At 42.0% G+C, this 143,364-nt stretch overlaps 3 protein-coding genes across 4 annotated transcripts in view; all 3 read left to right on the forward strand.

Moving 5' to 3' along the window:
- Positions 1-12,784: 12,784 nt before the first annotated feature.
- MYOM3 (myomesin 3) lies at positions 12,785-105,603 on the forward strand. 2 transcript variants are annotated; one of them, XM_075264608.1, is made up of 36 exons: positions 12,785-12,908; positions 21,359-21,439; positions 22,842-23,001; positions 24,496-24,653; positions 26,789-26,884; positions 32,512-32,600; positions 37,337-37,381; positions 38,982-39,122; positions 39,679-39,840; positions 47,125-47,266; positions 48,705-48,904; positions 50,328-50,381; positions 51,032-51,159; positions 51,710-51,893; positions 52,441-52,615; positions 57,403-57,524; positions 70,732-70,919; positions 71,500-71,626; positions 71,887-72,065; positions 73,753-73,867; positions 75,250-75,406; positions 75,727-75,833; positions 78,675-78,719; positions 79,610-79,746; positions 81,409-81,553; positions 82,795-82,854; positions 82,935-83,002; positions 91,776-91,886; positions 93,446-93,533; positions 94,422-94,460; positions 97,045-97,150; positions 98,492-98,655; positions 101,171-101,207; positions 101,842-101,864; positions 102,567-102,622; positions 105,270-105,603. In XM_075264608.1, exons 1-36 carry the CDS (start codon positions 12,802-12,804, stop codon positions 105,552-105,554), a joined length of 4,281 nt encoding a protein of 1,426 aa, XP_075120709.1. In that variant the 5' UTR covers positions 12,785-12,801; the 3' UTR covers positions 105,555-105,603. The 2 variants fall into 2 exon arrangements, with proteins under 2 accessions (XP_075120709.1, XP_075120710.1); XM_075264609.1 differs by having other exon boundaries at positions 51,035-51,159.
- An 8,782-nt stretch (positions 105,604-114,385) lies between these two features.
- On the forward strand, positions 114,386-118,613 carry LOC142193750 (fatty acid-binding protein, liver). Its single transcript, XM_075262750.1, has 4 exons — positions 114,386-114,537; positions 114,821-114,993; positions 116,866-116,955; positions 118,494-118,613. Exons 1-4 carry the CDS (start codon positions 114,471-114,473, stop codon positions 118,542-118,544), a joined length of 381 nt encoding a protein of 126 aa, XP_075118851.1. The 5' UTR covers positions 114,386-114,470; the 3' UTR covers positions 118,545-118,613.
- A 12,968-nt stretch (positions 118,614-131,581) lies between these two features.
- Positions 131,582-143,364, forward strand: part of SRSF10 (serine and arginine rich splicing factor 10) — a 20,395-nt gene continuing 8,612 nt past the window's right edge. The window contains exons 1-2 of the mRNA XM_075264600.1: positions 131,582-131,737; positions 141,971-142,075. Coding sequence (XP_075120701.1) covers positions 131,673-131,737; positions 141,971-142,075 — 170 coding nt within the window. The 5' untranslated portion in view covers positions 131,582-131,672. The remainder of the gene's footprint in view (positions 131,738-141,970; positions 142,076-143,364) is intronic.

Consider the following 143,364-nt stretch of genomic DNA (forward strand, 5'->3'; position numbering starts at 1 on the left):
AATCTAATATTTGATCATGGATGACCACTCTCCAGCATGCTTATAAACTAAATGGACATGTCTGCAGAAACTATAGAACACCCAGTGCTCTAAAGAATTTTATTGTATTACTGAATATTGGCACCTGGATAAAACCAGTTCAGTGGTATTTAAGGCGGGGTTCTCCTTGACTGTATGTTAGAGGCTCCATTAAAAGCTTCTGTTGCAAATTCTGTCAGATTTGAGTATAAGAATAGCACTATGAAGGAGACTATGATAGAGTCCATTTAGAAGTCAATGGTGTAAGTCAGATGCCAGTAGTTTCCATTATAATCAAAAGTCATCATTACAGATGTGAACAGATACTTAACTTATTTTACATTGTCTTCCTATAAAGACACCAGTAAAGAAGCTTCTATATAGGCAGTTTTTGTTCTTATTATCATAGTTGATTCTGTAGGCACTGTTTGAGTATTATAAATCTTAGTAATGGTCAGGGGCGGACTGACCCAACTGGGTACCAGTGAATCCCCCGGTGGGATTGTGGTAACGGCCCCTATTCACTTACTTCCCCCTGCTTCTGATGAGAGGGCCTCCTGTACGTCACTCATTACACCATTGCAACGTAATATGTGGTGCACTAGGGCCCAGGCTGCTGCAGGAAGAGAAGAGGCCTCAAGGAGGAGCGAGAAGAGCTAAATGACGCAGCCAGGTTCTCCCTGAGCCTGTGACCTACAAGCTAAGCTCCTATACTTACCTGACAGCAATCCAGCACCTCCTGCTTCTTCCAGACATCACAAAAGTGTGCCCGGAAGAAAAAGGAGTGGGACCAGGGAGCAGACAGGTATGTAATATCCCAATACTGCTATAGGAGGGACCAGTAAAAGGGCCACTGTATGGGTAATACAGTGGGCCCCTTCACTATTCCCCCCACCCATACAGTGTCCCCTTCACTAATCCCACCCATACAGTGGCCCCTTCACTATCCTCTCCCCTCATACAGTGGCACATTCACTAGTCCCCTATACTGTATGGGAATCATTGATGGGGCTATTATATTGAGGGGGGAGTAATGGGGGCTAAAGGCATGGAGCAATTGAAAAAAAAATCCAAAACTTACTTCCCTGTCCCCACGTGTCTCCCAGCACGTTTCAGTACTGCAGCTCTGCAGCTTGTTTTCTTCCCACTGAACATGACAGTGAGGAGTTCCGGCTAAAGAAAACAGCGGAGCTCCAGGACTGAACCGAGCTGGGAAGACTTCAAAGCACCAGGGACAGGTGAGTATGGTTTGGGTTTTTTTTGGGGGGGGAAAGGGTTTCACCTTCCCTGGACTAATCGTAAGAAAATATGCTGGACAACCTCTTTAAAGTGTGGCGAATTAGGGGGGTATATTAAAGAGAGATAATATTTTTATGGTTTATCCTCAGGATAGCCAATAATACCTAGACCAGTCAGCAGTACAGAGCAACTTCTGAGGCCTGTACACAGTATGGTTCTGTCCACTGTATACCAGCCGGGCAATTTCACTGCATCTCAGCACATACTGAAGCCAGTGGGAGCTGAGCCGTAATGAAGGCACAGCAGATGGAGGTTTTAGTTTCCAGCCCTGTGTTGTGTATAGAATGGGCATGGGAAAAGGCTCTGTACAGCTGATGTGGCCATGTGCCAGCCCCCTAGCGATCAAGTACTTATGTCTTATCCTAAGGAATGGACCCAGACAAACCCCTTAAAGAGTTTGTCTATAAATTGGAATGATAACTGTGACTGCCAGGGAGGAGTAAAAAATTTTTTTTAAAAAGCATACTCACCTGTCCCCAGCACCCTGTTGTCCCCTGCCTTTGTTTGTTTGGTCTCATGGTGGTGCCTCATTTCTAGAAATCCTGTACTTAATTAGTCTTAACGGTCACATGAGGTGCAGGACTCCAAGCAAGATGGTGCCATCACAAGACTGAATGGACACTGGCGGTGGACAATGGAGAGACAGATGAGTATACTTTATTTATTTATTTTACGCCTCCTGCTCGCCACATGGTTTCCTTCAATTCCTGGCCAACCTTTTTAAAGTATTTATCCATCTTTCTAATATGGATTGTCCTTATGATAGGCCATCAATATTACATCTATGGGGGTCCAACAGCCAGGACATCTGCAGAGCAATTAATCCAGGACAATGCGGCTACAGGTAATGATGACAATTCTAGGAGCCACACTGTTTACTTGCTGTTCAGAGAGTAGCAGTGGGTTTAGGTAGTGGAGTGTTGCACACTGTATGGCGGGTGAGCACTCACAGCATGTTATTTCCTTTAGCCATCCTGTCTACAGCTGATCTGCAAGTGTCCTGGCAGTGGGCCCCTACAAACAATTCCACTGGTGGGCCCTAGACATCCCAATCTGACACTGGTAATGGCTGTAGAGTGTTAAGAATGGCTTCAACAGCTTGTAGTATGAGCAAAAGGCTATATACAGTATATAATAAGTAATGTTGTAATTGTAGTTTAGAAAATGGCAGGAAACTTTTGTAGGTATCCTGTAAAATGTTGAAATATGGCTTAATAGCAGCATAGTTTATCCTAAGATGAGTTCCGGGTCTGAATTAGTAGAATTATTTGGCAGAAGATGTAGAGCTCACACAGAAAAATGTACAGCGTATTGGTATTCTGCGATAATCCCTTGCACCTGCTATATCTCACTGTCACCAGCAATGAAATTCTAGTATGTGTCTGCTGTCTACAGAGTATCTTAGTGACAGTCTCTGTGACAGTAGGCAGGGAAGACACATCCTCTATGTTACCAGTGTTTATACTTTCAAAATATAGTTCTCTATAGGTGCGCTTGTCAAACTGTAAGGACAGGTTCACACTACTCTCATCTATCATAGAATGAGAGCCACAGAAATTAACTACTGAAGCCCCTCCGTCTGGTGTCTGTCTGCTTTCACTCATGTAAAAAACGGGACAGAAGCTTTCCTCCATCATGTTTTTTTTACTTTACTGACAGAGGAAGAAGTCAAGCTGGTTGTACTTCTTCTGCAACAAAAGTAATCAGATATGATGGACATTGTTTCTAAATTATGTTTACATAAAAGAAAATAAACAATATCCCGGTGTATAATAGAATACAGAATACAGAAGAAAAACCAGGAAAAAATATTTAACAAAGTATAAATTTTATTAATATAAAAACACATATATGAAACAATAACAAAATAACATACAATTTACATATACAGGGGAACAGATACACCCAAAAAGGTACAGTACTGAGGAGGTAAGCATGTATCAGTGTATAATGTTAGTAGGGTCACTTATGCTATATAGGGAAACCCTATATGTGCAGGAGTTAATATCCAGATGGCAATTGTACGGAGAATAGGCATCACCAGAAGTCACATCAATACCCTGCATATAGGAACCAACATGTAGATAGCTCACACAGACCCACAGCAACTTTACCTATACTGCCATACAGGACCGTACCACCACCCGACACGCATTTCGCCCGACCAGGGCTTTGTCAAGGGACATTGTTTCTAAACTAAAGTGAATGGGAATGGATGCAGTCAGAGAGGACTTCGTCTGCATCTGCCATTTACAACAATATTGCATAAATAACCCCTAAGATGGCCCTCCTCCCCCCCCCCCCCGTGATGCATCCCCTAGATGTTGGGGAAACACAGATGAACAAGAACTTTTTACATAAAAGTATTCACGACCTGCACAAATGCTGATTTTTGTGCTGATTAAAATGTTATATTGGCCTCAGAACACAAATGAAAGGTAAATTGAGTAATGTTCTGATGTCACAACTGGTGAGGCCAAGGAATTAGCCTTATTTACGTTGCACTTGAAACCAATAATGTTCTTGATCAAAGAAATATGAATCTAATGTACAGTAGAAGAAAGGCTCGATGCAGTTCCCTAAACATTGACCACTGAAATTCCCTTCTGCCCATAAAAAGGCCATATAAAACGCAAAAGTAAATCCAAGAGCAAACTTATCACTCCCTATGTATGACTGGATATACCCAGGGTCCCACTAGGAAGCATGATGCATAGCCTTTAACGTTTTAATTAACTTACTCTCATTTAATAAAACATGTAATTCTGGACCAAAATATAATGCAGCTTATTTAACAATGTTACTGTTTTCTGCCTTACAAATCTCTCTAAAATTGCTGTCATTCAGTGTCTCCCTCCAAGCTAATTTGCTGTTCACTCCCTGAACCACCTTAAATTCCTCTTCCATTTCTGCCTCTCTGGTTTCCTGAGGCAGAAAACCCAAACACAGCTTTTACCCGCAGGTGAATGGGCAGGTGAGAGGCTCACACAGAATGGAAGGCAAAATCAGGGCAGAATCAAACTATGTATGAAGGCTTATAAACACAAGAGAAAAGAAAGACTATGAGATTTCATGAAAAGCTGAACTATCTGCAAATACCCTTTAGGTCAGGGCCCCATGCAGTGGGAAAAAAAAACAAACAAAAAAAACAGCCTTTTACAGTCTCTATAAAGTGGATGGGATTATAGAAAATTCCATCTACACATTGTGGAAAAATATGCGCTGAGGACATGCTGCAAATTCCAAAACCATTAGAGGGGTAGGGTGGTTTCATCAAGACCGGCATATTGTAAGTCTGTGTTAGGCTGGGAACCCAAGTGGTATAAATGCTGGAATCCCATCCACACCTTATGGAAAAATATGTTCAGCGGACACGCTGAAATTTGGAAACTGAAGCATGTCAATTATATCTACGAAAATGCCAGGGGTTTCCCTATAAGTATAATGGGAGCAGAAAGTCCGCAGAGAAAAGCTGTGCAGACTTTCTGTTAAAAGCGCTGCGGAAAAAAACCCATTATGTGGGACGTTAACCTCAATGTCCCTGGTGCCAGCACAGCGTGCACTTAATTCATGATGAAACTGCCCCTCATCATACATTAGGCATATCCCCTGGTGCCATTGTGCCTAGATGGAAACCTATGCCAGCCCCTTGCTAGGGTACATTTTCACTGATGTATGCCATGAATTAATGATGAATATAGCATTGGGGAGGTTCGGTCTACACCCTGACCACTTTCCATAAAATAGCAAGGCCAGTCAGAAATGCCACTTGTTGTGGGGAAACTCGGTGGCTCAGTGATTAGCACTGCAGCCAGTGGCGTAACTACCGCTGTAGCAGCAGAGGCAGCTGCCACAGGGCCTGGGACATTAGGGGGCTCGGTGACAGCCGCTACCGCTGCATTTTTTTTTTTTTTTTAATAGGCTGTTACCGGCTGGGTCCTAGGATCGGTAAGTGACGCCGTGGGCCCCACAAACACTATCATTATACTCGGGGGTCTTTTAAGACCCCCGAGTATAATGATCAGAGGCCAAGGATAGGTAAGAAACATGTGACGTCTGACGTCATAGAAGATGGACTACAGCGGAGGCCGACAGCGGAGGACTGCAGCGGAGCCGGGAGATAGGTGAGTAACAGTGTTTTTTTTATTTTTTATCCCCCTAGGTCTCCAATTATTATACTCTGGGGTCTGAAAAGACCCCAGAGTATAATAATTGTTTATGGGTGTCCACAGTTGGGCATAATACTGTGTGTAGGGGACAGTGAGGGACATAATACTGTGTGTAGGGGCCACTGAGGGACATAATACTATGTGTAGGGGCCACTAAGGGACATAATACTGTGTGCAAGGGCCACTGAGAGACATAATACTGTGTGTAGAGGCCACTAAGGGACATAATACTGTGTGCAGGGGTCACTATGGGGGATAATACTGTGTGTAGGGGCCACTAAGGGACATAATACTGTGTGCAGGGGCCACTGAGGGACATAATACTGTGTGCAGGGGCCACTAAGGAACATAATACTGTGTGCAAGGGCCACCGAGAGACATAATACTGTGTGTAGAGGCCACTAAGGGACATAATACTGTGTGCAGGGGCCACTATGGGGGGTAATACTGTGTGTAGGGGCCACTAAGGGACATAATACTGTGTGTAGGGGCCACTATGGGGGATAATACTGTGTGTAGGGGCCACTAAGGGACATAATACTGTGTGTAGGGGCCACTGAGGGACATAATACTGTGCGTAGAGGCCACTAAGGGACATAATACTGTGTGCAGGGGCCACTATGGGGGATAATACTGTGTGTAGGGGCCACTGAGGGACATAATACTGTGTGCAGGGGCCACTAAGGGATATACTATTGTGTGCAGGGGCCACTATGGGGCATAATAGAGCGCACAGGAATGCGGAGAAGGGGGGCGGTCGATGTCTTCGGTGTTGGGAGGGGGAGGGGGGGCCATGTCAAATGTTCACCATGGGGCCCCGCCATTCCTAGTTACGCCACTGACACCCTTGCAGTGCTGGAGTCCTGTGTTCGAATCCTGCCAGGAACAACATCTGCAAGGAGTTTGTATGTTCTCCCTGTGTTTGTGTGTATTTCCTCCCATTCTACAAAGACATACTGATAGGGGGAGGGGGGGGATGTACATTGTGATCCCTATATGGGGCTCACAATCTACATTTCAAAAAAAAAAAAAGAAATGCCACTTGTCACTATTGTAGTCACAAGTTACATTAAATAGTCCCAATTTGCAACTATGATGACTCTCTCTTTGTGTCCAATATTTTGGCCATATATTTTAAAAAGTAGCTTGTCCCTTAACCCCTTCCCGCCGATGGCATTTTTTGATTTTCGTTTTTCGTTTTTGACTCCCCTCCTTCTAAACCCCATAACTTTTTTATTTCTCCGCTCCCAGAGTCATATGAGGTCTTAATTTTTGCGGGACAATTTTTTCTTCATGATGCCACCATTAATTATTCTATATAATGTACTGGGAAGCAGGAAAAAAATTCAGAATGGGGTGGATTTGAAGAAAAAATGCATTTCTGCGACTTTCTTACGGGCTTTGGTTTTACGGCGTTCACTGTGCAGCCAAAATGACATGTCCCCTATATTCTGTGTTTCGGTACGGTTCCAGGGATACCAAATTTATATGGTTTTATTTACATTTTGACCCCTAAAAAAAATTCCAAAACGGTGTTAAAAATTTTTTTTTCTAAAAGTCGCCATATTCCGACGGCCGTAACTTTTTTATACATAGGTGTACGGGGATGCATAGGGCGTCTTTTTTTGCGGGGCCGGGTGTACTTTTTAGTTCTACCATTTTCGGGAAATGTTATTGCTTTGATCACTTTTTATTCAAATTTTTAGCAGAATTAAAACAGTGAAAAAACGGCGGATTGCCACTTTTGACTATTTTTCCTGCTACGGCGTTTACCGAACAGGAAAAATATTTGTATAGATTTGTAGAGCGGGCGATTTTGGACGCGGGGATACCTAACATGTATATGTTTCACAGTTTTTAACTACTTTTATATCTGTTCTAGGGAAAGGGGTTTGATTTGAACTTTTAATACTTTTTATATTTTTTTATATTTTTTTTTACTTTTTTTTAAAACTTTTTTTTTGCATTTATTAGACTTCCTAGGGGTATTGACATGGGTGGGCGGTGTCGCGGATTGTCAGAGCGGTGGGGGTCGGCAAACATGGCTGCTTTTTTTGCATTTATTAGACCCCCTAGGGGTGTTGAACCCCAGGGGGTCTGATCACTAATGCAATGCATTACAATGCTAATGCATTGCAATGCATTGCAAAAAAGCATCATCTCTTTTGCAGGCTGTATACACCAGCCTGCAAAAGAGAGAATTTGCAGACTGGCTGGGAGCCCTTAACAAGGGTCCCGGCTGTCATGGCAACGGGGGGTCGGCCCTGGAGCATGCTCCAGGAGCCGGCGATCCCTGCCAAAATGGCGGCGCCCATGCGCCGCCGGGAAGATGGCGCCTCCGGCGCCTTTGACAGCAGCGCCGGAGGGGTTAATGCCTCCGATCGGTCCGGGGACCAATCGGAGGCATTAGAGCCGGTTGTCTACTGCTTGAAGCAGTAGACACCCGGCGGCTATGACGGCCGCCCGGCTCCCGGGCGGTCGCCATAGTTACAGACCCGACACGCGCCGTACTATTACGGTGCATGTCGGGAAGGGGTTAAAAAAAAAAAAATTAATTAATTTGTTTCTAAAACATTTTTTCTTTCTGTCAAAATACATATTGTATTTTGTATTACAGCACAAATGTACACATCATGTATACACATGACACAGCCTTAGACAATGGAAACATACCACTCTTTCCCTCATAACAGAGCACAACATATAGTACAGGAGCGCTCATGGCTGATCATAATCCTGTACCATATAAATTTGTCTTCCTCTAGGTTGACATTTTTTGCAAAAAAACATTTAAAAAACGCTAGAGGATTTAGGAAACCGAACAGAACTGTGTGCTAGGCAAGAAAACGCTTCCAAAGACGGCTGCAGAAGCCTCTTCAAAATAAGCTTCAAAATCTGCACTAAAAACCTGAAGCAGATCTTATTTCTGCCTGACAAAAACCTCTGTGTGAACTTACCCTTAGTTTACAACTATGTACACAGCTACTTACATAGATAGGGTTATAAGTAAGAACCTTATGGCTCAACCATAACTGTAATTAAATGAGATAGTTTCCTTCTTTGTTCTCCTTAAATGTCACAGTCCAGGGTTTAATCCACTCATGATCAACCCCTCCCAATGGCCTTTCTAAAATCCATCTTAATCCCTAGTATATTTATATACCCATAGAGTATTCTCTCATCCTGGTATAAAATAGAAGATGTGTTTGTGTGTGAGACTTTTGTTGAACGTAAACCAGAGATTGTTTGGGAACATAGTTTACAAGTCCGTCCCTTAAAGAGCGGCTATTTTTATAAGGCTTTTAATCAGCCTCTTTTTTGAGTGCTCCTCTGAGGTCACCAGCTAAGATCCAGGACAGTACTGCTATCTCCGAAGCAACTTCTAGAAGAGTCACAGCAAGAATTGTAAGTAATCATTTTCCATTATCCATTGTAGCCGTTGTTTTATATACGTCTTTATATTGACAAGGATCATGTAAATTGTAAAATGTGGAGAGCTCAGGTTCCAGATCTAAACTAGAAAGCACACATAAAGATACAAGCAGATCGTGTCTGCTAGAACTGCTCAATGACCGTATCAAACTATTAGGAAAGTATTACTTAATGTTGTAGTCTATTCATGACATGTGGCACAAATGGCGTCATAAAATCAGGAACAACTCAGAATAGACGGATGGCATTTCTTAGGTACCAAACCAAACATGGGGCAGATTTATTAAACTGTCTGAAAGAAAAATCACTGTACAGTTTTCATTTCATGGTCTGTGTTTAAAAAATGAAAGTTGTGCTGTGATAAGACAGCTTTTCTTTTAGACTGTGGATACATCTGCCCCTATTGATTCCAAAGCAGTTTATACAACTAAATTGTACTAACAAGTAAACTAGGTAATAAGGTCGAGAGTAGTCCGATAAGCTGTGATCCTATGTAACAGTCTCACCTGGTGACACCACAGACACTATAGAATTCATTTTATTTCATTGCTCTGTGCTCATTTGAGAACCCTCCATTCATCATAAAGTTATGTAAACTATTGGCAATCACACTGATAGATAATAATATTTATAATTATTTCTTGATGCTTTCCATAGAGCTGTCACAGAAAAAAAAATAATTTAATCTGTGTAATCATAATAAAATGTGCAGAAATATTTACAACACTCATTGGAACATAACAATATCAATGATTCAAAGAGGACCTTTCACCATCTTCACCAGCTCCAACTCCATCCTTCAATAGGTTCCACGCCACAGATTCCAGCGCAGGAATGGTATGTTCACAAGTTGGAATTTGCAGCGGATGTTGCCCCCGAATCCGGAGCAGATCCCTCCCGGAATCCGCCTCCCATTGTTTTCAATGGGAGGCAGAGATTGGCAGCAGGACATGGGAAAAAAAGAGCCCTTCTCGATGTTACCATGGATTCCATGGCTGCTTCAACCTCAGGGTCTGTGACTCGAGACTCCCTCCTGATTAGACCCATTCATCCTGGCCTAATCAGGAGTGGGATGCCACGACTGAATGCCAATGCACTACATCGGCATCCTGTGGTGGCTAGACCGCGGCAAAAATGCCGGCTGCAGTAAATGAAGTGAATTCCTCTTCATTTTCCGACATGTGAACATACCCTTCGCTCTGTTCTTGAGTAATTGGTGCAGCTAGTTGCAACCCAGTTTGCTACCTAGGCTCTCTACTGTGTTGTGAGCAGTGAGGGGATCTGAGCTGAAGCAGACAGTCCGGGACCACCCACCTGACCGAATAGAACCTAATTAACATATCGGGTGCTGAAACTAACAGCAATGATTGTTTAGTAACAATTCTGGCTGGAAAAAGATATCCAACTCTTTCAGAATCAGTGGAGTTGGAGTCGATGGAAGTGGTGAAAGGTTCTATTTAATGTATCAAATATTTACACTGTTCTTTTTGTCCTACCTTTTAAAGTCATAAACGAAGCGCGGTTTCTTTTATTTTAGTGAGGCAATGCTCTTGCTTCCAATACTGCATCTACACTGAAACCACTAAAAGTGTCATGTAGTGGAAAAAAGAATAAACTCTGATTTCTGCCCTTTTTAGTACAACTCACCGTTGTGTAGAATGAGGTGTTCAACATAAGTGGGCATCTCTTTGATGTCATTGGGCTTTTCTGGAAAATCAGTAATCTGTAGACAGACCAAGATAAGACAACTGATCATAATGAATGTTGTTAGGTTATACTGTATGTTAAGGGCTTTCCCTGTCCTGTAGATAGGTCATCAGTATGAAAAATCCATTAGAGGCAGAAAACCCCTTTATCATGAACACTAATATTTGCCAGAGAGATATCAGATATCAGGGAGCAAATATAATTTGATAACAGAAACAAAAACATAGTGTACAATGTAAAAAAAAATTAAAAAAAAATCTGTTTGCTAGATATTAAGGTTATGATAAGTAATACACATATCAGCTATCTCTGTGTTTGCTAGTATAAATGGTGATAAGAAAACACATATTATTCTGCTCTGCTGTAAAAGCAAAAATAAAATTCAACATTAAGGTTAAGGCGAGGTAGGCAGTAAATATTTCTGGTCTTTACATTCATTAGGCTGAATATAATACACGGTAATAAAATAAAATAATAATAATAATAATAATAATAATATAATACAGTACTAGAGGAAATGTTTACACTGTATAGAATCTCATCACGAATTCTATAAATTTTCATAATGTACAGTAAAATCATTAAAGGTAAAATCTTGATGATACATTGTGAATAGTTACTTCTCTGTAGTGTCTCATTCTGCAACATGCCTTTTCAACCAATAGAATAGGAATATGAAGACGTCTGCTGTGTGATGACCAGAGATTGATAACAGGTTCACATAAGTTCTACACGGCAATATAGTAACTTGAAATTGAAACCATGTTTCATGTAGAATGCTGTCAAGTCATGGCTTCCATTTTCTAGACTTCACTGAAAGGACAATTGTAGGCCTAAAATATAACTTTTAATTAAATAGCCAATAAAAACTTAACTAAACTAATGCTCAAAACAAAAAGTGCTGACTTAAAAAAAGCAGTGGAATTGATCTTGATAGGTCAACATGAACCAAACCCACAGATAAACTGTTTTTAGGACAAGAAATTTCTCACTGGTAAACCTCGAACCCAGTGAATTGATATGTAGCATGGCTGTGAATTATTCCTACTCCTGCACTGAAGAGATCCATAGGATAAGGACATTATTGATATATCTCAGCCACAAGGCAAGCGACGGTGTCCACCTAGCAGAATCCTATCCGAAGACCACCTGGGCCTCCCGCCAACCGAAGTACAGGTTTGCAGAAGTTGGGGCAGCTGGACTCCCCATTGCTGTACTTTGTTGCTGGTGGAAGACTAAATCCTCAAATGCAAAGACTTGTTTTGTAGAATGAAAGCCATTAATTGGAGAACATAGAATTATGTACCAAGTAGTGCATACCCCTAGAGCTCAGAAATGACTCGATGGTACCTTATCATACACATGGTCTCTCATTATTTATATATGCTTGTTCTATACTTACCTACTTCATTGTATGCTTTCATTCAATTTCCGCTAGTTCGATCACGATTACTATACTGTATTGGATGACAGTGGATGGGACATTCGGCTGTAGCATCCTTTTTCTCCTAGCAGGGAACAAGCTGAATCATAATATTTCTGGGATTAAATATGTATTGCCCTGAATATAGTAGTCTAATGACTCTTGCTGGATGGTGTTATGGGTCAGAGACATTTGTTGCCCTTAGACAGTTTGTCTGTGGGTTTACAGGAAACTGGATATATAGAGGGCACCGAGCAAGCGTCCAATAACCACTTTATAACCCCCCTTTTATTGCTGAGGTATCAGGTCACATTAGATCAAGTGTATAAACAGCAGTAGGGGCCTCATACAACCCAGTAGGGATAAGAAGTAAATGGAAGAACCACCAAAAAAGCAAGATACTGCGCTCTCTCCGAACTCCTTATCACACGCAATACTCTATGTGTTATGTGTTTTGGTGTGTTATGGAATAAAGTATTGTGTGTAATAAGGATTTCGAAGTGAACACAGTGCCTTGCTTCTTTGGTCGTTCTTCCATTATCTGTTCGTTTAGTCCATGTTGACTGATCTGGACCAATCCCATTGTTTTTTTAAGTCAGCACTTTTTATTTAGCACTTCGTCTAATTAAAAGCTTTATTTTAGGCCTATACTTGTCCTTTCAGTGAAGTCTACCTAGTTTTGGTTGGCCTCACCATCTCCTTACAGTGAAATCCTTTTTATTTTCTAGCGATACTCAACAATCTGCTTCTAGGATGGAAAAGAGCGTTAGATATGCCTACAGGGAAGAAGAGGAGTCTGAGCAAAACAAACGCAAATTTGAAATGGAAACAGCGACTAGCAAGAAGAAATTCCGATCTAGGTCAGTCTATTATAAACCATGTGCACCAGATACTTCTCACAATGGCAAGGCTGAATTACTCTAAGAGTGAAAACAGACATGTAGTGGGTGGTCATGATGACCAAAAGACTGAAAAATTGTTTATGGATTGTTTATTTCAAGGCGTGAGCAGTCTAAAGATGCAACAAATTTATCATTAAGCGTGAGCCACTTGTTTTTTTATGCAGTTTTATTAGTCAAGTCCTGGAGTAGAGCGAAGTTTTCTGGTATAGATGTGGCACATCTTTAGTGTAGGACCCTTTCTTCATGCCAAAGATGCGCTATGTTGTTGAACTTGCGCCCTACTTTTTATGAAAGTGGTCAGAAACTATGGCAGGCCACGGTGGGAATATTTAGGCCTGACAATTTTTCTATAAGTCACAGCAAAAAATTGGTATGAGTTATACCACAAATCTGTGCCAGTATCTGATTGGTCTGGATTTTAAGACTCCCAGAAAAAGGGATATCTTTTAGCTGTAGAAGAGAGTGGAACACTTACACATGATCTGGGCTCTCGACCCCATTATTTGTGATGTACACTTTTTATCAGTCACGAAAGAAGGAAATGACCAGCACATTTTGCGTTCATGTCACAAAAAAAGGTCATCACACATAACAAAATGGTGGTGTGTGATGACCAAGGGAGCAGCACTTTACTAATAGGGGCATAGTTGCTTGAAAATATTCATGGCGCATTTCACGTACTGGGCCTCACAGGAGCCAACATGTAATAGTTGCGAAGCATGCCTAAGCACTTGTATAATACAATCCGTTTTATTTCCAGCTTTACAATCTATACATGAGTAAGGGGTCAGAGTCCTTTGTAACTCTATGGCAGTAGGGCGGTGGAGTGAACCTGATCTCAGCTTGCTCAAGTATACAGTCATGGCCAAAAGTTTTGAGAATGACACAAATATTAATTTTTACAAAGTCTACTGCTTCAGTTTTTCTAATGGCAATTTGCATATACTCCAGAATGTTATAAAGAGTGATCAGCTTAACAGCAATTACTTGCAAAGTCAATATTTGCCTAGAAAATGAACTTTATCCCCCAAAATACATTTCAACATCATTGTAGCCCTGCCTTAAGAACACCAGCTAACATCGTTTCAGTGATTGCTCCATTAACACAGGTGTGGGTGTTGATGAGGACAGGGCTGGAGATCAATCTGTCATGATTAAGTAAGAATGACACCACTGGACACTTTAAAAGGAGGCTGGTGCTTGGCATCATTGTTTCTCTTCTGTTATCCATGGTTATCTCTAAAGAAACACGTGCAGTCATCATTGCACTGCACAAAAATGGCCTAACAGGGAAGAGTATCGCAGCTAGAAAGATTGCACCTCAGTCAACAATCTATCGCATCATCAAGAACTTCAAGGAGAGAAGTTCCATTGTTGGCAAAAAGGCTCCATGGTGCCCAAGAAAGACCAGCAAGCGCCAGGACTGTCTCTTAAAAGTGTTTCAGCTGCAGGATCGGGCTACCAGCAGTGCAGAGCTTGCTCAGGAATGGCAGCAGGCAGGTGTGAGTGCATCTGCACGCACTGTGAGGCGGAGACTCTTGGAGCAAGGCCTGGTCTCAAGGAGGGCAGCAAAGAAGCCACTTCTCTCCAGAAAAAACATCAGGGACAGACTGATATTCTGCAAAAGGTACAGGGAGTGGACTGCTGAGGACTGTGGTAAATTCATTTTCTCTGATGAATCCCCTTTTTGACTGTTTGGGACATCTGGAAAACAGTTTATTCGGAGAAGACGAGGTGAGCGCTACCACCAGTCTTGTCTCATGCCAACTGTAAAGCATCCTGAAACCATTCATGTGTGGGGTTGCTTCTAAGCCAAGGGAATGGACTCTCTCACAGTCTTGCCTAAAAACACAACCATGAATAAAGATTGGTAGCAGAATGTCCTCCAAGATCAACTTCTCCCAACCGTTCAAGAGCAGTTTGGCGATCAACAATGCCTTTTCCAGCATGATGGAGCACCTTGCCATAAAGCGAAGGTGATAACTAAATGGCTCAGGGCACAAAACATAGAGATTCTGGGTCCATGGCCTGGAAACTCCCCAGATCTTAATCCCATTGAGAACTTGTGGTCAATCATCAAGAGACGGGTGGACAAACAAAAACCTACAAATTCTGACAAAATGCAAGCATTGATTGTGCAAGAATGGACTGCTATCAGTCAGAATTTGGTCCAGAAGTTGATTGAGAGCATGCCAGGGAGAATTGCAGAGGTCCTAAAGAAGGGTCAACACTGCAAATATTGACTTGCTGCATTAACTCATTCTAACTGTCAATATAAGCTTTTGTTACTCATAATATGATTGCAATTATATTTCTGTATGTGATAAAAACATCTGACAAACACAGATAAAAACCAGAGGGCAGCAGATCATGTGAAAATATAAGATTTGTGTCATTCTCAAAACTTTTGGCCATGACTGTATGATTGTGGGATTCTTAAGGAATGTGAAGCTGTAAATAAAACAGATTGTACCTAGAAACCTGTAATTCTGTTTATTGACTGTTTGTAGTAGAATAATCTGGTAACAAGTATTCAGTTTTCCCATAATATCACTACAGGAAACATGAAGCATTATGTATTTTCAATTTAAGTAAATATGATATAGGTAGAGTAGAGTAGAATACAGGGATGTGCTCTATATAGCCACTTTTCCCTCTCGCTAATAAATAAGGACTTTAACAGGACACTCCATTATTACTATTACTTTATTAACTCTGAATTTCCTAACATGGTATTGGAAAAGGTTTTTCCAAACCAAATAATCCCTTTAAAGTTCATAAAGATAAAGTGACAGTGGGTCCCTATTGATCTTAAGGGCTTGTAGTACAAGTCTGTTTTCCAGATGAGGCTGTGAGTCACTTCAATATGGTCCTTAGACTGGTTTGAATGTAAAACTGAGTCAGCACATGGAAATATCTGTATCTGTTAATTACTTTGGTGTTTCTATTATTATTCACACTGTCATAGCCATCTACATAAGATAGTGCCCTCACCTTCCTTTCCATAACTACATAGTGGTATCTAATTTTTTTTTATTTACTATTTTTTGGGACTGTTCCCTGGAGCTGCACCCCTTCATTTAAATGGTGACGTCTACATCTAATACATAACTGGGACATTTTCCCCTGGTTTATGGCTGGACACATTCTCAGATTTTTGGGGGGGTTTGTGTACATGGTTTTGACGGCTATACGATTTAAAACGCAGTGTTTTTTTCCTCTGCATTTCCAAAGTGTGGGGCCTTAGGCCTAAAACAGTAGTGTAGTGGCTTGCAAAAGTAATCATACCCCTTTAACTTTTTCAAATTTTCTCACCTAACAACTGCAAACTTAAATGTATTTTATTGAGATTTTAAATGATAGACCAAAACAAAGTAGCAGGTATTTGTGAACTGCAACGAAAATGATTCATAGTTCAAAATGTTAATCAAATAAAAATATGAAAAATATCAAGTGCAAAAGTGTTCAACCCCATGTATTCCGATGCCCCTGAATAAAATCCAGTGCACACAATTGTCTTCAGAAGTCACTTAATTAGTATAGTGCAGATGTGTGTAAGTTAGTGTCAGTATAAATGCATCTGTTCTATGAAGGCCTCAATGGTTTTTTAGAGAACACTAGTGAACAAACAGCATCGTGAAAACCAAGGAACTCACCAGACAGGTCAGAGATAAAATTGTGGATAAGTTTAAAATAGGGTTAAGTTATAAAAGCCTATTCAAAGCTTTGAGCATCCCAAGGAGAGCACTGGTCAGAGAAGCAGGCAAGAGGCCCATGATCACTCTGGAGGACCTGCAGAAGTCCAAAGATCAGGTGTGAGAATCTGTTCACAGGACAACTATAATTCGTGCACTCCACAAAGCTGGCCTTTATGGAAAAGTGGCAAGTAGAGAACCATTGTTGAAAGAAAGACTTAAGAAGTGATGTTTACAGTTTGCCACAAGCGATATAGTGGACACAGCAAACATGTGGAGAAGGTGTTCTGGTCAGATGAAACCAAAGTTGAATTTTTTGGCCTAAACCTAAACCATTTGGCCTAAACCACTATAAAACATGGTGGTGGCAGCATCATTCTGTGGGGATGTTTTTCTTCAACAGGGACAGGGAAGCTGGTCAGAGTTGATGGGAAGATCGATGGAGCTAAATACAAGGCAATCCTGGAAGAAAACCTGTTGGATGCTGCAAAAGACTTGGGAAGGAGATTCGCCACCCAGCAAGACAATAATCCTAAACACACAGCCAGTGGCGTAACTAGGAATGGCGGGGCCCCGTGGTGAACTTTTGACATGGGGCTCCCACTTCCTGACCGACACCGAAGACCTTGACCGACCAAACGCCCCCCCCCCCACGCCGCATTCCTGCGTGCTCTATTATGTCCCTCAGTGGCCCCTGCACCCAGTATTACACCCCATTGTGGCCCCTGCACACGGGATTAGGCCCCATAATGAACACCCATGAACAATTATTATACTCTGGGGTATTTTCAGACCACAGAGTATAATAATCGGAGACCGAGGGGAAATACAGACATAAAAAAAAGTTACTTACCTGTCTCCGGCTCCGCTGCAGTCTTTGGTGGTGTTGGCCATCTTTAATAACGCACTGATGTCACATGACACAGCAATTGCAGGCAAGTCTGAATACAAACAATGTGTAGATTACTGATCCATCTACTGACATTGACCTCCCCCTCCTCCTAATACACAGATATCAGGACACTGACCTCCCCCTCCTCCGAATACACAGATATCAGGACACTGACCTCCCCCTCCTCCACACCACACATACATACATACTCACACACACACACACACATTCTCCATTCTGCATCGCACATTAATCCCTCCCCTTCATTACCTAGCAGCATGTCTCTCTCTCTTCAGCTCTTCCAGTACTGACTACACGGGCTATAAAGACACGCCCACCTAGTCATGTGACGGCTGACATCACACAAGGTCCTACAAGCTTTCCCCTGCTCTTATCGCAGATACAACAGTTTGTCTGTGATAAGAGCGGGGTAGCTATCACCGGGCCCCTAATGTCCCGGGCCCTGTGGCAGCTGCCTCTGCTGCTATGGTGGTAGTTACGCCACTGCATACAGCCAGGGCTATAGTAGAATGGTTTAGATCAAAGAATATTCATGTGTTAGAATGGCCCAAAGTCCAGCCCTAAATCTCATTGAGCATCTGAGGCAAGACATGAAATTTTCTGTTCACAGACACTCTCCATCCAATATGGCTGAGTTTGAGTTATTTGGCAAAGAAGAATGGGCAAAAATCTCAGTCTCTAGATGAGCAAAGCTGGTAGAGACATACCTCAAAATACTTGCAGCTGGAATTACAGCAAAAGCCATATTAAAATTTTCAAAGCCATATATCATTTTCATCCCTCTTCACAATTATCTGCTACTTTGTGTTGGCCTATCACTTAAAATCTCATTAAAACACATTGAAGTTTGTGGTTATAAGGCAACAAAAGTTCAAAGTATGAATACTTTTGCAAGGCACTGTATGTCAGTTTATAGAATGTTTCTAGAATTACAGCCCAGCGCACTATAATAGAATTGCTGAACTTCAGTACCGGACAAAACCCATAGTCAGGAATAGTACTTTTTCTAAAAGAAGTGCTCAAACCAATTTTTGTAATTCTTTTTACTAGTCTTGGAGAACCTCTTTTTTGTTGATGATGTCTTGTATGATTGTTTTATTCTGTATGTATGTTCAGATCTACCAAACATCTTCCAAGTTTTATTTCCTGTATCTGTAAGATCAATGCTATCACACAAAATGTTAGTTTTAATCGGCATCTGTCACACTTCTCACCCTCCATGTGTTGCTCAAGAATGTAGATGTAATGCCAAGCATTTCAACATGTTTGCATACGGTGCTAGAATTACATAGGCTTTAATCCTCTTTGGCATGGAAAAACTGTCCTCATTAAAATAGATTTATTAGTACTTAAAGGAAAATGTCTTAGGCTAAGACACAACGTTGTATTTGTACCCAAGTGAGTCGACCAGTATGCACCAACATTGGGAACATGTAGAAGAGACCTTGGATCAAATTTCTGTCGAGACATGCTTGAATCTCATCGAAAGCATGCCCAGAAGGATTCAGGCAGTGTTGAAAGCCAAAGGTGGATTGACAAAATAATAAAAATTAAAATATAGATTTTTAGGAACAATGCAGTTATATGACAAGAATCTGCATAACTAATCATATGCTAAATAGCTGCAGGTCACATTTATGTATGACATAGCCAAGATGATTGTCTATAAAATGATGATAGGAACATGTTCCAAGCTGTAGTGTAAGGAGAGATATGGGGCCTGAAAGTCAAAAGTTCAAAACTTCGTTATCATTTTCTCATCAGTAGTGTATATATATCGTATATACTCGAGTATAAGCTGACCTGAGTATAAGCCGACCCCCCTAATTTTACCACAAAAAACTGGGAAAACTTATTTACTCGAGTATAAGTCTGGGGGGGGGGGGAATGCAGCAGCTACTGGAAAATTTCAAAAATGAAAATGGTTTTTGGGTGCAGTAGTTGCTGGGAGGGAGGGGGTGTTTTGGTTGTCTATCTGCCCCTTCCCTGACTGGGTTTTTTCTCTCCCCCCCACTTGGAATTCAGCCTGGCTGAATATAGGGGATCTACAGTGCTCCTATTAACCCCTTCCCGATGGAACAGGAGCACTGCAGATACCCTATATTCAGTAGACCAGGCACTTTCAGACACAGGGATACCTCATGTGTATGTGTTTCACAGTAATTTCCTACCTTTATATGTATTCTAGGGAAAGGAGGGATTTAGAACTTTTATTTATTTTATTTTTTTATTATATTTTTTAAAGCTTCTTTTTTTTTTTCACTATTTTATGGGAGATTCTATACATTACTATTGTGGCTGGTCATAGACCACCCGAAAAAAATTTTTTTATTTTTTTACTTGACTCAAGTATAAGCCGAGGGGGGCTTTTTCAGCACAAAAACTGTGCTTAAAAATTTGGTTTATACTCAAGTATATACGGTATATATTTTTTCCCCTATTTAGTATTAACATGAAATGGAAATTCATTTTTATTGGGCGCATAGTTATATATAATTTTTTTAAATGGTATTTATTATGTATGAATTTCTTGACATGCATGTATTTTGCATGAATGTTTTACTAGTTAAGCAAGAACATGTGCTAATTTATAAAGTCTATAACCTTTGACCTGATGACTTAACCAATAAGGGCCCATTCACTCGGGCACAGAGGAGGCGGATTATGGCACGGAATCCACGTTATAATCCACCCCCTCACAATTGTGGCCTATGGAAAAAGGAACGCTAGCGGTTTTTTGCTAGCGGAAAAAAGAAGCGACATGACCTTGAGGTAGATTCCGCCTCAGGAAGTGAATAGAAGTGAATGGGAGGCGGAAACTGTGTCGTGGTTTTTTGCCAAAAAACTGCGTCATGGTTTTCGGCAAAAACCGTGAACAAAAACTTTGACATAGTTTTTAAGGTCCATTCACTGTCCGGGAGGAGAAAACCGCTTGGCGTTTTCTGAAGCGGTTTTTACCAAAAACAGCTCCAAAAAATGCCTCAAGGTCCAAAAACCACTTCCTAATTAGGAAGCGTTTTTTTTCCGGATCAAATTACGCCACGGTATTCACGTGTGAACTAAGCCTAATATTCCCCCACCATTAATTGGGATGGTTATTTGGTTATTTTATCCAGCATTTATTATGCTTATATGTCTTTGATCTGATGAAGGGGTCTTTTTGTTATTAGAAAACCCCAAACACACAAAAAAAACATAAAATAAATTAGATTATGGGGATAACGTCCATCCTTAGGGAGAGACCACCTTTTCAGGTGTGTGGAGACTTATACATCCATAGTTGCTCCACTACAAGGGAACATGGGAAGAATATGCAAATCTGTCTCCCAAGATGTAAACAGGGAGACAGTGCTTCTGTTATGCTGCTCTCTATGGGAAGCACCCTGAATATCATGCTCAACTTTCCCAGAAGTCTTTACTGCATAATGCGGGGTTATAACCAAATCAATTTCTCAGATACGGACGGCACCGTTTCTGTCTGGTTGGACTTCATCAGCGCAGCCTAGAGAGAACTGATTTGGTAGAAGTGAGAGGCTGAGATGGTCTCTCCCTAAGGATGGGCGTTATCCCCATAATCTGGTCTCTCATAATCTCAGTTCTCTCTAGGCTGCGCTGATGAAGTCCAACCAGACAGAAACAGTGCCGTCCGTAACTGAGAAATTGATTTGGTTATAACCCCGCATTATGCAGTAAAGACTTCTGGGAAAGTCGGGCATGATGTTATATATATATATATATATATTTGGTTAACTATGAGAACGGTATTTGAAAAATTGCTCCTATTTTGTATTTTTTTTTAGTGAGGAAGAACTTGCTGACATACCCATTTCTTCCATTGATCTTTCAATAGTCAGAGCAGAACAGACCTTGAGATCAACATTGTAAGTATAGCCTCCATTTTTGTTTTTGTCACATGCCAGAATAAATTGGTTCCATTTGTTATGTAGATCATCAAATATAACTTATCATCCAAGTTTTTCTTAAAGGAATAGTCCAAAACATTAAACCAATTAAACCATTATACAGTTGACTATTTGGACAGATCTGTATTTGGCCCCTTGCTATATTAAGAATATTTGATTATAGCTTTTAATGGGGCCATACTGTGCATCATATACAGAGACACACAGATTTTTTTCATAGATTCATATGAATTTGTGAGGACAATATTGTGGTGTGCCATATTATAGATGTATTTTCTCCTTGAAGAATTGCCTCAAAAAGGCACTATTTGGCAGTGATACAGAACCTTAGGTACCCCCTAGTTCCAGTGTATATGAGCCCTGTAAGCAGTGTCTATAAAAAGTGGTGAAAAAAAGAACACTTTGCATATTTAATAGGCCATTTTTTAGGAATCACTAAGCACTGTGCATGCATTTACACAGTAATGGCTTGTGGAGGTCCTTAGGTTAATGTGCCGTTTCTAGTGAAATAACTCTTGCAGTTAATGTAGCTTTCCTTTTGTGGTCTCTGCAGTGGCATCAACTAGACAGGAAAAAAATCACTGTATAGATTAGAGAAACCAGGCATCATATCCTTACTGATAATAGTGGTGGATATTTACAGTTTATAAAGAGTACCATGAGTAGCCCGATTGACTTTGCTGTGCTACCTTTGTAGACTTTCTTGTTATATTTGGAAATATTGTTAACATCCGACAAACCAGATTTGCATTTGACTCTCAATTTCTGCTACCCTATCTGAAAGCAGCATGTGAAAGACAAAATCTGAGCTGTGTGATATATAAGTATATATAGGTTTATATGGTTTGGAGCAGGATTTCTGCTTAAAAAGCAGAGTAAATCTTTGCAGAACTCCTAAGAGAGACAGTTGGAGTCCTGATGATCTGAAGAGGAGTTAGGATTTACTCAGAAATATGGCACCAGATTATATACACCTATATAAATCACAACATTCTTGCGATTCTCTTCTGTTCCTCTATCATACTCTCATATCATAGTCTCAGATAGGGCATCAGAAATCACCCAGTAGATTGACTTAGTACTTGCGCCCTTCATTCTAGTCCTTCTTCAGTGAATCTACAGATTTCTAATCCCCTCTGAATTCACCTACAATGGTCCCCAACTTCTCAGACTACCCTATGCACATAGTCCTTTGGTAGTAGAAGCCCCCCCTTGGTATACCCAGGATTGCTGAGATAAGAATGATTACAAAAGAAGGCAATGAGCACTGTAATTATGCAGTCCCCACCTATTTTTGGAAAACCAAAGTTCTCTTCAGGAAAACTTAAAAAAAACTACTCACTATTAAATGCTTCTACAGGGATAGGAGAATAAAATGGGATTCCACAGACTTGTGGTTGGTTACAAGAGGACAGAAGAATGTTGGTTTCAGAAACAATATGGAGAAGTTAGAAATCAAGGTACTTCAAGCTTGCAGATCATTGCGTGTTAGAGCAGACCGTAGAGCCTTGCATGAAAAGGTAAGACCTGTTGTCCAAAATGATATTTGCCTATTGTATTATTCTTCAAGGAAGGGAATGACTGCAGCAACAAGTGGTCGTGAAGGGTGTAAAATACAAGTCTATACTATTCATAAACATTATCCCCTCTTATCTAGGAGCTCCTGCCATGTAATAAGTAACTGTTCTTGCCTGTAGTCTTGTATGCAACCTCAATGGGAAATGGGTTTTCCTTAAAGCAGATAGCAAACACATCCCTGATAAAACAGTCCATAAGCTCCATACAAAGCCTTCTATCACTGTCATATGCTGGTGTAGTTGTAGATGAAAAGGCAATGTGGGCAAGACTATCTCTTATTTTCTACTAGTCTGTCACATGGTATGCTCAAGTTTATTGCATCATATTTGCTTGTTTATTGACTGTTCTTCTTACGTAGAGCTCCCTGGAGCGCCGATAAAAAAAAATCAATATAAAAAATATGCAAAAAAAAAAAAGGGGCAAAAGAACCATGAAGTTGTGATTACCGCATCAATATGTGCAATTATATATATCACAATTTAACAAAATATATCATATTATCTCTCCTAGTCACTTCTATCCTTTTCGTATATCGATCATTCGATATTGAGTTTAATTGCATCTCTTAGGTTTCTTTTTATCTCTCTTTTTATCTCTCTCTGATGCAGCAGAGCTGAGTGTGCAGCAGGGTTCAGCACATCTCTCATGCAGCAGAGCTGAGTGTGCAGCAGGGTTCATCACACACTCAGCTCAGCTACATCTCTGATGCAGCAGAGATGAGTGTGCAGCAGGGTTCACATCTCCGGTGTAGCAGTGCTGGCTGTGCGCTCAGCTCGGCTGCATCTCTGGTGTAGACGAGCTGAGCGCACGGCCAGCACTGCTACATCTCGGCATAGGAATGCATTGACCAGCGTTGATTGGCCGAATGCCATACAGAGTACAGCATTCTGCCAATCAACGCTGGTTCTGCCAGAGGAGGCGGAGTCTAAGATTGGTCCACAGCAGTCTCCATTCTGGTCCGATCTTAGACTCCGCCTCCTCAAAGAGGAGCCTCCGGCAGAACCAGCGTTGATTGGCCGAATGCTATACTCTGTATGGCATTCGGCCAATCAACACTGGTCAATGCATTCCTATTAGAAAAAGTCAGCTCCCGCATATCGCAAGCTGACAGGGATCCTGACGTAATACAGTGACTTGGGCTTGTTAGATGCCCCCAGGCATGCTTTCCCTGCTGTCCCAGTTGCATTCCAGGATGTTGGCATAATTTCCTGGGGTGTCATAGTGGACTTGGTGACTGAGTCGAAGAGTGGGATCCCCTGAAATGAGCATTTTTTCCCCATAGACTATAATGGGGTTTGATATTCGTTCGAATAGTAGAATATTGAGGGGCTATTCGAAATGAATATTGAATATTTTACTGTTCGCTCATCTCTAATTATTATTTATTGTAATATCTATTAAATAATTGATACATTATAATTGTTTATTGCATGCAGGCTAAAGAAAAATCCAGACAGAATAAAGAATTCAGAGAGCTCTGTTCAAGACGTGCACCTATGTTCTGGATACCTCTCAGGGCACATTGTGTATGGGAAAGAATGTCTGTCACACTGGTCTGCACGGTGCTGGGGACACCTAAACCAACTGTGCAGTGGTAAAGAAGCCATATTTATATACTACATAATGCCACATATATTCAGCACTTTACAGAGATTGCCACCATGTTTATCAGTTCCTGTTCCAAATGAGGCTCCCAGTATATTTTTCTCTACATCACACACACTTATACACTAGGATACATTTTTGTAATGTGGTTGTCAACCAGAGGACATGTAGACAACATATCATGATACATTACAATGTATTATGAAGGAAATGTTTAAAGCGAGGTTTTCTAGATTTCATGTAGACTGACTAGAATAGTAGGCATGTGATGTCTAATAAATTTAGCGCAAATTCCTCCAACTACTCCCATTAATGATTTTAATGTAAAAAAAACTTCAATTTTAGTAAATGTGTTCCGACATATTATTTTTTTAGAGGACATATTGTGCTGTTCTATATAGAGACATATAAGTGGGTAGGTTAGTTAAGTTTAACCATTACTGACATTTTTTCAGGTAAAGGACAAAGATTGCCAGAAGGATTGCCTGTGGCTTGAACTATTCTTTCATTGTCAAAACACACCGCACCTTTATTCTATCATATAAATACTTTCCAAAGAACTTCATGTGAAACACTTGGCACAATCTACACAAGCCCAATGAAAGCCAACAATGACGCATCACAGTTTTTCTTAGAAAGTCTGCAGAGGTTTCCTATGTAGACTTTCTTCTTCAGCCAGATCTTCACCAATGTCCTTAATTAACAAGCAACAAAATGCAATGATTGACACTTAGAGATATCCATCAGAGGAAATTTCTGACACAACATCCAGAATTTTAAAACTGAAGTAAATGGCGCTTGGCTTAAATTATTGTTTCAGGGTCCTAATGGAATTAAAGCTGTTGACTAGGATTAGATGAAGGGTTAGGTTTTTTTTATGTAAATAGCAGTGCTCCACTATACACAGTCTAAAGTCAAGAATTGCACCTATGGTACTTTATTTATTAGAAGTGGCTGCTGGTATCTGATTGTTTGGCATCCACTTTAGGTTCTTTATTTAGGACTTCAGTGAAGATGACTATGGTGTTATGCTGTTCTAGTGGAGCAGCGTTTATGCCCTGTTCACATCTGCTTTTGTATTCCGTCAGGGAGGTCAGCATGGGGACCCCCCCCCCCCCCCCGAATGGAATACAAACGCTGTAAAAGCACACAGACCCCATAGACTATAATGGAGTCCATGTGCTTGCCGCACGCTGCCCGCACGAATCATGCGGACAGGAAAGTAGTTTTGTTTTTCTTTTAATGTAGATTGTGAGCCCCGCATAGGGATCACAATGTACTTTTTTTTCTCTATCAGTATGTCTTTGTAGAATGGGAGGAAATCTGCGCAAACACGGGCAGAACATACAAACTCCTTGCAGATGTTGTTCCTGGCGGGATTCGAACCCAGGACTCCAGAGCTGCAAGGCTGCATTGCTAACCACTGAACCACCGTGTTGTCCCAGAACAGGAAAGTAGATTGTGAACTATTTTCCTGTCCGCACGATTCCTGCGGACATCTGCCGGTAAGCACACGGATCCCATTATAGTCTATGGGATCCGTGCGCTTTTACAGCGCTTGCAATTGTGTTTGGTATTCTGATTGGGATGGTCCCCATGCTGAGTTCCCCGGACGGAATCCAAACGCTGATGTGAACAGGGCATTAGGGTCCTGGACAAAGAAAACTGCATTGAGCAGAGAGGTCGTGACTTTATATTTGAATTCTTAAAGATTCTCTACATATAGCCATCAATAGCCCCATGTAATAATTCTGGGTGTTACTGTACATTTGTATTCCACATTATTACTACAACCCATTTGTTCTAGAAATTAGTGATGGTCATGGACTTTACAAATGTCATCTTCCGAGCAGCACCTTACAAAGGTGTATCTAAGGCTTTCTTCACCAAGTAAAAGCAATACTCTCAGAAAGGCTCTATGGTGACCCACTTGGAACTTGGGGCAGATGCAGAAGTACTTATGATATGTCAAAAGATCAATTTCCCTTCTAAAATGGCAGCCTAGAATTAGGACACAACATTATAAAGAAGTGCAGAAAAACATGGGATTATAACCATTTGTAATAATTCACTGTACTCGGTGAGACATAAACTTTAACATGTTACCTCATACTGTCTTTACAGGTTTAAGAATGGACAACCTATTGAACTGAAAACATCACCCCCTGGAAAATATAGAATCCTTAATGAATTTGGCACGCTTACCTTGGAGATCCGCAGGTAAATTAAAACCTTTTTTAAGCTGAGGCCCCACATTGCGGAAACACAGCTTTTTTGTTGGAGATTTTGCTACGGTTTTTTGATCCAAAGCCAAGAATAGCTACGAAAGGAATGGAAAATATAGAGGAAATTCTTATACTTCTGCCTCTGCTTAACCCACTCCAGACTTTGGCTAAAGAAAAACACAACAAAATCTGCAACAAAAAAACTGCGTTTCCACAATGTGGGGCCTTAGCCTTAAGAAGGATTTTGGGAGAATTTAGGAGTATTTTCTTACCAAGTAACTTAAGCAAATATATAAAATAGCTAAATTGTGACTAAAAGGGTTTGGCCATGTCCAGTACCTCCAGTTATAAAGAACTTTGTATAAATTAATAATGCAGGTGAGTATAACAAATTTGGTAATGTAGCTTCTTAAAGAAATATATTTCCTTGTACACTTTTCAGGCTTAGTTACTTTCGCTATACAAGTCTAGAAAGAAGAGAGAGTTTAAAGGCTGCTTGAAAAGACACTAAAATAATTGCTGCGGCTATACTCTGCTACTCCGTGAGAGAGCTCTTTTGACACTGCTATATCTTCAAGATTACACTTTATCACTCCACAGAATTAGTCAATAAAGCAATTAACCCCTCTCCATACGCTTCTCTGTGTGAGCTGGATACAGAGATCCTATACACTGAAACCTTCGGATTAAAGATAAGAAGGAGGGAACAGCCTAACAAGTGGAAAAAGAAACATATTTTTTAAATAAGATATATTGTAAAGTTTCTTATATTCACTTGAACTAGGATAAGTGGTTTAGAATTGGTACGTACCTAATAACACTTTCTAATATAGTTACTGTCATTGCCTCCTTGGTCTTCTATTGTAGATACAGCCATAGTGTTATTTAATGTTGGCTCTCCATGTAGTAGCAGTAAAGTGGAATATAGACATGGCCACTGATGGAGGGTCATGTGATATGACTCATCCATCAGTGGCACCATGTCTATCACTGCAGACGTGCTGCACATCCATAACGTAAGTCTGTGGGGCCTCTTATGGACGAGCCAAGTCAAATCACTCTCCAAGATCAGCCATGCCTGGACACCACTTCATTACTACTACACAGACAGCTAACAGTTAAGCTCTACAGATGTATCTTCAGTAGGAGACCCTGCACTGACAACAGCTATTATTAGTAGGAGCAAGTTTGTGTTATTTGCCGCACACTGCTTAAAGTTTAATGACCCATTTAAGATAACATCTCTTTGTATATTTCTTGATGGAACCATGGTGACTTGGTAGCTGTTATCACATTTTCCATAGAGATGTGTGGAGAAGCTACATACATGCTTGACTGCTGCAAACAACTCTTCTAATAATATATGTGAGAAACGACATGGTATAGATTCTCATCAGTCTATAGATCATGGAGACTCAGACTCACCCTCATGGAATAAACTGGGGTCAATGTCTTTTTTAATCAGCAGCTACTTATTGTATAATTGCAAAAGGTAGTGGCTACTTTTGTTTTTGTATTCTGTGACCATCGGTAGTTTAGAACCAGCCTGTAGAAAGGTCCCCTGATGATTGGTACCTATGCGCCAGGAAACGCATATGGACTTATAGGGACCGGTCAAGGTACAGTTTGGTACTGCCCTTGTCAGGGCGGGAGTCATTGCATGGGATTAGGGAAAGTTTTTGAGGGGAATATAGGGACCATTGTCTTTCCTCCTGTCTGATCTCCCTGGTGCCTTTATTCCTGTCATCTGGATCGGTTAAGATCCATCCGTTTTCTTTATGTATATATACCAAGATTTATATCATGTCTTTTTAGGGGTATTTATTAAATGCTAAGTTTTATTACAGTATATTTGCATCGGTGCTGTACTATATTTGAATATTTGGTACACCTGTGGGGATCTCCCTTGTATCTTGGCGGTGTCCACACAAATGATCATTGTTGTGCTGTGTAAATTTGTCTTGGAGTTATAGTCTCTTTCCCAGGCCTTTAACAAGAGCAACACCCTTGGACTATACATTTTTTGTAAGAGCGTTACAATATTTTACTGATTAGTTCTCTGAATGTAAAGCATTCTGCTTGTGTGCTGTCTGCCTGGAGCTGTTACTGCATTCAGAGCACATTACTTCTGTATTTCCCTGACATCGTTCATCATACATGATATACTCACTGTAAAGCTGGCCACGCACATTAGGCTCGGTTCACGTCTGCATTCAGGGATTCTGTTCCCCTCTTTGCATGAAAAACTACAACTGCAGATTATGCATATAATGAGGTGCAGTACATTAGATAAAAGAATGCAAATCAGAAATGTAACTTTAGGTTCCTGGGCCATCAGATTATAAGATTTACAAGATAATACTGGCACCAGAACTACAGATGTAACAGCCGAGGAGGATGAAGATTCAGCACAGACAGAAATAATGTGTGCAGAGCTGTTTGGGTCCACTCCTCCCTACGTCTATATACAAACCTAAATACAAGTCTTTCATCCAGCTATAGACATTCACTACTAGTGAGTGTTGCACATATGTAATTCTTTGTGACCTAAAGAAGAATACTAATTTAATATGGGCTTTCAACTCAGATCTTGCTGCCATGTTGTATTTAAGAAATTTAGTCTTTTAATTTTGGTAGCCAAAGTCACTGAAAAGTCAAGAGAAAACCTGGAAATATGTGCCTTAGCCAAGGGAAGAAAAGCTTTAGCTTCTGAATATTAGTAAATATTCCTTGGAAAGATAAATTTCCATGGAACAATTTTGAGAAGAATTTGAAGTGTTCTTTCAATCTTGGATTCCAGCCCTGTGTATCCTGTGGGTGTAACTTCAGCTTTTCTTTGCGGATTAGCCTTAGACACAATGTGGCTGATCAGCGTGAGCCTCAGTCCGCAGATCTTGTGGCTGAATTGAATACACGGGAAGATTGAGCAGAAGTGCCCATGACTTTCTCTCATTAAAAACATTGGGGGGCAGATTCCAGACAGAATTTAGGGCTGAATTTGAAGTAGAATATTCCTAAAAATCACCTTCATATTTCTTCCTGTCAATGGCCCCTTAATGTCAAGAAAAAAACTTTCATAAATATAGCGATTTGTATACCATATAATGAACAAAGGAAATCGTCTTTTATAGGTATGGTCCTCTCAATGAATATTGTATACAGAATGTAGGTTACAGTGTCTAATAGAGTCAACAAATATGTACTGTTCTACCAAAACCCAAAAAAATGATGACAGAGGATACAATCATGTGCTTGGTATCACATCAGTATATTACACAGACACAGGCCTACACTAGGACTAATAAAACAGCCGTGGTACTGTATATAAGTTGCTCCAACCACAAATATAAACTCTTTCTTACTCTCCTGATAACCTACATTTGACTTTTCTCTCATTTCTAGTTGCCAGCATTCCCATCCCAAGGATCATATTCAGACTTGTAGATTAAGCTAACTGAAGTGTTACGCTCAATATATTGCTTTATTTATCTTTCTTTGTTTGTCAGATACAGCTATATATCTCTCCTCAGTGTTTATCACTGATTGCCTAGGTTACAGACCTTCTCTCAGGTCAGAATGATGCCTCAGTCCATGCTCCCTATTCTCTTCTCTCCGTCTCTCTGCTTTCAGTTGCCAGTAGCCATGATAAGGGCTAGGGAAGATTCTTGCACCATTTACAAGCGCTAGATCTGTGCTGGAATGAACTGAAAACTAGGAAGGGGAGGAGGAATCTTGAGGGCAGCTGAAATTCTGAGATGAGGAAACTTTGTTAAGGCTAAGGCCCCATGTAGTGAGCCTTTAGCAAAAAGCATTGTGCTTTTTCCCCGCAGAGCTTTTCACAGAAAGTCCACAGTTTCCTCTATGGAGTTTCTGCTTCAATCATACCTATATAGAGAACGCTACAATTTTCCCCTATACTCTTTTAATATACAAATGAGACAGACATCTATCACCCCTGCATATGTTGCAGGCTGTTGGCACTGAGAACTTTCACTTCCCTTTTTTGTATATTACACATGACAAGTCAAACTATTTTATAACTGTAAAATGCAAATGCAATAGAAATACAGATAAAATCAGATTACTGAAACAAACCGATACAATTCAGTGTTCTGGAGACTTGTACTTCAAACTCTATCTCATTCTCATAGACATCTCATCCAGTACAAGTACTGCAGCCCTGCTTCATGAGAAAACTTAGATGACATTGTTTTCTACTCTAATATAATGTCATCTGTCTTTAAAGAGGCAGAAGAGACTGTCTCTATGTAATATACACAATATATATCCTCCTCACATCAGCTATTCCTTCACTATATAATGCCTATTGTATTCCGCTATAGCAAAGTCTTAACTGGCTTGACAGCTGGGTAAATTTTGATTTTTTTGATTTATGCTGCCATCTAGAGGATGATCTTAACTTTACAGCTTATCCAGTTTTACAAGTTAGTAATACTTTATTATAATTATTATCATCATTATTATTATTACTAGTAAATTGAAATAACCCTTTTCTGCTATAGCAACAAACATACTAGTATTGGCTTTTTATGCAGCTTGTACTATGAGTAGGTTGAATGTTTCTTTTCCAGTAGGTTCAAATGTTTGTCCACACATTGGTGAGTCTATGAAAATAACACTGACATTATTGTAAGTTTAGTTCAAGGATAAAAACTCTTCAAGCTCCTGTTACATGAAAAGTAAGTAGGGTAAATTCACATCACTTAGTATGATATGGTTAAAGTATTGATTACACACTATTACTTGTGAGCTATAAGAGATTGTTTTGAGTTCGCTCTTCTCCTAAGTATAGTCATTTTATTGCAGTATTCTTACCTAATGAGGTGATACCAATTTCCAAAAATGCCCCTATTACTCATCTTTGGAGTCCAGCTTTCATGTAGATGGCCATTTTATTTATTTACAAATGAGGAGAAAAGTGCTGAACCCCATAATCTGGAGGAGACCAAAGCCCTGGCAAGCTAAGCCCTGGTAAACTCCCAAACCATGTTTTCCCTTTGAATATTAATAAAACATGTGAAAATGGGGCCATAAAGCTGAATAACAGGCACATTTGGAAACTTTAAAAGAAAAAAAAAACAAGTGTTGATGATGGACTCCATTATTCACCAGTTTCACAATTTTACAGTTCAGTCTTCAGCATTCATTTGTTTTTCGAAACTGATATGGACTTATCAACAAAAAACCCGGGCTTTGCTATCTGAAGCCAGCTTCCATGACTTCTGGTTGCAGTGTGTCATCATCCGGTATGCACAGTACAGTTAGTACTGTGTACTGAGCAGCAGCAGATAGTGAGACCCATTGATGGAAAGCCATGCCCCTAAAGGCCTTTCTGCTCATTAACATAGGGATAAAAGGACGATTTTAATGGGGCAGTGGTCCTGAACAAGAAATACATCATTGTAAACTGTGCTGACAACCCTTCAAGGTACTACGATTAGTTTCTATCCATATTTTGTGCTGACATATTCCCTTTATTACCTAAAATAGGCATAAAAAAGGTTCCCAAAAATTCCTCCATTCCACAATACTACAATTTTATCTAGAAAATAATTGCTTCATACAAAATCAATGACTGTGTTTTTCTTTTGATCTGAACAGATGTTCCATGGAAGATTCTGCTGACTATAGCGTTGTGGCTACTAATAATTTTGGACAGGCAACCTCTTTTGCTAATGTGCTTGTTAAGCGTAAGTCATTTTCATTACCAGTAATTCAACTTGAATACCCATTGGAAAATGGGTAGACACTAAATAGAGATGGGCGAACTTCTTAAGATTAATTTCATTTTGGGTTTGGGTGTTGTAGCTTGGAGACTGTCTGTGACTGGGCACAGAATGTGTTACATACAGGGGCGTAACTACCGCCATAGCAGCGGAGGCAGCTGCCACATGGCCCGGGACTTTAGGGGCCCGGTGACAGCCGCTACCGCTGCTATCATTATAATCGGGGGGTCTTTTCGGACCCCAGAGTATAATAATTAGCGGACCGGGAGAGGTAAGGGAATGTAACAAACACTGTTACTTACCTCTCCACAATCCTGCCAGGCTTCCTTCCTTCTTGTCTGACGTCTCTGACGTCACATGAACCCGGCCTGCTTCCTGGGTCATGTGACGTCCGACGTCATAGAACAAGGACGGCAGCAGAGAAGACAGCGTAGGAGCCGGGGACAGGTAAGAAACAGTCATTTTTTATGTTTTTATTCCCCGGGTCTCCGATTATTATACTCTGGGGTCTGAAAAGACCCCAGAGTATAATAATTGTTTATGGGTGTCCACTATGGGGGATAATACTGTGTGCAGGAGTCACTATCGGGGATAATACTGTGTGTAGAGGCCACTAAGGGACATAATACTGTGTGCAGGGGCCACTAAGGAACATAATACTGTGTGCAAGGGCCACTGAGAGACATAATACTGTGTGTAGAGGCCACTAAGAGACATAATACTGTGTGCAGGGGCCACTATGGGGGATAACACTGTGTGCAGGGGCCACTATGGGGCATAATACTGTGTGCAGGGGCCACTAAGGAACATAATACTGTGTGCAAGGGCCACTGAGAGACATAATACTGTGTGTAGAGGCCACTAAGAGACATAATACTGTGCAGGGGCCACTATGGGGCATAATACTGTGTGCAGGGGCCACTATGGGGGATAATACTGTGTGCAGGGGCCACTATGGGGCATAATACTGTGTGCAGGGGCCACTATGGGGCATAATACTGTGTGCAGGGGCCACTATGGGGCATAATACTGTGTGCAGGGGCCACTATGGGGGATAATACTGTGTGCAGGGGCCACTAATGGACATAATACCGTGTGCAGGGCTTACTATGGGACATAATAGAGTGCGGAGAAGGGGGTCGGTCGAGGTCTTCGGTGTCGGTTGGGGGGGGGCATGTCAAAAGTTCGCCACGGGGCCCCGCCATTCCTAGTTATGCCACTGCTTACATAGTTTAGTGAAAAATCTCTAAGAGTTTTTATATGCAATAGTTAATTTTTTTATTAAATACATACAAATTCCTATTCTAACAAGAAAACATTGATTTCCCCCGGGCTAATCTTAAAAATCTAACTTTTTTTTTTTTTGCTCACCCAATAAACCATGTAATGCAGCTTGCTTATCTGAAAAATATCTTTTGTTAAAGTTTTTTTTTTTTACTCAATAACCAATGTGACATAGCCTACTAATCTGAAAAAAAAATTCCCTCCGTTAAATCTAGTTGCCTTGCCTTGATACTCTAAAACTCCCTGTAATCCCTATTCTAATTTTTACCACTGATATGCTCACATATGAGAGGTTCACTATACAGGTCTGTAGCACAGAGGACAATTACCACTATTGAGAGAAAAAGTGGAAGAACTTGACTTGATTCATGCATACAACCAATATAGAACAAGTAAACTTCCAAGAGTACGCAGTTCAGATATGTGAACTTTTTGGTCTGTTTATTCAAGAGCGTTTTAATGATAGTTTCTGCTGTCTAGTATAGAGTTCCATTGTTTTGGGTACAAAGTATAAACAGTTCTAATGTTTTTAGGTTCACCAATGAAGTCTGATGTAAAAGCATATTTCTAGGTACAGTTTTGAAGTTAAACTGTTATTGATGGAGTCTGACATCCAGACCCCACAGTAATCAGTGGATCTACCTGCCCCTGGCACCTGAAGCTATAGTGATGGCCAAAACCAGCGCTGCTCTTATTCTAGTAAAGGAGCAGAGCTGCAGTATCCCAGGGCCCCTGTGGTATAGTGGACACCTTTCAGCATCCACTGTATAGCACTGACACTGGGGTCCTGCAGCTCTGTTTCTATTACTTAAATAGCAGAAGTGAATGCCCAAAGTAAGATTTAAATTTATATATATATATATATATATATATATATATATATATATATATATATTGGACAAACCATAGCCAGATTTGGCTTCAGGTACCACCTTTATGCTGATGACACCCAATTATACACATCTTCCCGTGACATCACCCCTGCACTCATACAGAACACCAGTGACTCTTTCTCTGCTGTTTGACGCAGACCTTTCCTTCACCCCTCATATTGAATCACTCGCACATTCATGTCACCTCCACCTCAAAAACATCTCCAGAATACGCCCTTTCCTTACCAGATATACATTAAAGACACTTATTGTCTCTCTGATTCATTCTCGCCTTGACTACTGTAACTCCTTACTAATCGGCCTTCCCCTCACTAAACTCTCCCCTCTACAATCTATTCTGAATGCAGCGTCCAGGCTCATCTATCAGTCTAGACGCTACAGCGATGCCTCTGGTCTGTGCCAGTCACTACATTGGCTGCCTATTCATTATAGAATAAAATATAAAGTTATCACTCTCATCCACAAGGCTCTCCATAATGCCACACCTCCATACATCTCCTCCTTCTTCTCTGTCTACCGCCCAACCCGTGTACTCCCTTCACTCAATGACCTAACACTTACCTCCTCTATCATCAGAACCTCCCACGCTCGTATACAAGACTTCTCCCGAGCTGTACCACTTCTCTGGAATGCTCTACCCCGGACAATCAGATTAACTCCCAATTTTTACAGTTTCAAACGCAAACTAAAGAAACATCTTTTCAGACAAGCCTATCACAATGCCTAACGTAAACCCTTAACCCTCCTCTGTCCCCGCTCCCACATTTCCCCACATGATATGATGTCATCTCATGCTAACTTTATAGGTCCAAGCTCCATCCACATGTTAAAGGACATGACTGTCGATGTCTCATAAAGTCTTATGTTTATGTAATGACAGTCACCTCTATTACAAAAGTGTCTGACCTCTGTATAAACAATACCGCCCCTGCTACCTCTTGTGTCACCCCCCTCTACCTCATAGATTGTAAGCTCTTGCGAGCAGGGCCCTCAGTCCCATTGTGTGAAATGACTGTCTTTGTAATGTATCTTCCTGTCTGTATTTGAACCCTACTAATTGTACAGCGCTGCGGAATATGTTGGCGCTATATAAATAACATTTATTATTATTAATATATATATATCTATATCTATATATATATATATATATATATGTGTGTGTGTGTGTGTGTGTGTGTACTTGTACTGCACTTTTCTCCTGTTCCCTGCACGTTTTATCTCATTGCGCTCAGACCTTATAGAGAAATAGCAACCTGTACAGATTTCAATAAAGAACTTGGGGAGGGACAGACACTTACCTACCTCCAGCAGCCTCTGTCTGTGTCTGTGTCTCTCCTTTCTCACTCAGCTCCTGCTATATAGATTTTTTCTTATATATCTACCCCTGTGGGCTTCAGGCTTCAGAGTGTATGACAATTTAGGTGGATGGGGAAAATGATATGTGGATAGAAAGCATTTTTCTCATATAACATGCATGACAAAGCTTATTATATTCACTTTTACCATTGAATTTATGAAAAGGTTGTTGAAAGGGTATTGACCATTTAAACAACGTTTCAATTTTTTTTCTCTTGCTTCTGTAACTAAATCTTGATATTCAGTACTTGTTATGGTGCCTCTTTCCTCTGATTCTTTCCAAAAATACTTGTGTTCAGTGCTGGTGAGAAGAAGCCACTTCTACTGCACTGATTCTTACAGGTGGACCTGTACAAACGCTGCTATGCAAGTACAAGAGGTCGACATTCTAAGAGGGAATTGTCGGGGGAATGCCTGGGGTAGATGCCATCGGTATCCAAATCTAGAAAAAATGGCTTATATTACGAGCTTGGAGAACACAGAATACAGACCACTCACATTCTGTATATCAAACGTGTTCTGATTTAATGGCGGGAAAAAGGTAGTTTAAATACATTACAGACAAAGGAAGGTTGTACTATTCTAATTAGTATAACCTGATTGGTTGTAGAGTTATAAGATAAGCCTGGCACATGGCTATTGGATGAGGCCTAATGTAATCTGCATCTCATTATAACTTTCCAAACTGGGATGGACTTTCTCATGAAACAAAGAAGAATGCAAGATGCTTAATGTGTGAGCTGACAATTTCCACACTATGTTCAGATCTATATATCATGGCAAGAGAGATAAGGAGACATGCTGGTGCCAGGCAACTCCAGCCTTGGAGATAACGAACAATAGTCTACAGAAAGTCTGTGCCTACATCGCATCACACTCTGAGTGACCTCACCTCATGGTACACGTGTTAGGATACAAAATGGATGACACATATGAAATGGAGTTTATAGAACAAAATGGAGTTTATAGAGATCCATGACTATACTTGCCCCTCACAGAAAAAAAGAAAAATAGAGGAGCCATAACAAATGTGTAAGCAATATCTAGGCACATGAACATTTTTAATGATATGACTTGAAAACACCTTTACATCCAGACCATTCAGAATGTATATTTTCACTTAAACCAACTTAAATTCTAAATGAATAATACGTCTTTTTTCCCCAGAATACATAGGGTTAAAGTCCGGCTGGGATTCTGTATCATATCCTGGTGAGTGAACTTCTGAACAGTTTAAGTAAACATGCAAAATACACTTGTTTGTCTATCTGTATTGCTGAATTAGGCATATTGGCTATGACAGCTGGGTATCATTGGGAATGTAAAAAATGTATATACTTGGTTTTACTTGAGATATATATATATATCAGAAAAGTGAGATAAAGAGTGACACGCAGGTGGAAAGGTACACATTACTACTCGAGCTTTAAAGGAAAAAACTGATAAGGCTTTTCTTTCCAGCACCAACACTTTTTTTATTCCCTATGTAATGACACCATCTATGAGGTTTCCGACTTAAGGCTATGATGGCATATTGTTAAAATACATACAGTCAATAATATAACCCCAGGCAAGCCCTCAAACTCTTTGTATCACATAATTTCTGCATTCCTTATAGATTTCATGTACTTTTTACCCTAAGGGTCCATTTGCACTGAGTTTTTTGGCGAGGATTTTGGTGCTGAAAAAATCCATGTGGAAAAAAAGCCTCCCATTGAAGTCAATGGGAGGCTTTTTTTCCACATGGATTCTGAGATTCCCATATAGCTATATGTCATCAATTACAGGCACCAGAACTGTCTGTATCTTAATACTTCAACACATACTTTTCATAGGAGAGGACAGCAACTCCTATCACAGTTACTGCTGATGACTAAGGGCGGGTTCACACCTGCACCCATGTCCTCTATGTCTGACTTTGTGTCCGGTTAAAAAGGCGGTTTCGCCGCAGACAGGCAGAAAACGCTCACAGGCGGTCACTTTGCAAACCCATTCAAGTGAATGAGTTTAAAAACTGACTGCCGGGTTTCCGTCCCCTGTCCAGAATGTCGGGGCAGAAGACAGAAACCCAGCAGGATTGCCTAAAGCGGACCCGGGTGCAGGTGTGAACCCACCCTAAACTGCTATGGACACACAGTTATAATAAACAAGATGACATAGCAACCCCCTGACTGTATACTTATAATCACAGAGATTATTTAGGAAAATATAGTGAATAATTAGTGTACAGCTAGCAGGCAGAGATGGTATTGGCTCTAACTGGTTATGTGATAATGTGCTGAAGCAACATGGGTTTGATAGCAAAACATAGAGAAAGAGAAACTGGGAAAAACTAAACAGTCTTCTTAGAAGCAGAAAGGAGCCTGCTGTGCAAGAAGTTAGCACAGTATGCAGTAAGGAAGGGCAAACTGTAATACACTGTCAGGTGGGAATTCAGAAATAGAAAGTTGTATTTCTGCTGGAGGTCCTCTTGAAGCTAAGGCACCATGTTGCAGAAATGCACTTTTTTGTTGCAGATTTTGCTGCGGTTTTTTGAGTGAAAGCCAAGAATGTCTACAAAAGGAATGGACAATATAATGGAAGTTCTTATACTTCTACCTTATGCTCAATCCACTCCTAGCTTTGGTTCAAAACAAAAAAAAACACAGCACAATCTGCAGCAAAGAAAAGCTGCATATCCACAACATCAGGCCTCAGCCTTAAGTGGGAAAGCTGTGCTAATATTGTACATGACAAAAAAAAATAATATTGTGACTTTAATTTGTGTTATCTTAATATTAATAGCTATTTATTGTATAATTGTACCTTGTAGCTTTGCTGCCAGCCTATGAAGGTGAATTCACTAGTGACTTGAGACCAGTGTTTACAAGAGAGAAAGAATCATTTGTCCTGTCTTGCTCTGTTTCATCCAGTCTTGAAAGACACAAGCCAAGTGTACAGTGGTTTAGAGATGGTATGTATAAATTGAAAAGTAAGTATTCAACTGAAAATTCTGATAAAAACAGTCACTGGTACAAACAATGTTCAATGCCATAACATATTCATTCAAGGTGGTGATAACTTTAGAAAATCTTAGGCCCAATTCACATTTGCATTAGGGTTTCTGTTTGGGGAGTTCACTTGGGGACTTCCCAAACAGAAACCTATAGCAGTAAGCAGTTACCTAAAGAAACCCGCAGATCCTATAGACTATAATGGGGTCTGTGTGATTTCCACTTGGTTTCTGCACGAAACATGCAGAGAGAAAAAGCCCTGCAAGCAGCACTTTTCTCTTTGCATGTTTTGTGTGGATACCACAAGGACCCCATTATAGTCTTTGGGATCTGGGGGTTTCCTTAGATAACCGCTTTTCTATGTGTATAGTTTTCCGTTCGGGGGGTCTCCAAGCGGACTCCCCAAACAGAAACCCAAACGCAGATGTGAACTGGGCCTAAGAAAAAAAAAATAATCTTAGTAACAGGAAAAATGAAAATAGACAAACACAAATACATTTGGTTTTTCATCAACAGGAACACTAGTAAAAGAAACAGATGACAGGAAGATAACCTGTGAAGGCTTTGATGTGTCTTTAAGTGGATCTCCTGCTTTCAAAGAAGATGAAGGCTTCTACACAGTCAGTTTGCCTGCTGCATCTGGACATCAGGAACAAACTGCTTATATGTTTGTCAGAGGTAAGATAAAATAGATCTGTTTTTCTTCACTATTTCAGTTGCACATATTTTGTACCATAGTCTATGCTACATAAAAACCATAGCATGTTTTTGCTCTCAAAATGTTGGGATAAATGGACCATACCCTCGCTGTGTTCCTTGCAAACATGATGCTAAGGTTACTTTTCTTGTTGTACATTAAAGACACGTTAGGATGTCATGTACATGACCCCTGTCATAGTACAAGAGATAGTGAAGGCAACTTCTAAAAAAACTGTAAAGGACCAAGATGCTATAATACTAAATACAGTGCTCTCCTTCAGCTCTCTCAACTTTTCTGCAATGTCTATTCTTTATTGTGCCCAAAAAAAAGTGAGTAAAAACTCATAAAGGAGAAAATGGCCAGAGGCAGGATATATGTTAAAAAACAAACTCAGTGGTACTTATATCCTGAATAGAGATGAGCGAACAGTGTTCTATCGAACACATGTTCGATCGGATATCAGGGTGTTCGCCATGTTCGAATCGAATCGAACACCACGTGGTAAAGTGCGCCAAAATTCGATTCCCCTCCCACCTTCCCTGGCGCCTTTTTTGCACCAATAACAGCGCAGGGGAGGTGGGACAGGAACTACGACACTGGGGGCATTGAAAAAAATTGGAAAAAGTCATTGGCTGCCGAAATCAGGTGACCTCCATTTTAGACGAATAGTGGATTTCAAATCCGGGTCATATGAGAATGTGAACTTTGTGACTATGAGACAGGGATAGCTGTACAGGCAGGGATAGCTAGGGATAACCTTTATTTAGGGGGGAATGTTATTAAAAATAACTTTTTGGGGCTCTATCGGGTGTGTAATTGTGATTTTTGTGAGATAAACTTTTTCCCATAGGGATGCATTGGCCAGCGCTGATTGGCCGAATTCCGTACTCTGGCCAATCAGTGCTGGCCAATGCATTCTATTAGCTTGATGAAGCAGAGTGTGCACAAGGGTTCAAGCGCACCCTCGGCTCTGATGTAGCAGAGCCGAGGCTGCACAAGGGTTCAAGCGCACCCTCGGCTCTGATGTAGGAGAGCCGAGGGTGCACTTGAACCCTTGTGCACCCTCAGCTCTGCTACATCAGAGCCGAGGGTGCGCTTGAACCCTTGTGCACACTCTGCTTCATCAAGCTAATAGAATGCATTGGCCAGCGCTGATTGGCCAATGTATTCTATTAGCCTGATGAAGTAGAGCTGAATGTGTGTGCTAAGCACACACATTCAGCTCTACTTCATCGGGCTAATAGAATGCATTGGCCAGCGCTGATTGGCCAGAGTACGGAACTCGACCAATCAGCGCTGGCTCTGCTGGAGGAGGCGGAGTCTAAGATCGCTCCACACCAGTCTCCATTCAGGTCCGACCTTAGACTCCGCCTCCTCCGGCAGAGCCAGCGCTGATTGGCCGAAGGCTGGCCAATGCATTCCTATGCGAATGCAGAGACTTAGCAGTGCTGAGTCAGTTTTGCTCAACTACACATCTGATGCACACTCGGCACTGCTACATCAGATGTAGCAATCTGATGTAGCAGAGCCGAGGGTGCACTAGAACCCCTGTGCAAACTCAGTTCACGCTAATAGAATGCATTGGCCAGCGCTGATTGGCCAATGCATTCTATTAGCCCGATGAAGTAGAGCTGAATGTGTGTGCTAAGCACACACATTCAGCACTGCTTCATCAAGCCAATACAATGCATTAGCCAGTGCTGATTGGCCAGAGTACGGAATTCGGCCAATCAGCGCTGGCTCTGCTGGAGGAGGCGGAGTCTAAGGTCGCTCCACACCAGTCTCCATTCAGGTCCGACCTTAGACTCCGCCTCCTCCGGCAGAGCCAGCGCTGATTGGCCGAAGGCTGGCCAATGCATTCCTATGCGAATGCATACTTAGCAGTGCTGAGTCAGTTTTGCTCAACTACACATCTGATGCACACTCGGCACTGCTACATCAGATGTAGCAATCTGATGTAGCAGAGCCGAGGGTGCACTAGAACCCCTGTGCAAACTCAGTTCACGCTAATAGAATGCATTGGCCAGCGCTGATTGGCCAATGCATTCTATTAGCCCGATGAAGTAGAGCTGAATGTGTGTGCTAAGCACACACATTCAGCACTGCTTCATCAAGCCAATACAATGCATTAGCCAGTGCTGATTGGCCAGAGTACGGAATTCGGCCAATCAGCGCTGGCTCTGCTGGAGGAGGCGGAGTCTAAGGTCGGACCTGAATGGAGACTGGTGTGGAGCGATCTTAGACTCCGCCTCCTCCAGCAGAGCCAGCGCTGATTGGTCGAGTTCCGTACTCTGGCCAATCAGCGCTGGCCAATGCATTCTATTAGCCCGATGAAGTAGAGCTGAATGTGTGTGCTTAGCACACACATTCAGCTCTACTTCATCAGGCTAATAGAATACATTGGCCAATCAGCGCTGGCCAATGCATTCTATTAGCTTGATGAAGCAGAGTGTGCACAAGGGTTCAAGCGCACCCTCGGCTCTGATGTAGCAGAGCTGAGGGTGCACAAGGGTTCAAGTGCACCCTCGGCTCTCCTACATCAGAGCCGAGGGTGCGCTTGAACCCTTGTGCACACTCTGCTTCATCAAGCTAATAGAATGCATTGGCCAGCACTGATTGGCCAGAGTACGGAATTCGGCCAATCAGCGCTGGCCAATGCATTCTATTAGCCCGATGAAGTAGAGCTGAATGTGTGTGCTAAGCACACACATTCAGCACTGCTTCATCACGCCAATACAATGCATTAGCCAGTGCTGATTGGCCAGAGTACGGAATTCGGCCAATCAGCGCTGGCTCTGCTGGAGGAGGCGGAGTCTAAGATCGCTCCACACCAGTCTCCATTCAGGTCCGACCTTAGACTCCGCCTCCTCCAGCAGAGCCAGCGCTGATTGGTCGAGTTCCGTACTCTGGCCAATCAGCGCTGGCCAATGCATTCTATTAGCCCGATGAAGTAGAGCTGAATGTGTGTGCTTAGCACACACATTCAGCTCTACTTCATCGGGCTAATAGAATGCATTGGCCAGCGCTGATTGGCCGAATTCCGTACTCTGGCCAATCAGCACTGGCTAATGCATTGTATTGGCTTGATGAAGCAGTGCTGAATGTGTGTGCTTAGCACACACATTCAGCTCTACTTCATCGGGCTAATAGAATGCATTGGCCAATCAGCGCTGGCCAATGCATTCTATTAGCGTGAACTGAGTTTGCACAGGGGTTCTAGTGCACCCTCGGCTCTGCTACATCAGATTGCTACATCTGATGTAGCAGTGCCGAGTGTGCATCAGATGTGTAGTTGAGCAAAACTGACTCAGCACTGCTAAGTCTGCATTCGCATAGGAATGCATTGGCCAGCCTTCGGCCAATCAGCGCTGGCTCTGCCGGAGGAGGCGGAGTCTAAGGTCGGACCTGAATGGAGACTGGTGTGGAGCGACCTTAGACTCCGCCTCCTCCAGCAGAGCCAGCGCTGATTGGCCGAATTCCGTACTCTGGCCAATCAGCACTGGCTAATGCATTGTATTGGCTTGATGAAGCAGTGCTGAATGTGTGTGCTTAGCACACACATTCAGCTCTACTTCATCGGGCTAATAGAATGCATTGGCCAGCGCTGATTGGCCGAATTCCGTACTCTGGCCAATCAGCACTGGCTAATGCATTGTATTGGCTTGATGAAGCAGTGCTGAATGTGTGTGCTTAGCACACACATTCAGCTCTACTTCATCGGGCTAATAGAATGCATTGGCCAATCAGCGCTGGCCAATGCATTCTATTAGCGTGAACTGAGTTTGCACAGGGGTTCTAGTGCACCCTCGGCTCTGCTACATCAGATTGCTACATCTGATGTAGCAGTGCCGAGTGTGCATCAGATGTGTAGTTGAGCAAAACTGACTCAGCACTGCTAAGTCTGCATTCGCATAGGAATGCATTGGCCAGCCTTCGGCCAATCAGCGCTGGCTCTGCCGGAGGAGGCGGAGTCTAAGGTCGGACCTGAATGGAGACTGGTGTGGAGCGACCTTAGACTCCGCCTCCTCCAGCAGAGCCAGCGCTGATTGGCCGAATTCCGTACTCTGGCCAATCAGCACTGGCTAATGCATTGTATTGGCTTGATGAAGCAGTGCTGAATGTGTGTGCTTAGCACACACATTCAGCTCTACTTCATCGGGCTAATAGAATGCATTGGCCAGCGCTGATTGGCCGAATTCCGTACTCTGGCCAATCAGCACTGGCTAATGCATTGTATTGGCTTGATGAAGCAGTGCTGAATGTGTGTGCTTAGCACACACATTCAGCTCTACTTCATCGGGCTAATAGAATGCATTGGCCAATCAGCGCTGGCCAATGCATTCTATTAGCGTGAACTGAGTTTGCACAGGGGTTCTAGTGCACCCTCGGCTCTGCTACATCAGATTGCTACATCTGATGTAGCAGTGCCGAGTGTGCATCAGATGTGTAGTTGAGCAAAACTGACTCAGCACTGCTAAGTCTGCATTCGCATAGGAATGCATTGGCCAGCCTTCGGCCAATCAGCGCTGGCTCTGCCGGAGGAGGCGGAGTCTAAGGTCGGACCTGAATGGAGACTGGTGTGGAGCGACCTTAGACTCCGCCTCCTCCAGCAGAGCCAGCGCTGATTGGCCGAATTCCGTACTCTGGCCAATCAGCACTGGCTAATGCATTGTATTGGCTTGATGAAGCAGTGCTGAATGTGTGTGCTTAGCACACACATTCAGCTCTACTTCATCGGGCTAATAGAATGCATTGGCCAGCGCTGATTGGCCGAATTCCGTACTCTGGCCAATCAGCACTGGCTAATGCATTGTATTGGCTTGATGAAGCAGTGCTGAATGTGTGTGCTTAGCACACACATTCAGCTCTACTTCATCGGGCTAATAGAATGCATTGGCCAATCAGCGCTGGCCAATGCATTCTATTAGCGTGAACTGAGTTTGCACAGGGGTTCTAGTGCACCCTCGGCTCTGCTACATCAGATTGCTACATCTGATGTAGCAGTGCCGAGTGTGCATCAGATGTGTAGTTGAGCAAAACTGACTCAGCACTGCTAAGTCTGCATTCGCATAGGAATGCATTGGCCAGCCTTCGGCCAATCAGCGCTGGCTCTGCCGGAGGAGGCGGAGTCTAAGGTCGGACCTGAATGGAGACTGGTGTGGAGCTATCTTAGACTCCGCCTCCTCCAGCAGAGCCAGCGCTGATTGGTCGAGTTCCGTACTCTGGCCAATCAGCACTGGCCAATGCATTTCTATGGGGAAAAGTTAGCTTGCGAAAATCGCAAACTGACAGGGATTTCCATGAAATAAAGTGACTTTTATGCCCCCAGACATGCTTCCCCTGCTGTCCCAGTGTCATTCCAGGGTGTTGGTATCATTTCCTGGGGTGTCATAGTGGACTTGGTGACCCTCCAGACACGAATTTGGGTTTCCCCCTTAACGAGTTTATGTTCCCCATAGACTATAATGGGGTTCGAAACCCATTCGAACACTCGAACAGTGAGCGGCTGTTCGAATCGAATTTCGAACCTCGAACATTTTAGTGTTCGCTCATCTCTAATCCTGAATACTCCACCACCTAGATTCTACTGCTCCCCACCAGTACTTGGTGAAGGAGATGCAGTAATGACAATGGCACAGGACCACATGAAGTCCATGTGAATCCCCCAGTGTTCAGCAGAGACTGAGCACCAGGAGTTTTAGAAGGTCAGTACATCTTGGTTTGCTATTTAACATATTTCCTGTATAACAGGTTATGGATAGTGGTGCCCTCTGTCAACAACTCTGACACCTACAATGCTGAGATTTTAACAGAAGTTGTTGACAAAGAGCACCACTGTGATTGGTCTTCATCAGAAACTTACATTATTCATAGGTGACCTTTTGCTATACTGTATATTTCAAACCTCATGTGGAACTATAAAAGTTTTTGTCTCTCATCTATACACAACTGGAGCTGGCTGCATACCTTTCAATGTGTATTCTCCATTGAACATGAAGCAGTTTTTTTTTTCCTTTTTTTTTTTTTATCCACCTCTATTTGCCCAGATTTGCTGCTCTTCGTTTTGGTGTCTGAGTAAACAGACAAGTGGGTGTCTTACGTCATTACCAGTAATAGGGAAAATCTCATATGCAATTACTGATTACTTATTTCAAAGCATCAGAGCCCCAGTCCTGGAATACAGCTAGAACACCCTACAATATATTGTATGACAGCACCCTGAATAATTCACCTAATAATCGGGGATTGTAATAGGCCCTTAACTGAATGAAAATATCCCAGTTTATATTCAGCAGCTGCAAACTCACCATGATCTGGTCCTGTTCACACAACTACCGTTTTTAATAGTATAAATAGTTTTTCATTATTCAATTGTCATACTCATTTTTATTGATGACCTCAGGATACGTCATCAATCTGTGAGGGTCTGACAACTGGGTCCCCGCTAACCAGCTGTTTGAAGGGACCAAAGCACTTGTACTTCTGTAAAAAAAAAAAAAAAATCAATATATAATGTATAATAAGTTATCTAATTAAGAAGCAGAGTATTTAATTTGAACTAATTTATTAATCAGTAATAGATTTTACGTTGTAAAAGTAAAGAAGCTAAGTTCTATATTGGCCATATTGCATAAAATTTCTAGGCTGATCAGTAAACTGCTTTACCCTTTTACCTTTTCACCAAGAGGTTTTTAACCTCCAACTGAAATCACACTAACTTCTCCAAAAGATATGACACAATGCAAACAAAGCTAATATGAGAACATATCTCCTTCTTCAAAGCAGAGAATTTTTGTATGATTTAATTTTTATTACTCAAACCAATGTTGTATTTTTAATATTTATTACTTTGTTATCTCAACTGCTAAATTTTTATACAATAAAGTTAACTTTTTAATACAACAAGCCATAGGCGAGGTAGGGTGTCATGTATCTTGAAGCATCTTAGCTATGGACTGATCATGTACACTTTTAGAGTCCAGATTTGTTTTGGCTCTACAATGCTGAATCAATGACAAAGTTATTAAGATTTTCCATTTTATGCAATACTACTTTTCTCTAGTTGCAAGTGAGGACATATTTGATCATTGTTTGATGGGGCAGGAGTGGGACAAAGGGAAATCAGTCGCATGTCTCTGGCTAGGCAAAGCCTAAGCGACTAATATTAAAAGCCAAAAACAGTCTCTTTATATTCTCAATATATGGAGAACTGCTGCATTATTTATTATTCATCTAATGCTATGTTAATTCTTTTTGACAAGATTCTAAACCAAATAAGCCTGGGATACCCGGATCTCCTCTTAGTGTCCAGTGCAATGACATCCAGAAAGACTGTCTACTGTTATCCTGGACTCCGCCAAGTGATGACAGAGGCAGCCCAATAATCGGTTACTTTATTGAGAGGTAAGTAGTGAACTGTAGAATAAGGAAATAGGAGTCTAAGGACAGGTATACAACAGTTGTATTCAAAAGGGGTTGTCCTGAATTTGGAACAACTTCAGAGGCTCCATTGTGCAATCTCACTCCCGTTTCCATCATGTATGTGAGTGATGTCACCAGTCCCTCTCCAGTTACCCCTAAAGAAACTGGTTGGTTTCATCAGTCATGTGAGCTTCATGGCTTCTGGCACTGCAGGTCCCCATACTGGAAACAGGAGTGGGACCACAGAACCCCAGGGTTAAATGAGCATTTCTTTTTTATTTCTTTACCACCCACCACTGCAGTTGCTCAAATCCCGGACAATAACTTTAAAAAGCTGCAATAATATTACATAAACATAGCCTCAGGCTACTATTCTCAGACAGGAAAGGAATAATAATTGTAGCGCATATTAATGGAATATGATGCTTGCCAGTTAAGGAAAGAATTGATACAAGATAATAATAGCTGTATACATGCTTTGTCTGCACTTACAGGAGAGACTTTTGCACCCTGTGCATCATAGTGGCAAAGTGTTCAGTTCCTAAATTTTCCAAGCCTTGTGGTTAATGCAGTAATGATTCTTGTCATGTGCTGCGTTTGACCCACAACAGTATAAGGTTGGGTTCACACTACAGCCTCTGTCTGTCCCAGGATTTTCTTCGTAAACCCCAGGGAAACTGAACAGGGGACGGCTTGCCGGTGGTCAACTTTAAAACCCATTCATTTGAATGGGTTTTTAAAGGTGACCGCCGGTGTCCGTATGCGGCCTCTCCACCTGGAATCCTTTCTTTTTTACACTAAGTCATACATGCAGGACTTTCTGTTTATGACGGAAACCCCGGGGCCTACAGCGGCGGCAGTGTGAAACCAGCCTAAGAAACTAAAAAAAGCCTCAGACTTGCAGCTGAAAAGGACCCCTGTCTCCCTATCATTTCTCTTGCAGGTTACAAGTTTCTTTTGCTTACTACCTACAGGGGCATCTGTTTGTAGTTAAGTTGCTGGATAGTTTTCTTAGAACATGCAAACTACAAGCCAGGGGAGGAATGAGACCTAACATCTGGTAGCAAGCACAAGTATTTCTAGTAAAAACCACTGGGCTCTATGTGGTGCACTATATGGAGCACATGGGCATGATAAAATGGGCACTGCTTTTCTGGATAATGCGTGGCTCTATTCATTTAGGCAATACTGTATATGGTTTTACTGATATGTATAGGACTCTGACCATAAAATACAAAAATAAATTTTTGTTCTGTCTTAATATATGCTGATCTGATGATGTCCATCCCTAAACAAAAGCAATGATAGATTTATTGTATGTCATTTATCTGCCAGTAAACCTATTTAAGAAACAGAAGGAAAATATACTTATTTGATTCTTGTTTATGCTCCCTAATGCAACATTTATGTCTCTACTCAGACTTGATGTTTCAACAAATGAATGGATACAATGCAATCAAATTCCAGCAAAGATCTGCAAATTTCCTATCGGAGGACTCACTGAAGGAAAGACTTATCAATTCCGAGTAAAAGCCCTTAACCAGGCTGGAGTTAGCCATCCTTCAAAGCCTAGTGATCCTGTGACTATGAGAGATTCAGTTCAGGAGAAAAAATCTATAGGTGTGTGTATATGATTTTTTTTTTTTACATGCTGATACTTTTTATGAATTATTTAAATTTGTACATAATTTGATAAATTGAAGATTTAGTATGTTTCCACAGCCAGACAGAGACATATGGAATAGAATGATTCCTTGTCTGGCTCAGGAATACATACAATGGCAATACTGATGACCGGACATAAAATTAATTCCTTAATAAACTAAGAGATCAATTTTCCTTTAGTTTTCTTTCCTTTTTATACATGGTAGATGATAGATATTTAGCTCATGAAGTTCATATATTTGTGTACAGGACTTGACAAACTTCAAAATTCCCATTTAGCCAAGAAGTTTCAATTAGATAGCCACAAGTAAGGCTTCAATTCCAACCGAGGTGTAAAACAGCCATGAAAAACATCACTTTTCCACAGCCCTCTTACACCTGAGAGGCATCTTTTCTCATGGATCCCCTATTCATTTCAGTGTATGGAATGGAGGGATCCGTGAAAATGGGATATGGCCTACTTTTTGATGGTCCGTGACAAAGATGCGACAAATTAATGGCCATTTGAATAGCCTCAATTTATAGATATAGACATGTGTTGTCCATTTTTCTGCTATTATTCACTGTTGTTTGAATGTAGCTTAAGGCCTCTGATATTCATGGGCAGCACCCCACCTGCTCAAATATGGGTGAAGTGTTGACCAAGATTGATCCTCTGTTCACATATCTGAAAAGCAGATCAACTTTTTTTTTTTCTTACATTTTGTATTTCTTTGGGTCCGTAAAAAACAGATGACATCCATGTGGAAATATAATGAAGGTGTTTGGACCAAAAAATATGGACTGCGCAGATCCAAAATGATGAATCAGTAAACTTTTATTCCAAAATACTGGGATGAATCTAATATACAATGCATTTCAGGGATTTTTGACTACCCCTTTTTCAAGTGTGCATCACACTCTGAGAATGAGTGAATTCTAGAGTTGTGGTGCATGCACCCATGATTTTTGGATGTATTTTGATGAATTGACACTATTTATTTATATGACCAATATAATTTGCACAGTCACTTATATGACATTTTTGCACAGATTTGCACTTTATATTTTCTATGTATAACACTAATTACTGTAAATTGATTTGTATATGACACATGATATAATACCTGGTATGTAAGCTTTGCTTGACAAAGGCTTATGTGAGCTGAAATGTTGCTACATGGAATACATTTCACCACTGCTTTCTGAATCCACCTGGGAATGCTGCCTTTCTTTAGATAGATATATATATATATATATATATATAGAGAGAGAGAGAGAGAGAGAGAGTATAATGTGTATACATAAGCACATATAAATATAAGTGTATTGGTGTAACATACATAAGTTTTTTAAACTAGTATTACTTTTACTTTTTTACTTCCTTTTCTATTTCCAGTTATTCCATATGATGAAGCAAGAACAATTACAATTAATAAAGAAGATTTAGAAGGTAAGCAGAAACATGAAAGAGGACATCCCATAATTTGTACATAAATTAAAAGAATATGTGTGAATGCCAAGAGAAGATGTTGAAAATAGAAAACATGTTCTATAAAAATTAGTTTTTACTCTGATTATATTAAACGGGTTGTCCAGGAACTAGCAAAGTTGAATACTGTTATAGTTATCATGGTCATCAGTTATAGATCGTTCAAGGTCGGACACTCAGATCCCACACTGATCAGCTGTTTTACCGGGCAGAAACCATATACTAGGTAGACATCCAGAACCAGCTCTACTCCTGGAGCCAACAATAAATGAAGCAGTGTACAGCGTTTGAATAGGAGCACAGCTGGTTTTGGCCATATACCTTGTATACGGCTTCTGACGCATGATACAGCTGATCGGCGCAGGGTCTGTGTGTCGTGTATAGGTCATCAGGATCCAACTTTTCTAGGTCCTGGACAACCCATTTCAATGTTATTGTTTTCCATTATGTTTTGAGTGTGATTTTTGTATTTATAAGGATGACTGATTTCTAAGAGTTTACAATTCCATGTTCCTTATGTATAAAAACAAAATAATATCAACCCCTCATCTGCTTTATACTATGAGGACTACCACTATTCTCTTCAAATTATCCTTTTCTGTTTGAAACAGAAGATGTCAAAGTGCCTGGATCACCAAAAAATGTTCATGCCTCAGAGGTCAATGAAGACTATATTGTGCTTTCATGGGATGAACCCGATCCATGTGGCAAGGACCCTGTTCAATACTATATAGAAAAGGTCTGTATTTAACTATTAATATATTAAGGGGCTGTTTCAACATTTCAATTCCACACCAAATTCCTCAGTTTTCCTCCATGTGAATGGACCCTAACAACTGCTTGATACCATTCATCTTGTCAAAGAGACATGTCCCTATACAGTCTACAACTGTCCCACCTACTTGATCGGTATGATTGTGTGTATGGACACAAAATATTTAGTTTCTGTGTAGATTTTGTAAGATAAATTACATCGGTATCTCTCCACAGTTATTTGTGTATGGGCACCCCCTCAAAGGTTGGTAGTTTTTGAACATCTGGCCCCAACTAGTCTAGTACCAAAGACGATACTTCAACAGATCTCTTGATCTTCCCATTCACATTGATGCTTGCTCACTTGAGTTTATGCTACATTCAGGGACTAGTTTCCATATAGGGGTGCTTCAATCCTGGAAATAGAAAGTGTCTCTAATAAAGTGAGGAATCAGTGCATTTTGTGTTCACACACTGAAAAAATATATATTTATTATGTACTTGTATTTGTGTATTAACATTACCTTTCTGCCAAGTGCATGGAAGGAAGCAACAAATGGGAAAGGATTAACCTGGACACCTCTGTCCATTCTCCACGGTTTTCTGTGATGGATCTTGATAAAGGCAAATCCTACTGTTTCCGGGTACAAGCTGCAAACAAGCATGGTGTCAGTGATCCATCCGACCCAAGTTCCCCAATTTCTCTTAAAGCTACATTAGGTGAATGCTTCTGTTTGCTCTCTACATAAATTCTGTATGTATTTATATAAATTTGTAGGCATTAAAATCAAAGCCCTGTCAAAGATAAACACGCAATATTACAGAAGACACAACTACAGAATTCCACATCCCATTTTAACATAAATTTCCACGCAAATTAAATATAAATGAACTTCAATGAAGTTGCTGAATATATACCTGCAGGTGACTAATGTGAAAATAAACCATATCCATAGCTAAAATACAAAAATAATCACCTCCCATAGTTGTCGACAGCTATTCCTTCTGACTCTCCAATATACTGTATGTGTTAGCTCAAGTCTTCCAAACATACATCAGGTGTCAGACACCTCTGGTGGTGGCTTATCTTCTCTGAAAAAAATAGGATTGAGTATTACAATTCAACATGCCTTGTCTGTTTTCCTTGTCTTTTTATATAAATTCAGAATATAAGATTCATAAAAAAGGAAATTACTAAAAAATGTACTTTATATTATATTATATTTCTGATAACACACACTATCTATTAAATGCTTTTACCCTACAGTGGTTCCTCCTGCTCCCAGCCATATTGTAGCCCTTCGAGACACAAAGACATCTGCAGTAGTGCAGTGGGAGAAAGTTGAGTATGAACCTGAGATTCTTGGCTATTACTTGTACAGTCGACTAGTAGGGGAGGATACGTGGCAACCTGTAAACAACAAACCACTGCAATGCACAAGGTAAGGAAGTCATTTGTAGTCACAGCACTTACTTCTGATTACAATACCTCAACCTTACAGATACAATGAATTATAGGGGTTTTTTAATCATAAAAACCCTGTATGATCACATATTATTTACTTCTTTTTGGTGGGGGGTTTGGCTACAGGTGGGGGGTTTGGCTACAGGGAACCTCGGCATTCCTGAGAATGAAGAGCTGCATTACACTGTAGCCTATTCCCAATTTTACCCTGCACAACAGTGCTTTAGGTAGACAGAACTCGACCAATCAGAAAGTGGGACAGCAAAACCCTGTAAATAGATGCATCAAGGTGATAATGGAAGGTCCTTCTGAATGTTAGCCATATGCAATAGATCAGCTGTGCTTTACTGGCAATTGCATTACATCACTATGATCCATGGTGAGATTCCCGTCAATCCCTGCCATGACCTTTTCGTTTAGTAAACTCTTTAGGTTGAAACATGTTCATTTATATTTAGAAACAGGTTCAATACAAGTTTACATCTCTGGAGTTAGGTTTACTTTTAGAAAGAAAACATAGGTATTTTAATTCTGAAGATTTTAAAATCAAAGTTATGTGCTTTAACCCCTTAGTGCTCTGCACCATACTATTGCGTTGCGCTAAGTATATAGTTAATACTCAACGCCAAGGCCCAGGATTAGCCACTGGAGTCAGAAGATACTCTGACTTCAGTGGATAAGCCCCCTGGATGCCGTGATCAATAGCAATCACGGTATCCAGGGGGGCCAGGGGCAAAGTCACCCCCAGCACTCCTTATCCCTTACATAAAGTAAGCAAAAAAAAACATATTAGGTATCCCTATGAGTGTATAGGTCTCCACTATCCAAAAATAGAGTTATTTATCTCATACAGTGAACACGGTAAAAAAATATACCGCACTGCACAAAATAAAGTATTCTGGTCACCTCACTTTTCAAACAGAAAAAGTCAACAAAAAGTCATAAATACCAAACATTGGTATTAATGAAAAAAAAGTACAACTTGCCCCACAAATAAAGAGCCCTGACATATCTCTGTCAACAAAACAGTAAAAAAATTAAGGGTGTCATACCGTATGTTGACCCCAGGAAAATCGTTTTATTTGTAAAAGTGGTAAAACATAATAGAAGCAATATGAATATGATATTGAAGTAATCGTAATAACCAGCCGGACAAAGCTGCCACAACCATTTTTAATGCAGAGTGAACACCATAAAAACAAAATGCAAAAAATGATAGAATTGTGGTTTATTTCACATGGACCAACAAAAAACATTACTAAAAACTAATCAAAACATTATATGTACCCCAAAATGGAACCAAATGAAAGCATGACTCGACACGCAAAGAATAAGCCCTCACATAGCTATGTCAACGGAAATATAAAAAAGTTATGAATTTTGGAAGGAAGGCGGGAAGAAACATATGAAAAATGTGGCCAGGCATTAGTGTACAAACTACTCTGTGACCTTAAAAGGATTATGTATAAATTTTATCAAAAAAAAGTTTTTCTATAAAATTTCAAAAAATACTTTAGCAAATAAGTACCATTGGCTGAAAATGTTCTCTGCAGCATTATAAGCGTAATATAAAATTGTGACATTAACATTTTTGAGAAATCCTGTGTGGAATGTCAGCATGACATGATGCAGAGAGACGATAGTGGCATTTTATCTGTGTACATAGATTTCAGCACATGATCAATGAAAACTGACACACATATACATGAACCCACATAGATAAATATAGAAAATAGACAAACATGCATCTACTGCATATTAAAGGGACTCTATCAGCAGTTTACAGGTTATGAGCTAAAGATATGCCTGAATAGCCTTTAAAAAGGCTATTCAGGTTCTGCTATTAGTTTATTAATTAACTTGGTAATCGATCTGTAAATGAACCTCCAAGCCTCCCTCCTCCTTCTTATTCATGGCGGTTTCTATTGAAAGCATGCGCTTGCGCAGTAGTGCTCCCTCCGGAGCGCTACTGCACATGCTCCAGCTCGCAATGTTCTCTATGGGAAAATAACACCGGAGCGTTTGCAGTAGCGCGCCGGAGGGAGCGCTGCTGCACACACGTGTGCTTTTAATAGCTTTCAATAGAAACCGCCGTGAATAAGAAGGAGGAAGGGGGGCTTGGAGGCAGCGGTGGGCGTGCAGAAGCTATGACGCTAAGGGGTGCACAACACGCCCACCGTGCACGATCAAGCTCATTTACATATCGATTACCAAGGTAATTAACAAAAACGGGGGGGGGGGGGGGGGTCTTTTTACAAACTAATAGCAGCACCTGAATAGCCTTTTTAAAGGATATTCAGGCATATCTTTAGCTCATAACCCGTATATCTGATGAAAGAGCCCCTTTAAAGGTAGGGTACGAAAACTATATTTAAATGGACGTCATTTCATAGGACATTCCATTACAAGGAACACGTGACCAATCGGGGCCTTACCTTATTGCTGGAAGTAAAAGATTCCTGTGTGATTGCCACTAGACTACTGAGGAAACAGGATAGATAAATGCTGCTGCACACCGTATGAAGGTGAAAAAGTGAAAAAAAAAAATGTTATTGGTACATATACGCCATGAATTGGTTTGAAAAGCATAAAGAAAGCACTAGATCATTGTAAACAACATAACGTTTCGGTCATATTCGACCTTCCTCAGATAAGATCTAGCAACAAGCAGAGTGCGCAGTGGGGTCATGGCGTAGTGTGCGGTTCTATTGTTTTCTATATATTACTGAGGAAACAGGGGCTAGCAATCTTATGTTAGGCCAAGTCCATACAGTGCAGAGATGAGAAAGAAATGCTGCATTATACAGTCCTGGGAAAAGGAATCAGATTTTATTTAATTAAATCTCCCACTGTGGAAAATGCAGAGATTGTTAAAAAATGCAGCATATTAATTATTCCAGCAAAATTGCTGTATTTTCTCCGCAACTTGGGATCTCAGCCTTAAAGAGGACCTTTCATGTCCTCGGGCACATGTAGTTTTATATACCTCTAGAAAGCCGACAGAAAGGATTTCCTGTTATGTGCCCCTGGGGAAGAGATATTGGTGCTGTTAACGATAGCTCTTCACTGTCAAAAGGGCGTTCCTAACAGTCTAACTGGGAATGCCCCTACTTACAGTACTGTCCATAGCTCTGTACTGTCAGAGGGGAGCGTTCCTTACCGCCCAGCAGTGACGCTGAGCGGTGAGGAACACCCCCCCCCCCCCCAACAATGGACAAGTACTGTCAGGAGGAGGAGGAAGGGGGACATTCCTTACCGCTCAGCTACGGACAGACTGTCAGGAGGGGCGTTCCCAGTTAGACTGTCAGGAACGCCTTTCAGACAGTGAAATGCTATCGGTAATGGTACCGATAGCTCTTCCCCCAGGGCACATAACGGGAAAGCCATTATGAATTCAGTGCACTGTCGGCTTCTAGTGGTATAGGTAACCGCATGTGCCCGAGGACATGAAATGTCCTCTTTAAGGCTAACGCCCCACACTGCGAAAATGTAACTTTTGGTTGCAGATTTTGTTGCATTTTTTTAACCACAGCTAAGAATGGCTCCAAAACAAATTGGAAATATATAAGAAGTACTTACATTTCTTTCTTTTGCCTAATCCACTCCTGGCTTTGGCTCATAAAGCCTCAACAAAAAAAGCTGCGTTTCCACAACGTGGGGCTTTTGGGGGCTTATTGTTATTTTGAAAACCAATTTGTGGCCGTGAGCCGCTTAGATAGTGATGAAGAATAGTGATGAACACACAAAAAATTATCTTGTGATGAAAGCAGATGTAAAATGAATTTCCATTCACGGGAGCAAATGTGAAATTATTACAATTTTTTTTTTACAACACTGTTGTAATGACACCAACAGTGTGTTATAGTGGAATGTGATACTAGACCAGGCTGCAGAACTTGTCTTCCTGAGCTAATAGGATAGCTATGAGATACAACACAGATGTGTGTGCATTTCTACCATTACAGCAACTAAAGACTGGGTCTCGAGTGCACAACGTTATATGCTGTACATTACATCAGCACTGTAAGGTCCAATTACCACTATCTATTGGCTGAGACTAACAGAAGTTGCTATCATGAGATGTGTGAGTCACTGCACACATGATATTATCTGCTCTGTATTTCCTGGTTTAACAAGTGGTGGCAGCCATTTTCTTGCAGCACAGCCATTTTTGTTTATCTGAAACAAATCGCCATTTGCTCAGTTTTGTTAAAAACTGAACAATTTGAAGTATTTGGGACGAATCCAGCTAGTTACGTAGTGATTCGCCCATTTCTGTGTAATGCCGCAGGCACAGCTCCTATCCCCGCAGCATTATTACGCCATATTATTACAACATAATAGTATGGCGCAGAACGTAAAGAGGTTAAAAGGACTATCATTGGGGAAACATGTTTTTAACTGAAGCAATGTTGGAATAGCCTCTATAAAGGCCACTTCGAGTTCAGGCAGAGACGACTGAGCATACTATTCCAACATTGCTTTAGTTAACAACACGTTTCATCAATAATTGAATCCCTTTAGTGACAAATTACCTGATCTGCTCTCACTTCTAATCTTTGAACAACTAGATGGATGCACTACACATATGTATACAAAATATATATATAGAGCGCGAGAGAGAGAGAGAGAGAGAGAGAGAGAGAGAGGGGGTAAAAATCTAAATGACATTAACTACAAAAAAAAAGTAAAAATTTAGTGTTGTTTTGTTTTGAATAATATTTGTGTAATCCTTAATATTTTAACAATAATATATCTATACAGGTTTACTGTGCCCGAGTTACAGACTGGGAAAGACTATGAGTTCTGTGTGAGAGCAGTAAATGAAGCTGGGCTTAGTGAAAGATCTCCAATATCTGAGCCACTGAATATAAATGAGGCCATTTGTAAGTGTTGAATATACCCTATATCCCTTCTTATTTTCAATAACTCAAAAAAAATTCATTCTACTTTAAGGCTGGGGCCCCTCGTGGTGCAATCGCAATGTGTCAATAATATATACTGAATCATCGGCAGTTTCCTTATAGGTATAATGGAAGCAGAAAGTCTGCAGCAGTTTCCATTCATTTTCTGTGAAAAGTGCTGCCACTGCGTTTTTTTTTCTGCAGAGCTTTTTTCCTGCACCTGTTACATGGGGCCTTAGCCTAAAAGGGTTTTCCCATGAACATACTTTTATTTAAATTGGTAGAGTTTTAAAGATTTTCTCTAACCTTCTTGGTGGTGACAGTGTGCTATCTTGATTGGTTTCCAATGGAAATGAACAAGAATGCAGGAAGTTGGTTCTATGGTTTGGGAGTTGTCAGAAACTCAGCCTTATTTTCCTTATTGTGGCCAGGTTATCTTCTCAGGCATTTAGTGTCCATGCCTGACAACCTGGCTATCATGTAAATTATGGATGGGTTTCTGACAATTTATTTTTTCAGACCTATAGAAAGTTCTTCTTAGTCATATCCATTGGTCATATTCTTCAAGACAACAGACCTGTAAGATTATTAGAAAAAAATCATCAAAACTCCGCAAAATATTTATTTATATTTACTAGAGATGAGCGAACACTAAAATGTTCGAGGTTCGAAATTCGATTCGAACAGCCGCTCAATGTTCGTGTGTTCGAACGGGTTTCAAACCCCATTATAGTCTATGGGGAACAGATACTCGTTAAGGGGGAAACCCAAATCCGTGTCTGGAGGGTCACCAAGTCCACTATGACACCCCAGGAAATGATGCCAACACCTCTGGAATGACACTGGGACAGCAGGGGAAGCATGTCTGGGGGCATCTAACACACCAAAGACCCTCTATTACCCCAACATCACAGCCTAACAACTACACACTTTACACACTCAATACCACCTCTCTGACAGTAGGAAAACACCTTGAAACATGTGTATTTGGCACTTGCAGTGAGGAGAGCTTGTCACCAGCAGTGAATTTGGCCCTTGTAGTAAGTTGAGGTTGGCACCAACATTTGTTTTGAAAATCAGGGTGGATTGAGCCTCTAACCAGCAGAGTTTGGGCAAATTCATGGTGGAGGGAGCCTCTAAAAACCCCAGTTTGGACCAATTCATGGTGGAGGGAGCCTCTAACCAGCCCAGTTTGGGCAAATTCATGGTGGAGGGAGCCTCTAAAAAACCCAGTTTGGACCAATTCATGGTGGAGGGAGCCTCTAACCAGCCCAGTTTGGGCAAATTCATGGTGGAGGGAGCCTCTAACCAGCCCAGTTTGGACCAATTAATGGTGGAGGGAGCCTCTAACCAGCCCAGTTTGGACCAATTAATGGTGGAGGGAGCCTCTAACCACCCCAGTTTGGACCAATTCATGGTGGAGGGAGCCTCTAAACAGCCCAGTTTGGGCAAATTCATGGTGGAGGGAGCCTCTAAAAAACCCAGTTTGGACCAATTCATGGTGGAGGGAGCCTCTAACCAGCCCAGTTTGGACCAATTAATGGTGGAGGGAGCCTCTAAACAGCCAAGTTTGGACCAATTCATGGTGGAGGGAGCCTCTAAAAACCCCAGTTTGGACCAATTCATGGTGGAGGGAGCCTCTAACCAGCCCAGTTTGGGCAAATTCATGGTGGAGGGAGCCTCTAAACAGCCCAGTTTGGGCAAATTCATGGTGGAGGGAGCCTCTAACCAGCCCAGTTTGGACCAATTAATGGTGGAGGGAGCCTCTAACCAGCCCAGTTTGGACCAATTAATGGTGGAGGGAGCCTCTAACCACCCCAGTTTGGACCAATTCATGGTGGAGGGAGCCTCTAACCAGCCCAGTTTGGACCAATTCATGGTGGAGGGAGCCTCTAAAAAACCCAGTTTGGACCAATTCATGGTGGAGGGAGCCTCTAAACAGCCCAGTTTGGGCAAATTCATGGTGGAGGGAGCCTCTAAAAACCCCAGTTTGGACCAATTCATGGTGGAGGGAGCCTCTAACCAGCCCAGTTTGGGCAAATTCATGGTGGAGGGAGCCTCTAAAAAACCCAGTTTGGACCAATTCATGGTGGAGGGAGCCTCTAACCAGCCCAGTTTGGGCAAATTCATGGTGGAGGGAGCCTCTAACCAGCCCAGTTTGGACCAATTAATGGTGGAGGGAGCCTCTAACCAGCCCAGTTTGGACCAATTAATGGTGGAGGGAGCCTCTAACCACCCCAGTTTGGACCAATTCATGGTGGAGGGAGCCTCTAAACAGCCCAGTTTGGGCAAATTCATGGTGGAGGGAGCCTCTAAAAAACCCAGTTTGGACCAATTCATGGTGGAGGGAGCCTCTAACCAGCCCAGTTTGGACCAATTAATGGTGGAGGGAGCCTCTAAACAGCCAAGTTTGGACCAATTCATGGTGGAGGGAGCCTCTAAAAACCCCAGTTTGGACCAATTCATGGTGGAGGGAGCCTCTAACCAGCCCAGTTTGGGCAAATTCATGGTGGAGGGAGCCTCTAAACAGCCCAGTTTGGGCAAATTCATGGTGGAGGGAGCCTCTAACCAGCCCAGTTTGGACCAATTAATGGTGGAGGGAGCCTCTAACCAGCCCAGTTTGGACCAATTAATGGTGGAGGGAGCCTCTAACCAGCCCAGTTTGGACCAATTAATGGTGGAGGGAGCCTCTAACCACCCCAGTTTGGACCAATTCATGGTGGAGGGAGCCTCTAACCAGCCCAGTTTGGACCAATTCATGGTGGAGGGAGCCTCTAAAAAACCCAGTTTGGACCAATTCATGGTGGAGGGAGCCTCTAAACAGCCCAGTTTGGGCAAATTCATGGTGGAGGGAGCCTCTAAAAAACCCAGTTTGGACCAATTCATGGTGGAGGGAGCCTCTAACCAGCCCAGTTTGGACCAATTAATGGTGGAGGGAGCCTCTAAACAGCCAAGTTTGGACCAATTCATGGTGGAGGGAGCCTCTAAAAACCCCAGTTTGGACCAATTCATGGTGGAGGGAGCCTCTAACCAGCCCAGTTTGGACCAATTAATGGTGGAGGGAGCCTCTAACCAGCCCAGTTTGGACCAATTAATGGTGGAGGGAGCCTCTAACCACCCCAGTTTGGACCAATTCATGGTGGAGGGAGCCTCTAAACAGCCCAGTTTGGGCAAATTCATGGTGGAGGGAGCCTCTAAAAAACCCAGTTTGGACCAATTCATGGTGGAGGGAGCCTCTAACCAGCCCAGTTTGGACCAATTAATGGTGGAGGGAGCCTCTAAACAGCCAAGTTTGGACCAATTCATGGTGGAGGGAGCCTCTAAAAACCCCAGTTTGGACCAATTCATGGTGGAGGGAGCCTCTAACCAGCCCAGTTTGGACCAATTAATGGTGGAGGGAGCCTCTAACCAGCCCAGTTTGGACCAATTAATGGTGGAGGGAGCCTCTAACCACCCCAGTTTGGACCAATTCATGGTGGAGGGAGCCTCTAAACAGCCCAGTTTGGGCAAATTCATGGTGGATGGAGCCTCTAAAAAACCCAGTTTGGACCAATTCATGGTGGAGGGAGCCTCTAACCAGCCCAGTTTGGACCAATTAATGGTGGAGGGAGCCTCTAAACAGCCAAGTTTGGACCAATTCATGGTGGAGGGAGCCTCTAAAAACCCCAGTTTGGACCAATTCATGGTGGAGGGAGCCTCTAACCAGCCCAGTTTGGGCAAATTCATGGTGGAGGGAGCCTCTAAACAGCCCAGTTTGGGCAAATTCATGGTGGAGGGAGCCTCTAACCAGCCCAGTTTGGACCAATTAATGGTGGAGGGAGCCTCTAACCAGCCCAGTTTGGACCAATTCATGGTGGAGGGAGCCTCTAACCAGCCCAGTTTGGACCAATTAATGGTGGAGGGAGCCTCTAACCAGCCCAGTTTGGACCAATTCATGGTGGAGGGAGCCTCTAAACAGCCCAGTTTTGGCAAATTCATGGTGGAAGGAGCCTCTAACCAGCAGAGTTGTGGGAAAGCAGGGTGGAGGGAGCCTCTAACCAGCAGAGTTGGTGGAAATCAGGGTGGAGGGAGCCTCTAACCAGCAGAGTTGGGGGAAATCATGTTGGAGGGAGCCTAGTATTAGCAGAATTGTGCAACGCTTATGGTGGATGAGTATGAGGATGCGGAGGAATTGGAGAGGTTGAGTACAGACATGGAGTTTCATGTTGGGGTGCTTTACACAGGTGGGCACAAAAATGAAGGCTCTATCCAGTGGTGGTTCATTTTTATCAAAGTGAGCCGGTCGGCACTCTCAGCTGACAGACGGGTGCGCTTGTCAGTGATGATGCCACCGGCTGCACTGAACACCCTCTCAGATAGGACGCTGGCGGCAGGACAGGACAGCACCTCCAAGGCATATAGGGCAAGTTCAAGCCACAGGTCCAACTTCGACACCCAATACGTGTAGGGCGCAGAGGGGTCGGAGAGGACAGGGCTGTGGTCGGAAAGGTATTCCCGCAACATGCGCCTATACTTCTCACGCCTGGTGACACTAGGACCCTCCGTGGCGGCACTTTGGCGAGGGGGTGCCATCAAGGTGTCCCAGACCTTAGACAGTGTGCCCCTCGTTTGTGTGGACCGGTGAGAACTTGGTTGCCTACTGGAGGAACTGCCCTCCCTGCCGCCAACGTCACATGCTGGAAACATCTCCATCATATTCTGCACCAATTGCCTGTGGCAAGCATTGATGCGATTGGCCCTCCCCTCTACCGGAATAAAAGACGAGATGTTGTTTTTATACCGGGGGTCAAGGATAGCAAAGATCCAGTACTGGTTGTCCTCCATGATTTTGACAATACGCTTGTCGGTTGTAAAGCACCCCAACATGAACTCAGCCATGTCTGCCACAGTGTTAGTTGGCATGACTCCTCTGGCCCCACCGGAAAGTTCAATCTCCATTTCCTCCTCATCCTCCATGTCTACCCATCCGCGCTGCAACAATGGGACGATTCGAAGTTGCCCGGAAGCCTCCTGTATCACCATCACATCATCGGACAACTCTTCTTCCTCCTCCTCCTCCTCCTCCTCCTCCATTAAACGCAGTGAAGCGGACAGATGTGTGGACCTACTCTCCAGCTGTGACGGATCGGATGCTATCCCTAACTCCTCTGTGTGATCTGAGTTATCCCTGATGTCAATCAGGGATTCTCTCAGAACACACAAGAGCGGGATTGTAAGGCTCACCATCGCATCCTCAGAGCTCACCCTCCTTGTGGACTCCTCAAAGACCCGTAGGATGTCACAAAGGTCTCTCATCCATGGCCACTCATGGATGTGAAACTGAGGCAGCTGACTTTGTGGCACCCTAGGGTTTTGTAGCTGGTATTCCATCAAAGGTCTCTGCTGCTCAACCACTCTATTCAACATCTGAAACGTTGAGTTCCAGCGTGTGGGGACGTCGCACAAAAGCCGGTGTTGTGGCACATGCAGGCGTTGCTGGAGAGATTTTAAGCTAGCAGCGGCTACTGTCGACTTGCGAAAGTGGGCGCACATGCGCCGCACTTTCACCAGTAGCTCTGGAACATTGGGGTAGCTCTTTAGGAAACGTTGCACCACTAGGTTGAAGACGTGGGCCAGGCATGGAACATGTTGGAGTCCGGCAAGCTCCAGAGCTGCTACCAGGTTCCGGCCGTTATCACAAACGACCATGCCTGGGCCCAGGTGCAGCGGCTCAAACCATATTGCCGTCTCATCGAGGAGGGCATCCCTCACCTCGGAGGCAGTGTGCTGTCTGTCCCCCAAGCTGATCAGCTTCAGCACAGCCTGCTGACGTCTACCAACGCCAGTGCTGCAACGTTTCCAACTCGTAGCTGGGGTCAATCTAACAGCGGAGGAGGAGGCGGTGGCGGAGGAGGAGGCGGTGGCGGAGGAGGAGGCGGTAGAGGAGGAGGAGGAGGGGGGTGTTCTTCTCGTGTCCCTGCCAGGAATGTTAGGCGGGGAGACGAGGTACACCGGGCCAGTTTGGGAAGCAGTCCCAGCCTCAACTACATTCACCCAGTGTGCCGTCAGTGAAATGTAGCGTCCCTGTCCGCATGCACTTGTCCACGCGTCGGTGGTCAAGTGGACCTTTGTGCAAAGCGCGGAACTAAGGGCCCGCCTGATGTTGAGTGACACGTGCTGGTGCAAGGCGGGGACGGCACACCGGGAGAAGTAGTGACGGCTAGGGACGGCATAGCGAGGTGCCGCAGTTGCCATCAGGTCCAGGAAGGCGGGAGTTTCAACAAGCCGGAACGCCAACATCTCCTGGGCCAGCAGTTTAGCGATGTTGGCGTTCAAGGCTTGCGCGTGTGGGTGGTTAGCAGTGTATTTCTGCCGCCGCTCCAATGTCTGAGAGATGGTGGGTTGTTGTAAAGAAACGCCTGATGGTGCCTTTGATGGTGCAGGAGAAGGAGATAAGACAGGAACAGGGGAGGATGAGGTAGAAGTCAACAAAGTGGCGGAGGCAGATGAAGTGGTGTCCTGGCTCGTCCTCTGGAGTGCATCGCCAGCACAGTCAGCAGTGGCAGTGGCAGAGGCAGTGGCAGAGGCAGTGGCAGTGGCGTGAACGGCAGGCGGCCTTTGTCCTGCCGTTGCTGCCTGCCACTGATTCCAGTGCTTGGATTCCAAATGACGGCGCATTGAAGTGGTGGACAGGTTGCTCTTCTCAGAGCCCCTAATCAATTTCGAGAGGCAAATTGTGCAGACAACACTATATCTGTCCTCGGCGCATTCCTTGAAAAAACTCCACACCTTCGAGAAACGTGCCCTCGAGGTGGGAGTTTTTCAGGGCTGGGTACGAACTGGAACATCTTGGGAGATTCCGGGTGTGGCCTGGCTTCGCCTAAGCTGCTGACCTCTGCCTCTGCCTCTAGCTACCCTTTTTGGTGCTGCACCTGCCTCAACATCCACACTACTTTCCCCGCTTGACATCCCCCCTGTCCAGGTCGGGTCAGTGTCCTCATCATCCACCACTTCCTCTTCCAACTCCTGTCTCATCTCCTCCTCCCGCACAATGCGCCGGTCAACTGGATGCCCTGACGGCAACTGCGTCACATCATCGTCGATGAGGGTGGGTTGCTGGTCATCCACCACCAAATCGAACGGAGATGGAGGAGACTCTAGTGTTTGAGCATCTGGACACAGATGCTCCTCTGTTAGGTTCGTGGAATCGTGACGTGGAGAGGCAGGTTGAGGGACAATGAAAGGAGCGGAGAACAGCTCTGGGGAGCAGGGACAGTTTGGGTTATTGTTCTGTAAAGCTTCGGAATTTTGGGAGGAAGGAAGACAAGACTGTTGGGTAATAGGAGGAGAGGAGGCAGAGTCTGACTGGCTGCTGGACAATGTGCTGTAAGCGTTCTCTGACAGCCATTGCAAGACCTGTTCCTGGTTCTCGGGCCTACTAAGGTTTGTACCCTGCAGTTTAGTTAATGTGGCAAGCAACCCTGGCACTGTGGAGTGGCGCAATGCTTGCTGCCCCACAGGAGTAGGCACGGGACGCCCTGTGGCTTCACTGCTACCTTGCTCCCCAGAACCATTCCCCCGACCTCGCCCACGGCCTCGTCCACGTCCCTTTCCGGGAGCCTTGCGCATTTTGAATTCCTAGTTAGAAATTGGCACTGTATACCAGTAGTAAAAATTGTGGGTGCACGTAACCCCAATATATTCTTTGAATTCCCAGTCAGACACTGGCACTATATGGCAGTAGCAAGAAATGAGGGTATTTGTATTCCCAATATACTCTTTAAATTCCCAGTCAGACAATGGCACTGTATACCAGTAGTAAAAATTGTGGGTGCACGTAACCCCAATATATTCTTTGAATTCCCAGTCAGAAACTGGCACTATATGGCAGTAGCAAGAAATGAGGGTATTTGTATTCCCAATATACTCTTTGAATTCCCAGTCAGACAATGGCACTGTATACCAGTAGTAAAAATTGTGGGTGCACGTAACCCCAATATATTCTTTGAATTACCAGTCAGAAACTGGCACTATATGGCAGTAGCAAGAAATGAGTGTATTTATAACCCCAATATATTCTTTGAATTCCCAGTCAGACAATGGCACTGTATACCAGTAGTAAAAATTGTGGGTGCACGTAACCCCAATATATTCTTTGAATTCCCAGTCAGAAACTGGCACTATATGGCAGTAGCAAGAAATGAGGGTATTTATAACCCCAATATATTCTTTGAATTCCCAGTCAGACAATGGCACTGTATACCAGTAGTAAAAATTGTGGGTGCACGTAACCCCAATATATTCTTTGAATTCCCAGTCAGAAACTGGCACTATATGGCAGTAGCAAGAAATGAGGGTATTTGTATTCCCAATATACTCTTTGAATTCCCAGTCAGACAATGGCACTGTATACCAGTAGTAAAAATTGTGGGTGCACGTAACCCCAATATATTCTTTGAATTACCAGTCAGAAACTGGCACTATATGGCAGTAGCAAGAAATGAGGGTATTTATAACCCCAATATATTCTTTGAATTCCCAGTCAGACAATGGCACTGTATACCAGTAGTAAAAATTGTGGGTGCACGTAACCCCAATATATTCTTTGAATTCCCAGTCAGAAACTGGCACTATATGGCAGTAGCAAGAAATGAGGGTATTTGTATTCCCAATATACTCTTTGAATTCCCAGTCAGACAATGGCACTGTATACCAGTAGTAAAAATTGTGGGTGCACGTAACCCCAATATATTCTTTGAATTACCAGTCAGAAACTGGCACTATATGGCAGTAGCAAGAAATGAGGGTATTTATAACCCCAATATATTCTTTGAATTCCCAGTCAGACAATGGCACTGTATACCAGTAGTAAAAATTGTGGGTGCACGTAACCCCAATATATTCTTTGAATTCCCAGTCAGAAACTGGCACTATATGGCAGTAGCAAGAAATGAGGGTATTTGTATTCCCAATATACTCTTTGAATTCCCAGTCAGACAATGGCACTGTATACCAGTAGTAAAAATTGTGGGTGCACGTAACCCCAATATATTCTTTGAATTACCAGTCAGAAACTGGCACTATATGGCAGTAGCAAGAAATGAGGGTATTTATAACCCCAATATATTCTTTGAATTCCCAGTCAGACAATGGCACTGTATACCAGTAGTAAAAATTGTGGGTGCACGTAACCCCAATATATTCTTTGAATTCCCAGTCAGAAACTGGCACTATATGGCAGTAGCAAGAAATGAGGGTATTTGTATTCCCAATATACTCTTTGAATTCCCAGTCAGACAATGGCACTGTATACCAGTAGTAAAAATTGTGGGTGCACGTAACCCCAATATATTCTTTGAATTACCAGTCAGAAACTGGCACTATATGGCAGTAGCAAGAAATGAGGGTATTTATAACCCCAATATATTCTTTGAATTCCCAGTCAGACAATGGCACTGTATACCAGTAGTAAAAATTGTGGGTGCACGTAACCCCAATATATTCTTTGAATTCCCAGTCAGAAACTGGCACTATATGGCAGTAGCAAGAAATGAGGGTATTTGTATTCCCAATATACTCTTTGAATTCCCAGTCAGACAATGGCACTGTATACCAGTAGTAAAAATTGTGGGTGCACGTAACCCCAATATATTCTTTGAATTACCAGTCAGAAACTGGCACTATATGGCAGTAGCAAGAAATGAGGGTATTTATAACCCCAATATATTCTTTGAATTCCCAGTCAGACAATGGCACTGTATACCAGTAGTAAAAATTGTGGGTGCACGTAACCCCAATATATTCTTTGAATTCCCAGTCAGAAACTGGCACTATATGGCAGTAGCAAGAAATGAGGGTATTTGTATTCCCAATATACTCTTTGAATTCCCAGTCAGACAATGGCACTGTATACCAGTAGTAAAAATTGTGGGTGCACGTAACCCCAATATATTCTTTGAATTACCAGTCAGAAACTGGCACTATATGGCAGTAGCAAGAAATGAGGGTATTTGTATTCCCAATATACTCTTTGAATTCCCAGTCAGACAATGGCACTGTATACCAGTAGTAAAAATTGTGGGTGCACGTAACCCCAATATATTCTTTGAATTACCAGTCAGAAACTGGCACTATATGGCAGTAGCAAGAAATGAGGGTATTTATAACCCCAATATATTCTTTGAATTCCCAGTCAGACAATGGCACTGTATACCAGTAGTAAAAATTGTGGGTGCACGTAACCCCAATATATTCTTTGAATTCCCAGTCAGAAACTGGCACTATATGGCAGTAGCAAGAAATGAGGGTATTTGTATTCCCAATATACTCTTTGAATTCCCAGTCAGACAATGGCACTGTATACCAGTAGTAAAAATTGTGGGTGCACGTAACCCCAATATATTCTTTGAATTACCAGTCAGAAACTGGCACTATATGGCAGTAGCAAGAAATGAGGGTATTTATAACCCCAATATATTCTTTGAATTCCCAGTCAGACAATGGCACTGTATACCAGTAGTAAAAATTGTGGGTGCACGTAACCCCAATATATTCTTTGAATTACCAGTCAGAAACTGGCACTATATGGCAGTAGCAAGAAATGAGGGTATTTGTATTCCCAATATACTCTTTGAATTCCCAGTCAGACAATGGCACTGTATACCAGTAGTAAAAATTGTGGGTGCACGTAACCCCAATATATTCTTTGAATTACCAGTCAGAAACTGGCACTATATGGCAGTAGCAAGAAATGAGGGTATTTGTATTCCCAATATACTCTTTGAATTCCCAGTCAAACAATGGCACTGTATACCAGTAGTAAAAATTGTGGGTGCACGTAACCCCAATATATTCTTTGAATTACCAGTCAGAAACTGGCACTATATGGCAGTAGCAAGAAATGAGGGTATTTATAACCCCAATATATTCTTTGAATTCCCAGTCAGACAATGGCACTGTATACCAGTAGTAAAAATTGTGGGTGCACGTAACCCCAATATATTCTTTGAATTACCAGTCAGAAACTGGCACTATATGGCAGTAGCAAGAAATGAGGGTATTTGTATTCCCAATATACTCTTTGAATTCCCAGTCAGACAATGGCACTGTATACCAGTAGTAAAAATTGTGGGTGCACGTAACCCCAATATATTCTTTGAATTACCAGTCAGAAACTGGCACTATATGGCAGTAGCAAGAAATGAGGGTATTTATAACCCCAATATATTCTTTGAATTCCCAGTCAGACAATGGCACTGTATACCAGTAGTAAAAATTGTGGGTGCACGTAACCCCAATATATTCTTTGAATTCCCAGTCAGACACTGGCACTATATGGCAGTAGCAAGAAATGAGGGTATTTGTATTCCCAATATATTCTTTGAATTCCCAGTCAGACAATGGCACTGTATACCAGTAGTAAAAATTGTGGGTGCACGTAACCCCAATATATTCTTTGAATTCCCAGTCAGACACTGGCACTATATGGCAGTAGCAAGAAATGAGGGTATTTGTATTCCCAATATATTCTTTGAATTCCCAGTCAGACAATGGCACTGTATACCAGTAGTAAAAATTGTGGGTGCACGTAACCCCAATATATTCTTTGAATTACCAGTCAGAAACTGGCACTATATGGCAGTAGCAAGAAATGAGGGTATTTGTATTCCCAATATATTCTTTGAATTCCCAGTCAGACAATGGCACTGTATACCAGTAGTAAAAATTGTGGGTGCACGTAACCCCAATATATTCTTTGAATTCCCAGTCAGACACTGGCACTATATGGCAGTAGCAAGAAATGAGGGTATTTGTATTCCCAATATATTCTTTGAATTCCCAGTCAGACAATGGCACTGTATACCAGTAGTAAAAATTGTGGGTGTATATAGCCCCAATTCTATTGCTAGGGGACTTGCAGGGTATTTCTGGGGTGAAGGTGGGGGGGCACACCGTTGGAACGGGTATCGGGGTATATATCGGGTATACGGGAATACACTGACAGTGTATTCCATTCAGGATCCTGGGAAAGCTGGGTTGCGGCGATTGAGCCCGTCAGTGCCACGTTACACTGACAAGCTTCTCCCTGGAATTTAGCTCTTACAAGAGCTGTTGGTTGTCTTCTCCTTCCTATCCTAGCCTGTCCCTGCCTACCCAGAATCTAAGCCCTAGCTAGCTGGACGGAAACCTCCGTCCTCGGTGAATTGCAAGCTCAGAATGACGCGAACCTGGGCGGCGCTGTTCTTTTAAATTAGAGGTCACATGTATTCGGCAGCCAATGGGTTTTGCCTACTTTTTTCAACGTCACCGGTGTCGTAGTTCCTGTCCCACCTACCCTGCGCTGTTATTGGAGCAAAAAAGGCGCCAGGGAAGGTGGGAGGGGAATCGAGTAATGGCGCACTTTACCACGCGGTGTTCGATTCGATTCGAACATGCCGAACAGCCTAATATCCGATCGAACATGAGTTCGATAGAACACTGTTCGCTCATCTCTAATATTTACTAAAATGTTTAACTTTTAATTGTCTACAAAAGTAATTTTTAATTATAATTAATTTTAATTATATTCATGTAAAAACACCTTTAATTAAGGGAATAATAGTCTAGGGAGATGTTAAACATGGGGAAATATACCATAACTCAATTGAGTTTAAGGCTAAGGCCCCATATTGCGGAAACACATCCTTTTTTGTTGCAGATTTTGTTGAGGCTTTTTGAGCCAAAGCTAGAAGTGGATTGAGAAGATGGTAGAGGTATAAGTACTTTATATATATCTCCCATTCCTCTTGCAGCCATTCTTGGCTTTGGTTCAAGAAAACTCAACAAAATCTGCAACAAAAAAGCTGCGTTTCTGCAACGTGGGGCTTTAGCCTAAATGTTGCCTCATAAAGAAAGCCAGTAAGTCCTGCTAGCCTCGCCTACATACTGCTGATTGACAGCTTTTGCTGTAAGTTGGTATAAGTTGAGGGCTTTCAATCACTTTGTGCAGGCAGGGAAAAGAAGGATCCACAAGCTTTCTCAAAAGGTCTTAGCAGTCTTGCAACAAAAATACACTGACTCTAATAATAATAATAATAATAATAATAAAATATATATTCCCAAGCCTTACATTTCTACCTCTATCATGTTGCCTTCAGATAAAAGACCTTTATATAAGTAGTCTATTTAACTATTATGAACCCATTACTTTGCACCTATAATTCCTTCACAGACTGTCCATCAGCACCCTATGATTTTGCTCTCTTGAGCTGTGGGAAAGACGAAATGACAATATGTTGGAAGGCTCCAAAATTCACATCAGGGAGAGAAATACTTGGATATTTTCTTGATCAACATGATCCTGAGGATGTTGCTTGGAAAGATGTAAATAATGAACCAATCCAAAAAACGTTATATAAGGTACTATTCTTTGTTTTTGTTTTTATTATATGTCATGTATTGATTAACCACTTCTGGACAGAGCCCAGTCCACTTCTAACTCTACAAGGATGTATCCTTACTTCCTTGCAAAGTTAGCCTGCTGCACAAAATTGTTGTTGCCATAGGGAAGGCAGGGATGGTTTATTACTGTTCCTGTCTTCCCAATCGCTGTGCACACATTGCTAAATAAGCACTGTATGCACAACTATAAGAGTTGCCATGATGTGGCACCCCTCTGGGGGTCACATGACCAATAGGGAGTCAGGAACTCTGAGAGCTGCAGGTTCCTAGAGGACCCAGATCAGCCCAGACAGTCATGGGCAAGAGGCTGTATTGCTGCTGTAACTGGAGCCATATGTATCAGCCCAATAATAGGAGAGGTGCATTGTGTAAAAAAAAAATAATGCAAAAAACAAAAAGTAACTTCCCCTCCACTACAACGCCCCCGTCACACATATGTGTCCAGTTCTGAACCAGGAAAAATAGCCCGGTAATGAACTGGCTCTATGATCTACCTTTAAGAGATAGTTTTGTTGTAATATATTTATTGTATACAAAGGTAACAGGTCTGACTGAAGGACATTTCTATGAATTCCGTGCCCGAGCTATGAATTCGGCGGGTGTTGGGAAGCTATCTGAGCCAAGTGACCTTTTTAAATGTGAGGAATGGACAATGCCTGAGCCAGGTAATGATATGAAGAATAAACAGTCTGTGTGCTTTTACTTATAGTCACCAATAAACCTTACTTGTAGTCATGTAGTTAGAGTGTGCAGAGGAAGCAGTTGCAACCAGAATCTAGTATATAAGGGGGCTCATAGACCCATCTGTCGTATGGGAATACACCAGTATGAATGTACATTTTTGGGAAGTGGGAAACCTGTAGTGTATTTTTCTTTGTCCAAAAGAAGTCTCTTCTACTTGCTGTATTTGTTCTATGTATTTAAGGTGCTCCATATGATGTCAGATGTAAAGAGGTCAGAGATAACACCTTGATGCTCCACTGGGAAAGCCCTGTATACACTGGAAATAGCTCAGTTACTGGCTACCTGGTAGAGGCAAGTGAAGAAGGCTCTGGAGACTGGAAGAGGATTAATGAGAGTCCAATACCTGACACACATATGAGGGTACAATTTGAATGCATGAAACTAATTTTAGCAGTACCACTTTTTCACAGCATACATATAGAACACTATATGTACTCAGAAGCTAAGACTCTCCTGCTTACAGCATATCTGTATCACTGCTTGCTATTATTGTCACCTCTGTGAGTATGTCTCCTTCATCTGTACTCAGAAGCTAAAACATTCCTACTTCTAGCATAATTGTATCACTGCTTATTTTTATTGTCACCTCTGTTGGTATGAAAATGACTGAAACACGGACCACCATGATAGCGGTTGGCGAATGCCTGGTTTCTGACCGCTATACATATTGTTAATGGAAAGGGAGCTGGCATGTCACCGAGCCCCTTTCCAATAGATGCCAGCCCAGGGGATCTGATTAAAAATAAGAAATACTTATTCTCACCTCTTCTGGGCTGCTGTTGATTCCCGGCATCCTCTCTGGGGCTCAAATGGCCTGTGACTGAGGCAATGTTGTAATGACATCAGCATGCCCCATGTGATCACTGAGGCCAAATCACAGGCCCTAATAGTGACATCTGGGACACATGCACCCCAGTCGCAGGCAGAAGAGGACCGAAGCAGATGCTAAAAAGAGCCAGACAGAGTGAGGATGTCAAGGAGAGGTGAAGTGAACATAAGTGTTATTCTTAACTTCACCTGAACCTATACTTATTGTACTTTGGAGTCTAATGATATCCCAGAGTATAATAACACCAACTCTAGGGGGGCTCTTGGGAGCATATTATACTATGTGGGGCCACTCTAAGGAGCATATTATACTATGTGGGGGCCACTGTGGAGCATATTGTATTGTGCATGGACCACTATGGGGCATATTATACTGTGTGGGGGCCACTATGGAGCATATAATACTGTGTGGGGGCCACTGTGGAGTATATTATACTATGTGGGGCCATTGTTGAGCATATTATACTGTGTGAGACCTATTCACATCACTAGATGCTGTAATAACATTGCTCATGATTATAAAACAGATACTTTACAATGCAAATGGTGAAGAGGTCCCAAAAGCACTAGCTGTTTCCCACAGCACGCAGCTCCCTGTATTGTTTACATGTCCAGCACTGTGCCACTCAGTCACTGTATTCTTGATAGTCACTATTCACTAACTGCCCACACGTAACCACCAATCCTCTTAAGGCCTCCCACTCCACTCTGCTCTCATCCGCTCTTCACACAACCATGTCCAAGATTTCTCCTGCGCATCCCCCATACTGTGGAACTTGCTACCACAATACATAAGACTGACCCCCACAATCACAAGCTTCAAGGCCCTGAAGACTCACCTATTCAGGAAGACATACAACCTCCAATAACACTACTGCCACCACATATGAACAGCCTCTACCCTCATGTTCAATCTCTATTCCTCTTCCCTCATAGATCGTAAGCCTTTTTGGGCAGGGCCCTCTATCCCACTTGTGCCAGTTGGTCACTGTTACCCTGTTTCCCCGAAATTAAGAGACCAGATTTCTGGCTTAAAGAAGTTGCAAACTTTGGGATTGCATACTGTGCTACATTTAATATCAATTATGTCAGTTTGCATCTTCTCTGCAGGGAACTGTAGCCAGCAGCCATTCAGATTATAATACATAGATAGCTTTAGATAAGCTTTATTTACGTTTAAGAAAAATTATATATATGTGATTTCATGTTTCATTCTTAGATCTCAGACTTGGATACCGATAAGAGTTACCAGTTCCGTGTTCTTGCTGTCAACACAACTGGTCCTGGCATTCCATCTGAGCCTTGTGATCCTGTGACTCCTGTAACCAAGCCAGGTATGGAAACCTTCAGTAGAATTTTGGAAGTCAATTTGCTGCCCCATTTTAAAAAAAAGTTACACAGGTTTTTTTGTTTTTTTTTTATCATTTACACTTTATGAACATAAATGGCAATTGTGATCAAATCAAAACAAGGCTTGTCCCGATGGTTAAAGCGCCCCTGTATGCCTTATGTATGACGTTTGTAGCTCATATAATATAACTAGTTTTTTTCAAATATAAACAATTTTCTTCACAACAGCATCTGGAAACTTAGACTTTTGGATATGTTGAACCTTAATTGTTCTGTTGTATGTTTAATACTTATTTGATCACTGCTGCATTTTTTTGCTTGATAAACCTGTATTTTAAACTCTGTCATTCAATAAATATTTTTGAAACTAAAGTAGTCCAAGTCTGGAAAACCCCTTTAAGGCTGTGGCCCCAAGTTGCGAAAACACAATGTTTTGGCAGTGTCAGAAATGGTCCACGAGGCATGATAGGCTGCTGAGGCCAATAGTGGGGGTACTCAATTACTTTTAATAAGTCTGTTCACTGGAGTCTGTCTTCAAATAAAGGTCTGAGCTGAACATGTACATTATTTACAGTATTTTTTGGACAAAAAGACACACCCCAGGTTTAGACAATAAAAATTTGAAATAGTCAGGGGACGACTAACGTGGAATAACACTGAGGGAGGTGGGGCGACTAACGTGACATTACGCTGTGCATGGGTAACTTACATGGATTGATAGTATGCAGGGGTGACTAACATGGCATTAAACTGTGATGGGGCAACTAACATGGCATTATACTGTGCGGGGGGCAGTAATGTGGCATTATACTGTGCAGGGGGCACTAATGTGGCATTATACTGTGGGGGGGGGCACAGTATAATGCCCCATTATTGTGACTCCTGAGTATGCGCCATTAAAATTCCCCCCACCCACAGTATAATTCTCTATTAGTGACCCCCATACATAATTTACATTAACAGAGGCCAAGAGGAACATTCATCCCTGCCCACTGTCCTCATCCCCTCTTGTAAGATATATTCCTTTTAACAGAGGTCCCTGGTTGTTTAGGATGGGGAAGAGGTAAATGTTAATGCCAGTGCTAGTCTCCTATAGTAAAACGGTCAGTGTTTACATCTAAAAGGGCTATGTGCTGTAACAATTTCTTGAGCTGGCGCTCCAGTTTCCTATTGAAGATCTCCCTGCATTCCTTTACACAACCGTAGAGTAACTCAATATGTTATAGTTCAATTCAGTGGTGGCGGGTGGCCGGCAGCATAGTACTTGTTTATTGGACTAGGCCCCAGCTGCCAGTACTTCGGAAACCGCCCTGACATGGTGCTGATATCCTGTTAAGTATTTATATAACTTAATTCAAACCTACAGGCACAAATGAAATTGAGGTTGGTGTGGATGATGAAGGATTCATATACCTTTCCTTTGAGAATCCAGAGCCAGTTGATTCCCCGCAGTTTGACTGGTCTAAAGATTACAAGGGTGTTCCGGATCCAGAGAGAACAGACATCTCTACTGAAGGAAACAAGTAAACAACTACATAAATAAAATAACTGTAGCATGTACAATTATGCCAATTATATTGCACACAATTTATAGCATTATGATTACAGTAAAATGCGTAAAATTTTTTGACAATTTGGTGCAAGTTCTAAACAGTGGAAGGTTCACGCTGAAATCTGAAATGTTGCACAAACTAGATAAAAGGTCACATCTACCTGATCTGACTGGGCAGAAGCTGCCTGACTGCTTTTTTTATTATTATTTTTAACATAGAATAAATATTTAGTATGGAATATTTTGCACATTTTAGGAATTAAAAGTTTGATAACGTTATTTTTTTCATAGATCCAAACTAATCCTGACAAAGCCATCTGAGGAAGATGTAGGCATCTATTCTGTGGAAGTTCCAAATACAGACGGGGTATCTGCGAGCCACACACTAACAAAGGAGGGTAAGGAATTACTTTGCTTTCTTTGTGTTACAAAGGTGAACTACGTAATAATAATTAAAAGCACTTTTCAGCTAATGCTAAAGCTTACCATAACCAAGGGACTGATGTTTCAGCCATTTCTTCCATAAACATGGATACTTGGATGGGTAAAGTATGCATATTTTATTCCATTTAATTACATTTCTGACTGATACCATTTTTGCCAAAATTATTAAATACTAGGTTCAAAGATTTATTCAAATGGTAACTCACACAAACCAGCCCTTCAATAACCAGTTATAAGGAACAGAAAGAAAACCATATCCTTACCGTATGCATGTTCCCAGGCATTATTACAGCTTAAACATATACCAAAGAAAAAATCTTCAGCTCACTGTATCTCTATTGAAGAGATCCACAAGCCTGGGAAGCACGGACTGTTGTAGGACTCAGATGAGCGATCAAATGGAAATGAGATAAAATCCAGCTTCTACCAGGAAGGATCCATAATGATTCAGGAGTAAATATAAAATACAGCTTTTATTTGCTTCATCATAAAAAGTTACAAAGTAACTGATGGAGTAGACTTGTTACATTCCAAAGGCCTTTGGGAATGTAACAAGTCTACTCCATCAGTTACTTTGTAACTTTTTATGATGAAGTACGAGCAAATAAAAGATATATTTTATATTTACTCCTGAATCATGGTGGATCCTTCCTGGTAGACGCTGGAATTTATCTCCTTTTCTATTATCACAGCTATCGTGGTTCAGGTGAGGAGTGGTCCTATAGTTTGCCATTGCTGACATGCCAGTTGAGTGGAACGGTCAAAAATCAACCTAGGGTGTAGATTCAGGGATAGTTATGGATCATTCCCATCTCTAATACAATGACATTCTACCCTAAGGAACGTACTGTAGCTCTGGAGTCAAGCCCTAAATTACTAAAGCCCCAAAAGGAACCTGACCTTAATATATAGGACCCTGTAAAGTCACTACCTATACAAGGGTGGTCTCAATCTCAAAAGTCATAATAAGTCATACAAATCCCGCCCCAACACACAAGTTTTGCTTATACTGTATATATATATATATATATATATATATATATATATATATATTATAAGTAATGGATACAGTGATGCATCACTGCTGTTAACTATAGAAGTGTTGTCTTCCCTTCTCTGAGGCAGTCACCTCATTTACTTCACAAAGAAAATCCTACAGAATTGGTAGATATCAGTATATTATTAGACCTAATAGCCAGTGTAAAAAGTGCAAGTTTTAACACTTTTTTTAAAAAAAAAAAAAAATATATATATAGTGACATGGAAAATAAAAAAAAAAAATCTTAAAATATATGTTTAATGTTAAAAACATAATTTAAAAAATATGTAATTTCTGGTGACACGTCTCTTTTAAGAACAGTGTACATATTAAATTTTGTAGTACAGTAGTACATTTCACATGTGTCATAAAATTGAAAACCTATGTTTAGTGGCTTCATAAAAATTCAAAAGGTTATTCAAGATCTGAAGATGACCTATCCACAGGATCAACTGATGCATTCGCAAGAAACCATATACTAAGTATACGGCCAGAAGCAGCCCTGTTCATATTGAGCAGGGTTGCAGTTCCAGGCACGTCTACTACAGTGTCTGCAGCTCCAAAGTATGCCACAGTGACCATGCCACCATTTCTGTGCCTTATATAAAAGAAGTGACAATTCTGGGAAATCACACAGATTTTTTTTTTTACATAGAGTTTGCCGCCCTTTTTGTGCCAAAGTATTATTATTATTATTATTATTATTATTATTTTTACATTCTCTTTTAAGCCACATTTATTTCCAAATTTATCATATGACAAACGTACACTTAAATAATTTCTTGTGGTATTGCCAGATCTAAGCAGCATTCATTATATTACCAAATTTGGCAGTGGCAAGCAAAATGAGCAGCACCATCCGACTTCTCCCAACCATTGTCTTTCATGTAGCTGGGTTACATCCATAACTAGCACATGGTCGTTGTCATCATCATCATATTTTAAGAATTTTGAACAGAAATTTGTTGGTGTGCCACTTTATAAACAAATATAATGGTTTAAAAGAGGTCCTGAAAAGTGTCTTCACATTTCAGATACTAAGAACCCCCTGGTAGACTTCCAGCGACAAAACAGTCCGCAATTGCAACACATAACTTGCAACATTCCAGTTCACTTGTTACAGGTTTTAGGAAGACAACTGTCAGTGTTAGACACAAGTCTCCTCAGGAGACCCCTGTCGACTCCCAGTCCTCTTCGCTCAGTCCAATACTTCTGCTAACTAGCAGACAAAAAAATCAGCAGCAAGTAGGGTAACTGGAACACAAAAAAATAAAAATTGTTTACCTCATAGTGCCAACCAGATGCACAACCTGTCAAGTTTTTGTCACGGATGTTCAGTTTTGTCCAGCTTCAAGGCCTTTAGGCCTGGACCTCGCGTAGCGTAGCTGTGGCAGTTTTCAGTAACCGCAAAGTGGATTCTGGCTAATTCCATCCGCACATTGCAGAAAAATGTCCACAGCGGACATGCTGCGTTTTAAAAAAAAACCAAACATCCATTTTTGTAAAACGCAGCATGTCAATTACACCTATGGAAAAGGCGTCATTTTCCCTATAGGTATAATTGAAGCAGAAAGTCTGCAGAGAAAACCTCTGCGGACTTTCTGTGAAAAGTGCTGAGGGAAAAACCTTGATGTCTGCGGCCCACTCCGTGGGGCCTTAGGCTCTAAATATGATCACATAAAGAACTAGAAATGATAATGTTACAAATTACTAAGGGTCATTCATTTACTCTTTCATACCATTTTTTTCCTCGTAGAATTGTCAGATTTGCTCAAAAAAAGCCATGATGTGCAGCACCCATGTAAGTACATTTTTACAATGTAATTTGTTTCAGCATTAGAAGAGTTTTCCGGTAAAATAAATACAGTTACTTTGTTCCAGAAACAGCACCACATTTGTCCTTTTTTTTCTATAATAACACCCCAGGCTAGGTTTACAACCGCGTCAGAGTCTCCGTCGCAGAAACCAAAGAAAATCAGTGGTGAGATAAGTCCTGCATAGAGGACTCTTATCTCCAACAGTTTCAGTATAAAAATGGTGGAAACCCAACAGTTGTCCATGGGTAACTGCTGTTTTAGGCCCCCGGAGGACCTGAACGACGGAGATCCCAGCACAGGTGTAAACTTTGCCTAAACTTTATTTAAAATACTCCTAGAATTTTTTGGTCTAGTACAAGTATCCATGTCTATTTCATGTTTCTGCAAAACACTATATACCTGCCAGGACCTTACACAGTGAGGATGATGTCACATGCATAAAATGGAATACCGAACGCATTGACAAGGAGTGAACTTATGAAAGCACACGGACCCCATAGACTATAATGGGATCCATGTGTTTTCTGCATGGTCTCCGCACAAGTTATGCAGAGAGGAAAGTAGTTCATGAAGTACTTTTCTCTCCATATGATTCAGGCGGACACCGCATGGGGTCAGTGTGCTTTCATAAGCTCACCGCTTGTCAATGTGTTCAGTACTCCATTCGGGGGGTCCCCATGCAGACTCCCTGAATGGAATACTGAACACAGATGTTAACCAGGCCTAATCTGTATAGAATCAATAATAACAAGTAAATGACATATTTTTTCAATTTGGAACAAAGCTGCTTCAATGAAAATGTAGAAAACAAATATATGAAATGTTACAGTTTGGTAACTTGGTGGGATATGATGTCATCTTTTGTTATTTCTAGTGATACAGAAAATATCAGGCTGGAATGTGGAAGTTCAGGAGAATGGGGATGTGCGACTCTGGTTAGAAGTGGAAAAGCTGTCCCCTGCTGCAGACTTAGAAATGATTCTTAATGACAAAGTCATTGAAAATACACCGGTATGTTGTGTTACATATACTTATATATATGCTAACCCCCCTACAGCCTTAAACAAGCAGGACAGGACTTTGGCAAAGTGCATTACTCTTCACCCCGAGTAGAACACGTTCATTGAGACTGTAACTGTAATGGCTCTAGCTCTGCAGTTGCAGGGCCTAGATCCGTGATCTTGGTCTTGTTTCAAACTAGTGTTTCCTATATGTTATATGTACTTTTTTCATCATTATTTCACTATTACTAGGGAATAAAGTAGCCCATCTTGTTACACAATTTCACCTAAGTACAGCAATGCCCCATTTGTGGTCAAGAACCGCTGTTTGGGAACAGAGGAAAACTCAGAAACAAAAGAGTGTTATTTGTCTTTTGGAATTCTGATTTTACTGGAATAGCTTATAGGTAACATGCAGAGCCCTACAGGTATCAAAACAATGGAAAACCCACAAAAGTGACCCCATTTTGGAAACTAGACCCCTTAAGGAATTCATCTAGGGGTATAGTGAGAATTTTGACCTCACCGGATTTTCCAAATGATGCTGCACGGCAGATGGTACAGAAGAAGAATTGCAGTTTTCGAATGCTATATGCTATTTCAGTGCCTGATATATTGTGCCAGCATGTGCCCACAGAGACATAGACCCCATAAATTGTAAAGTGGGTTCTCCTGGATATAGCAAAGCCCTATATGTAGCTTGTTGTGTGATGCTTGAGCAATTTTTCTTGGACCACCCCTTTAAGGCTAAAATGTTAGATCGTCAAAAGGTTAAAATACAAATAAGACGCAATATATATGTGGCAGGAATATTTATTTCAGTCATAAATTCAAAATCTGCAATAAAAAAAGTGAAAATTTCATGTGAGTTTTCAATTTTAAAAGGATCCTATCACACAAACACATTTTTTTCTTAGTAACATGTCGGAATAGCCTTAAGAAAGGCTATTTGTCTCCTACCTTTCGTTGTCTTCTCCAATTCACTGTTCCGTAGGAATCCCGGTTCTTGTCGGTATGCAAATTAGTTCTCTTGCAGCACTGGGGGCGTCCCCAATGCTGTCAGAGAACTCTCTCCAGCGCCACCTCCATCTTTGTCAGGAGCGTCCTCTTCATCCTCTTCTTCTGGCGGTGGCTTGTACCTTCTAGGCCTCGGGCAGAGCAGACTGCGCATGCCCATAGGCCATGAGAAAATGGCAGTTTACAATACTGGGGGCTAAAAATGAAGCCGAAATAAGCATATACACAGCTACAATACTTCCTGGACTGTACCATAATATATTAGTATATCTTTTGCTGCAGCAAAATAACACAGTACCAGTGGCGTAACTGCCGGGGTAGCAGCAGTAGAAGTTGCTACAGAGCCCGGGGCATTAGGGATCTGTTGTCATGTGACACTAAGGTGATAAAAGATGATCAAAAACATTCTTAAAATCAAATCATATTGTTTTCCATCTATTTGTTGAAAAATGTATCAGCCATTTTAAGCTGTGGCGATACAAAATCTTCATTCCTGTGTGTAAAGAATATACATAATCCAATCTGTATTCTCTAATTATTAGAATACAATACATTGAAACATTGGATATTGGGGGACATGTATTTCCTAAGCACATGTTTACGTTATGGACACCTCATGAATCAGTTTGGACTCACAAGTTATTTTTCATTGCAGAAACGGAAAATAAATTTTGACAAGGAAAATGGTCTCATTGAGATTATCAAAGAAGACTTTGGAGAAGATGATAAAGGAACATATACTGCCAAACTTACAGATGGAAAAGCAGCAAATCAGTTCAGTATCATCTTTACTGGAGAAGGTGAGCAATATATAATGTGTCACTCTGTGAAGCACATACCAGTTTTGTAGGGAAAGATACAGTATATCTGTACATTAAAAAAAACAAAAACATTCTTAGGCTAAGGCCCCACAGCATCTCGCAGCAAATAAATTGCAACGCATCATGTTTTTTCCTGCAGTGCTTTTCACAAACAGTCCACAGAGGTTTCCTCTGCGGATTTAATACTTCAATTATACCTATAGGGAAATCACCGGAGTTTCCATAAGTATAATTGATATGCAACGGTTTTAGAAATCGCAGCGTGTATTCTTCCGCACTGTGAGGATGGGATTCACTAAAATGCTGCTTTTTTTCTGATGTATTTATGTCACGGGCAAACTGTGACATGTACGCCACATGGGGACCCAGCCTTAGATAGTTTTATCAATTGTACAATTAAAAATAACCATGTACTTTCACCATTCCTTTCTATGGGACGTCTGAAATTAGTCAAGCCTTTCTTCTCAATACAGAAGCGGGTCCTACCTCTATGGGACATTTATGGAACATCGTATGGAAACTTTCCAGTAGTTATTGATTAAAATTTCCAGCCACTTAATGTTTCCAGTGCTCAGGAAATGTTATGTGTCATCCTCCTTTATCTAATGGAGGGGCGTCTATTGCATTGCTTCTGCTGAGAAAAGATGCATGGTGCCAAGAACCAGATTAAGGATTTCTAGGGTATTGAGGAGTTTATTTGACTCCTAACCCCAAAACATCATAACAGCCTGCATGACACATTAAAGTGGTATTCCCATCTCTAACATTCATGCAATATCTACAGCCTAAGCCATAAATGTCTTATATAGTTATGCTTCCCCCTGTAGGAACTGTATGGATCATGATAATATGGGTCCCCTGACCCTTATCTTGAGGCCAGTATGACTAGAGAAGTGACAGCACATAAACATCTCTCTCCATTCACTGCTATGGGAGATTTCAAAATGGATGAGCAACCTTTACAGTCTTATTTTGCAATACCTGACAAATATATGTGTAAACTGTTAATGGCCATCGCAATTCCTTCATACTGCTGGCATACAAGTATCACAGCAATGAGATGGTGAGGTCTATTTCAACTCATCTCTAGCATCAGCATGCTTTGTATGGTTATTAGTTAATTCCTCCATGTACTACAGACTTTTTTAGGAATATTAAATAGATTATAATATATAATGTATGCATAATATTGGTTATAGAGATTCCTTATATATTCACAGATTTTGATAAGATTCTTGATGAGTCTAAGCACAAACGAAAGCAATGGAAAAAGAAGAAAGGTAATAACATAAAAAAACATGTTTTTCCTTTTAGTAAACTTTGAATGGTTACTAAGCTGCAGTGTATTTACTTATAATAGGACCATACTTTGTGGAGATGTTGGAGTGGAAGGTAACAGAAGAGTGTCGTGTTATAATAACATGCAAGGTATGTTCTATGATATCCTTTATATGTGTATAATGGTTTAAATAGAGCTAGAGGTTTTGTTAGGTCCTGAAAAATATTGGGGCTCAGAAGTTTGTACTCTACAGTCCATCCCACGTTCGGCACCCGTTCAAAACAGACCCTGTTGCAGTGCCGCACCTCCCATGAGGCGACCTGAAGCGAGCGCTTCAGGCGGCACTATGCCAGGGCCTCAGGGAGGGCGGCATTTTTGCTTCCCTAAGCCAGTCCAGGACAAGCTGTCCTGGACTGGCTTATCACCGAGCGGTGGTTTGGGGAGGCCACTGGAACAGCGCTGCTCCAGCAGCCTTCCCTCACGCTCAGGCAGAGAGCAGGCAGTCTCCGGGCCTACTCTCTGCCGGTGAACGGCGCTAAGCCCCGCCCCCTTCATGAGGCCACGCCCCTGACCTGCCCGCCCCCGACCCGCCCCCTCCTCCCGGCGGGGGGGGGGGCGGCTTTCTGCAGTTAGCCTCGGGCGGCGAAAGAAGCAGGCTCGCCCCTGCCCTGTTGACCTGTTGATATTGTCTTAAGTGATTAAATTTTTGGAAGCTGGATAACCCCTTTAACTTAAAGGGATTCTACCACTAAAACACTTTTTTTTCTAGTTACCACGTCGGAACAGCCTTTAAAAAGGCTATTCGTCTCTTACCTGTGGAAGTGCTCTCCGCCGTGCCGTTCGTTCAAAATACCGGTTTGTACCGGTATGCTAATTAGTTTTCTCGCAGCGATGGGGGCGTCCCCATTGCAGCTCGAAAACCGACCGCAGCGCCGCCTCTCTGGTCTTCGGTGTCCTCCCCTTGCTTCTTCAGCGTACTGTCGGACGCCTGCGCAGTACGCTCTGTTCGACGAAGATTGCCGAACGTACTGCGCATGCGTGAAATTGCGGTCCCAGCCATAGTGCGGGCACCGAACTTTCGCGCATGCGCAGTACGTTCGGCAATCTTCGCCGAACAGAGAGTATACTGCGCAGGCGTCCGACAGACGCTGAAGAGGCAAGGGGAGGACACCGAAGACCAGAGAGGCGGCGCTGCGGTTGGTTTTCGAGCTGCAATGGGGACGAATCATGATTTGAACGAATCATAGGGAGAGCGCTGTAAGGTTTCTTTACCCTAAGGGTCCATTCACACGGAGTAAACGCGCGCTCCTTTTGGCAAAATACACGTGGACCTTAAGGGTGCAATCACACGGATTTTGCGGGCCGTATACGCTCCCATTGATTTATTTGCGGCCGCAAAATAACGCGGCGTTTACGATCCACGCTCCCATTGAAATCAATGGGAGCGTATATGGCCCGCAAAATCTCACACGGCGTATACGTGCCAGGTCACGCGGCACGTTACTCCGTGTGAATGGGCCCAAAGGTGTGAAAATTACTTCTGCAAAGTATATAGAGTTTCTGAGTGACCATTTTCTTCCATGCTACAAAAAGAGGAAATGTGCCATCTCATGCAGCAAAGAATATCTTTGAGTCATGTCTGCTATGGGCATAAGAGGAGAGAAACTCTGTTGTGCATAATAAATTGGGAATAGTGGATTTAGATTTTTTAATTTGTGAAAAAAATATATTATTGGTAAGTTTGTCCAATAAAATTTGATTTATACTCTTTTTTTTTTTATAACTCAAATTTTTATTGAAAATTTTTTTAAACAATAAGAAAAGAAAAAACAATTACAAGTTACAAGGCGAACACCCGCCCTGCGAACAGAAAAAGCACACAGTGCAACACAAAATACAATCAGAAGAATAAAATTAAAAAAAAAAAAATAAAAAAAAAAAAATAAATAAATTAAAGACAAAGAAAGCAACATAGAAAAAAAAGAAAAAGGAAAAAAAAGGGGGGGGGAGGGAGGGGTTAGTGGGACAGATGAGTGGGGGAGAGGACTAAATGTGGGGGGTGAAAGGGTAGGTAGGGGTGAGTGTGAGCAGTCAGGAAACCAGTGAGAGCGCTCGCCAGGTCATCCATACCACAGCCAGTTGGGAAGGGCTCGGGAGCAACCACTGGTCAAATACCTGAGACGAACAACAAGAGTATCAATCAGAGGAGGGGTCAGAGCCCAGGAGCGTCCGGTACTCTGCAGACTGTTGAAACCTGAACCAGTAGAACCAGGTTTTGATGTACGCCTCAGTCGTGCCATGCAGGAAAGACGTGAGATTTTCCATGCGCATTATCTCGTTGACCTTCGAAATCCAGAGGGAGAGAGGAGGAGGATCCACTCGTTTCCAAAAAAGGGGGATACAAGCCCGGGCAGCGAGGATCAGGAATCTAAGTAGGGAACGCTTAAAGACCTTTACAGAAGACTCACAATGATTAAGGAGGAACAGGGCAGGGCCCAAATGGTGAGAAGTTTCAGTACGCTGGAGGGTTATCCGCTTGACCCCCTCCCAGAAGGACGAAAGGGCAGGACAGGACCAAAAAATGTGTAGCAGCGTGCCTTCCTCGTCGCCACAGCGCCAACATAATGGGGAGACCTGAGGCATGGAGTCTCGTAGGAACCCTATACCATCGGGACAAGATTTTGCAGCTGGCCTCCTGGTGGCGAGAGCTGATGGAAGCAGTATGAGAAAGGCGAAAAATGCGCCTACGCTGTTCCTGAGAGAGGGAAAGGGATAAGTCAGATTCCCATTTCAACAAGAACGGCGGAACAAAGTCCTCCGGAGGTTCAACCAGGATCCGGTAAGTGAGCGAGAGGGAGTGGCGAAGGGGGCCAGCACCAACAAAAATCTTCTCCAAGGGGGTAGGTTCGACGCGGAACTCTGCAGGAGCAGGGAGAGAATGTAAAAAGTGACGAAGTTGCATCCCCCGCCAAGCGTCCAAAGGGGGCAGCTCAGGAGGGGCCTGGGAATTCAGAAGTGTAGTCCATCCCCCAGCGTCCTGGAAGTGACAGGCACGGAAAATCCCATGACGGCGCCAATTACGAAAAACTCGGTCAAACATTCCAGGTGGAAAGGCAGGATTGCCCAGCACTGGGAAAAGAGCGGAATCCTTAGGGAGGAGAGTGGAGCGAACAAGGCCCCTGGAGCAAATCCGAAGCGTGGGACCAAGGGTAGGGTGAGAAAAGAGAGATGACAATGAGGAGGAGTCCAACCATGGGGCAACCTGCAAAGGGATCGGAGAGAATGCCTGTTCGATGTAGACCCAAGGTTTAGAAACAGCATGCCTACACCAGTCCACGACACGAGTCAGGTGGGTAGCCAAGTAATAGGACTTCAGGTCCGGAAGCGATAAACCACCGCAACTCTTGGGACGAAAGAGAAAAGCCTTGCTCACTCGGGCGGGTCTGCCCGACCAGATGAACTTCAGTTGGACGGAAGTGAGGGATCTAAGAAAAGACAGAGGGATGTGAATGGGAAGCGCCTGCATCAAGTAGAGAAGACGAGGGAGAATGTTCATTTTAAAAATCGCGCATCTCCCGAACCAAGTAAAGGCTCCAGCGGACCATCGAGTACAATCAGCCCTGATAGACGCCAGAAGTGGGGGGAAGTTGCAACGAAAGAGATCTTTCGGGTCCGGAGTAAGATAAACCCCCAAATATTTGAGAGAAGTGGGGGCCCAATGAAAAGGGAAAGATTGACTCAAGGAGGTGGCCGCCGAGGAGGAAAGGGTCACATTAAGGGCTTCTGATTTCGAAAAGTTGATTTTAAAATTCGAAAGGGTCGAGTAAACCTGAAAGGCAGACATCAGAGCTGGAAGAGAAACATGAGGGGAGGAAAGAAAAAATAGCAAGTCGTCTGCATAAGCCGCCACTTTGTATAAACAGGAAGAATGAGCAGCGCCTGAGATGTTCGGGTCGGCTCGAACCTGGCGGAGGAAGGGTTCAAGAGTCAGGACGAAAATGAGAGGCGAGAGGGGGCATCCTTGCCTAGTGCCATTTCGGATAGGGAAGGACTGGGACAATAAACCGTTCACCCTAACCATCGCTGTAGGGAGAGAGTATAGAGCCATGATCCAACTCATCATGCGATTTCCAAGGCCAATATGTAACAGGGTCTCTTCCATGAACCGCCAGTTGACCCTGTCGAAGGCTTTCTCAGCGTCAGTTGAAAGAAGCATGAGAGGAGAGCCCGATTGTTTAGCCCCATACATGAGGTTGATAGCTTTGGTAGTATTATCTCGAGCCTCACGGCCGGGTAAAAATCCAGCTTGATCCGCGTGAACAATATTTCCTAACAAGGGCGATAAACGCGTCGCAAGGATCTTGGCTAAAATTTTTAGGTCAACATTGATTAGCGAAATGGGGCGGTAGTTAGAGCACAGAAGAGGGTCCTTTCCGGGTTTGGGGATAACCGCTATGTGAGCACACAGGGAGTCACGACAAAGGGCCGAGCCATCGGTGAGAGAATTGAAAACTTTCAACAGTCTGGGGCGGAGTTCAGGGCCAAGTTTCTTATAGTATACCAAGGTAAGGCCGTCTGGGCCTGGGGCCTTACCCGTTGCCATACTGGAGATAGCTAAAGAAATTTCCTCTTCAACAATAGGAGATTCCAAGGCCGTCAATTCCTCTAGAGACAACGACGGGAGACCAGAGGAGGAGAGATAAGAACGAATGCGATCTCGGAACTCCGCTTCAGGGAGAGGAGAAGGGCCAGAGTTTACAGAATACAAAGAGGCATAGTAGTCCCGAAAGGCAGCTGCAATATCAAGGGGCATGTGTAATCGAGTACCCTGGGTGGAATTGATGCATGGAACGTAGGTGGAGGACTGCTGAACCCGAAGGGCCCTAGCTAGTGAACGCCCGCTCTTATTTCCAAACTCATAAAAATGACGTCTGCATTTAGCTAGAGTACCCTTCACCCTATCAGTGACGAGCGTACGCAATTCCTCTCGGGCGCTGGCAAGCTGGGAATAAACATCAGGAGTGATTTGGCGCTTATGAAGAAGTTCCAATGAGCGGATCCGCTGCAGCAGAGATTCAATACAAGCCCGGCGTTCCTTGTTTAAGCGGGAACCATGTTGCAACAGGATACCCCGGATAAAACATTTGTGAGCCTCCCACACCATTGGAGGAGCAATCCCCGACAATTCCTCCCTCTCAAAGTATTCCCCCAAACGGGTCTTAATGTCATCCAGGATGGTTACGTCATCAAGAAGTGATGCGTTAAGTTTCCACTGACGCTGGAAGGGAATAGGAGAGGACAAGGAAACAGACAAAGTAACCAAAGCATGGTCGGAGAAAGTAATGTTATCGACTTCCGCAGCCAACAAAGAGTGGAGATGTTGGTGACGGATAAAGAGGTAGTCGATACGAGAATATCGGTGATGGACCGGAGAGTAATAGGAGTAATCCCTATCCAATGGGTGGAGTAACCTCCAGGAGTCCACAAGCTGGTGGGAATGAAGGTCCCTCTTAATCCTCCTGATGAGCGAGTAAGGGTGAGAAGAGACGCCAGCAGAAGAGTCCAATGAAGGGTCTAGGACCAGATTAAGATCACCCCCCGCCACCAGGAAGCCCTCCACAAAGCCGTCCAACAGCCCTAAGTAAGAACTAAGGGCACGACCCTGTCCCGAGTTAGGCAAATACAAAGAGGTAAAAGTAAAAAGCTGAGAGGAGATACGACCCTTGACCATAACAAGTCTCCCCTCAGAATCAGTGCGAGTCTCCAAATGTTCCCAAGGCAGGGAGCAAGAAATCAAGATACTAGTCCCTCTGGATTTCGGATCAGGAGAGGAGCTATGATATGCATGAGGAAACCAAGCATTAGTCAACTTGTATGGCTTGGTAGAGCAATGGTGAGTTTCCTGCAAAAACACAACATGAAGGCGCTTACCTTTGAGCAGATTGAAGAGTACGGAGCGCTTCTCTGGACTATGAAGGCCTCTCACATTGAGGGAGCCCACAGCGATGGAGGAAAGGCGATCAAGCGGAGGCATGGAGGGAGACGGGCTTTCCCAGCTCACACCCTAGGAGCAGAGGGGAAAAAAAAAAAAAAAAAAAAAAAGGGGGGAGAGGGGGGAGGGAGGGGAGAGGGCGAAGAATTGAAGAGGGTAAAGGGGAGGGAAAGAAAAAAAAAAGAGAGAAAAGTAACAGAGTAGAGGAAGGAGAGCAGTAAAGAATGAGGGGGGGGGGGAGAAAGGAAAGGGAAAAAGAACCAAGAGTAGAACAAATCTAACTACCCCTAGACAAATGGGCCAGGGGCACAACAACAGACAGGAAGGAGTGAGGGAGTAAGAAAAGATGGGGGGAGAAGTGGGCCCGCAAGCACCACGAGTGTACCTGGTAAGGAAGACCCTATGCCCCCACCCCCAACAAAGTGTAAAGGGATAGGAAGCACAGGGCTACAAACTGACTCTAAGGTCCAAATAACAACATTGTATAAAAACACAGCAATACCAACAACAAGGGCCATCTATAAAGCCCAGCAGGAACAGGATCAAGAGGAACAGAGTAGTCACAGAACAAAATAAAATAAACATAGTGAAAATGTCCACCAACCGCGAAACAAGTCCAAGACCACTCAGCATAAAAGGATATTAACACTGTCCTGTGGGCAGATCAAAGACCGGCGGTATGAGGGCTCATGCTTCAATGGGAAGCTGAGCTGAGAGATCTGGTTGGCGGAGTGGAGACCCAGGCGGATCCGGTATTGGAAGACGTCGTGGAGATGAGTTTCGCCGAGGTCTCTCTCTGGAAGCAGCCGAAGAAGAACGCCTGGAACCGCGGCCGCGCCTGGGTATAGTAGGGCGGGAGGAATCCAGAGCAAGCCAGTTCGGGACTGAGACAGGGCGCACATCCAGGGAGGCAAACAAATCAGGCAAGTCCGCCGGGGAACGGACAACAATCGAAGACGAGCCAACACGAACAATCAAATGGAAGGGATGACCCCACCTATAGGAACCTCCACAGTCCTTAATCAGAGTCAACACCGGCTGAAGGGCACGGCGCATAGCCAATGTGCGGGATGAGACGTCAGGATAGAGCTTGACAGAGGTATTCTCAAAAGGCACCGATCCCATATCCCAGGCACACCTCAGGATGTGTTCCTTGTCCGTGAAGTAATGTAGTCTACACAGAACGTCTCTAGGATTAGCAGGGTCAAGCGGGCCAGAACGTTGGACTCTATGCACACGGTCCATCATGAAGGTAGCATCCAGCGGGCGTTGAGTCGCCATATTGAAAATGGTATTAATACGGCTGATCAGATCATCCTGAGGGCCTTTTTCTGGCACTCCTCGTAATCGAATATTATTTCTGCGACCCCGGTTCTCCTGGTCATCCAGGAGCAAGGCAATTTGTTGAAGGCGGGCCTCAGAGTGGGTTTGATTGCTCTCCACTGCAGACAGGCGTTGTTCCAAAGAGGACAGTGTTTGATCAGTAGCGTCAGCCCTAGTAGTAAGTTGAGACACATCAGACTGGATCGCACCGAGGGCCTGTGCCTGGGATTGTTCCATTCGGGAAACTACAGCATCCAGGTCCTGTTTAGTGGGCAGAGCTTGAATAAGGTCCCGAAGTAGCTGAAAGTCCGCAGAGGCAATATGGGCTGCCGAGCAGGGCAGGGAGGCCGAATCCATGGATTGCACGTCATGTCCAGGGAGGGTGGCAGACAGTGAAGGAGGTGGCTGCGATTGGCGAAGCGGAGGAGATGGAGGAGCCATGTCAACAGTGCCAGACCCAGTAGCCGAGGTTCCAGATCGGGACAGGAAGGTAGAGATTGACGGTGAGTGAGTAAGAGAGCGACTCGGCGTGCGGGAAGGAGCAGTAGAGGTGTTAGGACGTCTTCTGGACATATCACAATGAGAAGCGACCATAGAAAGTAAGGAAGGTACACTCGCAGTATCACCAGGCCTTACATGAGGCGGTCACACAGTTTCATAATCAAACCTGGTACCCATGAGGTGCAAAAGGAGCAATGGGAGAAGTGCTAATTCCGTGGGGATATACTGCAGAACGTGGAACACACAGCAAGTGGAGGAAGGTGAGGAGCCCCCCCTGATGGTGGAGTAGGGGCTCAGCACTCCCTTCACACCACTGCAGTGCACGACAACAACAAAAAAAAAAAAAATTCCCTGCTAGAAAGGTCTCTGAAGAGGGTAAGAAAGTCCAAAAAACAGCAGGGAGTACTCACAGAGTTAGCAGAATGTCCCAGCAGAAAGTGTCAGGATGGGAGCCAAACAGCAGGGGGGGGTGAGGTGTCTCCACTTCAGGCAATGCAGGGAGGCCAAGCCTGATTTATACTCTTAATAGTTGAAGATTTGAAAATTATACCGACTGTCATTTGCATCGACAGCGGTGTATACTACGTCAAGTACACAGACGCTAGTGCCTAGTCCTTATAAATAACCCTAACACCATATTTTGTATTTTACTAGAATATGGGGCTTTAACCTACTGCTTTGTAGGGGACTAGAGATGAGCGAATGGTATTCAAAACTGCAGTTTCGAATACCTAGCTCCATAGGAATGAATGGAAGTGGCGGCACGCGGCCGGCGCCAGCTGCCGGCGCTTAACCCCTTGCTGTTCGCCCGCTCCCATTCATTCCTATGGAAGCGAGGTATTCGAAATTATGTTTCGAATACTATTCAAATCAACTCTAGTGGGGACATATAAAATACTAGAGATATGTTATCTTTGCTGGATAATTTTTACATAAATTACTTGCTTCAGTTACTAATGATACATTAATATTGGGCTCTGAATATCACCTTTAATTAACACGATAGATTTATCGCACACTAGTGATACCCTGATAATGCACACTGTACCTATTACATAAGCATAACTGTAAAAAAGACTTGTGTTAGATTTGTTTTTTTTATTTAGGCAACAAACACTGATAAAGACACAACTCTTAAATGGTCCTTTGACAAGAAGCCACTTCCAAATGGGAAATATGATAGACAAAGTGGATCAGGAACATTGGTCATCAACAAGGTAAATCAAAAAAAAAATCCACGTTTATCTTCTCTTAACCCATTCTTGCTGAAGGCATTTTTCGATTTTTGTTTTTTGACTCCCCTCCTTCCAAGCCCCATACCTTTTATTAAAATGTTATATTTCGGTTCATATTTGTATATGACTGGGCATTTTCAGACACAGGGATATCTAATATGTCAGTATCCCTAGTATTTTTTTACTTTTAAATGCGTTCTACAGAATTGGAGGGGAACATTATAATTTGGGGCATATATGTTAGTATGACATTATACTGTGTGGGGGCACAAAGAAAAATGAATGAGAATGGGTGGAGTCAACATAGAAGTGGGTGGAGCTAAATTTGTCACGTGCACAGAGTGCGCCAGACATTCTATCCCTCTTTATGTGCTTTGAAAGTTGCAAGGTATGGTATAAATACTAACAATGTTGGTGCACTATGTTCTCAAAACACTGCAATGGGCAGCTGCTCCAATATTCCTCCAGATAATGTGTGAATCCAGGGAAGAGTGACGGCCTTGCTCAGTTCTATAGAAAAACTAATAATTCACAATGTCTCCCTTTTATCTTTAACAGACCCATAGACTTTCATTGATGTGATGTATTCGTTATACATCAGCATCAGTGAAAAAAAAAAGTAAAAACCAAAGTAATAATTGGAAGGCATTGGATTTAAGTAGTTGCAAGTCACTTTGTGCAGCAGAAGTTTCAGCATGTGGATGAGCTGCTACTGTAGATCACAGTGGGTTATCCACAGGTGATTTTTGCAGTGGCCAACTTCCTGAAAACATAGCAAGCGTGGCCCCAGCCTTAGGCTAGATTCATACGAAAGAGGTAAAAAATGACTGTCAAAAACATTCATTTTTCACAGCTGTCTTGCACCCAAGGGGCAACTGTTTTCATAGTTCCCCTATACATTACAGAGTATGGACAGATCCGTGAAAGCGACCAAAAAAGGACATAACCTAGTTTTTGACAGTCCGTGACGAAGAACCATCAAAATACCGGTCATGTGAATAGCCCCCATTCACTGACATTGAAAATAATGCTGCTGCGTGATGTCTATTAAAAAATAAATAAATAAAAATGGATGATACCCGGCCATTATTCACTGTCATGTGAATGTAGCCTTAACAGTACATCCCTACACATTTACAAGGTAATACATAGTGACTGCATATATGTACTAAAGATGACATGTTCCATTTGGGAAAACCCAGAAATCAGTATTTTTCTAAAGCCTTGTAATGCCGGGGGAGTTGTTACTCACAGTCCAGTGATGACGCTAGGCTGTAAGGCCCGCCTTTCTGACAGCGGAGAGATATCAGTGCCGAAGTGATTTGTAACAGCAAACATATGACTAGCGTCGGGAGGCATACCAGGAATTCAGAACACCATCAGCTTTCTAGTGGCATGTAATACCCCACATCACTGAGGTCCTCTTTAAGCTTGACAAAAGAAGCAGTGTGTAAACAGATACTAGCAAAAGGATCCCAATGTAACACAGATTAGTTAAGCTGTATGTTTGATGTTAATGTGTTATAGCATTTTCTTTACAGTTCACAACTGAAGAAAAAGGACATTACAAAGCTGTGGTGAACGATAGCAGAGGTGAAGATATTAGTGACTTGGATCTTACCAAGGAAGGTATGATAATAATATTACATCAAAGACACATCAGTACATATTTTTGCTAGTTTGCTTGATTTATGTATTAAAGGATCTATATTTATAACCATTCAAGATATAAAGAAGAGGTAAACATTCAGTTATAGGAGGGTTGGAGGGACAAGGTAAAATTTGTAACCAAAATTTAAAGTGTTAAAGGGGTTTTCTGGGAAAAAAAAAATCATTTTAAAGGTCTGTTAGTGCTATTAATGGATTCATAAGTGCACCCAATTACCTTGAGCAGTGTTTTGAGTGATTTCTGGGTTTCTCTGGGAACTCATGGTATCCTCTGCATTTGTTTTCGGTAGCTTCCTTTTTTTTTAGTCCTATAACTACCATGATGCACTGCACTTCCCTTCACTTAGAGCTGACTCACACTAGCTCCCCATCACTCCCTTCCCCTGTCACTCATATCCTCACACCCCCTCCCTGTTTCCCTAGCTATCCCGCCCACTACTAGTCCTTCCCAATTAACTCAACCCACCCACCATCCCATCATACTTACATGTCTTCCTGTCCGGAAATTCTGGCCCAGGAGGTCACTTCCTTCTGTGGGACCGATTCCTCTTCCTCTGACAACGCCTGCGCAATAGTGGAGAGTGCTTTGTGTAAAAGTATAATTTTATCCTGGACAACCCCTTTAATCTCTGTGTAAAGCTACTGAATAGATTGGCAGTATACAAATAAGAGGAAAATGATAAAGGATAAAGGAATGGTTAAAAAATGAGTTAATGTATTTTAGGACATCTTCTGTAGCAGTCAAGTCAGTCATTTAACAGAGTGAATTACATAGACAGATGGACAGAGACATGTATGCATGTTACTTAAAATAGCTTGAATGCTTTACATCAGTTTGTATTGTTTCAGGTTTTGAAGATATAATGAAAGAAATTTCTAGAATAAGTGGTAAGCATTTCTATTGCAGCTGCAAACTATAGAATTACATTAAGGAATATATGCATAGGATACTTGCTATGACTGCAGTGCTTTAATGGCATACTATACAAAGTATACACAACAGACATGAATGTCATTAAAGAGGCCAGTCTCGCTAATCTTCTAGATATCGATAGCTTGAAAATAGACATGAACATACCTACCAACTTTTTGATCTGTCAAAAAGGGACACTTCACTTCACTGTGTGAAAGTTCACAGTTTGTTTGCATATCTGTATTACATCTGCAGAGAGTCTTTCAGAAGGAAAAAAAAAAAACACATAAAAAAAATCCAAGTGCCCTGTAAGTCTTCTTATACTGTTTCCAAATATGCCTGTGTTATTGTGGGTTGCTGCTTCATTGCTGAGAATTTGGGCGTTTTATAATTATGTGGGGAGTTTACTCTTCAGCATGGGCTTCCCTAGGCACTGCAGATTACTGCCCCTATGGGTAAGATTCTGCCCAGATTCTGCCGCCCATTAAAAAAATAAGTATCACGCTCGATCTTGTGCAGAGCCGCGGATGCCATTTATCTAGGCCTAATTAGCTGTGGGCAGACCGTGACCGGAAACTGAAGAGGAAATTTAAACCCTCTATGGTTGTGAATGAACCTTGTTCTGGGTTTCAGAACAGTAAATTACAGTTTACCCCAAGCAGGATACGTCCAGGGAGACTGGAGACACTTTAAATGGCTCTAACGCTTTAAAATAAGACCAAAATCATATTGATAGCCAAGCTAGATTTTGAGATATCGCTGATTAAAGGGGATCTGCATACTCAAAGCTTCACTTTAACCAGTGCAGGAGAACAAGTGCAGTTGCAGGGAGTGGGGAAGGATTTGATTATTTTCATGTCCCTGTCACTTCAGATAACTCTTGAGAGGTGGGGGGTACCTTGGACGAGTACTGCTGGGGGGGGGGGGGCGTTCCTCACCACTAAGGAATGCCCCCTCTGACTATACAGAGGTATGAACAGTACTGTCAGGAGGGATGTTCCCAGCTAGACTGTCAGAAACACCCTTCTGACAGTGAAGAGCTATTAGTAACACCAATAGCTCTTGCCCTGGGCCACATAACGGGAAAGCCAACTGCTGCTACTTTCATGATTTGCATAGTTTTACAGCTTGTCCTTCTTGGCGTTGTAATCTCACTGTTGAGGAGTTAAATAAAATACTTGTGTAACAAGTCCTTTACGTACCTTGACATAGGCAGAAATAAATACTGAATATTCACATCTATATTAGTCTCTGTTCACATTTAGGTTGTGGTACCATTTAATATGAAAAATAAGTCAGTGCTGGACCACAGACATCAACAGCATCCAACACACTGAACTAATTTTGACTGCAGTTAGTCAGATTCCATAATTTTGCAGAAATTCTAAACAAATTTTGAATCTAAAAAGATAGACACTGAAATCTCTTTGAGACGACCTCCCAAAATTGCATGAAAAAGTGATCTTCGGGGTGGGTAGTCTATAATTGATATTGGATACTGCACAAGTAATAAATCAGAAAATAAAAATTTGAATTAGGTTAAGAATTAAATGTTCTTAACGTGTCAATCCCCTAAATAGAAGTTATCCCCTATCCACTGAACTACCAGAATTCCTAGCAGGCAGACCCTCAGGGCTCGTTCACATCTGCGTTGCCCTCTCCGCTGTCCAGCTGTGAGCAATAGCTAGGTTCACACCTGCATTCTGGTCTCCGTTCTGTGGTTTCTGTCTTCTGCATGCCAGAAGACGGAAAGCACAGACCGGGTCCGGCCGTGAGCGGTGTTGAGCGTTTTATGCTCTCCGCCGCAAAACCGGATTTTTTAATCGGGACACAGAGTACTGCATGTCCGACTCTGTGTCCGGATTATAAAACCCGGTTTCGCGGCGGAGAGCATAAAACGCTCACTGCCGCTCACGGCCGGACAGCTTTCTCACCCATTCAAATGAATGGGTGAGAGACTCCTGCAGGTTTCCGTCTCCTGCTCTGTTTTATGCAGGAAACGGAAACCTGCAGAGGGGACACCTGGGCGCAGATGTGAACGAGCCCTGACACCTTTTTATGCTAATAGCAAACGTTCTCCATCCCCTAGAGGGCAGATAAGGGGATTAAAAGTAGCAATAGTAAACAGAGTAGAGATAAGGAGGACATAAGGACATTTATTATATCTCCTTATCTCTACTCTGTTTACAATTGCTACTTTGAATCCCCTTATCTGTCCTCTAGGGGACCAGAACGTTTGCTACCAGCATAAAAAGGTGTCAGTATACAATCAGTATGTGCATCAGTCCGTTTTGAAGTGTCAAACTGAATTCAAACGGACGGATAGCATACTGATGTGTGAACATACCCTTACATGCAGAATAAATGTAGTGCAAATGCTCGACCTGTTGCTCCATTCAGGTGGGGGAACGGGATCCCTGTTCTCACTATCTGATTAATAAGGGAATGAAGTGAAATTACCAGAACACCCCCCTCCCCATTTCACACCATTTATTAGAAGAAATACATTGAATCTAAGTGCCATGTATATGCATTGATTTATGTCTGTTCTCTCATAAGCATTCTCTGCCTCGCCACTGAAATGCCAAGGCACAGCCGAAGGAATTAAGATCTACAGTGATGTGAAACAATTCACAGATATCATGAATCCAGTGTGGCACCACAAGTATGTTTTACCTTCCCGATCTGCATTTCAGTGATTGATACATAGATAGCTTACTTAATAATTAGGAAATGGAAAAAATGGCAGCACTCCAATATTTAGAAAAAGTGTGGATTTATTCCAAGCAGCGACGTTTCGGTTCTTATCTGAACCTTTCTCAAGTGGCTTGAGAAAGGTTCAGATAAGAACCGAAACGTCGCTGCTTGGAATAAATCCACACTTTTTCTAAATATTGGAGTGCTGCCATTTTTTCCATTTCCTATATAAAGTTGAAGATTAGCCACCTTCCAGTTTGGCTTTGCACCCGGTTTGTATGCTGTGCTGCTTCTGCATTTTTTTCTATTACTTAATAATTAGAGATGAGCGAGTAGTATTCGATCAAGTAGGTATTCGAATGAATACTACGGTATTCAAAATACTTATACTCGTTCAAATACTATCGCTATTCGCAGTAAAGATTCGATTCAGCACCAGCGTTGATTTGCCGAATGCTATAGCATTCGGCAAATCAACGCTGGTTCTGCAGCAGGATCGTCCTTGTTACTCGGGAGAGCTGGCAACTTGCTGTTACGAGGGAGCTTACTTTTTCTCATAGGAATGCATTGACCAGCGTTGATTGGCCAGTGTACAGCATTCAGCCAATCAACGCTGGTTCTGCCGAAGGCTCGTCTGTGAGGAGGCGGAGTCTAAGATCGGACCACAGCAGTCTCCATTGTGGTCCGATCTTAGACTCTGCCTCCTCACAGATGAGCCTCCGGCAGAACCAGCGTTGATTAGCCGAATGCTGTACACTGGCCAATCAACGCTGGTCAATGTATTCCTATGAGAAAAAGTAAGCTCCCTCGTAACAGCAAGCTGCCAGCTCTCCCGACTAGCAAGTGGTGAGCATTGAAAGCACACGGACCCCATAGACTATAATGGGGTCCATGTGCTTTCTGTGCACTGCCCGCAGGGATCATGAGGACTAGAGATAGATCACAATTTACTTTTTTATCCGCATGTTCCATGCAGACACCGCGCGGAGAGCACACGGACCCCATTATAGTCTATGGGGTCCGTGTGCTGCACACTGCTTGCCAGTGTGTTTGGTATTCTGTTCGGGGGGTTACCATGCGGACTCCCTGAACGGATTACCAACGCAGATATGTTAACCATCTTTGCTCTGTTTGAGCACGGGTTTATCTATACAGCTAGTCCATTAGAATACCATTCCCAATTACTGAATGACTGTAGCGGCCAGGATTCAGAAAAATATCACTAGGCGAGTTTTGTTTTCTTTATGTACTGTGGTCTGTAAGTCTTTAAATACCTCTATGAATAAAATATTGCAATTTTTATACACAGGACTCAGAAATTGTCCAGTACAGAAAAGGTTAAATCAGGGAGCACAGAGAATCAAGTATGGCTTCAAATAAACAATCCTACCGACTCAGACCGAGGTCTGTATACTCTTGAACTGTTTGATGGCAAAGAGACCCACAAGCGAACACTTGACCTCAGTGGTAAAGGTAATAACCATCAAGTCATGTCTCAGGATCCATCTATTTTAAAGAAAAGTTGTATTTAACTCCTGCATACAAATAATAGGGGAATGCATCAAGATGAGCACTACATAAACCAGTCTTGATATACTGAGATCTGGACTGATTACCACCTAAGGCTAAGGCCCCACGGGCTGGAAACACAGCGCTTTAAACAGAAAATTCATGGAGTTTTCCTCTGCGGACTTTCTGTTACAATTATATCTACGGGGAAGCCGTCGGCGTTTCTGTAGATATAATTGACATGCTGTAATTTTCAAAACCACAACGGTTTTGGAAATCGCAGCGTGTTCACACTGTGATTTTTTTTTCTACGCAAAGTGGGGATGGGATTCGCATGAATCTCATCCACTTTGCAAGTACTGTAAAACGCTGCGATTTTTGCCCGTGGGGCCCCGGCCTAAGGCTCGGTTCACACTACCGCCACTGTCCGTCCGGGATTTCCATCGTAAACCCTGGGGAAACTGGACAGGGGATGGCTTGAAGGCGATAAACTTTAAAACCCATTCATTTTAAGGGGTTTTTAAAGGCAACGGTTGGTGTCCGTATGCAGCCTTTCCGTCTGGAAACCGTTCTTTTTGCACAGACAAAAGTCCTGCATGTACGATTTTGTGTCCATGCAAAAAAAGCGGTTTCCAGGTGTATAGGTTGAATACAGACACCGGCGGTCATCTTTAAAACCCGCCTTCAAGCCATCCCCTGTCCAGTTTTCCACAGTTTAGGACGGAAACCCTGAGGCGGACAACGGCGGTAGTGTGAATGCCGCTCACCTTATTAAGAAACATGCTCCTTAATAAATCTGGCACATCTCTGACCCTCTGTCCACTCTATCATTTATACCTGACATAATTTATGCCTAGTATAGTTTCTAGCAATATATTGGGCTGTGGCCACATCCTTCCTGTTAAACCCCACCCTTCACATTTTAGTAGACTTAAAAAGTTTAAAATTTCCTGTGGTGTTGCACAAAAATTTGTGAGTTTTTATATGATGATTGATAAATTCTTCCCATTTGCTGAATACCAAGGCCAATGTTTTAAACAGAAAATAGAGTCAAAATGATCTATTGATATGTCAGATTCAGGGATATTGCTACAAGGGGTTTCACCTGAACAAACCTCATAGACAACTTTACCTCTAGAAAAAGCATTAGCAGATGGTAGTTAGGGGCCTTATTTTGGATTTGTGACCACTGGATGCTAAAAGTGTTCACACATCTTAGATAGCTGTCCAACACTTGTTGACCAATAGCTATTTGTCCAAACTCACCTATGGAGAGGTGCGCTTAAGCAGGTACATGTGGCATTGTGGAAAACTGCGTTTTTGTTTATTTGGGTTTTTTCAGCCAAAACCAGAAGTGGATTAGGCATGAAGTAGAAATATAAGAATTTCCTATATATATTTCCCATTCCTCATGTAACCATTCTTGACTTTGGCTCAAACAACTGCAGCAAAATATGCAACAAAAAGCAGTGGCTTGTCCGCAACGCGCAGTCTTTAGCCTCAAAGAGCAGTTAAACACTCTGGATATTACAGCAATGGATAATCTGCGGATAATCCTTTCTTCATGTCAGGATTAGAGATGAGTGAACCGCGAAATATTCAAGATTCGATATTCGTTTCAAATAGCCCCTTAATATTCGACTATTCAAACGAATATCAAAACCCATTATAGTCTATGGGGAAAAATGCATTGTTTCAGGGGAAGCCACACTTCGACTCAGGAGAGTCACCAAGTCCACTATGACACCCCAGGAAATGATGCCAACACCCTGGAATGCAAGTGGGACAGCAGGGGAAGCATGCCTACATCTCCGGTGTAGCAGAGCTGTGCGCTCAACACTGCTACATCTGAGATCAGACTGTGGACTGATCTTAGACTCGACCTCCTCCGGCACTCAGCTCTGCTACATCTCTGGTGTAGCAGAGCTCATCACACACTCAGCTCTGCTACATCTCGGGTGTAGCAGAGCTCAGCGCACGGCCAGCTCTGCTACATCTCTGGTGTAGCAGAGCTGTGCACTCAACACTGCTACATCTGAGATCGAACCAGAATGGAGACAGCTGTGGACCGATCTTAGACTCCGCCTCCTCTGGCGGAACCAGCGTTGATTGGCCGAATGCTGTAGTCTGTATGGCATTCGGCCAATCAACGCTGGTCAATGCATTCCTGTGGAAAAAAGTCAGCTCCGGCATATCGCAAGCTGACAGGGATCCCGACAAGTTGGAGCCCCAAAGAGCTGTGTGAGTAACATTCCCACCTAAATAAAGGTAATCCTAGCTAACCCTGCCTGTACATCTATCCCTGTCTCACAGTCACATAGTTCACAGTCTCAGTGGTATTCGATTGTATTTGAATACCTTGAACGGCCTGATATTCGTTCGAATATCAATTCGATCAAATGCCGTTCACTCATCTCTAGTCAGGATCTATCAAAAACAGACAATATATGTATGAAATAAAGTATTTCTTTATTTTCAGCATTTGATGACGCAATGGCAGGACACCAGAAAAATAAGTAAGTGTTACTGAAATGCAAAGTATGTTTTTGTATGTATTTTCAAATGGCGGTTATTAAAGGAGTATTCAATTAAAGATCTCTGTATTGATCCTATTTTTCTTCCTATGAAATTTGCTGTTAATATATATGTGCTGCACATGAATTTTCTTATACTCTACAACTATACTTTTTAAAAAAAATGGGTGAATAGATCAATAATTTCTCATCTAGTCTAATACGAAACACAAGATGCACAATTTCTATTGTATAATAAAACTAAAATAAAATGGTCTCTCTGACAACCCTTCAGGATATGCCCTATCTTACTCTAGCTCACCTGGTCCATGCATGTGTTAAACGGGCTCTATCATTGGTAAAACTAATTTTTAACTACCGGTAAATATATACTTACACAGCCTTTAGAAAGGCTATGCCACACATACCTTTTGTATATTAATCCCCTCAGTGGTTTTTGAATGAGCCTGTTTTTGTTCGTATGCTAATTAGCAAGCAACAAACACTGGAAGTCTCAGTGAGCACTGTGTGCTGTGTGAGATCAATATATCAAAATCAGTACTAACATGCCACAAAGTTAAACTGGCTTTCTGCTTTTCACATTTGTTATATGATATATTTGTTGTATTTCTTTCAGGGAAGCTGCTGTAATAGAAAAGAGTAAGTAACCAGTAACTATGAATGTACTTTAATGTAGACTATAATATATGATGAGATATGAAGTTGGTGTGTTTCATTAAACTCCATATTTATTTTGGGCGGAGATCCCATCTATAGTATATGGAATCTGTGGGTTTCCACAAGTAACCGCTTTTTAAGCTGATAGGGTTACAGTTTTTAGGGTTCCCGAGTGGACCAGAAGAATGGAAACACCACTGCTATTGTGAACCTAGCAGACCAATATGATTTGTAGGCATTAGCATTGAGCATGTTTTTTGTTATTTAAGTTATTTAATCTCCTCACCATATTTAAGGTAATGTACACAAAGTAATAAGAGTGATCATTACAGTTTACTCTACCGGATGACAGTAATGTGTGAATTATGTTAGTCAGTAATTCATTCATCATTGCCCTCCAGTAGAGTAAACTATAACTGTGAGGCACAACAAAATCTCAGCATTAGTACGCCTAACACAGTCTCAATGTTTCACTCACCTCACTACTTCCCTGCAGCTTGTTACAACAATGCCATAATGTAAAAACTGATTCAAAATAATAATTGATGAAAATTAAAACAGATGTTTGGTTAGCTATTGGCATCTGTTAGCTACCTATAGCAGCAATTCCATAGTTGTATGTCAATGTGATGAGAGGACATTTGCTGTATAATTTACTGTGTAATCTGTGGTTAATATTTCTAGATCGTGCTAAAGTGGTGCGAGGCCTTCCTGATCTGGCAACGATAATGGTAGACAAGGTATTTCTTATTAAAAATTTAAATAATAAAGCATTGTTTTCTTGACGGGAGCCTATAATATTACAAAACAAGGCTGACACCTTCTGTCATGTATTTTTTTACACTGGGGTGAATACAGAACCAATACTAGACAGAAGGGCCTCCGTCTGCATCTGTCATTTAGGCTAAGGCCCCATGAGACATCCAGCAGAAATAAAGCACTGTGAGAAGAACCACAGCAGGAACACAAAGTTTTCCTCTGCAGACTTTCTGTTACAATTATACCTATGGGGAAACTGCCAGCGTTTCTAGAAGTATAATTGACATGCTGCAATTTCCCAAACGGGGCTGGCTTTGAAAATCGTGGCATGGTTATGTGGCGGTTTTTACTACAAAGTGGGCATGGGATTCACTATGATCCCATCCAATTTGCACTTCCGCAATTTTTTCTGTGACATTTCGACCACGGGCAAATCGCAGTGTTTCTGTCCCGTGGAGCCCTGGCCTTAAAGAGGACCTTTCATGTCTTCTTACACCTGCGGTTTTACATACCACTGGATTTAGTTTTAAGAGGCAAAGCTTTTCCCGCTAAGGTGTTCACTACATTATAATAGTTCTGATATTTTTGGATGCAGAGATACCTAAAGTGTTTGTGTTCATTTATGCTAATTATTATATTAATTGTTTATCTATTTTCATATGTGATCTAAAAAAAGGGGAAGATGTGAATTTTTATTAATTTTGTGGAGATTTTTATACTTTAAGTCTGAGGCCCCACATTGCAGAAACGCAGCTTTTTTGTCGCAGATTTTGCTGTGGTTTTTTGAACCAAATTCAAGAATGGCTACGAGAGGAATAAGAAATATACATGAATTACTTATACTTCTACCTTCTGCTCAATCCATTCATGGCTTTGGCTCGAAAAACAAAGCAAACTCTGCAACAAAAAAAAGCTGCATTTCGGCAATGTGGGGCCTCAGGCTTGAAAATATTCTTTTTTTTTTTTAGACCCCCCCCCTTCCCCCACGGTGATCTAATCTCAGATATAATATATAAGTGTATTGCAATATATTGTAAAAACCATTGAATTCATAGGCAGTGTGTACTAAAACAATAGTAATGGCAAGCCTGGGAGCCTTAAGTAGACTTTAGGGGTGGCGATCATTGAAAATATAGTAGTACCTATTGAGCCAGGCCTGTTGCATGGTCAAATGCAGCAGTCTCATTTAACCATAGCATCTAACAGGTAAATGGTTGTTATCACATCTGGTAGCGATATATTTTCATGTATATCATTGGTCATTGAGGAATTAAAACAACTAATATTATATACTCACTGTTCTGTTCAGCCGCAGGTCCAGCAGACAGTCTCCATTTAGGTTCCTGATCTTACTGACCTTTAGTGTCAGTGCACACGGAGTTTATTGGTGCTGGTTTTGACACTAAATCTGCCTCAAAATCAGCCTCCAAAAAGAGGCTCCCAATAGAACTCTATTGGGAGGCTTTTTTGGAGGCTGATTTTGAGGTGGATTCAGCATCAAAATCAGCGCCAAAAAAATCTGTGTGCACTGACCATTAGCTCTGACAAGAGAACATTAGGAGTTATGCCATGCTCAAACTGAGCATCAGCACTTAGCACCACTCCACTGATTGGATGACATGATCATGTGCAGGCAAAAGGTAAACAAAGACCACAGACCCGAATGGAGACTTTCTTCTGGACTCTAGGTCAAATATTAATATAAATATATATAATATTAGCATCAGTAATACATTAATTGTAAATCATTGACATCCTGCTGTTTTAGCTGTCCCTGTAGTCAGGGCCTCTCTAACCTTAGTGCCAAAGGTGCACTTATAATGAGCCCTATGGTTGTGGGATCCCCTTTTGGACAGCCGATGAATTGAAGACAATGGTGAAGCAGGGAGTTGTTCATTCCCTGCTTCACCATCTGGCTGCTGTCTTTGCTTCAGGTGCCCTGTAAGTAGTAGGCACAATGTGGTGATGTTACTTACATTGGGTCTGTTGCACCCTGAAAACTCCAAAGAGAGAAGAGAAAAGGGGAACAGGGAAAGTTGAATATTAAGGCTTCTTTTTCTTTTTTTGATATATACAGTGGGGGTAAGTGAAAGGGGACATGAAACTGTGGGGGCAACCTGGGGGGCATGATACTGAGGAGGCAATCTGAAGGGGTACATGAAACTGTGGTAGCAGCCTTGGAAAGGGGTGCCTGATACTGTGGGATCAACCTGAAGGGCTACATGAAACTGTGGGGGCAAGCTGGAGAGGGAACATTACACAATGGGAGCAACTTGAGGGAGTCATGAAACTGTGGGGGTAACTTGAGGGAAACATTATAATATAATGTCTGAGAAGTCACGAGGAGGTGGGTTAGGTTAATATCTGGGGAGGGGGCATGTTAAATTGTGATGCATGCATTGGCATTTGACTATGCGATGGGCTACTGCAGAGCATTATATTGAATGGGGCCACTAGTGAGGCATTATAATGTATGATGGCCACTAAGGGGCATTACCTGTAATGCTTTTCACATAATAACATACTGTATCATAGATTTTGTGATCACTGCAGGAAATATATTGAATTAAATAAGTTAATAGGTGCTTAACATGCAATAATCTCATGTAACTTTCCTCTCATTACTAGACCCTGTGTCTAACCTGCCATATATCTGGAGATCCTGCTCCTGAGGTTTCCTGGGTAAAGAATGAGAAGAAGGTGGAATTTAAAGATCGCTATAAACTGGATATAAAGGGTACAATTGTTACTTTGACCATAGAGAAGATTTGTGCTGAAGATTCTGGGCGCTACAGCATTACAGTAAAGAATAAGTATGGTTCAGAGATTGGGCAAGTGACTGTGAGTGTTTTTAAACATGGCGAAGAACCAGAAGAACTTAAGAAAACATGCGACAAAATTCCAAAGACCTAGAAGTCATTTACATGTTACAAGCTGAAAATATACTATCAATAAAGACATGATGCTCTATATATTTTTATCTGGTATATCTGTTTTCATGTATAGAAGTCTTTCAGCTTGCATTAGGACACTACTGAAAGTAATCTCAGGCTAGGTTCACACCTGCCGTTCAGGGTTTCTGTTCCCAAATCTGCTTAAAAAATGCAGAGAGATATGTTCTGCAAACAGGACTTTTCTCTCTGCATTTTTCAGGTGGAAACTGGGCGGAAACACAGAAGACTCCATTTGGAAATATCAGCGTTTCCGCTGTGCAGATTTTTCTGCAATGTGTGGATGAGATTTTCTAGAGTCCCATTCACTTTGAAGTGACTGTAAAACACAGCGGTTTTGGAGATCGCAGCATGTTAATTTTCTGTGAAAAGCGCTGTGGCAAATACCATGATGTGTTGTCTCCGCAATTTTCTCTCGCAACGCTTTTTTTTCTGTGGTCCTCTACGTGGGGTTTTATCAGGGTTTTAACTTGGTTATGAAAAAGGATTAGTGCAAAGTGATCGGTGGAGTATGGGTGGGCTAAGTAGCCCCCTTGTGAATCGAGTGCAGGCTGAGAATGGTTGCTGATGCTCCATTCCTATTACTGCTGGAAATAGTGGAGTGCCGTTGGGAACACTATTCATCAGTGGGCTCAGCCCTCCCAATGATCAGACACTTGTAAGAAATCTTATGCTAAGGCCCCACGGGCTTTAAACGCAGTGATAAAGTGCTGCGGGAAGAACCGCTGCGTGATTGCATTGCAGTTCTTTCCGCAGCGCTTTTAAGAGAAAGTTCACGGAGTTTTCCTCTGCGGACTTTCTCTTAACATTATATCTATGGGAAAGCTGCCAGCGTTTCCGTAGATATAATTGGCATGCTGTGATTTACAAAGCCGTAACGGCTTTTCAAATTGCAGTGTGTCTGCGCTGCGATCTTTTCCGCAAAGTGGGGATGGGATTCGCATGAATCCGATCCACTTTGCTAGCACTGTACAACACCGCGATTTTTCCCGTGGGGCCCTGGACTTAGGGTGTATTCAAACACTAAGGTCATGTTGCAGCTCTTGCTGAGATTTACACTGACCCTGCATTTTGTAGTTAGGTTTCAAAAATAGCAGAAAGAGAGTTTTCCTCTGCAGACGTTCTGCCCTTATTATACCTCTATGGAAAACTACAGCATTTCCGCAGGTATAAATGACATGCGGCAATTTTGATTTTCAAAAACAAACACAGCTTTTCTGTTGCAGATTTTTTTCTGCGATGTGTGGATGGGATTATGCAGAAACCCTTTCATTTTGCAGGTACTGTACAGTAATACAGTGGTTTTTTGCAACATGGGGCCCCAGCCTCTGCTGAGGCTCCACATTGTGGAAAAACAGCATTTTTTGTTGTAAGTTTTGCTGCGTTTTTTTAAGCCAAAGTCAGGAGTGCATTTAACAGAAGGGAATCATCTAAATTTTCCATTCCTTTTCAAGCCACTCCTAACTTTGAGTTTTCACAATGTGGGACCTTAACCTCACACGTATTCCCAGCTTTGCAAATATCATTCAAGTGGCATTTTTGTAGTACATGGATATTTATGTTTATTAATATTGGCTCTATACTTTATCTGCTAAAGTTGTTGTGACTGTTTTTGTACTGCTGTGTTCAAAGATCCTTTATAGAGATGAGCGAGTAGTATTCGATCGAGTAGGTATTCGATTGAATACTACGGTATTCGAAATATTCGTACTCGATCGAATACTACTAGCTATTCGCAGTAAATATTCGATTCAGAATCAGGGTTGATTGGCCGAATGCTATACAGTATATAGCACTTGGCGAATCAAATCTGGTTCTGCAGCAGGCTCGTCCTTGCTAGTCGGGAGAGCTGGCAGCTTGCTGTTACGAGGGAGCTGACTTTTTCTCATAGGAATGAATTGACCAGTCTTGATTGGTCAGTATACAGCATTCGGCCAATCAACGCTGGTTCTGCTGGAGGCTCGTCTGTGAGGAGGCGGAGTCCAAGATTGGACCACAGCAGTCTCCATTGTGGTCCAATCTTAGACTCCGCCTCCTCTCAGATGAGCGTTGATTGGCCGAATGCTGTACAGTGGCCAATCAACGCTGGTTAATTTATTCCTATGAGAAAAAGTCAGCTCCCTCGTAACAGCAAGCTGCCAGCTCTCTTCCGACTAGCAAGGATGAGCCTGCTGCAGAACCAACGTTGATTTGCCGCAGGCTCGTCTTTGCTAGTTGGGAGAGCTGGCAGCTTGCGGTTATGAGGGAGCTTACTTTTTAACAGCGCAACTGCAAGTGCTGTGCAGTTAAAGCGCACGTACCCCATAGACTATAATGGGGTCCGTGCGCTTTAACTGCACAGAGCTCCTCCTAAACACTCTTCTCCTGCTACTCGTGGACTTGGTGATTCTCCTTTAGTCGAATAGTGGTTTCCCCTGATATGAGCATTTTTTCCCATAGACTATAATGGGATTCGATATTCGATCGAGTAGTCGAATATTGAGGATCTACTAGAAACAAATATTGAATCTTGAATATTTCACTTTTCGCTCATCTCTAATCCTTTACTATTTTATTTACATTATTGTTTCCTTAAGGCCTCATGCACCCAGCTATTTTATGGCTCTTGCTACCTTTGAACTGTGCAGGGCTGTAAAACCTCACATATTATCATATCTAGCATACCTTCATTTGCCTACAGAGGCAATACAAAGCTTTCATGTTGGATTTTATATATGTCTGACAGAATATATCATGCCATGTTGCTATAGAAGGGAGCTATTCAAATATTTAGACATTACTGCCAGAACCCCCTCCCCCTTTTCACCATTGAGGAGAATAGGCCCTTGAAATTAACGGATCCCGCATAGATATATTAAACATACAGCCAAGTCTAACTGTGTGAACAGAGCATTAGATGGTGGAGCTGAAAACATAAGGTTTGGGTTTTTTTTCAATTCAAATATTTTATTGAATTTTCAAGGTAAAACAACATAAATCATTACAGTCCATGAATACAGAAATATAACACACAAGAGGGGGGGAAGGTGAGCAGAGATAGAGAAGAGAGAGAGAAAGGATGGGGGTAGGGAGGGTAATGGTGGAGTGAATAGAGTAACATACCAGGTGTGGGTCCAGTGGGAGGCCCGAAGGACATCACTTGTCAGAACCACAGTAGAAGGGCTTGAGATTCACTATGTGAGGTTAGATGTAGATGCAAAGACACTGGTAAAACAAACACCAACAGTGGGAGACCATGCTCAGAACTCGTAGTCCAACGTTTAAGCCCGGGAGGGGGGTCCAGAGCCTCCCACACTCTGCAGAACGTTGGAATTCCAACCAGTAAAACTAGGTTTTAATAAAGGCGTCACCCGTGTCATGGAGGAAGGAAATGAGGTTTTCCATTCGCATGTCATTGACCTTCAATATCCTAAGGAAGAGAGGAGGAGGTTCTACTTGCTTCCAAAATTTCAGAATGCATGTTCGGGCAGCAAGGACCAAAAAAACTGAGTAGCGAGCTTTTCTAGGTTCGCACCGGAGACTCACAGTGGTGAAGTAGAAACAGAACAGGGCCAAACTGATGAGACATGGCAGTAAATTGCAAAATGATCTGTTTAACACCATCCCAAGACGGAGAAAGCACCGAACAGGACCAGAAGACATGGAGCATGTCACCCTCCTCCTGCCCACACCTCCAGCACATCAGGGAGACCTGCGGAAAGTGCACATGTAGCTTTGCAGGGACCCTATACCAATGGGACAAGATCTTAAACCTGACCTCCTGTAGAGAGAGCTGACAGATGCCCCATGTGTGAGTCAGAAAATGCTCTTTGGTCCTGGGTGAGGGAGAGAGACAAATCCACTTCTCACTTCAACATATAGAGGGGAACAGATCCGTCAGGAGGATCAATTAGAACTTTGTACAAAAACATGAGTTTTATGTAATGATTATTTTTTATGAAAAGCCAGGGCACCAAAGCAAGAATATGTGAAGCTCATAGAAGAATTAATTCTGTGTGTGGCCTTCAAGCCTAATATGAGATTCCATACAATGATGGCACAGTGAAGAGGCCAACATGTAGCAGTAAACCTAAAACTAATACTTGCCGGTAACAAAACAGGGCCCACATGCTCACACATGCTCTGTTCTATGGGACTGCCAGTGACAGTTGAGAGTAGTTACCCCTATTTTTGATATGTGTGGCACACAGTAGTTGGACACCTATTGATCAGACTATTTGTGTGTATAGGTTGTAGGTATCTATAATGGGACAACCCTATCAAATATTTAGGGCATAGCTCCTGCAAAGGAAACAATGGTTAGCACACATAAAAGTTAAAAGTTCTTACAAGCTTTTAATGTAACATTTGTTACCTGAAATTTTATGAAACTTAAAATGTTACATAAACAAAATAAAGAAATCTACAGTTACATATTAGTCTATTTCTGAAACATAATAATAATAACAACAACAACCGCCAAGTACGTCCACATTTCCATGCATTATGATCTTAATAACACCTTTCCAAACTGAAATGCTAAGACTTCTGGAATTCCTTATTCCATATCCATGGAAGATTCTAAATATCACTGATTTGCAACCTTAGGGGTCATTCACACTACGTATACTGAAGCTTATTCTGAACGTAAAACACGTTCAGAATAAGCGGCGTATAAAGCAGCTCCATTCATTTCTATGGGAGTCGGCATGCGAGCGCTCCCCATAGAAATGAATGGGCTGCTTCTTTCACTGCGAGCAGTCCCATTGAAGTGAATGGGAAGTGCCGGCGTGTACGGCTCGGCATGAGCAGAGCTAGCCGTATACGCCGGCACTTTCCATTCACTTCAATGGGACTGCTCGCAGTGAAAGAAGCAGCCCATTCATTTCTATGGGGAGCGCTCGTATGCTGGCTCCCATAGAAATGAATGGAACTGCTTTATACGCCGCTTATTCTGAACGTGATTTACGTTCAGAATAAGCTTCAGTATACGTAGTGTGAATGCCCCCTAAGTTCATCATATATATCCCTGTATATTGATGAACTGCTTTCAAAGCTCATAGAGTGAATCATGACTTACTAGGTTGTTACTTTTTTCCCTCCCTATCAGTATGTCTTTGGAGTGTGGGAGTACCTGGAGGAAACCCACATAAACACACAAACTCCTTGCAGATGTTGTCCTTGGTTGGATTCAAACCCAGGACTTTCACGCTGCAGTTCTAACTCACGGTGAGGCCCTAGTCCTTTGTACTTCAGTATTAAGTGCACTTTTCCCTTTGCTGACATTTTTTTTTTTTTTTTTTTAAGAAAAATGAAAACTGCAGACAGGAGAAAGGAAATACAATCCAAGAGACTGATGATTCATTATTCCTATTTACAACTGGCAGCACCTTAATTTCATAAAAGTAGAGTATCACAGCCATCCAGTAACTCAGTTTTCAAAGGGTCTTTCCCATCAGAATAATTTCTGAATGCGACTCCTTGGATGATCAGCTGATCACTATGGGCTCCACTCCTGGCACCCCTGACAAAGAACTGATTTTGCCGTAGGCAGTCAGGTATTGCAATGACCAACCTTGTAATGCATGTTTGTCTCAAGTCTGCCTAAATGGCAGACAGTCCTCTGTTACTTCATGAGACTACCCCTTTAATACTTCACATTTTCCTATCAATTTATTCCAATTTCTTTCAAAAGACTGGAAGACTGAAAAAGGAAGATAGAAACATTATCCCGATGATACGTTATACAGGTGGAGCACTTTTGTAGTAAAGGAATATCAGAACAGGAGCAGCTAATAAGCCGGATTATCTTAAACATTTTGATATTGGACGACTTTTACTACAATGAAAGGTGAAATGACTACATTCTGTGATCTATACTTAGAACTTTCGTTCCAGAACGGTGGCCTTGTATTCTTACAGGGAGAGGTTGTTAAACTTTGCATGTCACAAGCTGCCTCTGTAGGGTGAGTAACCTAGACTCCATTCAAAAACGTACCAGTTACTACATTTTCTGAATATTAGTCTGGTGGTTTCGTCACTCTGCTTTAGGTCAGTAACCTGAACTTCAATCACATGCCTAAAATGTAATCACAAATTTCTACAGCTTCCATTTTGGGATATTAAGGAAATTAAAGCAATTGCCAACATCTCAAGTTTTATGTCCCATCCTAATGTATGATGTGATGCAAAGTAATTTTTACAGTTACATGCTGGACATAAATAACAATTCTTGTAAGTACAGAGTATCAATTACAATGTGTTTCATTTTTCAAAAACTCTTAGTGAACCTACATACTATATTATAAAACCATTCTCTCCTATAAACTTTCAATGAAGGGAGAATTCTTTTACAGTGCAAGTCATTGACAAAAAAAATAACTCGCCTAGATGGAGTTGTTAGAATCAAATTAAACTTTACATGTGTGAATGTGATCATGATATAAGTGATTACAATAGGGAAAAACAATAACCAGTTCCAAAGACACTTCATCCGATGGACCTTTACAGCTAACGGACCTGTAGCATTGACATCCCACTTTATGGGGCCCTCTCCAGATTGCTTATCGGCCAGGCATTGGGGTAGATGACGCCATCATCCACCTTCTTCACAGAAATCTTTTTCACCTGGAGAAACCCGGGAACACTGTGAGAATAATGTTCTTTGATTTCTCCAGTGCTTTTATCACCATACAGACAGGGGTACTGAGAGATAAGCTGGCCCATTGTGTAGTGGACCATCACCTCTCCAACTGGATACTTGACTACCTCACAAACTGACCTCAGTATGTGAGAGCCCGGGACTGTGCGTCTGACACTGTGATCTGTAGTACAGGGGCACCACAAGGTGTAGTTCTTGCTCCTTTCCTCTTCACATTGTACACTGCAATTTTAGGTGCAACTCATCTAGCTGCTACTTACAGAAGTATTCTGGTGACTCTGCAATAGTAGGCCTCATCACTGATGGAGTTGACCTGGAGTACAGAGAATTAAACCGGGATTTTGTGGATTGGTTCCAGCTGAACCACGTCAAGATTAATGCTGGGAAGACCAAGGAAATGGTGGTGGACTTTCACAAGTGGAGATATGCTCCAAAACTAGCGGTCTTCAAGGGGACAGGCATTAAGATAGTCACCAGCTATAAGTACCTAGGTATGCTCCTCAATAATAAACTGTCCTGGGCAGATAACCTGGATGCACTGTATAGAAAGTGGCACAGCAGGCTCTACCTGCTTAGGGGGCTGAGGGCCTTTGGAGTCCAGGGGGCAACTCTTAGGGCCTTTTTCAACTCTGTAGGGGCATCAGCTATCTTCGAAGTTTCCTGCTGGGGGAGTAGCTATACCAGCCAGGGATAGGAATAGACTCGACAGGCTGATTAGAAGGGCCAGCTGTGTCATGGGGAGCCCCCTGGACCCAGTACAGGTGGTGGGTGACAGGATACTGTCTGTGGTGAGTTCCATGCTGGAGAATAACTCCTATACCATGCACGAATCCATGATAGCACTGGGGAGTACTGTCAGTGACCGACAGCCTCACCCTAAGTGTGAGAATGAGTGCTATTGGAAGTCTTTCCTCCCCGCTGCAGTTAGGCTGTACAATCAATACTGGACTAAGCGAAGATCACTCCATGTAGAGAACTGAATGATCCTTAAGTTGTGGTATCCCTGACTTTGGCTCAAAAAACCGCAACAAAATCTGCAACAAAAAAAGCTGCGTTTCCGCAACGTGGGGCTTCAGCCTAAGGCTCCACATTTCAGAAACGCAGCCTTTTTTGTTGCAGATTTTGTTGCAGTTTTTTAAGCCAAAGCCAAGTATGGATAGAAAAGGAATGGGAAATATATAGGAAGTTGTTAAACTTCTGCCTTCTGCTCAATCCACTCCTGGCTTTGTCTCAAACAAAACGCAACAAAATCTGCAACAAAAAAAGCTACGTTTCTGCAAAAAAACGCAACAAAATCTGCAATCAGAAAACATGGAAAGAAAAAACGCAGAGAAAAAAAGACAGCAAAAATGCAATGAAAAACGCTGCAAGAAAAATGTGATGTGTTTCCACTGCATTCTTTTCTGCAACATTTTTCAGCTGTGTTCTGCAACATAGAATCTTAGCCTTATTCTTATTCTGCAACAAAAGCCTGCAGATTTTGTTGCAGGCTTTGCTGTGTTTTTTTGAAGCCAAGAGTAGCGTCAAAAGTAATAGGAAATATAAAGGCGGCATTTGTATGTCACCCTTCAGCTAAACCACTACTAACTTTGGCTCAAATAAAAAAAAATGCAAAATGTGTAACAAAAAAAGCTGTTTCTCAGCAACATGTGGCCTCAGCCTTACAGCCATTCTTTTGGAAAAACAGGCCTAGATGTGCATGCTGTCCAACTGGAATTAATTGGATAAATAAAGCATGTATTGTGCTGGCGCTATGTTGGGATTTTTGGCACTATGTTGGGATGCAACAGTTAACTCCATAAACAAATGTCACGGAGCAGTAGTCTAAATTGTAGCCATGCAGAAAAATAACAGTAGGGAAATGCTCAGAAATTTTTTTCTTTATATTCTGTATTTTAAAAGCCTCCATAAATAGTTCAACTTGAAAAATTAATAAGAAAATCTTAATTTTAAAAGACACTGTCTAACATAAGTTTTTAGGATATTAGATTGAAAGGAACGTGATTCATGTTACATAATATTCACTAACATAGGCATCACTGGACAATGACCTATAGGTCATTGCTATGGTCATCAAATAAACCATTAATGATTGATGGTTGTTTGGTTAATGATTATTATATCCAATGCATCCATTGGGGTGTCTAGCCAGATAAAAGCTACCCTAGCACATGCCCCATCACTTATCACTCCTCTCATTTCCATTTGCTTGCCTCCATCCAAACATCCAGATTTACCATGGCTTTCAATGGGACTTGGAACGTCTATGCTCAAGAAAACTATGAGAATTTCCTGAGGGCTGTAGGTAAGGATAGCATGCACGGAACGTTATCATAAGTTTGTAAAATTACTTTTTTATTGTACAAGAGCTTTGTTTTCTCTACAAGTTTCTTCCACCTACTGTTTGACTATAGGTGTCACTAGCTGTTGCAGCTGTAATTTTAGATTATAGAACAGTCCATGTATAAACTATGCCACTGTTTTAGCAATGACATACACAGTATGCTTAGGATTATCAACTGCAAAATGTTTCCAGCCATTTGTATTTTCATTTCTATCTTAATATCCCTCAATATTTTGTATTACAGGTTTGCCAGAGGATATCGTGAAAGTCGCAAAAGATATTAACCCAGTCATTGAAATCCAGCAAAATGGAAATGACTTTGTTGTCACCTCAAAGACCCCAAAGCAGACTCATAGCAATTCCTTTACAGTCGGAAAGGAATCAGAAATCACCGCCATTGGTGGAAAAAAAATTAAGGTAAAAATTCAGGTTATTGTCCTGGAAATCTCATTTTTTGGGAATAGATGTAACCTATTGGGCCTCACATAAAAGCAAGACTCTCAATGTTTTTCACAGCAAGCAGAGTCTAGTCCAGAGCTCGGATTTATTACTAGTATTGCTGTTTTGATAAATGAAACCCAGAGTGTTAAAGTTTCCGGATATAATGTCATGTAAGGCACTGTTCACATTACATCATGCATTAACACTTGGCATGTACACTGTAAAATGCTCCCAATGTAGATGGCAAGCATATCTATAGAGGTCCATTCGCCTAACAGAGGCAAAAGACTGTCCTTTTAACATCTATCAGTCTGATGTATGTAGATATACCTTACTTTTTGTGTGTGCGCGTGCCATGGAATAGTCTAGCATACTAGACTTTCCATAGAAAGATATAATCATCAAAGATTAAAAAAAACAAAAACTTAAGGAACTTATTGTTATCCTATCACACTGTATGCCTATGGTGGGATGTGTTGCAACATACAGCTCACAGCAGCTCAGTTCTATTCAAGTGCCTGCGAAAGAACAACAGTATGTAGCATAGCCACAAATAAATGTATAGGCCTATGCCTAGTAGATAATGAAGAGGATGTGGTGCTTAAAAATGATGTATTCTTACTTCAGCCAAATAGCAGAGATATTGATGACCTAGCCTGGGTCTAGAAATGTCCGAGTGGCCACATATAATTTGTGTAATCCCAGGAGAGGGGAGATGGAAATCAGAGACAGTTAGACTTCCCATAGTTAAAGCCAGTGTATTTTCCGCTTTCATCCATGTCTGAATGATCGCTGTGAACTTGGTGCTCATTGAGATTATGGAAGCAACAATGCTACTTACTGTTGCAGTCCTGGCTGTATTGTCCCTGTAGCTGGGATTAATATGCCAGCTCCAGTTAATAGGGAATGCCAATGAAACAAATCCTGTAATAACTTAGAGATTGTCAGAGAAGTGCAGTTTTTTCCCTGGAGGTCAAGGAAAGTAAAAAATAAAATAAATAAATAAATAAATAGCTACCAGTCCCCATCACTTGTTCCATCAGAAGACGATGCAGCACAAGACCACTGAGGCCAATCAAAGGAAAGGACTCAGGATGTGACAGGTGACGATAGTGATTGACATCCCGGTTTCTTTCCTTAGGCTGCTGATTGGCCTCAGCAGTCACGTGCAGCAAGGACTTCCACGTAACAAGTCTCTGGGTGCCGTGGGACCGGACAGTAGTGAGGGACCAAACTATATCCTGGACATACACTTTAAGGGTGTGATGTATATAAAAATAAATACAAACTAAAAGGATAAATCATTTTAAAGGACAATAAAAAAATATATAAAATTTATATAAATAGTTTAAAAAAAAAAAAAAACAGTAGGCCAAACTTTAGCTATATCCTCTTCCCTAATGATCCTAAAACTATACTTTTTTGTTTGTTTGTTTTTTAGTTAAGTTGAAAAACCATACACTTGTTTACTGGTCAAAAATAGCAGCTTATGAAACATTGGTTTTGTTCTTTTTTTGGCTTAGCCACTCTGAATTTGCTGGCAGCTAACCAAAAGCAAATTACAGTTGCAGCATGCTGCCTGTTGTCCTGACCACCTGCCATGATTGACAGTTCCTCCGTTATGCACAGTGCTTTGGAAAAAAACTGTTAAACATAGCGGGGTAGTAGCATTTCATGAAAAAGACTCATCTCTGCCTGTGGCTACAAGTTCTGAAAGCAATGCACTTTGACATACAAGTGGCAGATCATGAATTCAGTGTGACTGCCACTACCATAGTGAGGGCAGCATATAGTAGATGACAGATTCCCTTTAAATAATTAAACTGATTTTTTTTTCTTCTTTTTCAGGTAACTGTTAATCTAGAAGGTGGAAAACTTATCTGCAAGAGTGACACATTCACCCACATTCAGGAAGTCAATGGAAATGAAATGGTGGAGGTATGTTTCTGACAGATCATCAGACTCTATTCTTCTGTCTTCTACATTAATGCTACACCAGAAGGGAAGGTCTGGAGTGTGTTTAGTGTAGAGATCCCAGAACACTATACAGTTAAGAAATGCCTAGTGGACTCTTTGCATGACAGTGCATGGCATATTCATTCATGTGACAGACCATATAGGCATGTTTTATTTTTATCACGTATCTAGTGCTGTCAACAATTTTGCTGACAGCCTGTTTTCAACACATAGGGACCTAATCTTGTCAAACACATGACATTGGTGAAAGTAAGGATCAAATGCCCATTCTTTGTTCTCCAACCAAGCCAAGCCAAATGCTCAAAGCATTTGGCCAACAGCTACATCAGATATATGGATCACTTATCAAATCACTTATCTATATACTTAAAATCAAAATAAACTTTTATTTATTTTTTCATTAAATCAATAATGCAAGTGAAGGAAACAAAATTGTGATCTATTTCACTAAAGAAAAGTCCCTGTAACTTTAAGTATTTCTCCTGTCTGTACTTCTTATCTGATTCAATGGGCTCTATGGAGAGGGAAGGGGGGAAGAGGAGAAATGACAGACATATGAAGCATCTACAGCAATGAGAAAATTCTGTCAGAAGAAGGCTGATAGTGAAAGTGAACTGTCTCACTATACTGCAGATATCTCTCTGCTTTGAGGAACTCTCCTTTTCTTTCCATCCCCTCTCTGTAGAGTTGTACAGATTGTACAGAGTTTGTACAGATTTGATCAGTGAAAGAAAGAGGCAAATGAGGGAAGAGACAGACATATTTCTTATATAAAGTATGTTACAATGTTTATCTTCATCTTGATTATAGATTTATGAAGAAAAAAAAATAGGTTTAGTTATGCTTTAATAATAATGATCGACTCTTAAGATAGATCATTAAAGGGGTCTACTAAGACTAAAACATAGATGGCCTATCATTATATTAATGGGGCATTGCCCCGCAGAACCCTGGCTTATGAGTGCAGCTATTGATGACCTATCCTAAAAGAAGACTATGAATACAATTTAAAGAAAACCCGTTTACTATAAGTTCAAAGAGGATTCCAACACCCTCAATGATCAGCTGTTATACACAGCGTACACAACAGGAAGCAGATGACCTCATACATTGTACAATGGCTGGGCCACACTCAATTCCAATTCTGACTCTGTACACTGTATTTAAAACACCAATAGTGCAGATTTCTTTCTTGTTTAAGTTAAAGCTGGCCATGCACATGCACTATGTGTACTAAATGGGGAGAAAAACTTCTGGTGTGGACTTATCTCTAAAGAAACAAAAGGATTGGGCAGTTGAAATCCAACTACCTGATACTAATCTGCTATCAGGGGAGAGTCAGGAAGTGCCCAGACATTAGATGGTTGGCCAGTATCAGCCAACAATCATTTACTGTATAAGGTCAGTTTAGGAGAAATTGTATGTTTAAATAGGGCTCATAAAACTTCTTATTTGTGCAAAGTCATGTTTAGTTACACTGCTTTTTTTTTCCCTTACAGACCATCACTATTGGCTCAGCAACACTAATCAGGAAAAGTAAGAGGGCATAAGACGAAATCCTGCAAATATTATTTGGTTTTTTTTACAAAAAAACAAGAGTATTTGTTGTCCAGCAATAAAGTAACAACTTAGCTTGATTTGTGTCGATTGTTTTCTAAAACTGTCATATGTACTAAAAATTTTATATGCTAAACCAGCAAATAATAGGTAGTGACACAGCTAATGGAAAACACACACACACACACACACACAACATTAACTGCAGCTATTACTTCTAACAACAACTTTCTATGCAAAGTCCATAATTTTATATAATTTTATGTAATGTAGTACCATGTGGATTTGTGAACACAAAGGCTGCACTAAAGTAGAAATTATGGAGGTCAGGTGGTATCTTCAGGGAATCAGGGGTCAACATTAGAATTTCTCAAAAACATAAATGAAATCGCTTTTAAAGCCTCATCTCCAACAGCCTAGGTTCTCAATTTTTAGTATGTGTTCTCAAAAAGCTATAGCTCATGTCCCAAGGAGGTAATCACATTGTAGAGTTCTCTAAACTTGTCATCCCATCATGTGCTGTTCAAGAGCAACTATCACCAGAGGCCACACGCACACAGATCCTTTTATTCACAGCTGGTATTTGGTTGTTAGAATCTGGCCTTAGGGCCCGTTCACACGGTCACAGAGGGGGCGGATTATGGCACAGAATCCACGTCATAATCTGCCCCCTCACAATGGTGGTCTATGGAAACCGCTAGCGAAAAGAAGCGACATGACCTTTCTTGAAGCGGATTCCGCCACAGGAAGGCAATAGAAGTGAATGGGAGGCGGAAACCGCGTCACAGTCTTTTGCCAAAAAACGCGTCACGGTTTTTGGCGCGGTTTTTTAGGAAGTGATCACAGGAAAAACAATTGGGTACAGAGTTAAAAAAAATAAATAAATACCCCAAAAACTGTTCTTACTACACTGGCTTACGTAAAAAGCTGCTTGCAAACATACACACATGGCCTTATTCACTTCAAATCCCAATTCATTGCATGAGAATCTGCAAAGATCTATTTCTAAAATTTTATCGAGCAAAATTTAATTGGAGAGCAAAGAAAATTCTTAAGGTAAATGTTTAACTGCTTAAGTATGCAGGCTAGTTTGGGTATTAAGGCTATTGTAAGGGAATTGCTAGAGAAGCAATTCCACAGTAGCTGCTGGTGAACCCTTGGGGAAGGGGCACGACAAGACAGTGAGCCCTAAGCTGAACCCACCACTGCCCCTACCTGCTTGCCTCACTACCCTAGGTGGAAGAGGACAACTGGTGGACAAGCCCTCCCTAGATATATGTGATAACACAGAACGCAGACAAGAAAAACAACACAGAAGAGGAGTCAGCAAGCCAAGTGTCAAACCTAGAGAGACAAAGCAGTACAAAATCGTAATCCAAAATAAAAGTCACAAGGGAATCCAAAGGTCAGAGGGCATAGGTCAGTAATACAATAGTAGCAGAAAGAGGAGCTTAGCCGGGACAAAGTCTAAGGACAGGGTCACAATAGCCAGCAAGCCTATGTGGGCTGATATAAAGGAAGTCCAAGACCCACCTTAGGCTTGATAGGAAGACAGTCTGTGAATCACACAGGCAAGTCTAGAATTAATCATTTGATGAATAGAGAAAAACAAGGTGCAGGAGATAGGTGTGGTAGAAATTCAATTACAGAGACAGAGTAGTGTTCACACGGTGAAACCAAAAACACTAAGCAAAAAATCAAACTGAACACGCCTCCTGCGCCACACTGATTCTGTGCCTAGTACAACACAGTGTAGTAGTACTACATGTTAAGCTTTAACTAAACACTCAGCGCTATGACATAGTACAACGCTGAGCAGAAAGGGATTAAAAGGGTTGCCTAATTAATACAAGCCCTGTGTATTTTACAGCATAAGAATATCAGAGAGCGAGCTCCAAAGCCAGATCGGTGAGACAACTCATTTAAAATGTGTTACTGTTAACTGTAGTAGATTTTAGCGTAGTTTATAGGAGGTACAAAAATAAACAAGCAAACACTTAGGGTTGGAAAGATTATGCCAAATAATTAAATTAAATTGTCATTACTGGCTCTTACTTGATTGCAACCTGTGTAGTCCTCAATAGTCGGCTTTACAGAAACAGCATAACTCTGAGAAATGAATGGGAGTTACAGAAACAATATAGCTCACTATTGTACACGGATTCTGTAATTCCTATTCACGTCTATTGGATGCGAACATAAGGTACTACACTACCAGTACGGCCATGGTCAGGTAACAGCCAGGGAACAAAACCAAGAGGGGAGGTTAATGTTACAGCTAGGTGTGGGCCCCAGAGCTAGGACCCGCATCTATCCAACATTTCTGATATCTCCTGTGGTTATAGCCTTCAACTTTTATCAGAGTCATGAAATTAAAATTGGATTGATTAGTAGATTCTAATATCAGAGCCTAGGGGGAGACAGCAAGAAGAAGGACTTGTCAGAACAGAGAGGAATGTGAAGTGCGCTTGATCCCTGGAGGCCTGAAGAGAGCAGGAGGTGGCCAGCATTGTAAGGAAGGGATTTGCTGTATAACCATGTGCACTGCTTTCAGGGGCTCTAGCAGGGAGAACCAACATACTACTAACTTCTCAGTGAGGTCCAAAGGTCAAGTGCAGCAAAGCCGCAATCCATATCTTCTCTCGGCACTACCAGTCCTTACTTGATAAATAAATTGTGCAGCAGCATGATACTCACAGGCATTCCTGCTAACGTTATCCTCAGTGCAGACGCAAATTGGGGACAGACAGTCACTTGCTATTATTAAGATTCTTATGTTTGAAGGAAAAATGTTGGAATATTCTGACAACAACGATTCTCCAAATGTCAACTGCAGCCATCACTGCAAATAAAAAAAAACCATGCAATTCTGAATGAAAAGAACAATGGGACAGTTTTATGAAGAATAAGGTTACTCACATCAGTTACTAAACCCGGCTATAAGGTGCTTTCATGTGGCCAGTGGGAGTGATTTATGAAGATCGGTATACTAAACATCAGGGCTGTGCACCTGTACTGAGATGTACACCAACTCTAAGGATAGGCCATACATAAAATAATTCCGAGACAACTCCTTTGAGTCTCATCTTCATATTTTAAAATCTGATGTGTCACTTTGTGGCAATACTTTCGTAATGCATTTAACTTTCCAAGTGATTGCAAGGCTGTTTTTTCATGACATAGTACTTTATATTTGGTCATTACACTGTGTGATCATTAATGTCAAAAATGGCAACTGTAACAATGTAATTCCAATATTGAAGCCATTGAGCAACAACTCTGAACCACTTCATCCAATGAGCAGTGGAATTCAGCGAAGGAAAAAGTCGACAAGCATCTTTTAGATTTCAAAAGACACACTGAGGATTTATAATATTTAAAAAAAAAGGAAAAATTTCGGCACAACACTGACAACTACTCTGAAAATCAGGTAAAGAGGTGACAAGACCAAGATTGACCCCGTTTCTACTCCACACATTGACCCTCTTGGGATCCATCATCAGGATCCAGTAGTGACTGCTCCTTCAGATCATGACGAGGTTGCCTTCTACACAGATGCAGCCCATATTTCCTGATTTGTCTTGACATGGCTTAAAAAGTTCCTAGAGCCGAAATGTCATTTTATATGTAATCTGGATGTAAACTCTGTACTTCAAGCCGGATAGATTACACTCGAAGAAACACCATTGTGTTTTCATGCATACAACTGGAGTGCCATGGTTGTTCTATTCTACTGCTACCTGGATTGAAGAATCCTACCCATATATACCCATATACTCTTAGGTGTGCAGCACCACCAATAATTCTGCACCGTGCACCCGTGTCAAAGCCTCTATTTGAAGGCTCTGTTACAGTGTCTTTCTAAAAATTGCTAGATGAAAAAGTCCTGGATGTGTGACTTTTTTGTCCAGCTCTTTCAGTTAAAAACCCCGGACACCTGACAGACTCCATTATAGTCTTTAGACTTCATTATAGTATTATAGGGACCATCACACGCTGATTTTCAGAATTTCATAACTGCATATATTTTATACTGAGAGAATACAGGTGTATGTAAAGGGGTTGTTTCACAAAGTAAACTCTGAGGCAGACAAGGGAAATGAGGGTGGGACTGGTGGTGGTCAGCAGAAGAGCTACCCATAGAACAGTACTCAGCTATCTCTGATGCTTCTATTAAACTAAATGGGAATGCCGACTACCACCAGTCCAACTCACAATCAACCAGGCTGTGCTCAAGTTAAATGTGGAGCAAGACAAAGATTATATATATATATATATATATATATATATATATATATATATATATATATATATATATATATACAGTCCTATGAAAAAGTTTGGGCACCCCTATTAATCTTAATCATTTTTAGTTCTAAATATTTTGGTATTTGCAACAGCCATTTCAGTTTGATATATCTAATAACTGATGGACACAGTAATACTTCAGGATTGGAATGAGGTTTATTGTACTAACAGAAAATGTGCAATATGTATTAAACCAAAATTTGACCGGTGCAAAAGTATGGGCACCTCAACAGAAAAGTGACATTAATATTTAGTAGATCCTCCTTTTGCAAAGATAACAGCCTCTAGTCGCTTCCTGTAGCTTTTAATCAGTTCCTGGATCCTGGATAAAGGTATTTTGGACAAACAATTCAAGTTCAGTTAAGTTAGATGGTCGCCGAGCATGGACAGCCCGCTTCAAATCATCCCACAGATGTTCAATGATATTCAGGTCTTGGGACTGGGATGGCCATTCCAGAACATTGTCATTGTTCCTCTGCATGAATGCCTGAGGATTTGGAGCGGTGTTTTGGATCATTGTCTTGCTGAAATATCCATCCCCGGCGAAACTTCAACTTCGTCACTGATTCTTGAACATTATTCTCAAGAATCTGCTGATACTGAGTGGAATCCATGCGACCCTCAACTTTAACAAGATTCCCGATGCCGGCATAGGCCACACAGCCCCAAAGCATGATGGAACCTCCACCAAATTTTACAGTGGGTAGCATGTGTTTTTCTTGGAATGCTGTTTCTTTTTGGACGCCATGCATAACGCCTTTTTTTATAACCAAACAACTCAATTTTTGTTTCCAAAATGAAGCTGCCTTGTCCAAATGTGCTTTTTCATACCTCAGGCAACTCTATTTGTGGCGTACGTGCAGAAACGGCTTCTTTCTCATCACTCTCCCATACAGCTTCTATTTGTGCAAAGTGCGCTGTATAGTTGACCGATGCACAGTGACACCATCTGCAGCAAGATGATGCTGCAGCTCTTTGGAGGTGGTCTGTGGATTGTCCTTGACTGTTCTCACCATTCTTCTTCTCTGCCTTTCTGATATTTTTCTTGGCCTGCCACTTCTGGGCTTAACAAGAACTGTCCCTGTGGTCTTCCATTTCCTTACTATGTTCCTCACAGTGGAAACTGACAGGTTAAATCTCTGAGACAACGTTTTGTATCCTTCCCCTGAACAACTATGTTGAACAATCTTTGTTTTCAGATCATTTGAGAGCGGGCTGTCCATGTTCGGCGACCATCAAACTTAACTGAACTTGAATTGTTTTGTAGAAAGAAATGGTCCAAAATCCCTTCATCCAGGATCCAGGAACTGATTAAAAGCTACAGGAAGCGACTAGAGACTGTTATCTTTGCAAAAGGAGGATGTACTAAATATTAATGTCACTTTTCTGTTGAGGTGCCCATATTTTTGCACCGGTCAAATTTTGGTTTAATGCATATTGCGCATTTTCTGTTAGTACAATAAACCTCATTTCAATCCTGAAATATTACTGTGTCCATCAGTTATTAGATATATCAAACTGAAATGGCTGCTGCAAACACCAAAATATTTAGAACTAAAAATGATTAAGATTAATAGGGGTGCCCAAACTTTTTCATAGGACTGTATATATATATATATATATATATATATATACACTCACTGGCCACTTTATTAGGTACACCATGCTAGTAACGGGTTGGACCCCCTTTTGCCTTCAGAACTGCCTCAATTCTTCGTGGCATAGATTCAACAAGGTGCTGGAAGCATTCCTCAGAGATTTTGGTCCATATTGACATGATGGCATCACACAGTTGCCGCAGATTTGTCGGCTGCACATCCATGATGCGAATCTCCCGTTCCACCACATCCCAAAGATGCTCTATTGGATTGAGATCTGGTGACTGTGGAGGCCATTGGAGTACAGTGAACTCATTGTCATGTTCAAGAAACCAGTCTGAGATGATTCCAGCTTTATGACATGGCGCATTATCCTGCTGAAAGTAGCCATCAGATGTTGGGTACATTGTGGTCATAAAGGGATGGACATGGTCAGCAACAATACTCAGGTAGGCTTTGGCGTTGCAACGATGCTCAATTGGTACCAAGGGGCCCAAAGAGTGCCAAGAAAATATTCCCCACACCATGACACCACCACCACCAGCCTGAACTGTTGATACAAGGCAGGATGGATCCATGCTTTCATGTTGTTGACGCCAAATTCTGACCCTACCATCCGAATGTCGCAGCAGAAATCGAGACTCATCAGACCAGGCAACATTTTCCATTCTTCAATTGTCCAATTTCGATGAGCTTGTGCAAATTGTAGCCTCAGTTTCCTGTTCTTAGCTGAAAGGAGTGGCACCCGGTGTGGTCTTCTGCTGCTGTAGCCCATCTGCCTCAAAGTTCGACGTACTGTGCGTTCAGAGATGCTCTTCTGGCTACCTTGGTTGTAACGGGTGGCTATTTGAGTCACTGTTGCCTTTCTATCAGCTCGAACCAGTCTGGCCATTCTCCTCTGACCTCTGGCATCAACAACGCATTTGCGCCCACAGAACTGCCGCTCACTGGATGTTTTTTCTTTTTCGGACCATTCTCTGTAAACCCTAGAGATGGTTGTGCGTGAAAATCCCAGTAGATCAGCAGTTTCTGAAATACTCAGACCAGCCCTTCTGGCAACAACAACCATGCCACGTTCAAAGGCACTCAAATCACCTTTCTTCCCCATACTGATGCTCGGTTTGAACTGCAGGAGATTGTCTTGACCATGTCTACATGCCTAAATGCACTGAGTTGCCGCCATGTGATTGGCTGATTAGAAATTAAGTGTTAACGAGCAGTTGGACAGGTGTACCTAATAAAGTGGCCGGTGAGTGTATATATACTATTATGAGATTCTTACTCATAATCCTACAAAGGAGTATATGACAAAGTTGAGGGGGCTAAGGAAAATCGTTTAATTACTATTGAAGAATTAAAATTCTTGTTCAATTGTTCTCCTACATTGGCAACTTTCTACACTTTGCCTATGATCTATAAGAGACATCTTGGCCCTATCCCTTGCAGTGTTATTGTATCTGGGTCAGGGTTGGGTTGAGTAGGTAGGGAAGGACATATAGGATAGCTAGGATAGCTAGAGAGACAGGGAGGGGTGTATGGGTGGAGGAGAGTGAATAAGAAGGAGGGAGTGAGAGAGGTTAGGAAGTTACATAGCAGGAAGCAGAAGAATGTAAACAAAAGTAAGAGACACTAGGGGCCCCCAGAGACGACCAGAAATCAGTCAAAACACACTAAAAAGTATATAGGTATATTTATTAACCCATTAATAGCACCAATAGACATAAAAAAAAAAAAAAAAAAACATTTTCTCCCTGGAAAACCCCTTTAAGGAATTAATCTAGGAATATGGTGATTATCTTACTGCTGTTTAAAATCTATCAAAAATTATGTGTAGTAGATGGTGGAGTACCATGTTGAACTGTACCCCTGAGATGCAGAGGATGACATATAGAAAAGAGAGTCATCCCAACTACCAAGCTTAGTATTAGAAGCAACAATATAGTATGCTTCCTCAGCAGAAACAAGTCCGTGACCCATAATAAAGATTAATGGTAATGTGTTAACACAAAAATATGTACTAACAATTATGTACAAGCTATTAACCACGTAGCAATAGTCCCATGTTGGGACTATTAAAGGATTATCTTATCTTATAAGCATACAGAAAAGTACAAACGTACAGGGAGGTGAAATATAATAGCACAAAAATATGTGCTACTAAATAGGGCTGGGCAATTAATCAAAAAAGAATCAAAATTAATCAATGTGAACTTGCTTGCATCAATTATTTAAACTATTTTTGCATCCATGCTACCCTGTATCACACTAACACTGATTACAGGATATTTTATTATGGGAACGATATCCAATCAGGATTGCTGATACGGAAATAACCAAAACCAAAATTCAGTGGCATGGCATGACATATAAAAAGAGGGCATATTAAGTAAAAAGGGGAGTGTCCTAAAATAATCGTGGCAAAATGCTAAATTAATTATGATTTTAATTTGGGTAAATTGCCCAGCCCTACTACTAAATACATAGTAGCTTACTGAAAAGTACACAGCACAAAGGAATGTGATATGTGTTAACTCAAAAATAAGTACTATCAATTATATACAAATCAACCAACTACATACTGTATAAGCATATTGAAGTATGAATGTACCTCACAGGGAGGTGGTATATAGTAGCATCAAAAATATGTATTACCTATTAGTAGCATGCTGAAAAGTATGTACCACACAGGGGGGTGACATGTACAAAAAAACACAACTACCAATCATGTAGTAGCATACTGAAAGGTATATGCTAGTGAAACCTCTTTGAGATGACCACTCAAAATAAATTGCATTAAAAAGTGGTCTTCTAGAGGGTGGTCTTTTCAAAGAAGATGGTTAATATGGAAAACTGAAAATCCATCACAGAAAATGTGGTCTGAGTAAGGGTGTGGTCTTCGGAGAGGTTACACAGTATGTAGTAACACAACCCCCCCCCCCCAAAAAAAAAAACAAAAAAAAAAAACACATTACGTGCCAATCAACACAACAGTGAGATTTTGTCTGGTCTTATCAGGGCCTGTCAACACTGTGCTGTATATGTATATGCTGTTGAGCATTAACTACATTTCCCAGGGGCCCACCACCATGATAGCGGTTGGGGAAAGGCTGATTTCCTGACCACTATACATATTGTTAAAAAAATGAGGCCCAGTGACATGCCAGTCCAGAGGAGGTTACTAAAAATAAGAAATACTTATACTTACCTCTCCTGGGCTTCTGACACATCCTCTCTGGGGCTCTTCCAGCCTGTGACTGAAGTGACGTGTGTAATCACGTCAGTGTGCCCCCATATGATTGCTGAGGTCCAATCACATTCCCCAACAGAGACATCTGGGACACATCACCTCAGTCACATGCAGAAGAGGACCGAACAAGATGCTGAAGAGAGCCAGACAGAGTGAGGATGTTAAGGAGAGGTGAAGAAAGGTGAAGTGTTTGGTTATTTTTAATCACTTCCCCTGGGCCTCTACTTACTATACTCTGGAATCTGAGGAGACACCAAACTCTAATAATAGCACCAAAGCGGAGGGCTGAACTTCACAAGTATTCAGATCATGACAAGATTAACTTCTAGTCAAATGCAACTCAAATTTCATGGGGATCACCTGAAGTGGCTCCAGGGGGCCACTGTGGAGTATATAATACTGTGTGAGGGCCAATGTGAAGCATATAATAGTGTGTGGGGGCTACTGTGGAGCATATTATAGTGTGTGGGGACCACTGTGGAGTATATTATACTGTGTGGGGAGCTCTGTATAGCATATTATACTGTGTGAGGCCATAGTTGAGAATATTATAGTGTACATTGCCCAAAGACGCTAGGTTCTGAGGAGTCCCCTTCTGACAGTGTGGAGATGTCGGTGCCGAAATTAACAGCACCAATATCTCAATGCACAGGGGCTCATACCAGGAAAGTGGACACTGTGCTGAATTCAGCGCACTGTTGGCTTTCTAGCAGTATATAAAACCTCATATTCATGAGGCGATGAAAGGACCTCATAAAAAAAAAATATTTTTTTTTTTTTGCAAAATTTTAGATTTTTTTTTTCCAACCATTTCAAGCAAAGTACCCCGTAGTGATAAAATGTCCCAACTTGATACTTCCAAATAGCGATCACTTAATGTTCAGAAAAATAAGGCTTTGTTTGGATCCTTTGTTAACTATTATGTAATGCCCCCCCCAAGTGCCCCCGCACTCAGTAGAATGGCTACTTCATTGACCCATAGATAAATAGATATAAAATGGCCCCACAGGGACCAAAATGTAATATAATAGCCCCTACTCTGCCTCCACGTGTAAAATATTTACCCCCACTTACAATAAAATGGCCCCCAAGGCACTCGGGGAGGAGTGAGGCTACCATGGGCTGTTCAGAATGTGTGCCTCCCCCTCCATTCCTACCAAAGATCCCTGTGACAGTATAATGTCCTATAGTGACCCCTCCATAAAATATAATACCCCACAGTAGGACCTCCACGCACTATAATATCCTACAGTGGTCTCTCCATGCAGTATAATGCCCCACCCAGCACAAACTACAATTATTGGGAGGGGGTTGTCTTTCACTGCTGCTTTGTACAGTAAATTATTTATTGCTAATAGTAACCAGCCCCAGTGCAGAAATCCTGCTTTTGGCTCTGTGATTTATATATATGAGGCTTCCTCTGGGTAATATATTTTATACAGATTTCGCTAATATAACATTTGGTTGCATTAAATATAAAATTAAAATTTATAAAGATATAAATAAGATTTTTCACTAAAAACATTTATTGTCTTGTTTTTATTTTTTCTGTAGTTTATAAAAATGTTCATCAAACAGGTTTACTTGGCTGGAGGGCATTTTGGATACTGAAGTCCGTCCCTTATCGTCACCAGTATCATATCAGTGGGGGTCCAGCACCCAGACCCCACAAATATCAGCCCTTCCAGCTAATCTCCAGTGCTAGAACCTATACAGGGACGGAGCTGGAAGCAGAAGGCTCTGTTGTTAACTAGTGATATCTCTAATTCTTGAACAGCATATGAAACTTGAGAATCGCAGCCGCCTTGTGATACCAGGAGCATTTTTCTAGGTTGCATAACACCAAAGATACAGCCATTTGAAGTGACCATCCCCCCCACTTTGGCACCACCACTATTCCAGGGACAGTCTGCTTCCAGCACCAGAGGCTGTCTGGAATAACTGATCTGTAAATAAATATTTCAGTCAAAACAAATGATTCCCCGTAGGAATAACCAGTAGATCACTAAGGAGCATTTTTCAAGCGGAATGAGGAACAGAATCCCCGAAAGGAAACCAGAAGCAGGTGTGAATCTAGCCTTACTATGAGACACAATTAACCAGACACATTCTATGTCGGTTCATGTGACAGCCACATTTGCCTGACTTATCGCACCTCTTCTGGACCAAACTTAACTTACTGTGTCAGTGATTTATATTACAGTGAGTTTTCCTCATCTGACACATGGTCAATCAAGGAAATGCGGCCAACACATGGATCATATTGTTCAGACCACACATGGGCATCTAAATTTGCCAATAGGCTCATATTGTGAGAGGAGATACATATATGGAGCAGGACGAATGAGACAAATTGAAGTACTAGCATTTAGCATTACTATATAGAGTGGGCTAAATCTAAATAGGCAGAGGAACCTGGTCCTTCTGCTCAATACTATCTTTATTGGACAATGGGACCTGGTCCTTTAGCCCACTAGGATTTAGCAATAGACATTCCCCAAAATGGTGTAACTAAAAAGTACACCTGACCCAGTAAAAAAAAGACTGCCTATGCATACCCATACACAGAAATATAAAAAATAATAAATGGTAGCATCATAAAGAACTAATTGTCCCGCAAACATTAAGCCCTCATATGGCTCTGTATATGGAAAAATAAAATAGTTATGGGGTTTGGAAGGCAGGGTGTAAAAAAAACAGAAAGGAGTTAAACATTGCCAGGAGTCCAAAGCTGATCAGACCCCACAGACTCAGATTGATGATCTATTCTAAGGAATATGTTGGCATTATTCAAAAAATAAATAAACCATTTTGATCTTTCATAAAAACAATACATGTCCTTTAGCCAACTAAGGTTCACATATGCATTTGGTATTCTGTTCAGGGAATCCTCTTGGGCAACCCCCCCAAACGGAATACCCAATGCATTAAAAAGCAGCGAGTAATGAAACCGTGAGCAATGTTTTTATTATTATTTATTTATATAGCACCATTAATTCCATGGTGCTTTACATTTGGGGGTTATATACAATACACAAAATATACAGGTAGATATAATACTAACAGTGATCGGCTGGCACAGTGGGGTAGAGGGCCCTGCCCTAGAGGGCTTACAATCTGTTCACACGAATCATGCAGAGAGAAAAGTGGTGTTTGAAGTACTTTTGTCTCTGCATGATTCATGCAGACACAATCCGATTATAGATTATGGGGTCCGTGTGGTTTCATCACCCACCACTTTTTAATGCAGTTGGTATTCCATTTGGGGGGTGAACCTCAGATTTTGCTTTCTTACATTAAACAGACTAAAGGCTGGGTTCACACCAGCACCTGATCTCCGCTCAGGAATTCTGCTCCCCGTTCCGCTTTAAAAATTAGATTTTTGGGTGGAAACCTAGCGGTCCTATTATAGTCTTCAGGGGCAGTGGGTTTACACTTTTTTTTTTAGCAGATTAGGTTTTCATTCATGGGTTCCCCAAACGGTGCTCATGAATGGAAACTCGAACACAGGTTGTGAACCTAGCGTAAATAGTGGACAAAGAGAGCTGGTCCCTTAGCCCACTGGTATATAGACTCAAGCTTTTCTGCACCTTCACGTTAGATTTATAGCAGCCTATCTGATTCCCTCCATACTACTCTTCTCTAGCATTCTTAATTAAGTATTTAATGCCTGTTAACCCCATATCCTATTTCTACTATGATACGCTTCTTTCAGATAGAACGATACAAGGATTCTTGTCAGTATCTGCTACGTGGTCCACGCAACATGGCAGACTGACAGGACTTAGCATTACAACTTCCGGCTAAGTTTTAGCGCGCCAATACTCCCGCCAGTGCCCTACCCCCTTCCAGCAATCTCGCGACATTTCGTTTGGCCTAGGAGCGAGCAGGCGCTAGAGCCGCCATTGTACTCGTGTGCTGGCTGCAGCGTGTTACGTACGCGGTTTGTTTTCTTACAGAAATCAGCCATGTCTAGGTACCTCCGTCCCCCCAACACCTCGCTTTTCGTCCGGAACGTGGCAGATGATATCCGGTAAGTGAAGTTATCGGAGCAGCTCACGGAAGGCCTAGTACAAAAGACGAGTGTTGTGCCTACCGGGCAGTTGCCTTGACTGGGGGCAGGAGGAGGGTACTAGGTGTAAGTGGTGCTCGCTAGTATTGTGTGGTCGGTGTCTGTGGGATTTCTATGGACAGTTTCAGACGGGCTGCTTGTAGTTTGGAGTACGCGGTATTCACCTGAGGCGCGACCTCCGGGCCTGTACGAGTATGTGTATATATACAGATAGATAGATATATATATATCTATTACACACACACACACCTAGTACAGCCAGTCAGTCACAGCTTTCATTCTCTAGTCCTCCAGGCCATTAATCAGATTAGCAGTAAAGGCTATCTCTGTCTGCACTGACACGTGTGGGATCTGCTGCTGCCTGAGATCCGTCTAAGGGTATGTCCACACGGGCGGATAACCATTCAATTGCACCACAATTATTTGTAGGTGTGTGTTTTAGACACTTTCTAACGGTTTGTGTCTTGTATGACGTGGGTGGAGCTTGTTGAAAAGGGTGTTGTTTAATATGCTAAACTGAGTCAGAAATTGCACCAAATTGTGTCAGAAAACTAATCCAGCTAGTAAGTGGTGTAAAGTTAGACTAGACAGTGTAAAACTGCACCAGCTTTAGGGCTAGTTCACACGTGGGCAAAGGGGAGTTTTTTGACAGCGGATTTCGCTTCAGAATCAGCCCCTTTACAATGGAGCCCTATGTGAACAGCTAGCTTTTTTTTGCTAGCAGAAAAAAGAAGCAACATGACCTTTCTTCAGGCGTTTTCCGCTTGAAGAAAGCAATAGAAGTGAATGGGAGGCAAAAAACGCACGTTTTTTTTTCCGCGCGGGTTTTTGCAAAAATAAGCGACTCGGTTTTTTCAGCCCATTCACTTTATGGGAGGGGAAAACAGCCTGACTTTTTTTGGAAGCGGTTTTTCCAACAAAAAAAAAAAAAAACTCCAAAAAAAAGCTTGGCAAGGTCAAAAATAAGCTTCCTAATTAGGAAGCGTTTTTTTCAGGACCAAAATAAGCCAGGAGATTTTTACGTGTGAACTAGCCCTTACAAATATCACTATGGGTGGGTTCACACCAGCGTCTGATCTGTTTTCAGGTTTCCGTCTTCTGCCGACAGAAGACGGAAACCTGTCAGACTGTGTCCGGCCGTGAGCATTTTGTGCTCTCCGCGGCGAAACCTGTTTTTTTTTTTAACCAGACACAAAGTCCTGCATGTTCGACTTTGTGTCCGGTTAAAAAAAAAAACTATTTTGCCACGGAGAGCACAAAACGCTCACGGCTGGACACTTTCCAAACCCATTCAAATGATTGGGTTTGAAAAATGACTGCAGGTTTCCGTCTCTTCTCCATTTTCGGGCAGGAAACGGAAAACTGCAAAAACGGAGACCAGGGCTCAGATGTGAACGAGCCCTATGTTGTAAAATCTGGTGCAGTTTAAGGCGCCTGTTCTATATCTGGGTTTTCATCCCTGAAACTGCTTAAAAAAATGCAAAGCGAAAAGTCCTGCAAACACGACTTTTCTCTGTGCTATTTCAGGTGGAAAACCAGCGGACCCCATTAGTCTATGGGTTCTACGGGTAACCACTTTTTTTTTTTACTGGATTAGGTTTCCGTTCTTTAGGTCCCAAGCGGACCCCCCGAATGGAAACTCAGGTGTGAACCGGGCGTCAATTTGCTTGCCCCACTTTTTGGTGTGAAAGTGTTCAGAAAATGCTCTTTTAGGGCTAGTTCACGCGGGGACATGGAGGAGGATTTTGACAGCGGAATCCACGTCATAATCCTCCTCCATACAATGTTAGTCTATGTAGACTGCTAGCTTTTTTTTTTCTGCTAGCAGAGAAAACGAAGCGACATGACCTTTCTTCAGGCGTTTTCCACCTGAAGAAAGCAATAAGGGTCAGTTCACACGTGAAAACCGCCTAGCTTATTTGTGCGAGGTAAAAAACCTCGGGGAGTTTTTTTTATGCTTTTTTTTTGCATTCCACGCGGTTTTTGACACGGTTTTCGCTAGGGTTTTTTTTTCCTATATGTGCTATAGAAACTGCAGGCGAAAACCGCGCGGTTTTTTGCAAAAAACCGTGCGGTTTTGTGTGCAAAAAACCGCGCGGTTTTTTACCGCGCGGTTTTTGCCTCCCATTCACTTCTATGCAATTCTTCAGGCGTTTTCCACCTGAAGAAAGGTCATGTCGCTTCTTCAGGCGGAAAATGCTAGGAGGAAAAAAAAAGCTAGTGGTCTACATAGACCACCATGTTAAAGGAGCGGTTTTTGAAGCGAATTCCGCTGTCAAAAACCTCCCCTTTGCCCACGTGTGAACTAGCCCTTAAAGTGAATGGGAGGCGAAAACCGCACGTTTTTGCAAAAAAAAAAAAAAAAAATGCGCAGAAAAAAAGTGTGGGTTTTTTTTTTTTTTTCAGCCCATTAACTTTACAAGAGGGGAGAACAGCCTGGTTTTTTTTTTGTTGTTTTTTGAAGCTGTTTTTACAAAAAGAAAAAAAGCTCCAAAAAAAGCTTGGCAAGGTCCAAAAAAAGCTTCCTAAATAGGAAGCTTTTTTTTCCGGTGCCAAAATAAGCCACACGTTATTTATGTGTGAACTAACCCATAGCCTCCTTTTGTCACTGGGGAAACAAATAGTTGCCACATGTATTATCCTTCCAGTTATTTCTCCTCTGGTTCCGATTCACAGAAATGTGACTGAACCGATCACTGTCTGCATTGATGACTCTCCTCATCCTGTGTGTCAAGGAGGGGGGGGACTAGAAAGCGGCTAACTGGCTTCGGGGAGTGGGGGGCGAGTCAGTAAGGGGAGTGTTGCTGGTTTTGTTTATGCTGTTGTGATGTGTTACAGCAAGTTTGCCTTTAGTAACTTGCTGTTGGTCAACCCTCTGCAGTAGTAGATGGGATTTATACATATCCCATCTTGTTCTGCAGATCTCAAACATGCAGCATGTCAAGTATTGCTGCCATTTCACCTGCTGCTCTCAAACTGTGCAGCGTACCGGTTGAAAGCTGGGGGTCAGCCACTATTTTCTGCTGATTTTTGCAGTGGTAGGTTTCCCATTAACCCCTTCCCAACATGCGCCGTAATAGTACGGCGCGTGTCGGGTCTGTAACTATGGCGACCGCCCGGGAGCCAGGCGGCCGTCATAGCCGCCGGGTGTCTACTGCTTTAAGCAGTAGACAACCAGCTCTAATGCCTCCGATCGGTCCCCGGACCGATCGGAGGCATTAACCCCTCCGGCGCTGCTGTCAAAGGTGCCGGAGGCGCCATTTTCCCGGCGGCGCATGGGCGCCACCATTTTGGCAAGGATCGCCGGCTCCTGGAGCATGCTCCAGGGCCGACCCCCCCGTTGCCATGACAGCCGGGAGCCTTGTTAAAGGCTCCCAGCCGGTCTGCAAATTCTCTCTTTTGCAGGCTGGTGTATACAGCCTGCAAAAGAGATGATGCTTTTTTGCAATGCATTGTAATGCATTGCATTAGTGATCAGACCCCCTGGGGTTCAACACCCCTAGGGGGTCTAATAAATGCAAAAAAAAAATATAAAAAAATATAAAAAGTATTAAAAGTTCAAATCACCCCCCTTTCCCTAGAACAAATATAAAAGTAGTTAAAAACTGTGAAACATATACATGTTAGGTATCCCCGCGTCCGAAATCGCCCGCTCTACAAATCTATAAAAATATTTTTCCTGTTCGGTAAACGCCGTAGCAGGAAAAATAGTCAAAAGTGCCAAACCGCCGTTTTTTCACTGTTTTAATTCTGATAAAAATTAGAATAAAAAGTGATCAAAGCAATAACATTTCCCGAAAATGGTAGAACTAAAAAGTACACCCGGCCCCGCAAAAAAAGACACCCTATGCATCCCCGTACACCTATGTATAAAAAAGTTACGGCCGTCGGAATATGGCGACTTTTAGAAAAAAAAAATTTTAACACCGTTTTGGAATTTTTTTTTAGGGGTCAAAATGTAAATAAAACCATATAAATTTGGTATCCCTGGAACCGTACCAAAACACAGAATATAGGGGACATGTCATTTTGGCTGCACAGTAAACGCCGTAAAACCAAAGCCCGTAAGAAAGTCGCAGAAATGCATTTTTTCTTCAAATCCACCCCATTCTGAATTTTTTTCCTGCTTCCCAGTACATTATATAGAATAATTAATGGTGGCATCATGAAGAAAAAATTGTCCCGCAAAAATTAAGACCTCATATGACTCTGGGAGCGGAGAAATAAAAAAGTTATGGGGTTTAGAAGGAGGGGAGTCAAAAACGAAAATCAAAAAATGCCATCGGCGGGAAGGGGTTAAAGAGGACCTTCCACCTCCTGGGCTTCCGAGCACTATCTGCTTTCCCGTTCTGTGCCCCCGCTGAAGAGCTATCAATGCCATTACTGTAGCTCTTCAGTCTCAGAAGAGTGTTTCTGACATTCTGTCAGGAACATCCCTCATCACAGTAGCGTCTATTGTCAGGAACGCCCTTCTGACACTGAAGAGCTACGGTAACGGCATCAATAGCTCTTCAGGCGGGGGCACAGAACAGCCGATAGTGCGCTGAATTCAGCGCACTGTCAACTTTTTAGCTGTGTATTACACCATATGTGCCTAAGGATGTGAAAAGTCTTTAAATAAGTTTAGTGGTCTCCTTTTTTTGTGGCCTTGGCGTTGGGCTGCTTTCACATTAATGTGTGTCTGTTTGGGGCATTAGAACTAGAATTAGCATTAGAGTAAGATTTTCATCTGTATCAATTTTCCTTTTTTTTTCTTACAAAAAAATAAAATCTGTGAACTTACCCTCACAGGCCTCTGTCAAACCTGAGCAAGGCATCTATTTACCACTGGTGCCTACAGAAACCGATAATAGAAATTCTGGATTATCTGATTATACTGAAGTGCTTTAGCGTATATTATAATTGTCATCAGATCTTCTGGGGTTCAGACTCATAGGGAGTCTATAAAATAAACTGATATATATTTAAAAAAAAAAAAAAATCATAAAAGTACAATAAAAAACATACACATTAGGCATGCCATATGATCAAAGTCATACGCTGTTGGATTGTGAATATGCAGAGCCTGAAGCCTTTACCAAGGGGGGGAGGGGGTCACTTCAAATGACTGTGTCTTCTGTTTTATACCACCTGGAAAAATGGTTACTGAAGCTATAACAGAACATGAGATATCACTAGTTAAAAACAGTCAGGAATTTGAACTTAACTGTTAACTAGTGATATCTCTAATTCTTGAGCAGCAGTTTTTGAGGGCTATAACACTTCTATAATTTGTGTAATTCAACAAAATTTTGCATCTTTTTTTTTTTTTTTTCGGAGACGCGTAGGTCTTTTTTATGATGGATTTGATTGAATATATATACACTCACCGGCCACTTTATTAGGTACACCATGCTAGTAACGGGTTGGACCCCCTTTTGCCTTCAGAACTGCCTCAATTCTTCGTGGCATAGATTCAACAAGGTGCTGGAAGCATTCCTCAGAGATTTTGGTCCATATTGACATGATGGCATCACACAGTTGCCGCAGATTTGTCGGCTGCACATCCATGATGCGAATCTCCCGTTCCACCACATCCCAAAGTTGCTCTATTGGATTGAGATCTGGTGACTGTGGAGGCCATTGGAGTACAGTGAACTCATTGTCATGTTCAAAAAACCAGTCTGAGATGATTCCAGCTTTATGACATGGCGCATTATCCTGCTGAAAGTAGCCATCAGATGTTGGGTACATTGTGGTCATAAAGGGATGGACATGGTCAGCAACAATACTCAGGTAGGCTTTGGCGTTGCAACGATGCTCAATTGGTACCAAGGGGCCCAAAGAGTGCCAAGAAAATATTCCCCACACCATGACACCACCACCACCAGCCTGAACCGTTGATACAAGGCAGGATGGATCCATGCTTTCATGTTGTTGACGCCAAATTCTGACCCTACCATCCGAATGTCGCAGCAGAAATCAAGACTCATCAGACCAGGCAACGTTTTTTCAATCTTCAATTGTCCAATTTCGATGAGCTTGTGCAAATTGTAGCCTCAGTTTCCTGTTCTTAGCTGAAAGGAGTGGCACCCGGTGTGGTCTTCTGCTGCTGTAGCCCATCTGCCTCAAAGTTCGACGTACTGTGCGTTCAGAGATGCTCTTCTGGCTACCTTGGTTGTAACGGGTGGCTATTTGAGTCACTGTTGCCTTTCTATCAGCTCGAACCAGTCTGGCCATTCTCCTCTGACCTCTGGCATCAACAACGCATTTCCGCCCACAGAACTGCCGCTCACTGGATGTTTTTTTCTTTTTCAGACCATTCTCTGTAAACCCTAGAGATGGTTGTGCGTGAAAATCCCAGTAGATCAGCAGTTTCTGAAATACTCAGACCAGCCCTTCTGGCACCAACAACCATGCCACGTTCAAAGGCACTCAAATCACCTTTCTTCCCCATACTGATGCTCGGTTTGAACTGCAGGAGATTGTCTTGACCATGTCTACATGCCCTAAATGCACTGAGTTGCCGCCATGTGATTGACTAATTAGAAATTAAGTGTTAACGAGCAGTTGGACAGGTGTACCTAATAAAGTGGCCGGTGAGTGTATGTAGGAAAATGCCTGTTTTTTTTTTTATATATATATACTGCTTCTATTTAAAAAATAAAAATAAAGGCTAAGGACCCACGGGACATCCCACAGCCAAAAAAGCGCTGCAAGAAAGACCACAGTGGCAACGCATCACGGTTCTTCCTGCAGCGCTTTAGACAGAAGTTCTGCAGCGTTTTTCTCCACGGACTTTCTTTTAAAATTATACCTATGGGGAAACTGCCGGCGGTTTTGGAAATCGTGGCTTTTACCGCAAAGTGGGCATGGAATTTGTTAGAATCCCATCCACTTTGCCCTTACTGTGGTGCCCCCGCCTAAAATACTGTTTCCTCTCTGTTGCGGTAATTATTTTGTTTTATGTTGTAGGGGGTGGGACTAGAACCTGTGAAGTGCCCATGGTATTGACACATATTATTTATTTATTTTATTTTAGCTTTAACTTTTTTTTTTTCTTTTCTATTTATTTTGTGTTCCTATAAGGTCATAATAGACCTTTGGGTGGGGAAGGCTGATTTTCCCTGTAACTGGGGCTGATACCTTAGCCTCAGTTACAGGAAGAATGCATCCTCCTGCCCATGACTGCTGAGCTGAACTAGAACCTCTAGGAACCAGCAGCTCGAGCAGTCTCTGATCCCTGGCAGATTAAGTGACCACCGGATCAGAGAGGAGCTGCATCATGGCAGCTCCCATGTGTACACAGTGATCGGGAAGGCCAGGACGGTAATAATACCCAATGGGTGGTCTGGATGTGGTTATAGGAAGTTTGATTAACAAAGTATATTACAAAAAATGTAAACTTTTAGGAAGCGTTCACACTACCGTCAGTGTCTGCTGCTAACGTCCGTGCAAAATCTTGCGCGGACATTAGCAGCGGACACTAGCTGTGTCCGTTACATTTTGTATTGATTGAAATGGAGATCGGGTGCGTTGTTTTACAGTCTGTGCCTGTCCTTAACTGTCCTTTCCCAAAGATGTCTGACTTTTCAAGCGGTCAGCAAAAACCTACATGTCAGATTTTGCTGTCCGCTTGAAAAGTCGGACATCTTTAGGAACGGACAGTTAAGGACAGACACGGACTGTAAAAGAACGCACCCGATGTCCATTTAAATGAATGCAAAATGTCACGGACACAGCTAGTGTCCGCTGCTAATGTCCGCGCAAGATTTTGCACAGACATTAGCAGCGAACACTAGCTGTTGGACACCGACGGTAGTGTGAACGCCCCCTTATATTTTCCTTTCACAGAACCATATGAGGTCTTAATCTTTGCAGGACAAATTGTACTTATTTCTGGTACCATTTAATATTCTGTACTATATTTTGGAGCGCTGGAAAAAAAAAATCATCTCTTTAGGTATTGTAAAGGGCTTATGCTAAAAAATTTGTGTAAGGAATACAAGTAAAACCTCATTGGTGAAACATAGGAATTTGGTCCTAGTGCCACCTATTGGAAAGTAGCTTCTTATAGATTAATACCTTGTTTTCAAAGAAAGCTAAGGGCCGGACCTAGAAATATCCAAGCCAATACGACTACTCCAGAAAGAAGAGGTTCACATCCAAAGACAGCTGTTTTGAGTGCTTTGCCTCTCATCAGAGTAGGGTACTGTTTGGCGGTGTGAATGGCCTTGATGTGAATCAGAGGGGGTAATGTCAGTCATTAGAGAGACTGTTAGTCTAAGACCTCATGTTGTGGGGTGCATCCTTGGCTTGTGACTCACTCTTGATTAGGCCCATTCATTCTGGCCTATTCAGGAGCGGGGGATGCCCATGCACTGCATCAGCATCCTGTCGCAGCTAGCTGTGCGGAGAATTCACGTGGCAGAAAAGATTTCTGCCATGTGAACAGACCCTAAGTCTGGTCTTATGTGTCAGAACCATACTGACTCTTGGCTGTGTTTTATTGGGTCCTTTGTATATTCACCTCAATATGTGAATTTCATCATTTTCAAAGACTCTACACTGCTGAGAAACTTTGTTGTGTAAAGCTTAAAGGGGTTGTCCAGTCTTCAAATATCAATGTTCTATCCATAGATTTTTAGTTTGGGGTCTGACTGCTCAGGTCCAGGCAGATCAACTGTTTCACCATGCCAGCTTGAGCTACATGCACTTTTAATAGCAGCTGCTATAAATAATGCAGTAGTTCTCCTGTGCAAGTCTGATAACTGCTGCACTATTCACAGCCACCACTATTAAAAGTACAGCTGAAACTTTGCTGCAGGGATCCCTGCAGTTGGAACACCACTGATCTATCGATGGGGCTTAGAGGCTGGCAGAGAGAACATCTTTCAGCAAACCACTTAAATGCTACAGTTAATAGCAAATACAGCATCTAACAGGTTAAACTGCTAGGGATCCGAGTTAACCTTTCCTGGACCTCAGATATGTGTGTTAGCGGGGTTCCGGTTGTTGATTGTAAGGCAGTGCCCATGCCATCTCCATGATGAATATATTAGTCATAGTCATTAAACAGAAGGTGATCCTGACAAGAGATGAACGAACACTATTCGAAACAGCCGTTTCGAATAGCACGCTCCCATAGAAATGCACGCTATGGGAGCGTGCTATTCGAAACGGCTCATCTCTAATCCTGACTAATGATGGATTTATCTCATGATGCAATTTGGCATAAAAATATGGTGGCTTCACCCCAACTACAGTCAGGCATCACCTGCCGCTGTATGCTTCCTCCTGAGATATAAGACTGGGAATTTGATGAGTGTGCTGTGTTCAGAACCTGTAGCTATTGATAGACCGGACAGGTTTACTTAGAAGGAAGCTCTTATGAATTATGAGATACTAAACCATCACAGGTCTTTATGAATCAGTGGTTTAGTGTCCCAGATAGCCCTATTGTAATCCTGTTCGTGCCTGCAGTGTTTAAAAATAGAATAAAACTTTTTATACTAGTTGAGTGCAGTGAGTGTTCGTGCACTCCTGTCTAGGGCTCCTGGCACCTGAGCAGCTGTTGAGTGAAGCTTTTACGCTGCATGTGTCCAGTAAAGAGCTGTGTTACTATAAAGGTATGTTCACTTGGCCGAATACAGCACTGATTTTGAGGCAGATTACAACCTGGAGACCGGTTGAAGTGCGGGGATAAATAGCATCCTTCTTGATCTTGCTGTGGGTTCTTTCCACTGTGATACCCTTGCTGATTTTGTCTGTTCACTGAGCCAAATCTTTGAGGAAAAAGACAGAAAATGCTGAGGAATCTGAGGCAAATATCTGCCTCTGATTCCTCTTAATTTTCAACCATGTGAGTGGTCCCAAAAGGTTTTTTGGCATAGGCAGGTTAAAGTGGGCTCTTTGAGAAAATAAACAATTGGTTCATAAAGACCTGTGGGCGGTTTAGTGTCTCAAATAGACCTGACAGGTTCTATTTCATAAAGGGGCAAACATTCTGGATATCTAACTTTTCTTTCAAACCACTTGTCATGAAAGGACATAAAGAAATATTTCCAGCCTAATGAATTTTTATATATTTTTATTTAGAAACTTTACATCCTGATTTGGCCATTATGAACCATACGTTTCTAATTGGCTAGTGAGGTTGTTACACCTTTACTTTTACAAAAAAGGAAGCAAGATTAATCTTTGCTTATGTTCCAGGTCTGAAGATCTACGCAGAGAATTTGGTCGATATGGTCCTATTGTTGACGTCTATGTCCCACTCGATTTCTACACTCGACGCCCAAGAGGATTTGCTTATGTTCAATATCCTTTCTTCCTCCAGCAGTGATGAGGGAATATGACGTTTGGAAGATGGTGTGAGAGGTAACAGCATGTGAGAATTGCTTTGCTGTGATCATAATATTTTTGTATTGCTCACTATACCTGCATAGCAAAGTAATTCTGCAGCATTCTGTGGTATTTTCTTTCACTTTGTTACGATTAGTTTACATGAGTGTTGAGAATATCATTTGTTAATCCTTGACCATTTATGAAATCTTCTCTCTAGTTCTTCATGAATCGCAGGGGTCTAGTGTCATTAACATTATTCACTGCATTTTTGGCATCTCTCTGTGTTGGATAGAGACGTATCTGAATACTGACCATTAATTCTGCTGTCCTCTGTTATTACCTCAGAGTTTAAAGCTGTACAGTAAAGGCGAAACCACAGAGAAAGCATGAAAGAACCTTTAGAGTAGAGACAAGTAGACAAAGCAAAGACCTCTTAATGATCAGGCTTGAAGATTTAAAGGGAAAGTGGGAAAAGAAAAGCTGCAAGAAGAAGCCAAAATATGATCACAGCTTCGTTTAAATCAGGAAATGTATATTTCAAAGTTAAAGATAGAAGCATCTAATAATTGGCAAGCACCTCATGACAAGTCCTACTGACAAGCTCTTAGAAATAAAAGGTCAAGATAAAGTTGAATGAATGGTTGTCAAGCTTACAGGAGTCTTGATGTATCCTGCCAAACAAAGACGTGTTTACCATCTTGTGTAAGTACGTGGTTTGACGTTGGGTTGCTGTAGGCTGTAGGTTTTGACCCGGTTGCTTTAACTGACAACTGTGCTATTAGATGAGGTGGTGTCGGTATCCTTTTTACATATCAAGCTCAGAAGGTGCTGTTGTCCACACGACCAGTTTGAAAAGTGCAAAGAATATTCGTTGGTAAGGTTAGAATAGGAAAACCATGTTCTCTCCATCTCTGTAAGGGTTGCTTGAAACAGTAAGAGTTCCTGCTGCTTTAGTAATGCTTGTCTGTTAGTTTATTGGACTAGATAGCTGACGCCAATTTTGGAAAACTTGGATTGAATTTAACGCAAATTTGGGAATGATTTCTCTTAAAATTACAGACTTGTTCTCAGTTTATTATTGGGATGAATACACCAATTTGCCCATTCTAATACTCTCTGCTGTACAGACTATTTTTTTTCTCAATATAATTAAACTGTTGGTAACTTACACATTATAAACCACTGGTGAGGTAAGCAGCAATAAGTTTTTGATACAGTTCACTGTCTACAGAGAGGAAGTATGTTCATATGCACATTGAAGC

Source organism: Leptodactylus fuscus, chromosome 2 (assembly GCF_031893055.1).
Source record: "Leptodactylus fuscus isolate aLepFus1 chromosome 2, aLepFus1.hap2, whole genome shotgun sequence".
Classification (NCBI taxonomy): domain Eukaryota; kingdom Metazoa; phylum Chordata; class Amphibia; order Anura; family Leptodactylidae; genus Leptodactylus; species Leptodactylus fuscus.

Coding starts and splice junctions, on each gene's coding strand:
- MYOM3 (XM_075264608.1), top strand. CDS start 12,802: ATGGAAAAGAGCGTTAGATATGCCTACAGGGAAGAAGAGGAGTCTGAG. Junction 26,885..32,511: donor CTTACCTTGGAGATCCGCAG/GTAAATTAAAAC, acceptor TGATCTGAACAG/ATGTTCCATGGAAGATTCTG. Junction 47,267..48,704: donor ATCGGTTACTTTATTGAGAG/GTAAGTAGTGAA, acceptor GTCTCTACTCAG/ACTTGATGTTTCAACAAATG.
- LOC142193750 (XM_075262750.1), top strand. CDS start 114,471: ATGGCTTTCAATGGGACTTGGAACGTCTATGCTCAAGAAAACTATGAG. Junction 114,994..116,865: donor TTGGTGGAAAAAAAATTAAG/GTAAAAATTCAG, acceptor CTTCTTTTTCAG/GTAACTGTTAATCTAGAAGG. Junction 116,956..118,493: donor ATGGAAATGAAATGGTGGAG/GTATGTTTCTGA, acceptor TTTCCCTTACAG/ACCATCACTATTGGCTCAGC.